Source organism: Pseudophryne corroboree, chromosome 4 (assembly GCF_028390025.1).
Source record: "Pseudophryne corroboree isolate aPseCor3 chromosome 4, aPseCor3.hap2, whole genome shotgun sequence".
Classification (NCBI taxonomy): Eukaryota; Metazoa; Chordata; class Amphibia; order Anura; family Myobatrachidae; genus Pseudophryne; species Pseudophryne corroboree.
Genome location: NC_086447.1, coordinates 327,556,422 through 327,700,600, shown reverse-complemented (window position 1 = coordinate 327,700,600; position 144,179 = coordinate 327,556,422). Strand labels below are relative to the sequence as shown.

The 144,179-nt window shown below is 48.7% G+C and overlaps 2 protein-coding genes, 1 long non-coding RNA gene and 1 pseudogene across 4 annotated transcripts; 2 read left to right on the top strand and 2 right to left on the bottom strand.

Annotated features, from left to right (window-relative positions):
* Window positions 1-43,016: 43,016 nt before the first annotated feature.
* LOC134909483 (protein phosphatase inhibitor 2-like) lies at window positions 43,017-132,277 on the bottom strand. Of its 2 annotated transcripts, XM_063916406.1 has the most exons (6): window positions 132,040-132,276; window positions 99,338-99,445; window positions 72,911-72,997; window positions 63,045-63,136; window positions 53,930-54,079; window positions 43,017-44,010 (listed from the first exon to the last, which is right to left on the bottom strand). In XM_063916406.1, exons 1-6 carry the CDS (start codon window positions 132,162-132,164, stop codon window positions 43,958-43,960), a joined length of 615 nt encoding a protein of 204 aa, XP_063772476.1. In that variant the 5' UTR covers window positions 132,165-132,276; the 3' UTR covers window positions 43,017-43,957. The 2 variants fall into 2 exon arrangements, with proteins under 2 accessions (XP_063772476.1, XP_063772477.1); XM_063916407.1 differs by lacking the exon at window positions 72,911-72,997 and having other exon boundaries at window positions 132,040-132,277.
* On the bottom strand, window positions 84,769-84,879 carry LOC134913247 (U2 spliceosomal RNA; annotated as a pseudogene).
* Window positions 132,278-138,208: 5,931 nt separating the features above from the next.
* LOC134911388 (uncharacterized) lies at window positions 138,209-139,841 on the top strand. The gene is made up of 3 exons (XR_010176531.1): window positions 138,209-138,540; window positions 138,711-139,229; window positions 139,305-139,841. It is a non-coding gene; the product is annotated as an uncharacterized LOC134911388 (long non-coding RNA).
* A 112-nt stretch (window positions 139,842-139,953) lies between these two features.
* LOC134911386 (uncharacterized) lies at window positions 139,954-141,236 on the top strand. Its single transcript, XM_063919621.1, has 2 exons — window positions 139,954-140,075; window positions 140,153-141,236. Exon 2 carries the CDS (start codon window positions 140,161-140,163, stop codon window positions 140,842-140,844), a length of 684 nt encoding a protein of 227 aa, XP_063775691.1. The 5' UTR covers window positions 139,954-140,075; window positions 140,153-140,160; the 3' UTR covers window positions 140,845-141,236.
* Window positions 141,237-144,179: the final 2,943 nt, after the last annotated feature.

Below are 144,179 nucleotides of genomic sequence, written 5' to 3'. Positions count from 1 at the left end.
CGGGGGCGCTGCAGTTGGTGGCGACTCCGTCGTCCATCATGGCGGCTTACCACCTGCCCGGCCCTGCCCACTCGATGGACGCCCCTCAAGGTTTCGCTGGGGACCAATTTTTCCCCGGTGGCCTTCCTTGGCCTATTGCGCCGGCGTTCCCTGCAGCTGCCGGAGCTCCCTCCATGGGCCTGACGGTGGGGTCCATACCACAATTTTTCCCTTACTTACGGCTCGGGCTCCGGCGTCCGGCCACGTGGTCGGTCGGCGGCCCCCCGGGTTATGTTTCCCCTCCCTGCCTTTTCGGGCTCGCAGCACGGTCCGCCCCTAGCTGTAGCCAATCAATTGGCGCATATTTTGCCGCCCCTTCCTGCCCCTCCACAGTCCCCCCCCGGTTTCGTCCGGATTTTCAGGGACGGGCGGTTGCATGCCGCATCCTTCTTGGCGGCCTGCTTACTTCATGGGGGGGCGCTGCGGGGGTCAGGGCTGCCTTCCCCCACGCCGGCGGGTACCCCTCAGTTGGGGGTCCTCCCCCGCCGCTCCCCGCCGGCCCTCCGCCGCGGGGCGGCTGTACTTGGCCTCCTCCCCTGCATGCTCACCCCAATACCATTTATGCGCTGGTTTCCCCCGCGCCTGTTGTCCCTTCTGTTTCTCCCTCACAGGTGCAGGCCGGTTCCGGGGCTACGTCGCGTGGGGGACGAAGGTCGCAGAGGGACGCGGCAGCAACGGGGGAAGTTCGGCCACCAACGGAGTCGGGTGCAACGGACGACGCTGTTCCGGGTTCGTCTAACACGGGTGAGCATGCCCTTCCTTTACACAGTTCAGCTAGTTGTTCTTCCTCATCATCTAGCAGTGTTTCTTCAGGCTCCCCGCGGCGCCCGCGTAAATTAGCTAGACTCATCGCGCGGCGCATGGCAAAGGAATCACGGAAAAGGGGGGGAAGCACGTTGACATCTTCACCCTTAAGGATGAGATGCGGCAGGGTTTCGACGCAGCTAAGAAACCGGGCGGCATTGGGGGAAAATGCTTGCCGCAATTTTAACCAGTGGTTGCGAGGGTTTTTGGTTTACTGCTTGCTACACGGAATCGCGACCCGCGGAGTATCTCAATTTAGTGAAATAGTTGTTTTTAGTACATGACATGTACTTGAAATCCAAGGGTAATGCTTGGCGGGATTACGATGAGAAATTCCGTCGCAATCAGGATGGCAACCCGACCCTGCCCGCGGGGTTTAGGAATGTCAAGGTGTGGTTGGAGGTCATGCAGCAGGTTAAGCCCGCCCCGGACGTCACGGTCAAGAAGCCCGGGGCTCCGGGTTCCCGCTTGATAGGGAAAGGGAAGTGTTTTGCCTACAACGAGGGAAATTGCGTCAAGGGGGTGAATTGTCGTTTTCGCCACTCGTGCAGGTAGTGCGGGGCCAGTCACCCGGCCAATGATTAGACCTCGGCGGCAAGCGGGAAGTCCTCCGCCCCTGCCGAGACCAGGGGAATTGGCAAGTAAGGCCTTTTTCCCCAATTCGGGTTCCCGAGTTGCGGCGCTGGCTCTGCTTATACCCCGTCATTCCTCTTGGCGGGTTTTTTCTGCACGGTTTTGGTTTGCCCATTTCGGATTCGGTGCACGTGGTGGCGCGCCAGAATTTGAGATCGGCGCGCAAATTCCCGCAGGAGGTTAGGCGGAAGGTGGACGGGGAGATCGGCTTGGAGCGCATGTTGGGGCCCCACGCCTTTCCCCCACTGCCCTCCTCGTGCATTTCCCCAGGTAGGGTGGTGCCCAAGAAGGCTACGGGCAAGTCCCGCCTGATACAGCACTTGTTGCACCCTCCGGGCTTTTCGGTTAACGACGCTATTCCGCAGGCTATGTGCAGGGTACGTTATCAGTCTTTTGATGACGCTCTGCGCTTGGTGCGGGTTGTGGTCCGGGGGGCTTGTTGGCAAATTTGGACGTGGAGTCGGCTTTCCGGCTTTTTTCCACTGCATCCGGATTCCCTGCGGTTTCTGGGTTTCAAAATAGGGGGCGAGTTTTACGTGGGTCGGTGGCTCCTCATGGGTTGTTCGGCCTCCTGTGCCCACTTTGAGAGTGTTAGTACATTTTTGCATTGGTGCGTCCAGTCCGCCTCCGGTCAACGCGGGGTGGCTCACTACCTGGACGACTTTCTCTTTGTGGGCCTGGGGGGCAGTTCGATCGGTGGGGATATTCTGTTGGTAGCTAGATCCTTGTTCAAAGGCTAGGGGTGCCTGTCGCGCAAGACAAAGGCGAGGGCCCTTGCACTTGTCTTAGCTATTTAGGTATCGAAATTGACACTGTGGGGGGTTGCTGTCGCCTGCTCGAGGATAAAGTGCGTAAGCTTTTGGGTTTAATTACTGACTGTTTAGGCAAGCGCAGAGTCCGGCTTAGGCAGGTGCAGTCCTTGCTGGGTTCTCTCAATTTGGCGTGCAGGATTATCCCCATGGGTAGGATTTTCTGTCGCAAACTAGAGCGGGCCACGGCGGGGACGGTCCGGCAGAATCACACCGTGTACCTTTCCCGCGAGATCAGAGATGATTTGCGGATTTGGGTCTCTTTCCGGGTGTCCTTCAACAGGGAAGTTTTGTGGCCCGCGCCTTGTTGTTCCAGTAAGCAGCTGCATTGTTCACGTATGCCTCAGGCAGTCGAGTTTTAGGGCGCGTTTTTTGCTGGCGCATGGTGCGCTGCGGCTTGGCCGGCCTCGTGGGTAACGCGTGAGTTTACCAAGAAACCTCCTTTTGCTGGAATTGTTCCCGATCATAGTGGCGCTTGAATTATGGGCCGGCCAGTTCGCAAATAGGGACATGTGGTTTCGTTGCGGCAGCTTGGGGGTGGTACATGCGATTAATAATCAGCGTTCCTCCTCGCCGCAGGCTCTGAGGCTGCTACGGCATCTAGTGTAGTTTGCTTGCAGCGCAATATTAATTTCAGGGCCCGCCACGTGCCTGGAGTTGACAATGGAATTGCGGATGCATTGTCTCGGTTCCAGTTTGACAAATTCAGGACGTTGGTTCCGGGAGCGACGGCGGAGGGGTTACAGTGCCCACCTTCTGTCTGGCAGATGGTCGAGTCGGTTTAAAATGCCTTAGCCAGGTGTGCTCTGGCTCCTTCCACTCTCCGAGTGTATGATGCAGCCTGGCGGGATTGGTCGGTCTTTCAGAGTAGGTACGGGGTGGCAGGTGAGTCCTCGGCCGTCGTCCTGATGACCTTTGTTTGGGAACATTGCCAAAACGGTGGGGTCAAAAGCGACCATGGCATCTGCCCTTGCGGGCATTTCCTTTCACTCGCAGCTCCACGGGATGACGGACCCCACGGGGTCGTTTGTCCTTTCCAGAGCGCTGAAAGGTTGGGCCAGGTTGCGCCCGGCGCCTGCGGATTCACGTAGTCCCGTAACGTTGCAGCTCTAACGGATCTACTGCGGGTAGTGCCTCAAATTGCGTCCTCGGAATTCGAGGTCGCGTTGTTTGGTTGTGCGTATGCCCTGGCCTTTTTCGGGGCTTTTCGGGTGAGCGAGTTGGTGGCATGCAGCAAACGTCTCGGGTGTCGGGTTGGCTTTGCGAAAATGTGCGCTTGCAGGAGGGCCTGTTACTCTGTAGGATTGTGCGGTCCAAGACAGATCAAGCAGGTCGGGGTCGCTGGTTGTCCTTGGAGGCTCAGGAAGAACCGGGTGTTTGCCCGCTGCGGTTGACGCAGGAGTATGTACGGTTGAGGCCTCCTGGGGGCGACCAGTTGCTGGTGCACGCGCAGGTTGACCCTCTGACAAAATGTCAGTTTGCTGCTGTGTTCAAAAAATGTTTGGCGGCAGTGGGCTTGCAGGGGGCGGACTTCGGTACCCATTCCTTGCGGATTGGGGCGGCTACTCATGCAGCGGCTACAAGTTCATCCCCTGTGGCTGTTCGGGAGCTGGGCCGTTGGAAGTCCGCCTCCTATAGGTCATATGTCCGTTTGTATAAGTTATAAGTGCGCCTGTTGCGCTAACCCAAAAACGTGTTTACTCACCGGTTTTTGAACGCTTACCGTTCAGGAATCGAGGGTGTGAAGTGAATTTTTAAAATTTTTCCTCCGAGGGGGCCTAATTTCAATTGGCTGTTCTCTTAAGGTCCACGGGAGGTTTTTTGATTTTTCTCCTTCACTTGGGTTTCTTTTTGTTCCGTTGTGTTTGTTGTATGTATTATGTTCATAATCGGATGTTAGGATATTTTCTTTTGCAGATATCATCAATTTTGGGCATTCCTATATTTTTTTTTTGGGCAACAAAGCGTCACATGGCACTTAGGGCGGATGAGGTTTTTGGGATCCAAGCAAGTGAGATGGTTAGGTGTTCTGGGCATGTTATGGGGTGATTTGTTGCGGGTCCTTTTTGCCCGGGAGTGCCGCTGGGGTCACCCCAGTTGTATTGTCATTCCTTGGGGTGGTAATGATATAGGTCGAGTTAAGGGCATAGATTTGGTTTGTCCGTTAAGGCGGATTTGGTGGCGGTCCGTTGTCACTGGCCAGGAATCTGCATTGTTTGGTCGGAAATGGTACCTCGTTTCCATTGGCGTGTTGCGGTGCGTTTCTCGGCGCTGGAGAAAGCACGCAAGAAGGTTAGTTCGGCAGGGTCTCTTTTTGTTAGGGCCATAGGTCAAGTGGCGATCAGGCATCCTCTACTGGTGCTAAGGAACAAGCGGTTTTACATGGAGGATGGGGTTCATCTTTCTCCGGAAAGGGTGCAATTTTTCCTGGAGGATATTTTTTGTCTGTTTCGGTAGAGCTATTTAGTTGTTCTTAGTTGGGTTACGGTTGCGGATGGCGGTGGCGGTTTGGTAAACCTTGGTGGCGGGAAGTCGCTACCAACCAGCTGTCACACAGGCATAAGTGGTCATTGTGGGGCTCCCTCTTTAGAAGGACGGCAGGTGTGTCCTTTTCTTGCGGTTGCACATTTAGACGTTCCCCTGCGGGAACCGAACGTTTGCCAGAGAAAGAGGGGTAAGGCCAGCACAATGCGGGTTATGCGGGAAGGAGGCGGGGTATGTGTACTCCCCTCCTTGGTTTGGTGGTTTTCATCTAGGTGACTGGTGCTGGTGTGTGGCAGCGACTTTCTGTTTGCCATCCTCCAAACTAAATTTAAGTCTATATCAAAATCAATTCTAATTCGATCACAATTATAGTTTAAAGAGTTGGTCAGCGGTTAATAAACATTGTCTGACCTTTAACTCCAGCTACTGTGTCCGTGTCTTTATTTCAGTGTGTGGTGTGGTTTAATTTAGTGATAAGCTAGCTTAAAGAAAAGGTTTATGTAATCACAATAAAGTTATGAGCGCCTTAGATAAGCTGAAGGCTGCATAAGCCTGAGGCCATATAAGAGATCCACTTTTTGTGATTGGTTGTTAAATGACTAAGCAGTTGCTAGGCAGATCAGTTTTCCCTGTTGGTTTTTTCCTATTGGATTGGAAGGTTGTGCATCAAGCTTAATAGGAGGGTCTTAGGATAGTATATAGGTGGGGGCCATTTTCCTAGACTTCCTCTTGCCATGCATTTTATGCCCGCCCGCCCTCCCGGATTTCAGCTACGGTTTGTTGATTTTTATAGTTGGCTATTTGAAAGCCAGATTGGCGGGAAGTCGCTACCAACCAGCTGTCACACAGGCATAAGTGGTCATTGTGGGGCTCCCTCTTTAGAAGGACGGCAGGTGTGTCCTTTTCTTGCGGTTGGACATTTAGACGTTCCCCTGCGGGAACCGAACGTTTGCCAGAGAAAGAGGGGTAAGGCCAGCACAATGCGGGTTATGCGGGAAGGAGGCGGGGTATGTGTACTCCCCTCCTTGGTTTGGTGGTTTTCATCTAGGTGACTGGTGCTGGTGTGTGGCAGCGACTTTCTGTTTGCCATCCTCCAAACTAAATTTAAGTCTATATCAAAATCAATTCTAATTTGATCACAATTATAGTTTAAAGAGTTGGTCAGCGGTTAATAAACATCGTCTGACCTTTAACTCCAGCTACTGTGTCCGTGTCTTTATTTCAGTGTGTGGTGTGGTTTAATTTAGTGATAAGCTAGCTTAAAGAAAAGGTTTATGTAATCACAATAAAGTTATGAGCGCCTTATTTATATAGAGCTGACACTGTCACGTAATTTTCAACAGTACATCCACTCAGGTGTCGACCCCCTAGGGGGTGACATCACTGTTACAGACACTCTGCTCCGCCTCCACATTTTCCTCCTCATACATGTCGACACACACGTACCGACACCCAGCACACACACAGGGAATGCTCTGATAGAGGACAGGACCCACTTAGCCCTTTGGGGAGACAGAGGGAGAGTTTGCCAGCACACACCAGAGCGCTATATATGTATAGGGACAACCTTACAATAAGTGTCTATCCCTTATAGCTGCTTATATCTGTTATTTTGCCAAATAAGTGCCCCCCTCTCTTTTTTACCCTGTTTCTGTAGTTGCAGGATGCAGGGGAGATTCTGGGAGCCTTCCTACCAGCGGAGCTGTGTGGGAAAAATGGCGCTGTGTGCTGAGGAGATAGGCCCCGCCCCCTTCACGGCGGGCTCTTCTCCCGCTTTTTACTGGAAAACTGGCAGGGGTTAAATACATCCATATAGCCCAGGAGCTATATGTGATGTATTTTTCGCCAACTAAGGTAAATTCATTGCTTCCCAGGACGCCCCCCCCCCAGCGTCCTGCACCCTCAGTGACCGGAGTGTGAAGTGTGCTGAGAGCAATGGCGCACAGCTGCAGTGCTGTGCGCTACCTTATGAAGACAGGAAAGTCTTCTGCCGCCGATTTATGGACCTCTTCTTGCTTCAGCATCTGTAAGGGGGCCGGCGGCGCGGCTCCGGGACCCATCCATGGCTGGGCCTGTGATCGTCCCTCTGGAGCTAATGTCCAGTAGCCTAAGAAACCCAATCCACTCTGCACGCAGGTGAGTTCGTTTCTCTCCCCTAAGTCCCTCGATGCAGTGAGCCTGTTGCCAGCAGGTCTCACTGAAAATAAAAAACCTATTTAAACTTTTACTCTAAGCAGCTCAGGAGAGCCACCTAGATTGCACCCTTCTCGTTCGGGCACAAAATCTAACTGAGGCTTGGAGGAGGGTCATAGGGGGAGGAGCCAGTGCACACCAGCTAGTCCTAAAGCTTTTACTTTGTGCCCAGTCTCCTGCGGAGCCGCTGTTCCCCATGGTCCTTTCGGAGTCCCCAGCATCCACTAGGACGTTAGAGAAATACCTAATAGGTGTCTATCCAAACAGCACCCCAGCAACGAGAGTACAATAATGATTAATATAAACCAAATACATTCTATTTTTACCACACCATCATGAATGTATTTGGTATATATGAATGATTATTATATTCTTGTTGCTGGGGTGCTGTTAAGGTTGCCATGGTGACGGTTCTGGCGGAATGTGCTGTCCCGGGGTATGGACGCAGATTTAGTGGACCAGGTGAGTGACACGGGGTATTTAGCTGGGTAAGTTAACTATGACTGTTTTGATTAATACTTTTATTATCCTGAGGAGGAGCGGATGCTCTGAAACTGTTAATATTTTAATACATGCTGTTTTTTCATATTTTCAGCTGAATCTTTACTGGAGCTTAAGTGATATGATTGATGTGCACCAAAGCCTGTTGCATTGAGACTAATGGAGTGCCAGCTAATTTGTTCAGTGTGTGTGTGTGTGTGTGTATATATACATACATACTTGGTAAATAGATTATTACAAAATGTCATAAATGTCATCAAATATAGGTAGCTAGAGGTGGAAATCTCCGTCTGACATAGATATCGGTAGATTTTGGTAGATCACAATAGGTAGATCCAGTAGGTTGCTATATTCCAAGGAAGCGGCAGTGATAGCAAACTCCAACCACCTCTTACTTACCCACGAGAAGGGTTAGGCTGCGGTGGGAGGTTAGGGTTAGGCTGTGGAGAGGGGGGAGGCGGGGTTTAGGTTTCAGCAGCGCCGCGGGGAGGTCACGGGTAGGCACTATAGGTTTAGGTAGAATAGATAAATATTTTTACAAGATAGAATAGAGAAATAAATAAGAATTTACTTACCGATAATTCTATTTCTCGTAGTCCGTAGTGGATGCTAGGGACTCCGTCAGGACCATGGGGAATAGCGGCTCCGCAGGAGACTGGGCACAAAAGTAAAAGCTTTAGGATCAGGTGGTGTGCACTGGCTCCTCCCCCTATGACCCTCCTCCAAGCCTCAGTTAGGATACTGTGCCCGGACGAGCGTACACAATAAGGAAGGATTTTGAATCCCGGGTAAGACTCATACCAGCCACACCAATCACACTGTACAACCTGTGATCTGAACCCAGTTAACAGCATGATAACAGCGGAGCCTCTGAAAAGATGGCTCACAACAATAATAACCCGATTTTTGTAACAATAACTATGTACAAGTATTGCAGACAATCCGCACTTGGGATGGGCGCCCAGCATCCACTACGGACTACGAGAAATAGAATTATCGGTAAGTAAATTCTTATTTTCTCTGACGTCCTAAGTGAATGCTGGGGGCTCCGTCAGGACCATGGGGATTATACCAAAGCTCCCAAACGGGCGGGAGAGTGCGGATGACTCTGCAGCACCGAATGAGAGAACTCCAGGTCCTCCTCAGCCAGGGTGTGCCCCTGACCAAGTAGCAGCTCGGCAAAGTTGTAAAGCCGAGACCCCTCGGGCAGCCGCCCAAGATGAGCCCACCTTCCTTGTGGAATGGGCCTTTACATATTTTGGCTGTGGCAGGCCTGCCACAGAATGTGCAAGCTGAATTGTACTACACATCCAACTAGCAATCGTCTGCTTAGAAGCAAGAGCACCCAGTTTTTTTGGGTGCCTACAGGATAACAGCAAGTCAGTTTTCCTGACTCCAGCCGTCCTGGAACCTATATTTTCAGGGCCCTGACAACATCCAGCAACTTGGAGTCCTCCAAGTCCCTAGTAGCCGCAGGTACCACAATAAGCTGGTGCAGGTGAAACGCTGACACCACCTTAGGGAGAAACTGGGGACGAGTCCGCAGCTCTGCCCTGTCCGAATGGACAATCAGATATGGGCTTTGTGAGACAATGCCGCCAATTCTGACACTCGCCTGGCCGAGGCCAGGGCCAACAGCATGGTCACTTTCCATGTGAGATATTTCAAATCCACAGATTTGAGCGGTTTAAACCAATGTGATTTGAGGAATCCCAGAACTACGTTGAGATCTCACAGTGCCACTGGAGGCACAAAAGGGGGTTGTATATGCAGTACTCCCTTGACAAACTTCTGGACTTCAGGAACTGAAGCCAATCTTTTCTGGAAGAAAATTGACAGGGCCGAAATTTGAACCCTAATGGACCCCAATTTGAGGCCCATAGACACTCCTGTTTGCAGGAAATGCAGGAATCGACCGAGTTGAAATTTCTTCGTGGGGCCTTCCTGGCCTCACACCACGCAACATATTTTCGCCACATGTGGTGATAATGTTGTGCGGTCACCTCCTTCCTGACTTTGACCAGGGTAGGAATGACCTCTTCCGGAATGCCTTTTTCCCTTAGGATCCGGCGTTCCACCGCCATGCCGTCAAACGCAGCCGCGGTAAGTCTTGGAACAGACATGGTACTTGCTGAAGCAAGTCCCTTCTTAGCGGCAGAGGCCATGAGTCCTCTGTGAGCATTTCTTGAAGTTCCGGGTACCAAGTCCTTCTTGGCCAATCCGGAGCCACGAGTATAGTTCTTACTCCTCTACGTCTTATAATTCTCAGTACCTTGGGTATGAGAAGCAGAGGAGGGAACACATACACCGACTGGTACACCCACGGTGTTACCAGAACGTCCACAGCTATTGCCTGAGGGTCTCTTGACCTGGCGCAATACCTGTCCAGTTTTTTGTTCAGGCGGGACGCCATCATGTCCACCTTTGGTCTTTCCCAACGGTTCACAATCATGTGGAAGACTTCCCGATGAAGTCCCCACTCTCCCGGGTGGAGGTCGTGCCTGCTGAGGAAGTCTGCTTCCCAGTTGTCCACTCCCGGAATGAACACTGCTGACAGTGTTATCACATGATTTTCCGCCCAGCGAAGAATCCTTGCAGTTTCTGCCATTGCCCTCCTGCTTCTTGTGCCGCCCTGTCTGTTTACGTGGGCGACTGCCGTGATGTTGTCCCACTGGATCAATACCGGCTGACCTTGAAGCAGAGGTCTTGCTAAGCTTAGAGCATTGTAAATTGCCCTTAGCTCCAGTATATTTATGTGGAGAGAAGTCTCCAGACTATATCACACTCCCTGGAAATTTTTTCCCTGTGTGACTGCTCCCCAGCCTCTCAGGCTGGCATCCGTGGTCACCAGGACCCAGTCCTGAATGCCGAATCTGCGGCCCTTTAATAGATGAGCACTCTGCAGCCACCGCAGAAGAAACACCCTTGTCCTTGGAGACAGGGTTATCCGCTGATGCATCTGAAGATGCGATCCGGACCATTTTTCCAGCAGATCCCACTGAAAAGTTCTTGCGTGAAATCTGCCGAATGGAATCGCTTCGTAAGAAGCCACCATTTTTCCCAGGACCCTTGTGCAATGATGCACTGACACTTTTCCTGGTTTTAGGAGGTTCCTGACTAGCTCGGATAACTCCCTGGCTTTCTTCTCCGGGAGAAACATCCTTTTCTGGACTGTGTCCAGAATCATCCCTAGGAACAGCAGACGTGTCGTCGGAAACCGCTGCGATTTTGGAATATTTAGAATCCACCCGTGCTGTCGTAGAACTACTTGAGATAGTGCTACTCCGACCTCCAACTGTTCTCTGGACCTTGCCCTTATCAGGAGATCGTCCATTTTCTTTGAAGAAGAATCATCATTTCGGTCATTACCTTGGTAAAGACCCGGGGTGCCGTGTACAATCCAAACGGCAGCGTCTGAAACTGACAGTGACAGTTCTGTACCACGAACCTGAGGTACCCTTGGTGAGAAGGGCAAATTGGGACATGGAGGTAAGCATCCCTGATGTCCAGGGACACCATATAGTCCCCTTCTTCCTGGTTCGCTATCACTGCTCTGAGTGACTCCATCTTGATTTGAACCTTTGTATGTAAGTGTTCAAATATTTCAGATTTAGAATAGGTCTCACCGAGCCGTCTGGCTTCAGTACCACAATATAGTGTGGAATAATACCCCTTTCCTTGTTGTAGGAGGGGTACTTTGATTATCACCTGCTGGGAATACAGCCTGTGAATTGTTTCCAATACTGCCTCCCTGTCGGAGGGAGACGTTGGTAAAGCAGACTTCAGGAACCTGCGAGGGGGAGACGTCTCGAATTTCCAATCTGTACCCCTGGGATACTACTTGTAGGCTCCAGGGGTCCACTTGCGAGTGAGCCCACTGCGTGCTGAAACTCTTGAGACGACCCCCCACCGCACCTGAGTCCGCTTGTACGGCCCCAGCGTCATGCTGAGGACTTGGTAGAAGCGGTGGAGGGCTTCTGTTCCTGGGAATGGGCTGCCTGCTGCAGTCTTCTTCCCTTTCCTCTATCCCTGGGCAGATATGACTGGCCTTTTGCCCGCTTGCCCTTATGGGGACGAAAGGACTGAGGCTGAAAAGACGGTGTCTTTTTCTGCTGAGATGTGACTTGGGGTAAAAAAGGTGGATTTTCCAGCTGTTGCCGTGGCCACCAGGTCCGATGGACCGACCCCAAATAACTCCTCCCCTTTATACGGCAATACTTCCATGTGCCGTTTGGAATCTGCATCACCTGACCACTGTCGTGTCCATAAACATCTTCTGGCAGATATGGACATCGCACTTACTCTTGATGCCAGAGTGCAAATATCCCTCTGTGCATCTCGCATATATAGAAATGCATCCTTTAAATGCTCTATAGTCAATAAAATACTGTCCCTGTCAAGGGTATCAATATTTTCAGTCAGGGAATCCGACCAAGCCACCCCAGCGCTGCACATCCAGGCTGAGGCGATCGCTGGTCGCAGTATAACACCAATATGTGTGTATATACTTTTTAGGATATTTTCCAGCCTCCTATCAGCTGGCTCCTTGAGGGCGGCCGTATCTAGAGACGGTAACGCCACTTGTGATAAGCGTGTGAGCGCCTTCATTTAATTTATCTGATTCAGGAAAAACTACAGGTAGTTTTTTCACACCCCACATAATACCCTTTTTTGTGGTACTTGTAGTATCAGAAATATGTAATACCTCCTTCATTGCCCTTAACATGTAACGTGTGGCCCTAAAGGAAAATACGTTTGTTTCTTCACCGTCGACACTGGAGTCAGTGTCCGTGTCTGTGTCGACCGACTGAGGTAAATGGGCGTTTTAAAGCCCCTGACGGTGTTTGAGACGCCTGGACAGGTACTAATTTTTTTGCCGGCCGTCTCATGTCGTCAACCGACCTTGCAGCGTGTTGACATTATCACGTAATTCCCTAAATAAGCCATCCATTCCGGTGTCGACTCCCTAGAGAGTGACATCACCATTACAGGCAATTGCTCCGCCTACTCACCAACATCGTCCTCATACATGTCGACACACACGTACCGACACCCAGCACACACACAGGGAATGCTCTGATAGAGGACAGGACCCCACTAGCCCTTTGGGGAGACAGAGGGAGAGTTTGCCAGCACACACCAAAACGCTATAATTATACAGGGACAACCTTTATATAAGTGTTTTCCCTTATAGCATCTTAATATATAATCATATCGCCAAATAAGTGCCCCCCCTCTCTGTTTTAACCCTGTTTCTGTAGTGCAGTGCAGGGTAGAGCCTGGGAGCCTTCCCTCCAGCAGTTCTGTGAGGGAAAATGGCGCTGTGTGCTGAGGAGAATAGGCCCCGCCCCCTTTTCGGCGGGCTTCTTCTCCCGTTTTTCTGACAACCTGGCAGGGGTTAAATACATCCATATAGCCCCAGAGGCTATATGTGATGTATTTTTAGCCAGTATAGGTACTTTCATTGCTGCCCAGGGCGCCCCCCCCAGCGCCCTGCACCCTCAGTGACCGTTGGTGTGAAGTGTGCTGAGAGCAATGGCGCACAGCTGCAGTGCTGTGCGCTACCTCATGAAGACTGAGAAGTCTTCAGCCGCCGATTTCTGGACCTCTTCTCTCTTCAGCATCTGCAAGGGGGTCGGCGGCGCGGCTCCGGTGACCCATCCAGGCTGTACCTGTGATCGTCCCTCTGGAGCTAGTGTCCAGTAGCCTAAGAAGCCAATCCATCCTGCACGCAGGTGAGTTCACTTCTTCTCCCCTAAGTCCCTCGTTGCAGTGAGCCTGTTGCCAGCAGGACTCACTGAAAATAAAAAACCTAATAAAACTTTTACTCTAAGCAGCTCTTTAGGAGAGCCACCTAGATTGCACCCTTCTCGGCCGGGCACAAAAACCTAACTGAGGCTTGGAGGAGGGTCATAGGGGGAGGAGCCAGTGCACACCACCTGATCCTAAAGCTTTTACTTTTGTGCCCTGTCTCCTGCGGAGCCGCTATTCCCCATGGTCCTGACGGAGTCCCCAGCATCCACTTAGGACGTCAGAGAAAATAAGATATAAATAAGAAAGAATAGATAAATACATATATTTATATAAGGTAGGTAGGTAGATAGATAAATATCGATAGCTAATTGTAGATCTATAGGAAGATATAGAGTTATAGGTAGCTAAGATAGAAAGAACCATCTATCGTTCGCATCCTTTAGCGTTGCAGGCACCGACGGTGAGTGACGCGCGTCCCCGCGGTCGTTCGGTTTTCCCATGCGTTAGTTTGGACCATCAGATAGGTCGATACACAGTAGGTTGCTATAGATGGCAATCTCTATTCTACCTATCTACTTTTCTCTGACGTCCTAAGTGGATGCTGGGGACTCCGTCAGGACCATGGGGATTAGCGGCTCCGCAGGAGACAGGGCACAAAAGTAAAAGCTCTTAGGATCAGGTGGTGTGCACTGGCTCCTCCCCCTATGACCCTCCTCCAAGCCTCCGTTAGATTTTTGTGCCCGGCCGAGAAGGGTGCAATCTAGGTGGCTCTCCTAAAGAGCTGCTTAGAGTAAAAGTTTTGTTAGGTTTTTTATTTTCAGTGAGTCCTGCTGGCAACAGGCTCACTGTATCGAGGGACTTAGGGGAGAGAAGTGAACTCACCTGCGTGCAGGATGGATTGGCTTCTTAGGCTACTGGACACCATTAGCTCCAGAGGGAGTCGGAACACAGGTCTCACCCTGGGGTTCGTCCCGGAGCCGCGCCGCCGACCCCCTTGCAGATGCCGAAAAATGAAGAGGTCCAGAAACCGGCGGCAGAAGACTTTTCAGTCTTAATAAGGTAGCGCAGAGCACTGCAGCTGTGCGCCATTGTTGTCAGCACACTTCATAGCAGCGGTCACTGAGGGTGCAGGGCGCTGGGGGGGGGCGCCCTGGGCAGCAATGATAGTACCTTATTCTGGCTAAAAATACATCACATATAGCCCCTGGGGGCTATATGGATGTATTTAACCCCTGCCAGGTCTCAGAAAAACGGGAGAAGAAGCCTGCCGAAAAGGGGGCGGGGCCTATTCTCCTCAGCACACAGCGCCATTTTCCCTCACAGAAATGCTGGTGGGAAGGCTCCCAGGCTCTCCCCTGCACTGCACTACAGAAACAGGGTTAAAACAGAGAGGGGGGGCACTTATTTGGCGATATGACTATATATATTAAAATGCTATAAGGGAAAAACACTTATATAAAGGTTGTCCCTGTATAATTATAGCGTTTTTGGTGTGTGCTGGCAAACTCTCCCTCTGTCTCCCCAAAGGGCTAGTGGGGTCCTGTCCTCTATCAGAGCATTCCCTGTGTGTGTGCTGTGTGTCGGTACGTGTGTGTCGACATGTATGAGGACGATGTTGGTGAGGAGGCGGAGCAATTGCCTGTAATGGTGATGTCACTCTCTAGGGAGTCGACACCGGAATGGATGGCTTATTCAAGGAATTACGTGATAATGTCAACAGAGACGGCCGGCAAACAAAATAGTACCTGTCCAGGCGTCTCAAACACCGTCAGGGGCTTTAAAACGCCCATTTACCTCAGTCGGTCGACACAGACACAGACACGGACACTGATTTCAGTGTCGACGGTGAAGAAACAAACGTATTTTCCTTTAGGGCCACACGTTACTTGTTAAGGGCAATGAAGGAGGTGTTACATATTTCTGATACTACAAGTACCACAAAAAAGGGTATTATGTGGGGTGTGAAAAAACTACCTGTAGTTTTTCCTGAATCAGATAAATTAAATGAAGTGTGTGATGATGCGTGGGTTTCCCCCGATAGAAAATTATTGGCGGTATACCCTTTCCCGCCAGAAGTTAGGGCGCGTTGGGAAACACCCCTTAGGGTGGATAAGGCGCTCACACGCTTATCAAAACAAGTGGCGGTACCGTCTCCAGATAGGATATTTTCCTTGAGGACGGCCCTAAGAAGTATATACACACATACTGGTGTTATACTGCGACCAGCGATCGCCTCAGCCTGGATGTGCAGAGCTGGGGTGGCTTGGTCGGATTCCCTGACTAAAAATATTGATACCCTTGACAGGGACAGTATTTTATTGACTATAGAGCATTTAAAGGATGCATTTCTATATATGCGAGATGCACAGAGGGATATTTGCACTCTGGCATCAAGAGTAAGTGCGATGTCCATATCTGCCAGAAGATGTTTATGGACACGACAGTGGTCAGGTGATGCAGATTCCAAACGGCACAAAGAAGTATTGCCGTATAAAGGGGAGGAGTTATTTGGGGTCGGTCCATCGGACCTGGTGGCCACGGCAACTGCTGGAAAATCCACCGTTTTTACCCTAAGTCACATCTCTGCAGAAAAAGACACCGTCTTTTCAGCCTCAGTCCTTTCGTCCCCATAAGAGTCATATCTGCCCAACGTCTCCCTCCGACAGGGAGGCAGTATTGGAAACAATTCACAAGCTGTATTCCCAGCAGGTGATAATCAAAGTACCCCTCCTACAACAAGGAAAGGGGTATTATTCCACACTATGTTGTGGTACTGAAGCCAGAAGGCTCGGTGAGACCTATTCTAAATCTGAAATATTTGAACACTTACAAAGGTTCAAATCAAGATGGAGTCACTCAGAGCAGTGATAGCGAACCAGGAAGAAGGGGACTATAGGGTGTCCCGGGACATCAGGGATACTTACCTCCATGTCCCAATTTGCCCTTCTCACCAAGGGTACCTCAGGTTCGTGGTACAGAACTGTCACTATCCGTTTCAGACGCTGCCGTTTGGATTGTCCACGGCACCCCGGGTCTTTACCAAGGTAATGGCCGAAATGATGATTCTTCTTCAAAGAAAATGGACGACCTCCTGATAAGAGCAAGGTCCAGAGAACAGTTGGAGGTCGGAGTAGCACTATCTCAAGTAGTTCTACGACAGCACGGGTGGATTCTAAATATTCCAAAACCGCAGTTGTTTCCGACGACACATCGGCTGTTCCTAGGGATGATTCTGGACACAGTCCAGAAAAGAGTGTTTCTCCCGGAGAAGAAAGCCAGGGAGTTATCCGAGCTAGTCAGGAACCTCCTAAAACCAGGAAAAGTGTCAGTGCATCATTGCACAAGGGTCCTGGGAAAAATGGTGGCTTCTTACGAAGCGATTCCATTCGGCAGTTTTCACGCAAGAACTTTTCAGTGGGATCTGCTGGAAAAATGGTCCGGATCGCATCTTCAGATGCATCAGCGGATAACCCTGTCTCCAAGGACAAGGGTGTTTCTTCTGCGGTGACTGCAAAGTACTCATCTACTAATGGGCCGCAGATTCGGCATTCAGGAAGGGTCCTGGTGACCAGGGATGCCAGCCTGAGAGGCTGGGGAGCAGTCACACAGGGAAAAAATTTCCAGGGAGTGTGATCAAGTCTGGAGAATTATCTCCACATAAATATACTGGAGCTAAGGGCAAGTTACAATGCTCTAAGCTTAGCAAGACCTCTGCTTCAAGGTCAGCCGGTATTGATCCAGTGGGACAACATCACGGCAGTCGCCCACGTAAACAGACAGGGCGGCACAAGAAGCAGAAGGGCAATAGCAGAAACTGCAAGGATTCTTCGCTGGGCGGAAAATCAGGTGATAGCACTGTCAGCAGTGTTCATTCCGACGCCCGGGAGAGTGGGGACTTCATCGGGAAGTCTTCCACATGATTGTGAACCATTGGGAAAGACCAAAGGTGGACATGATGGCGTCCCGCCTGAACAAAAAACTGGACAGGTATTGCGCCAGGTCAAGAGACCCTCAGGCAATAGCTGTGGACGCTCTGGTAACACCGTGGGTGTACCAGTCAGTGTATGTGTTCCCTCCTCTGCCTCTCATACACAAGGTACTGAGAATTATAAGACGGAGAGGAGTAAGAACTATACTCGTGGCTCTGGATTGGCCAAGAAGGACTTGGTACCCGGAACTTCAAGAGATGCTCACAGAGGACTCATGGCCTCTGCCGCTAAGAAGGGACCTGCTTCAGCAGGGACCCTGTCTGTTCCAAGACTTACCGTGGCTGCGTTTGACGGCATGGCGGTTGAACGCCGGATCCTGAAGGAAAAAGGCATTCCGGAGGAAGTCATTCCTATCCTGATCAAAGCCAGGAAGGAGGGGACCGCACAACATTATCACCGTATTTGGCGAAAAATTGTTGCGTGGTGTGAGGCCAGGAGGGCCCCCACGGAGGAATTTTAACTCGGTCGATTCCTGCATTTCCTGAAGACAGGAGTGTCTATGGGACTCAAATTGGGGTCCATTAAGGTTCAGATTTCGGCCCTGTCGATTTTCTTCCAGAAAGAATTGGCTTCAGTTCCTGAAGTCCAGACGTTTGTTAAGGGAGTATTGCATATACAGCCCCTTTTGTGCCTCCAGTGGCACCGTGGGATCTCAACGTAGTGTTGGGATTCCTCAAATCACATTGGTTTGAACCGCTCAAATCTGTGGATTTTAAATATCTCACATGGAAAGTGACCATGCGGTTGGCCCTGGCCTCGGCCAGGCGAGTGTCAGAATTGGTGGCTTTGTCTTACAAAAGCCCATATCTGATTTTCCATTCGGACAGGGCAGAACTGCGGACTCGTCCCCAGTTTCTTCCTAAGGTGGTGTCAGCGTTTCACCTGAACCAACCTATTGTGGTACCTGCGGATACTAGGGACTTGGAGGACTCCAAGTTGCTAGACGTTGTCAGGGCCCTGAAAATATATGTTCCAGGACGGCTGGAGTCAGAAAGTCTGACTCGCTGTTTATACTTTATGCACCCAACAAGCTGGGTGCTCCTGCTTCTAAGCAGACGATTGCTCGTTGAATTTGTAGTACAATTCAGCTCGCACATTCTATGCCAGGCCTGCCACAGCCAAAATCTGTAAATGCCCAATCCACAAGGAAGGTGGGCTCATCTTGGGCGGCTGCCCGAGGGGTCTCGGCTTTACAACTTTGCCGAGCTGCTACTTGGTCAGTGGCAAACACGTTTGCAAAATTCTACAAATTTGATACCCTGGCTGAGGAGGACCTGGAGTTCTCTCGTTCGGTGCTGCAGAGTCATCCGCACTCTCCCGCCCGTTTGGGAGCTTTGGTATAATCCCCATGGTCCTGACGGAGTCCCCAGCATCCACTTAGGACGTCAGAGAAAATAAGAATTTACTTACCGATAATTCTATTTCTCGTAGTCCGTAGTGGATGCTGGGCGCCCATCCCAAGTGCGGATTGTCTGCAATACTTGTACATAGTTATTGTTACAAAAATCGGGTTATTATTGTTGTGAGCCATCTTTTCAGAGGCTCCGCTGTTATCATGCTGTTAACTGGGTTCAGATCACAGGTTGTACAGTGTGATTGGTGTGGCTGGTATGAGTCTTACCCGGGATTCAAAATCCTTCCTTATTGTGTACGCTCGTCCGGGCACAGTATCCTAACTGAGGCTTGGAGGAGGGTCATAGGGGGAGGAGCCAGTGCACACCACCTGATCCTAAGAGCTTTTACTTTTGTGCCCTGTCTCCTGCGGAGCCGCTAATCCCCATGGTCCTGACGGAGTCCCCAGCATCCACTACGGAATACGAGAAATAGAATTATCGGTAAGTAAATTCTTATTATCTTTACATACCATAAAGGCCATGTGGTTGGAGCCGCGTCCCCGTCCTTGCAAAGTACCGATTTATTTTCGGTACTTAACGCACGAGCAGGACCCCTTCTGCACGTGCGCGACCGGGTCCCGCGGAACAAACAGACTGTCAGTGATTGACAGTCTGCTGCCCTCTGGAGGCAGGGAGGGGGTGGGGACGACCTCCGTTTGTGAAAACAGAGGCGCGTCACCACCGGTGGTGGGAAGAGGACAGGGATCTCCGTCGTGAGACGGAGTTTTCCTGTCCTCTGCGAGGGGTGGCTTCAGCGGCACCATGGGTGCCCTAAGCCCCCACGATGGTGACAGCAGGAGGGAGGCGTTTGCTCGTAGCAGACGCCTCCTGCTGCATCACCATGCGGAGCTATCCCTGCTGCTTCCAAGGAAGCGGCAGTGATAGCAAACTCCAACCACCTCTTACTTACCCACGAGAAGGGTTAGGCTGCGGTGGGAGGTTAGGGTTAGGCTGTGGAGAGGGGGGAGGCGGGCGGCGGGGTTTAGGTTTCGGCAGCGCCGCGGGGAGGTCACGGGTAGGCACTATAGGTTTAGGTAGATTAGATAAATATTTTTACAAGATAGAATAGAGAAATAAATAAGATTTTACTTACCGATAAATCTATTTCTCGTAGTCCGTAGTGGATGCTGGGACTCCGTCAGGACCATGGGGATTAGCGGCTCCGCAGGAGACAGGGCACAAAAATAAAGCTTTAGGATCAGGTGGTGTGCACTGGCTCCTCCCCCTATGACCCTCCTCCAAGCCTCAGTTAGGATACTGTGCCCGGACGAGCGTACACAATAAGGAAGGATTTTGAATCCCGGGTAAGACTCATACCAGCCACACCAATCACACTGTACACCTTGTGATCTGAACCCAGTTAACAGTATGACAAAACGTAGGAGCCTCTGAACAGACGGCTCACAACAATAACAACCCGATTTTTTTGTAACAATAACTATGTACAAGTATTGCAGACAATCCGCACTTGGGATGGGCGCCCAGCATCCACTACGGACTACGAGAAATAGATTTATCGGTAAGTAAAATCTTATTTTCTCTGACGTCCTAGTGGATGCTGGGACTCCGTCAGGACCATGGGGATTATACCAAAGCTCCCAAACGGGCGGGAGAGTGCGGATGACTCTGCAGCACCGAATGAGAGAACTCCAGGTCCTCTTTAGCCAGGGTATCAAATTTGTAGAATTTTACAAACGTGTTCTCCCCCGACCACGTAGCTGCTCGGCAGAGTTGTAATGCCGAGACCCCTCGGGCAGCCGCCCAGGATGAGCCCACCTTCCTTGTGGAATGGGCCTTGACAGATTTAGGCTGTGGCAGGCCTGCCACAGAATGTGCAAGTTGAATTGTGCTACAAATCCAACGAGCAATCGTCTGCTTAGAAGCAGGAGCACCCAGCTTGTTGGGTGCATACAGTATAAACAGCGAGTCAGATTTTCTGACTCCGGCCGTCCTTGAAATATATATTTTCAATGCCCTGACAACGTCCAGCAACTTGGAATCCTCCAAATCGCTAGTAGCCGCAGGCACCACAATAGGTTGGTTCAGGTGAAACGCTGACACCACCTTAGGCAGAAACTGAGGACGCGTCCGCAGTTCTGCCCTGTCCGAATGGAAAATCAGATATGGGCTTTTATACGATAAAGCCGCCAATTCTGATACTCTCCTGGCTGAAGCCAGGGCCAGTAGCATGGTTACTTTCCATGTAAGACATTTCAAATCCACCGATTTGAGTGGCTCAAACCAATGGGATTTGAGAAAATCCAAAACTACATTAAGGTCCCACGGAGCCACTGGGGGCACAACCGGGGGCTGTATATGTAGTACTCCTTTTACAAAAGTCTGGACTTCAGGAACTGAAGCCAATTTTTTCTGGAAGAAATCGACAGGGCCGAAATTTGAATCTTAATGGACCCCAATTTGAGTCCCATAGACAATCCTGTTTGCAGGAAATGTAGGAATCGACCCAGTTGAAATTCCTCCGTGGTGGCCTTCCTGGCCTCCCACCACGCAACATATTTTCTCCAAATGCGGTGATAATGTTGTGCAGTCACCTCCTTCCTGGCTTTTACCAGCGTAGGGATGACCTCTTCCGGAATGCCTTTTTCCCTTAGAATTCGGCGTTCAACCGCCATGCCGTTAAAAACAACCGCGGTAAGTCTTGGAATAGACCCGGTCCCTGCTGAAGCAGGTCCCGTCTTAGGGGTAGAGGCCACGGATCTTCCGTGAGCATCTCCTGAAGTTCCGGGTACCAAGTTCTTCTTGGCCAATCCGGAGCCACGAGTATCGTTCTTACTCCCCTTTGCCGTATAATTCTCAGTACTTTTGGTATGAGAGGCAGAGGAGGAAACACCTACACTGACTGGTACACCCATGGTGTTACCAGAGCGTCTACAGCTATTGCCTGAGGGTCTCTTGACCTGGCGCAATACCTGTCCAGTTTTTTCTGCTGAGGAAGTCTGCTTCCCAGTTGTCCATTCCCGGAATGAACACTGCTGACAGTGCTATCACATGATTTTCCGCCCAGCGAAAAATCCTTGCAGTTTCTGCCATTGGCCTCCTGCTTCTTGTGCCGCCCTGTCTGTTTACGTGGGCGACTGCCGTGATGTTGTCCCACTGGATCAATACCGGCTGACCTTGAAGCAGAGGTCTTGCTAAGCTTAGAGCATTGTAAATTGTCCTTAGCTCCAGTATATTTATGTGGAGAAAAGTCTCCAGACTTGATCACACTCCCTAGAAATTTTTTCCCTGTGTGACTGCTCCCCAGCCTCTCAGGCTGGCCTCCGTGGTCACCAGCATCCAATCCTGAATGCCGAATCTGCGGCCCTCTAGAAGATGAGCACTCTGTAACCACCACAGGAGAGATACCCTTGTTCTTGGAGATAGGGTTATCCGCTGATGCATCTGAAGATGCAATCCGGACCATTTGTCCAGCAGATCCCACTGAAAAGTTCTTGCGTGGAATCTGCCGAATGGAATCGCTTCGTAATAAGCCACCATTTTTCCCAGAACTCTTGTGCAATGCTGCACTGACACTTTTCCTGGTTTTAGGAGGTTCCTGACTAGCTCGGATAACTCCCTGGCTTTCTCCTCCGGGAGAAACACCTTTTTCTGGACTGTGTCCAGAATCATCCCTAGGAACAGCAGACGTGTCGTCGGAAACGGCTGTGATTTTGGAATATTTAGAATCCACCCGTGCTGTCGTAGAACTACTTGAGATAGTGCTACTTCGACTTCCAACTGTTCTCTGGACCTTGCCCTTATCAGGAGATCGTCCAAGTAAGGGATATTTAAGACGTCTTTTCTTTGAAGAATCATCATTTCGGCCATTACTTTGGTAAAGACCCGGGGTGCCGTGGACAATCCAAACGGCAGCGTCTGAAACTGATAGTGACAGTTCCGTACCACGAACCTGAGGTACCCTTGGTGAGAAAGGCAATTTTGGACATGGATGTAAGCATCCCTGATGTCCAGGGACACCATATAGTCCCCTTCTTCCTAGTTCGCTATCACTGCTCTGAGTGACTCCATCTTGATTTGAACCTTTGTATGTAAGTGTTCAAAGATTTCAGATTTAGAATAGGTCTCACCGAGCCGTCTGGCTTCAGTACCACAATATAGTGTGGAATAATACCCCTTTCCTTGTTGTAGGAGGGGTACTTTGATTATCACCTGCTGGGAATACAGCTTGTGAATTGTTTCCAATACTGCCTTCCTGTCGGAGGAAGACGTTGGTAAAGCAGACATCAGGAGCCTGCGAGGGGGAGACGTCTCGAATTTCCAATCAGTACCCCTGGGATACTACTTGTAGGATCCAGGGGTCCTGTACGGCCCCAGCGTCATGCTGAGGGCTTGGCAGAAGCGGTGAAGGGCTTCTGTTCCTGGGAATGGGCTGCCTGCAGCAGTCTTCTTCCCTTTCCTCTATCCCTGGGCAGATATGACTGGCCTTTTGCCCGCTTGCCCTTATGGGGACGAAAGGACTGAGGCTGAAAAGACAGTGTCTTTTTCTGCTGAGATGTAACTTGGGGTAAAAAAAGGTGGATTTTCCAGCTGTTGCCGTGGCCACCAGGTCCGATGGACCGACCCCAAATAACTCCTCTCCTTTATACGGCAATACTTCCATGTGCCGTTTGGAATCTGCATCACCTGACCACTGTCGTGTCCATAAACATCTTCTGGCAGATATGGACATCGCACTTACTCTTGATGCCAGAGTGCAAATATCCCTCTGTGCATCTCGCATATATAGAAATGCATCCTATAAATGCTCTATAGTAAATAAAATACTGTCCCTGTCAAGGGTATCAATATTTTCAGTCAGGGAATCCGACCAAGCCACCCCAGCGCTGCACATCCAGGCTGAGGCGATCGCTGGTCGCAGTATAACACCAGTATGTGTGTATATACTTTTTAGGATATTTTCCAGCCTCCTATCAGCTGGCTCCTTGAGGGCGGCCCTATCTGGAGACGGTACCGCCACTTGTTTTGATAAGCGTGTGAGCGCCTTATCCACCCTGAGGGGTGTTTCCCAACGCGCCCTAACTTCTGGCGGGAAAGGGTATACCGCCAATAATTTTCTATCGGGGGAAACCCACGCATCATCACACACTTCGTTTAATTTATCTGATTCAGGAAAAACTATAGGTAGTTTTTTCACACCCCACATAATACCCTTTTTTGTGGTACTTGTAGTATCAGAAATATGTAACACCTCCTTCATTGCCCTTAACAATTAACGTGTGGCCCTAAAGGAAAATACGTTTGTTTCTTCACCGTCGACACTGGAGTCAGTGTCTGTGTCTGTGTCGACCGACTGAGGTAAAATGGGCGTTTTAATGCCCCTGACGGTGTTTGAGACGCCTGGACAGGTACTATTTTGTTTGCCGGCCGTCTCATGTCGTCAACCGACCTTGCAGCGTGTTGACATTATCACGTAATTCCTTAAATAAGCCATCCATTCCGGTGTCGACTCCCTAGAGAGTGACATCACCATTACAGGCAATTGCTCCGCCTCCTCACCAACATCGTCCTCATACATGTCGACACACACGTACCGACACACAGCACACACACAGGGAATGCTCTGATAGAGGACAGGACCCCACTAGCCCTTTGGGGAGACAGAGGGAGAGTTTGCCAGCACACACCAAAACGCTATAATTATACAGGGACAACCTTCATATAAGTGTTTTTCCCTTATAGCATCTTAATATATATAATCATATTGCCAAATAAGTGCCCCCCCTCTTTGTTTTAACCCTGTTTCTGTAGTGCAGTGCAGGGGAGAGCCTGGGAGCCTTCCCACCAGCATTTCTGTGAGGGAAAATGGCGCTGTGTGCTGAGGAGAATAGGCCCCGCCCCCTTTTCGGCGGGCTTCTTCTCCCGTTTTTCTGAGACCTGGCAGGGGTTAAATACATCCATATAGCCCCCCAGGGACTATATGTGATGTATTTTTAGCCAGAATAAGGTATTATCATTGCTGCCCAGGGCGCCCCCCCCAGCGCCCTGCACCCTCCGTGACCGCTGGTGTGAAGTGTGTGACAACAATGGCGCACAGCTGCAGTGCTGTGCGCTACCTCATGAAGACTGAAAAGTCTTCTGCCGCCGGTTTCTGGACCTCTTCACTTTTCGGCATCTGCAAGGGGGTCGGCGGCGCGGCTCCGGGACCGGACTCCATGGCTGGGCCTGTGTTCGATCCCTCTGGAGCTAATGGTGTCCAGTAGCCTAAGAAGCCAATCCATCCTGCACGCAGGTGAGTTCACTTCTCTCCCCTAAGTCCCTCGTAGCAGTGAGCCTGTTGCCAGCAGGTCTCACTGAAAATAAAAAACCTAATAACTTTTTCTAAGCAGCTCTTTAGGAGAGCCACCTAGATTGCACCCTGCTCGGACGGGCACAAAAACCTAACTGAGGCTTGGAGAAGGGTCATAGGGGGAGGAGCCAGTGCACACCACCTGATCCTAAAGCTTTATTTTTGTGCCCTGTCTCCTGCGGAGCCGCTAATCCCCATGGTCCTGACGGAGTCCCAGCATCCACTAGGACGTCAGAGAAAATAAGATATAAATAAGAAAGAATAGATAAATACATATATTTATATAAGGTAGGTAGGTAGATAGATAGATATCGATAGCTAATTGTAGATCTATAGGAAGATATAGAGTTATAGGTAGCTAAGATAGAAAGAACCATCTATCGTTCGCATCCTTTAGCGTTGCAGGCACCGACGGTGAGTGACGCGCGTCCCTGCGGTCGTTCGGTTTTCCCATGCGTTAGTTTGGACCTTCAGATAGGTCGATACACAGTAGGTTGCTATAGATGGCAATCTCTATTCTACCTATCTACTTATCTTTACATACCATAAAGGCCATGTGGTTGGAGCCGCGTCCCCGTCCTTGCAAAGTACTGATTTATTTTCGGTACTTAACGCACGAGCAGGACCCCTTCTGCACGTGCGCGACCGGGTCCCGCGGAACAAACAGACTGTCAGTGATTGACAGTCTGCTGCCCTCTGGAGGCAGGGAGGGGGTGGGGACGACCTCCGTTTGTGAAAACAGAGGCGCGTCACCACCGGTGGTGGGAAGAGGACGGGGATCTCCGTCGTGAGACGGAGTTTTCCTGTCCTCTGCGAGGGGTGGCTTCAGCGGCACCATGGGTGCCCTAAGCCCCCACGATGGTGACAGCAGGAGGGAGGCGTTTGCTCGTAGCAGACGCCTCCTGCTGCATCACCATGCGGAGCTATCCCTGCTGCTTCTAAGGAAGCGGCAGTGATAGCAAACGCCAACCACCTCTTACTTACCCACGAGAAGGGTTAGGCTGCGGTGGGAAGTTAGGGTTAGGCTGTGGAGAGGGGGGAGGCGGGCGGCGGGGTTTAGGTTTCGGCAGCGCCACGGGGAGGTCACGGGTAGGCACTATAGGTTTAGGTAGAATAGATAAATATTTTTATAAGATAGAATAGAGAAATAAATAAGATATAAATAAGAAAGAATAGATAAATACATATATTTATATAAGGTAGGTAGATAGATAGATATCGATAGCTAATTGTAGATCTATAGGAAGATATAGAGTTATAGGTAGCTAAGATAGAAAGAACCATCTATCGTTCACATCCTTTAGCGTTGAAGACCACATATTATGAAGAAAGATGAAAAATTGGTGTTCTCGTGTATAATGGTTATGAGTGACCTCAGCCTACAGTAACAGCTGTGTCCAGTTGCCTTGTGTTGAAGACATAGACTGTATAACCATAGAAATTTTTCCAGGTCTTGGCTGACACATTTGGTTTCTACGTTTGATTGTGGATGGTAAGTGGACAAAGTGTGAAGACTGACTCCTAAGGATCTGCTGAATGATCTCCAGAATTTAGCTGCAAATTAAACTCCACAAGATGATTTGTTTGGCAGAAAAATGTTTTTAACAAAGCAAGGGTATGCGCTGAATGAAGCCCAGAATAAAACAAAATGTGCCATTTTTTGCTAAACCTGTCAGCAATAATATTTGTACCCCAATTTAATTTATTACAGGAGAAATACCGGTAGAGCATGATTGTGTAACTACAAGGTTTAGCATGCACTTGCGTCTGTGTGTAATTCAAGATTCAACATGCAAGAATGGTTATTGAGTAAGTGCTGGTATACATATCTATCACCATAAATCTAGCCTCAATACACCATGCAGTGTGACATACCAGGTGTGAGTAAGCCACCAGGTCCTGTGCAAGTCTGCTAGTGTCTGGCATCTTTTTATGCCAAAAATGCATATTACTGGGCAAATAATGTGACTTAGGGCGCACCAGGAGACTGTGCTGATTAATTAGATATGTAACACTTGTATATTGTGTGTGACAATCTGTATGTAGAGCATAATGGAACTTGTATTGGAAAAAAACTGCGTATGCTACGTTGTAGTACTTCATATACAGATTCAGAGACTCAGCCGCACTTTGTCGCATTTCAAATTAATCAGCACAGTCTCCTCGTGCATCCTAATCAGATTATCGACTAAGACTCATTTTCAGCAAAACAAGACAGCCATTGCAAGCAGAGTCTTATGTATGGTGGCCAATCGGGATTTAGGGCCAAAATGGCTGGGATGCAGTCCCGGGATTGGAAGCTCCAATCCCGGGGATTGAGGGATCAGTGTTGAGCGTCCACAGAATGCTCAGACCCTGGCTGGCTTCCACCTTCCGGGTCCCCAGCGCAGCGTGAGAGGTCACGCTGCGCTGTCGGTCGCTGCTAGGAGCCGCCAGTATCGTTCAAAGGATGTTCCCCTCCCGCCCGCGGTATATGGTGAGTTATATGTGCGGGGCGGGCAGGGCGGAGTGGGGTGACCACCTAGCTAAAAGCCAAACCCGGGATTGAAAAAAATGGCCCGGGATTGGCTTCCCTAGTCTTATGGGATCTGGCATGCCAAGGCAGCAGTGATGTATGAGGACACATCTGTACTTGGAAACCCTATGTCCCTTTGATCAAGGGACTGCTCTGCAATATGAGCAATAAAAAATAAGCTGCCATTTTTACTTTTGAGCGAGTTTGCTGCCAGAGCTTCATTGGATTCTGAATCACTCATGGCTCCCTCATCATCATCCCTGATTATCCTATAGAAAGAATACGTTTTTGCCAAAAAGTTCTTAGTCGCAACATGGTGCAACAAGGATGCGACAGGAGACTTCTGATTAATTTGATTTGCAGCACTTTTATATTATGTGTGACCGAGCCTTAATACGGAGCACAATAGAACTTGTATTGGAAAAAAAATATGTGGCTGCTACATTGTAGCACTTTGCATAGAGGGGGTTATTCAGTTTTGTTAGGAAACTAAAAAATATACGTTATGGTAAGAACTTACCGTTGATAACAGTATTTCTCCTAAGTCCACAGGATAACATTGAGATATGATGATGCAACAGCAGATTTGCACCAAACGGTCAAAGCTTTCAGCCTCCCAGCATGCAACAGGCCCGTCCATATATCCCGCCTAAAGCTCAAGGCAGGAGTATCATAAAGAGCCCTAACCACGGCGAGAAGAATGCACATGCACACCCTTCCGTACAAGAAGGAAGAGGTTAGTGAGTAAAAGGATCCTCAAATCAGGTGCGTCAGGGTGGAATCCCTGTGGACTTATGCCAAGAACTTACCACTGATAACTATTTCTCAGGCAGGGTCCACAGGTTATCCACAGGATAACATTGGGATGTCCCAAAGCAATTTAGTGGTTAGGACGCTCCTGATTGTACGCTCCCGAATTCTGCCTTCTTGAGAGGCAAAGGTATCAATGGCATAATGCCTAATGAATGTGTTAATGGAAGACTATCTGGCTGCCTTACATATCTGTGCTGCCCATGATGGACCTACCTTGCGAGTAGAGCGAGCAGAGACATCAGCCGGAAAAGGGAGATCAGCTTGAAAATATGCTTCTGAAATAGTCATCCGAAGCCAACTCGCCAGTGTCTGCTTATCAGCAGGCCATGCTCTCTTGTGAAATCTGAAGAGAGAATTTGTTTATCTGATGGCACTGGTACGATCTACGTTGATCCTTAAGGCGCGGACTACGTCCAACGATGCTTCTCCCGTAGAAAGGTCTGGCCCTTGGAAGGACAGGACTACAATTTCTTTGTTAAGGTGGAATTTAGACACCACCTTAGGAAGATACCCAGATTTAGTTCCGAGAACTGCTCTATCTGGATAAAAAAAAATCAGAAATGGAGGACGACATAACAATGCCCCTAAATCTGAAACTCTTCTAGCTGAAGCCATGGCCAGTAGAAAGAGAAGAGAACTTTAGCTGTCACCCATTTAAGATCCACTCTTAAGTGGTTCAAATGGGGCAACTTGAAGGGCCTTTAGGACTAAACTTAAATCCCAAGGCACTGTAAGAGGAACAAAAGGAGGTTGAATGCGCAGCACTCCCTGTAAAAAAGTGCACACATCCTGTAATTTGCTGACACTTGTACTCTCAAGGAAGCAACCCTAAACCTTTATCCATTCCTGCCTGAAGGAATACTAAGACCCTGGAAACTCTTAAAGACCTAGGGTCAAACTTCCGTTCACTGCACCATTGAATATAATCTTGCCATATCCGGTGATAAATGCGAGCTGAGGAAGGTTTCCTTGCTCTGAGTATTGTTTGAATTTCCTGTTGTGAGAATCCTCTTGACTTCAGAATAGGTCTCAATAGCCAAGCTATCCAAGACAGTCGATCCAGGTGTCTGTGATAATAAGGACCTTGAGACAGTAGATCTGGACGTTGAGAGAGTAGGAATGGAGCATCCATTGACATCCTCTGCAGATCTGTGTACCAATGTCTTCTGTGCCAAGCCGTGGCTATTAGTATCACGGCAAACAATCCTTGTTTTCCTTTGATTTTCTCATCACCCTGGTTAATAAGGCGATTGGTGGAAACACATAGGGGGTAATTCCAAGTTGATCGCAACAGGATATTTTTTAGCAGTTGGGCAAAACCATGTGCACTGCAGGGGGGGGCAGATATAACATTTGCAGAGAGAGTTAGATTTGGGTGGGTTATTTTGTTTCTGTGCAGGGTAAATACTGGCTGCTTTTTTTACACTGCAATTTAGATTGCAGATTGAACTCACCACACCCAAATCTATCTCTCTCTGCACATGTTATATCTGCCCCCCCCCCTGCAGTGCACATGGTTTTGCCCAACTGCTAAAAAATGTCCTGCTGCGATCAACTTGGAATTACCCCCATAGTCCAGATGAAAGTCCCATCTCACTGACAGGGCATCCACAAAGATTGCTTAGGGATCCTTTGTACTTGACCCGTACGCGGGAACTTTGTTGTTCTGACGGGACGCCATGAGCTCTATCTGTGGCAACGCCCACCTGTCGATCAGGGTCTGGAAGACCTCAGTGTGTATTGCCCATTAATTTCCATGAATGGCTTGTCGACTGAGAAAATCTGCTTCCCAGTTTAGGACTCCCGGAACGAACACTGCAGACAAGGCTGGATGATGAAGTTCTGCCCACTTTAACGTGTGACTTATCTCCTTCATTGCTTTCTGGCTGCGAGTTCCTCCCTGATGGTTGAGGTACGCTACTGCCGTCGCATTGTCCGAGTGGATCTGAACTGGTTTCCCCTGAAGGATGTCCTTTGCCTGAATCAGTGCCGTGTATATGGCCCGGAGTTCCAATATAATTATTGGCAGGCAACTTTCTTCCTTGGTCCACTGCCCCTGAAAACAAATCCTTCCTGACACCACTCCCCAGCCCTGGAGACTGGCATCTGTTGTCAGAATTTCCCAATCGGATATCCAAAAGGGTCTCCCTTTGTCCAGATGGGATGTCTGTAGCCACCAGGCTAATGACCTTCTTACTTCTAACGTAAGAACCATAGTCTGTGTTTTTATCGTCTTATGCAACCCATTCCATTTGGCAAGAATCAGACACTGCAGAGGCCTCGAGTGGAATTGTGCATACTCCACCATGTCAAATGTTGACACCATCAAACCCATCACACGCATTGCTGCGTGAATGGATACCTTTTGACTGTGTAACAAGTCCTGAATCCTTGACTGAACCTTGGAAATCTTGTTCAGAGGTAAAATTACTCTCTGAAGCCATGAATCCAGTACAGCCCCCAAGTGAGTCATCCATTGTGACGGAACCAGCGACGATTTTGCCCAATTTATGAGCCATCCGTGGTTCTGCAGACACATTATTGTCTGTGCAGATGACATAAGAGCAATTCCTGCGTCTGTGCCAGGATTAAAAGATCATTGAGGTATGGAAATATTCTTATCCCCTGCTGGCGGAGATAAGCTGCCATTACCACCATAATCTTGGTAAATACTCTGGGGGCTGTAGCTAACCCAAAAGGAAGGGTCTGGAACTGAAAATGCTGTTGGAGGATAACAAACCTGAGATAGCACTGATGGGACAGTGCTATCTGAACCTGTAGGTAAGCATCCTGTATATCCAGGGATACCATATAATCCCCTGGCTCCATGGCCAAAAGGATGGAACGTAACGTCTCCATGTGAAAACAAGGTACCCAAATGTATTTGTTCAGTACTTTGAGATTGAGAATGGGCCAAAATGACCCACTTGGCTTCTGAACTAAAAACAGGTTGGAGTAAAAACCCTGTCCTCGTTGTGCAGGAGGAACTGGAATGATTACTCCTGACTGAAGCAATTTCTGGACTGCCTCTAAGAAATCCCTGGCCTTCGTCTCTACTAAATGCGGGCTGGTACAAAAAAACCTTCGAGGAGGGTGCTTCTTGAAGGCAAACGCATAACCTAGAGCTACCGCTTCCTGCACCCAGGCATCTGTTGAAGACTGCTGCCAGATCTGTGCAAACTGAAGAAGTCGGCCCCCCACCCTAGGGTCCCCCAAGTGGAGGCCCACACAATCAGGCTGATGGCTTATTATCTGTTTTCCCAACCAGTCATCTGGTAGCCCAATGCTTTTTAGTCTTACCACACTTGTTGTATTGGGGCTGCTTGCCATCACTTTTTTTTTTGCTTTTCCTTGAGACCAAAAGGGGCAGAAACGCCGGAACTTTAGGTTTGAAATTGTATGTGGAAGGAAACTTGACCTTCTTGGAATCTGCTTCTGAATATCTCCAGAATGTCTGTCAATTCTTTACCAAAAAGAATATCTCCAGAAAAGGGCAAAGATTCCAAAACCTTTTTAGATTCTGAATTAGCTTTCCACATACGTAGCCAATCTGCTCTGCGAGCAGCTATTGTTGGAGCTGATGCCCTGGAGGCAATAGTACCCATATCTAATGCTGCTTTTTCCAAGAACATTGCAGCCTGTTTTATATGTGCTATATGGAATTTTTTTTCTCCAGAAGCTATTGAAAAACCCCCCTCCAATGCATCAGCCCAGGCAACCACTGCCTTTGCCATCCAAGCTGAAGCCTTATTGACTGCCCCAGACAGGGAAAAAATGGTCTTTAGAAAACCATCCACTCTCCTATTCATGACATCATTTAATGATGTTGAAGGCAAAGGTAATGTAGATTTTCGCACTAATTAAACTACATGCGTATCTACTTTAGAAGCCACCTCTCTTTTTTAACAATCCCCAGCTGGAAGAGGATAATTGAAATTCCATTTCTTAGAAACTCTAAACTTCTTATTGGGCGTAGCCCAAGCCTCTTCCATGATTTCCGTCGGCTGATCTGACCCTGGAAACTCAGTCTTAGCTGTTTTGGGACGTTTAAACACAGGTGCCTTGGTTTTTAACACAGGCTCTGCTGAATCCTCTAAGGACAGAATGGCTTTCATAGATTTAATTAACTCCGCTATATCCACTGAGCCGAGACCTTCCTCTTCATATGCTGAAGTAGAATTGAGCTCTCATCTGAATCATGTGTAGCCTGTGAGGGTGAAGATTTACTTACCACAGACTTATCAGCTTGTTTCTTTTGAGAGGCTGCGGCTAGAAATGATACACCATAGGTGGGGAGCTGCATGAAAGGGTTAATAGTGTAACTTATCCCTAGTACAGGAGTTGGAGGAATTATCTGTTCAGCTATACTGGATAAAGCCTATGCAAACATAGCCCAAGGTGGATCCAACTGCACCTGAATCGGCCTTGTATTTTTCAATATCCCCTGGTGAAAGCTAAAACAATTTGCACACAAACCATCTTGAACCAGATTCTGAGAGGATAGCCCAGTTATGCAAGACAAACATGAAATGAGTGCTGGTATTGCTGCGAGTGTATCTTCCTCACCTTTGCCGCTCTTAGACATGATAAATAATCATCACATCCACAGTGTAATACACAACTTGTGACTGTAATTACATACAATCCGACCATACCCATGCACCAGCATGGAGGATCGGAATAAAAAAACTCTCAGAAATATAGTAATAGTAATAGAAATAAGTCAGCAATCACACTAGCAGTCAGTCACGTTATACATTAGTACAGAGGTTCTCAAACTCGGTCCTCGGGAGCCCACACAGTGCATGTTTTGCAGGTAACCCAGCAGGTGCACAGGTGTATTAATTACTCACTGACACATTTTAAAAGGTCCACAGGTGGAGCTAATTATTTCACTTGCGATTCTGTGAGGAGACCTGCAAAACATGCACTGTGTGGGCCCCCGAGGACAGAGTTTGAGAACCTCTGCATTAGTATAATAAGCAATAGGAGCACATCATCAACTACATTTTAAGTATGTAGGAGAACATATTACTGCATCATGATTAAACAGATCTAACGTATTCAGACGCATTGCGAAAGAAACAACACTAAATGTATACAGAATCATATGCAATAGGCACTTATCTAACTATTCGTACTCAAAAAGGTAGATAGAGACTTAGGGGGTAATTCCAAGTTGATCGCAGCAGGAAATTTATTAGCAATTGGGCAAAACCATGTGCACTGCAGGGGAGACAGATTTAACATGTGCAGAGAGAGATAGATTTGGGTGTGGTGTGTTCAATCTGCAATCTAATTTGCAGTGTAAAAATAAAGCAGCCAGTATTTACCCTGCACAGAAACAAAATAACCCACCCAAATCTAACTCTTTCTGCACATGTTATATCTGCCTCTTCTGCAGTGCACATGGTTTTAGCCAACTGCTAAAAAAATTCTTGCTGCGATCAACTTGGAATTACCCCCTTACTGCTGTATTACCCGTACTCTGTAGAGTGGGATACAGTGAGACTCACCTCGCTTCCAGGACCGATCAATACGTTAGCGAACGCGGAGTGGATCCAGACGCTACTAATGTACACTGCCGCTCCATGAACCTATAGAGAACACACACTCGGTGAACACAGATGCACCAGTCACACAGCCGCCTATGCTGCGACTGGGTCCCCTTCGTGTACAGCGTCTGAGACGGAAGCGGGAAAACAGTTCATGACTAGAGACTCGGGAGGAAACTGGTCATGAACCAGGGGGAGGGGTGACCAGGAGAGCGTCTGACTCCCCTTAGCTGACATCAACCCTAGGAATCGCGGCCTCATACTATGCCTGGAGCCTCTGATCCCGAAGGCCTAGCGCTGGTGCACCCAGGGTGGCAGCTGCGTCAGTGACCGTCTGGTAGTCTCCCAAAACAGTGCGGCTGTGTCCATATTCCCCTACTAAGCGGAACCAATGCCTTACCTTCTCCCCGTGCTCCAGCCACAGCTTGGTAACATCTGCTGGACCTGCTAGTATATCTGACACAGGCGCCCGCCGAAACAGCACTGTACTCATGGGTAAGCGCTGTCGCGATCCGGCGGAGAATTGTTGGAGCGACTCTTTCTAAGGCACGTATAAGACGCTGTTTAGAAAGATCACTCAAGAAAAAATAGTAAGACTATGAAAATAAAATGAGAAAGCTTAGGGCTGCTAAAAACCAGCAGCCCTCTGACCATGGTCCGGCTCCTGCCGCACCAAACAATAAACTGATTTGCCTGAGCCGGGACATATGGATGGGCTCGTTGCATGCTGGGAGGCCGGAAAAGCTTTGACCGATTGAAGCAAATCCGCTGTCGCTTCATCACATCCCATTGCTATCCTGTGGATAACCTGTGGACCCTGCCAGAGAAATCCACGTTTCTCCCCACTGGGGCTCCGCTGGTGAGACGTTCCTATCCGGGATCGTCTGTCCGGTCCTTTTGGTCTCGCACATTTCGATCAAAGACCAGAGGTGCCTCCAATGCAGCTAGAGGTACCAGCGGTAAGTCCAGAAAACCTGCAAGTACCAGTCTTCAGGAACAGCCCACCAGTTCTGCTTCCACTAAAGCCCCAGCATGATGATGCCCACCCCGAGGGGATCTCTAGGTGGGAGCTCGACTGCGTCACTTCAGCCGTGTCTGGGAGACCTCCTGCCAGGATGCCTGGGTCAGGGAGCTCATTTCTCAAGGCTATAGGCTGGAGTTTGACACTACAAACCCCCCCCCCAAATGATTTTTAAAATCAAGTTTACCAGCTTTGGAGGATATGCAAGTTACGTTGCAACAAGCTTTCCAAAAATTGGTCCAGTCCCACATTATTGTTTCAGTACCATTACCACGGTAAGGGTTTTTACTCAAACCTGTTTGTGGTGCCGAAGCCGGACGGTTTGGTCAGACCCATTCTGAATCTGAAATCCTTGAATCCTTATTTAAGGGTGTTCAAGTTCAAAATGGAATCCCTGCAAGCAGTGATTGCGAGCCTGGAGGATCGGGAATTTCTGGTCTCCTTTGATATCAAGGACGCCTATATCTCCATATTCAGATTTGGCCTCATCAGGCGTACCTGCGCTTTGCCCTGCTGGACGATCACTTCCAATTCCAAGCACTGCCCTTCGGCCTGTGTCAACAGCCCCAAGGGTATTCACAAAGGTGATGGCGGATATGATGCTTCAACTCTGGATCCAAGGGATCAATGTGGTGCCTTATCTAGACCATCTTCTGATAAAGTTAAGATCCTGGGAGCTTTTGTTGCTCTATAAAATCGACCGCACCATCAGTCTTCTGTCCGACCATGGGTGGATCCTCAACTTACAGAAATCCCACCTGGAGCCAAATCAGAGGCTCCTGTTCCTGGGGATGTGGTTGGATACTGTGGCACAGAAGGTGTTTCTACCAGAGGACAAGGCGACAACACTTCGGAAAATGGTCTGCATGGTGCTCCGCCCTACTCGAGTGTTGGTACATCGCTGCATAAGATTGTTGGGAAAGATGGTTGCCTCCTACGAGGCAATCCAGTAAGGGAGGTTCCATGCAAGAACGTTTCAGTTGGAGCGCCTGAGCAAGTGGTCCAGATCACATATCCAGATGCACCGGATGATTCAGGTGTCACCTCAGGCCAGAATTTCCCTCCTGTGGTGGCTACAGTCCTCTAATCTCCTGGAGGGCAGGAGTTTTGGAATTCAGGATTGGACCTCCTCACAATGGATGCAAGTCTGAGATTATGGGGAGCTGTCACACAAGGGGCGCAGTTCCAGAGCAGGTCAGCCGACGAATGCCTCCTTCCAATCAACATTCTGGAACTTCAGGCAATCTACAATGCTCTACTTCAAGCCTCTCCTCTACTCCATGATCATGCAATCCAGGTACAGTAGGACAATGCCACGGCAGTGGCTTATATCAATCGACAAGGAGGGACAAAAAGCAGAGCCTGCATGCAAGAGGTGTCAAAGATGCTCCTCTGGGCAGAAAGAAATGCAAGAGCCATGTCGGCAATTTTCAGAGTGTGGAAAACTGGGAGGCAGACTTCCAGAGTCGTCACGATCTCCCCCCGGGGGAGTGGGGACTCCACCATCTGGTGTTCCAGCAGATCATCGACCGGTGGGGTTGCCCACAAATAGACATGATGGCTTCTCGTCTCAACAAGAAACTTCCCTGGTATTGCTCGTGGACCAGGGACGCTCAGGCAAGGGCAGTGGACACACTAGCGTCGCCGTATTGGCTGGTCTACCCGTTTCCTTCGGTCACAATGCTCCCAAGAGTGCTAAACTAAATCAGGAATCAAGGTGTCCAGGCAATTCTGATTGCCCCGGATTGTCCTCGGATGGCGTGGTACGTTGATCTTCTGGACATGTCCGTCCAAAACCCTTGGCCTCTACCTCGAAGAAGCAATCCTCTTCAACAAGCACCATTTGTATATTCGGACTTACGGCGTCTTCGTTTGATGGCATGGAGGTTGAGCGGAACATCCTAGCTCACAAGGGCCTTTCCAAAAAGGTTATTGCAACCATGGTTCAGGCCAGGAAACCGGTGACATCAAAACACAATCATCATATCTGGAGGCGATATGTCTCTTGGTGCGAGGAGCGCTCGTATCCGCCTGCAGAGATTCACTTGGGACGTTTCCTACAGGCTGGTGTGGATAAAGGCTTATGTCTGGGTTTCATTAAGGTCCAGATTTCAGCACTCCATTTTCTTTCAAAAGAAATTGGCAGTGTTGCCAGAAGTTCAGACCTACTCCACATACAACTTCCCTTTGTGCCGCCTACAGCACCCTGGGATTTGGATGTAGTTTTGAAATTTCTACAGTCCTCCTGGTTTGAACCTCTGATGATGGTAGAAGACAAGTACCTAACGTGGAAGACAGTGATGTTAGTGGCCCTGGCTTCTGCTTGACGTGTTTCAGAATTAGGGGCCTTATCATGTAAAAGTCTATACTTGGTCTTTTTACGAGGACAGAGCGGAGCTCCGGACTAGACAGCAGTTCCTGCCGAAGGATGTCTCCAAATTTAATCTGAAACAACCTATCGTGGTTCCATCCAGTTCTGATGCTTCGTCTGCTCCGGAGGCATTGGATGCTGTGCGAGCCTTGAAGATCTATGTCAAGAGAACAGCTCGGGTCAGAAAAACGGATTCCTTGTTCATGTTCTATGATGCGCAAAAGGGTTGCCCTGCTTCAAAGCAGTCCATTGCTTGATGGATTAGGCTTACTATACAACAGGCCTATGTGTTGGCAGCCTTACCTGTTCCTAAGTCTCTGAAGGCCCACTCTACAAGATCTATGGGCTCTTCCTGGGCGGCTGCACGTGGAGTCTCGGCATTGCAACTGTGCACAGCTGCTACCTGGTCAGGGAAGAACACTTTTGTGAAATTCTACAAGTTTGATACCCTGGCCAAAGAGGATACCCAGTTTGGGAAGGCGGTGCTGCAGCAGTCTCCGCACGTTCCGGAAGCTTTGGGACGTCCCCATCGTACTAGTTTCCCCTAATATCCCTTATGGATGCTAGAGAAAATAGGATTTCAATTACCTACCGGTAAATCCTTTTCTCGTAGTCCATAAGGGATATTGAGCGCCTGCCTCAGTGCGTTTACTTTTCTGCAGGTTCTTGTTCTAGTTACCTGTTCAGCTGTTGCTGGTTGTTATATGTTATTAGTGTGCTGGTGTGTGAATCTCACCACCCTTTGTTGTATTATTCCTTCTCTCATATATGTTCTCTCTCCTTCGGGCACATTTTACCTATAACTGCCTGTGGGAGGGGGCAGAGGGGAGGAGCCCTTGAAGACAGGACGTCTTCTGCCGCCGATTTCCCGGACCTCTTCTGTCTTCTGGCTCTGTAAGGGGGCCGGCGGCGCGGCTCTGGGACCCATCCATGGCTGGGCCTGTGATCGTCCCTCTGGAGCTAATGTCCAGTAGCCTAAGAAGCCCAATCCACCCTGCACGCAGGTGAGTTCGCTTCTTCTCCCCTTAGTCCCTCGGTGCAGTGAACCTGTTGCCAGCAGGACTCACTGAAAATAAAAAACCTATAAAACTTTTTCACTAAGCAGCTCAGGAGAGCCACCTAGTGTGCACCCTTCTCGTTCGGGCACAAAAATCTAACTGAGGCTTGGAGGAGGGTCATGGGGGGAGGAGCCAGTGCACACCAGGTAGTCCTAAAGCTTTTACTTTTGTGCCCAGCCTCCTGCGGAGCCGCTATTCCCCATGGTCCTTACAGAGTTCCCAGCATCCACTAGCACGTCAGAGAAATTTAAATTGCACTGGCTCCTTTGGACCCAGTCTATACCCATCGTACTAGTTTCCCCCAATATCCCTTACGGACTACGAGAAAAGGATTTACCGGTAGGTAATTAAAATCCTATTTTCCCTTTGTGTATGTTATCTAATATATAGTGTCTGTGCTTGCTGGCAAAGTATACTGAGAATTAGAGTACTTTCCACTTATTTGCAATTCCAGCACAGACGTCTGTGAGATGCAAGCACTCACCAGCCATTGAAACAGGTTCAAATATACTTAGGGCCACTATCTAATACAGGTGTGAACCAATGCCAAATGTGTTTTACTTTCATTACCCAGCATGAAAAGCATAACATGTAAGTATGTTCTTTCTTCTAAACACTTCATACATTTCCTACGTAAAAGGAATTATTTTAATAATTTGCTCTGACAAAGGAATCAGTCTCTTGTGGGGCAGTAGCTTGAGCAGATACACAACACATCCCCTCAGTCAGGCGCTTGTAATACATGTCAGCTGCAGAGATTTATTATATATATACATATATATTTATTAATTATAGGGAAAACTGCAGAAGGAATTACAATGATCACCATGTGCACATTAGGAAACGTCTGACCACCTTCATAAAAAAAAAAAAAAAAGTTTCCTTATAACATTTTACACACAATACAATAGTTTTTGCTTGATTTTATATTTGGAAACCATCCATTTTGTTTTAATTTTTATGGCCATTGATGAGTATTCTTTAATTTCGTACTAAACTATAAATTAAATTAGACCGCGCAGGAAACAGAAAAAAAAAACCAGCATGTCTGTCTCTCTTCCTATTTCAATGAAAATACTCAAGTGGGAATTTGTGGGCAAATGGTGCAAATTGCGTTACCGTAGCATTTAAATGCCGATAACAGCAGACTGACTCACAACCTTCACCCGGGTGATTCGCTCAAAAGTATGCACTACCCTATGGGTCATGGGAATTAGTCTGCTCCTCCTCCGCCCACTGCCGGGATGCTATTACTGCTAATCCGCACCAGTGTGGCCATGCTACTATACAGGGCACAGGACGAGACTGCATACAGTCTGTGCCGCAGAATTTAAGGATGGTAATTATACCCCTAATACAGACTTTGTGCACAAGTTTTATATCTGCTTTATTGCTATATCACAAACAATAGGTGCTTTTTAAAATAGATAACATTGGGACACCAGCAATGGCTCTTTCATGCTTGTATTGCAGGTGTTGTGCTTTATGATGGGAAACAACAGCTTATAATTGGATGACACACACATGGAAAACTGCATTATAGTAAGGTTATAACCTATGCATGAAGCCATATACCTGCCAATGGTTAACACAAAAATGGTTGACACAAATGTTCCACACACGTTTTTTAGGCCAAATCTTGTATATTTCATGTTCTGTGACCACCAGCTGTACAAAAGTAGACCCTCGTGGGCCTGCTTCACTCGCCACAGGTTACTATTCCCAATAGCTGTCCACATGGACAGTAAATCCAGCAAATGTTGGGAAAAGGGGAAAACCCCCCAAAACTGTAGATCTTTTACACCTATCGACCAATACATTGTCGAGCTATCATCCAGATACCCTAATAACAACTAACTTCTTTCCGTGGCTGTCTACGATTGCTAATTATATATTGGATACAAAGTATCATTATTGAAGCACATGATACAATTGTACAGATGCCTCCTCATACATCTAGCCTCAATATGCCATGCAGCATGAGATGCCTGGCGTGAGTGAGCTACCAGCTCCCATGCAACTCTACTAATGCTGGCCATCTTTTTTTTGCCAAAAATGCATATTCACAGTGCAATATGGCTAGTATGCAGCGCAGAACAGAACTTGTATTGGGAAAAAAGCTGTGCTGCCATACTGTAGCACTTTGTGTACAAATTCAGAGACTCAGTCCCACACAGATATACAAGGGTCATATCAAATTAATCAGCACAGTCTCCTTGTGCATCCTAGTCGCATTGCGAATAAGACATTTTCTGCAAAAAAGCAGCCCAACCCCAAAAGGTTCTCACACGACCTAGCGTACCATGAGGGGCTGCAGCAAAAAAAGTATGAAGATACATCTGTATCTACTATGATATATATCTAACCTGTTTGAGACGTGATCATAAACAATGTATCTATGATTTTTTTTATATTTGTCTATTATTGTGGTTTTATACATTTGCAGAGTTAACTAAAATACGTATTCACTTATTTTGAGCCTGGGTGTCTTAATTGAAATAGGAAGCAGATAGACACATACAATGTCTTTATTACATTTTCACACAGCCTGAACCTCCTGTGAAGTGCAGTCGCTTTTTGTGTGTTTTAAATATTAGAAGCCTCGCAAGCTTCAATTTGTCACCTGCTGCTGGACTACTGAAATGTAGAGAGAATTATTAGAGTTTGGATTGTAATTGGGTGAGTGCTGAGCTTGTATGATTTGCTGTTGTGGTCATATAACACTGGCACTGCAGATGGTTGAGTGCTGTGGGTTAAAGCCTATTGGTTATAGGAAAAAAAAAAAAAGTGTGGTCACATTATCTCCTGCACTTCTATTTTCCATGTGAGTCAAATGTTAGTTATTACACAGGTGTTCATTAACCTATATGATTAGGTGTGGTTATGTCTCTTTAAACAGGTGGGACAGGGCCTAAACCCACGATAGAAGCATATTGTGCCTAAGTCAGAGCAATGCTCATATTAAAGTCAATGTTGTGGTCACATACCACTAGCACCGCAGATGTTTGAGTGATGTGGGTTAGAGTTTATTGTGTGTGTATATACAGTGGGGCAAAAAAGTATTTGGACAACCACCGATTGTGCAAGTTGACCCACTTAAATAGATGAGAGGTCTGTAATTTCCATCATAGGTACACTTCAACTGTGAGAGACAGATCTGAAGAAAAAAAAAAAAAAAACAACCTAGGAAATCACATTGTATGATTTTTAAACAATTTATTTGCATATTCTTGTGGAAAATAAATATTTGGACAATCAAAAAGTTTAACTCAATACTTTGTAATATAACCTTGGTTGGCAATTACAGAGGTCAAACGTTTCCTGTAGTACTTGACCAGGTTTGCACACACTGTAGCAGGTATTTTGGCCCACTCTTCCATGCAGATCTTCTCTAGATCCGTCATGTTTTGGGGCTGTCGCCGGGCAACACGGACTTTCAACTCCCTCCACAGATTTTCTATTGGATTGAGGTCTGGAGACTGGCTAGGCCATTCCAGGACCTTAAAATGCTTCTTACGGAGCCACTCCTTAGTTGCCCGGGCGGTGTGTTTGGGGTCATTGTTATGCTGGAAGACCCAGCCACATTCCATCTTCAATGCTTTTACTGAGGGAAGGAGGTTTTTGCCCAAAATCTCACGATACATGGCCCCATTCATCCTTTCCTTAATACGGATAAGTCGTCCTGTCCCCTTTGCAGAAAAGCAGCCCCAAAGCATGATGTTCCACCCCCATGCTTCACAGTGGGTATGGTGTTCTTGGGATGCCGTTCATCATTCTTCTCCCTCCAAACACGGCGAGTGGAGTTTATACCAAAAAGTTTGATTTTGCTCTCATCTGACCATATTACATTCTCCCAATCCTCCTCTGGATCATCCAGATGGTCACTGGCAAACTTTAGACGGGCCTGGACATGTGCTGGCTTAAGCAGGGGGACCTTTCGGGCACTGCAGGATTTCAATACATGACGATGTAGTGTGTTACTAATGGTAACCTTTGTGACTGTGGTCCCAGCTCTCTTGAGGTCATTGACCAGGTCCCCCGTGTAGTTCTGGGCTGATTCCTCCCCGTTCTCAAGATCATTGATACCCCACGAGGTGAGATTTTGCATGGAGCCCCAGGTGGTCAGTGATCTTGTATTTCTTCCATTTTTTAATAATTGTGCTACCAGTTGATCTCTTCTCACCAAGCTGCTTGCCTATTGTCGAATAGCTCATCCCAGCCTTGTGCAGCTCTACAATTTTGTCCATGGTGTCCTTAGACAGCTCTCTGGTCTTAGCCATGGTGGAGAGGTAGCAGTCTGACTGTTTGAGGGTGTGAACAGGTGTCTTTTATACAGATTACCTGTATTAATGCCACCTGTTTGAACTGGTTAACGAGTGGAGGATAGAAGAGCTTCTTAAAGAAGAAGTAACATGTTTGTGAAAGCCAGAAATCTTGCTGCTTGGTAGGTGTCCAGATATTTATTTTCCACAATAATATACAAGTAAATTGTTTAAAAATCCTACAATGTGATTTCCTGTTTTGTTTTTACAGATTCTGTCTCTCACAGTTGAAGTGTACCTATGATGGAAATTATAGACCTCTCATCTTTTTAAGTGGGTCAACAATCGGTGGCTGTCCAAATACTTTTTTGCCCCACTGTAATTATGTATATTTTTTTTTATGTTTCGGGAGGTAATATACTGGATATTAAACTATCTTTATAGAGTGCTGCCACACAGGAAGCATGGCTGGTGAGTGTTGTATAACCAGTTACCTGCATTAAATATAGCACACTTTACCCTAATGCCCGAATTATTTATTTCAGGATACACTTCACATATATTGTCACTCAATACACAATTTGAAGGTAATCATTGCAACTTGTTAACTCACTTCTTGCTCATCTTAGATAGTACATTTTTCAAAAGATAACTGGATAAAGGCATTGTAATAATATACTGTACAGCTTTCGGATGGTTTATTTTCTACAACAGTTATGGACTGTGAAAACCAAAAAATACATGAGCAGTCAACGACATGGAGTCTCTGAAACGTTTCCACGGATTATACTGTGTACATCCCCACATCGAGGTCTTCCGATATGCCACCTCTGCAGCAGCTGTTACAGGAAATACTGTTGTTACAAAGACTTGCTGGAAGAATTCTGGCCCATCGATACCCAAGAACACCACTGTGATAGAAGGAATGCAAAACTGCAAGAATCTACTTAAAAACTAAAATATAGATATTTGCAGCAATGGCCACATGATTGTCGGCTACTGAGCCATCAGGCAAGATCTAAAACCAGCCGATCAGAATATCCGTTTTTGAAGACTATAAAAATGGAGAGACTATTCCGTGCCCAATTGCTATTTTTTTCCTTACAGATTAGGTCACATAATACATGAAACTGCAACTTTTCAAAATCTTCAACCAAAGTGCTAACATGCAGAAGCCATATACAGGTCTTCAAATGACAAACACATGGCATGTAATTAACTCTGTGTGTAAACCAATATCCGCATTTCTGCTCTGCCAGCTTTGGAAACAAAATGTGCCAGACAAGCTTGTAAATCATTAATCAGCATTGGCTTATAAGTTAAGGATCCTCATGATATAACATTGGCAATAGAAAGGCATCCTTGTACGTATGCGTCTCATTTTAGTCCATAGGTCTTGAGTTCAGTGCGTGTGCAGTGTTATGGCAATAAATAGACCTTTAGCAAGCGGTGCAATTACTGTCGCCTCTGTAGAACTTGTTCATTACTCTGCAGGTGGTCAGGGTGACCTAGAGGGAAGGGGGACAAAAAGAAAGACGACAATTACAGGTTTGGAAGGTTATTTTCTCCTGACCATCATCTGCCCAAAACAAGACAAACAAAAGAAGCCCAAACTAACTTATTGTGAAATAGGTTTCATGCTCCGCTTTTTCAACGAATTACATACTCAAGTGCGATAAATACCAGAAATGAAACATGAAATACCTTTCCACATTAACATGGTTCCGATATTGGTGAACAATAATTGGCCTATTTATTATAGGGGGAAACACCATTTTTTAAAGCTTGAACAGGTGTTTTTAACAGAGATGGGGTTTGTAACTATTTACCAATAGGTCTGTGATAGCAGACAGTAACTTGGTGTGACCATGCAAAGGATGAAGAACATTATTTACCATGGACAGATGTACTTCTATCACTATCTCAGGAGACAAAGAAATAATTGTCCTTTTCTTAGTATTAAAAATGTTTTTGTTTACATTTGGTAATAGTGGAACTGGAAGACAAGTGCTTGGTACACTACTAAAGATATATCTGCAGATCAATTGATCTGCAGATAGAGATAGATTTTATATATATATATATATATATATATATATATATATATATATATATATATATATATATATATATATATATATATATATATATATATACATATATATATATACATACATACATACATACAGGATCGGGCAGTGTGCTCTGCATACACACTACCCGATCCATCGGTGACTGACGCCACGAACTGGGCGGGTATTTACACACGCCTGCCCAGTCACCGCCGGCTCCTGCAGCTTGTGTATGGCCGGTCACACACACAGACGTGCTAATATAGCTAACGATATATTGGCTGTTGGCTGTGCAGCAGGGCCGACGAGATAGGCCTGTGAACGACAGAGTTCACAGACCTATTGCTCATATACACTGGCCGACGGACCCGCGATATATCGGCCATTCAATAGAACGGACAATATATCGGCCAGTGTGTAACCAGCTTAAGTCCACTGTGCATATATGAACAGACAAAGCCAGGTCAATGTCTACTGTATTTCCCATTTAATTATATATCATTTACATTTCAAATGCTGGGTACACACCGATCAATATATGGGCCATTCTACTGAATGGGCGATATATTGCTGGTCTGTCGGGAAGGTTTACAAACGATATGTCTGAACGCAGTTGTTCACAGACATATCGCGTCGGCCATGCAGCACAGACGATTGCTCACCACCCGTATACCTGCTGCACCAGCCTGCAGTGATTGATGGCTCAACTGGGCAGGCGCATGTAAATGCCTGCCCAGTTTGCAAAGTCAGTCATGATAAATCAGGCACAACACACTGCCTGATCCGGCTATAGATATATCTGCTGATCCACTGATCTGGAGATATCTATCAGTGTGTACCCAGCTTTCGTTGTCCTTCCACAAATTTTTATCTACTTTTCAAAAACACTCTGGTAAGGATACAAGTATGGCTGTCATCCATGAACTGTCCTCTGCTCTCATCATCCGGGACTCCTGAGAATTCTACAAAGCTGGAGGATCCCTAGACCAGAGGTCCTCAAACTCGGTCCTCGGGGGCCCACACAGTGCATGTTTTGCAGGTCTCCTCACAGAATCGCAAGTGAAATAATTAGCTCCACCTGTGGACCTTTTAAAATGTGCCAGTGAGTAATTAATACACCTGTGCACCTGCTGGGTTACCTGCAAAACATGCACTGTGTGGGCTCCCGAGGACAGAGTTTGAGAACCTCTGCCCTAGACGATAAGAGGACAATTTATGGATCTGCAGCTATTGGTACTTCCAACAAGGAATTAAGGAGCCTATGAACCTTCTAAAAGAATAGAGAACCATTCAGTGTTGTGAGTGATGCTGGCATATGTAATAGGGTCCGTGAAAAATCGCACGTTCCCAAAAAAACGCACCCTATTACGTCTAGCCCATGGTGTTTAAATTAATTTGTGTATAGAAGCCTATGCAGGAGCACTCTCATTGATAAATGTATTTAATATTAGCGTGCAGCAGTTATCATCCTCTTAATTTTGCTTATGTATAAAATGGTTTCTCTCTAAAACGGACCTGTCTCCAATAAAACACCAGGCTTAGTGTTGCTTTTTGTTTATAGTCAGGATTACTGTAGCATTTTATTTTTTGCAAGAACGGGAAATTATCAAATAGTATAGGATGAAAATTCTCCTGTGTTATCCGTTCAGAGTCCGAGATGGGTCCATATTGAATTTCACCTCTACAGTAATATCTTCAGCAGAAGAGTATAGTTTGGCATGAAGAATCAGTAGCATCAGACATTAGGGGCATAGAAAATTACAAAGTATATATTCCTATTACATCAGCACTAAAAATTACATATCTATAGTCCCTGTCATTTGCTTCATTTTTTTGTCAGTTACTCTAGACTAACAAGAATATACCATCCCTCACTAGTGAAAGGGTTAATACTAAGAATCAATTAATACACAGGTTAAGATAATGTATTAATACACAGGTTAAGATAATCTCATGGGGACAAAAATAAGAATTTACTCACCGGTAATTCTATTTCTCGCAGTCCGTAGTGGATGCTGGGGACTCAGTAAGGACCATGGGGAATAGACTGCTCCGCAGGAGACTGGGCACAATTAAAGAAAGATTCAGGACTATCTGGTGTGCACTGGCTCCTCCCCCTATGACCCTCCTCCAGACCTCAGTTAAGATACCGTGCCCGGAAGAGCTGACACAATAAGGAAGGATTTTGAATCCCGGGTAAGACTCATACCAGCCACACCAATCACACCGTACAACTCGTGATATGAACCCCGGTTAACAGTATGATAACAATGGAGCCTCTGAACAGATGGCTCGCAATAACAACCCGATTTGTGGAACAATAACTATTTACAAGTATTGCAGACAATCCGCACTTGGGATGGGCGCCCAGCATCCACTACGGACTACGAGAAATAGAATTACCGGTGAGTAAATTCTTATTTTCTCTGACGTCCTAGTGGATGCTGGGGACTCCGTAAGGACCATGGGGATTATACCAAAGCTCCCAAACGGGCGGGAGAGTGCGGATGACTCTGCAGCACCGAATGAGCAAACTCAAGGTCCTCCTCAGCCAGGGTATCAAATTTGTAAAATTTAGCAAAAGTGTTAGACCCTGACCAAGTAGCCGCTCGGCAAAGTTGCAGTGCCGAGACCCCTCGGGCAGCCGCCCAAGATGAGCCCACCTTCCTTGTGGAGTGGGCTTTTACTGATTTTGGCTGCGGTAGTCCTACCGCAGAATGCGCAAGCTGAACAGTGTTACAAATCCAGCGAGCAATGGTCTGCTTAGAAGCAGGAGCACCCAGCTTATTGGGTGCATACAGGATAAACAGCGAATCAGTTTTCCTGACTCCAGTCGTCCTGGAAACATAAATTTTCAGGGCCCTGACTACGTCCAGCAACTTGGAATCCTCCAAGTCCCTAGTAGCCGCAGGCACCACAATAGGTTGGTTCAAGTGAAACGCTGATACCACCTTCGGGAGAAACTGAGGACGAGTCCTCAACTCTGCCCTGTCCATATGGAAAATCAGATAAGGGCTTTTACACGACAAAGCCGCCAATTCTGATACACGCCTGGCCGAAGCCAGGGCCAACAACATGACCACTTTCCACGTGAGATATTTCAAATCCACGGTTTTAAGTGGCTCGAACCAATGTGACCTCAGGAATCCCAAAACCACATTGAGATCCCAAGGTGCCACAGGAGGCACGTAAGGAGGCTGAATATGCAGAACTCCCTTGACAAAAGTCTGAACTTCAGGCAACGAAGCCAGTTCCTTTTGAAAGAAAATCTACAGAGCCGAAATCTGGACCTTAATGGACCCCAATTTGAGGCCCATCGTCATCCCTGCTTGCAGGAAATGCAGGAAACGACCCAGTTGAAATTCCTCCGTTGGGGCCTTCCTGGCCTCACACCAAGCCACATATTTCCGCCAAATGCGGTGATAGTGGGTTACAGTCACATCCTTCCTGGCCTTGATCAGGGTAGGAATGACTTCCTCCGGAATACATTTTTCCTTCAGGATCCGGCGTTCAACCGCCATGCCGTCAAACGCAGCCGCGGTAAGTCTTGGAACAGGCAGGGCCCCTGCTGCAGCAGGTCCCGCCTTAGCGGTAGAGGCCATGGGTCCTCTGAGAGCATCTCTTGAAGTTCCGGGTACCAAGTTCTTCTTGGCCAATCCGGAACCACGAGTATAGTTCTCACTCTTCCTCTTCGTATTATTCTAAGCACCTTGGGAATAAGAGGCAGAGGGGGAAACACGTAAACCGAATGGTACACCCACGGTGTCACTAGAGCGTCCACAGCTATCGCCTGAGGGTCCCTTGACCTGGCGCAATATCTTTTTAGCTTTTTGTTGAGGCGGGACGCCATCATATCCACCTGTGGTCTTTCCCAACGGTTTACAATCAATCGGAAGACTTCTGGATGAAGCCCCCACTCTCCCGGGTGAAGGTCGTGTCTGCTGAGGAAGTCTGCTTCCCAGTTGTCCACACCCGGAATGAACACTGCTGACAGTGCTAGTACGTGATTTTCCGCCCATCGGAGAATCCTTGTGCCTTCTGCCATTGCCCTCCTGCTTCTTGTGCCGCCCTGTCTGTTTACATGGGCGACCGCCGTGATGTTGTCTGATTGGATCAGAACCGGTTTGTTTTGAAGCAGGGGACTTGCTTGGCATAGGGCATTGTAAATGGCTCTTAGCTCCAGGATATTTATGTGTAGTGAAATCTCCTGTGTGACTGCTCCCCAGCCCCGAAGGCTGGCATCCGTGGTCACCAGGACCCAGTCCTGTATTCCAAATCTGCGGCCCTCTAGTAGATGAGCCCTCTGCAGCCACCACAGTAGTGACACCCTGGTCCTTGCCGACAGGGTTATCCGCTGCTGCATCTGGAGATGCGACCCGGACCATTGGTCCAACAGGTCCCACTGGAAAATCCTTGCGTGGAACCTTCCGAATGGAATTGCTTCGTACGAAGCTACCATTTTTCCCAGGACTCGCGTGCATTGATATACCGACACCTGTCCTGGTTTTAGGAGGTTTCTGACTAGAGATGACAACTCCTCGGCTTTTTCCACTGGAAGAAACACTTTTTTTCTGGTCTGTGTCCAGAATCATTCCCAGGAACAGAAGACGTGTCGTCGGGACCAGCTGTGACTTTGGGATATTGAGAATCCAGCCGTGCTGCTGCAGCACTTCCCGAGAAAGTGCTACCCCCACTAACAACTGTTCCTTGGACCTCGCCTTTATCAGGAGATCGTCCAAGTACGGGATAATTAAAACCCCCTTCTTCCGAAGGAGTATCATCATTTCGGCCATTACCTTGATAAAGACCCCCGGTGCCGTAGATAACCCAAACGGCAGCGTCTGGAACTGATAGTGACAGTCCTGTACCACAAACCTGAGGTACTCCTGGTGAGGAGGGTAAATGGGGACATGCAGGTAGGCATCCTTGATGTCCAGGGAGACCATGTAATCCCCCTCGTCCAGGCTCGCAATAACCGCCCTGAGCGATTCCATCTTGAACTTGAATCTTTTGATATATGTGTTCAAGGATTTTAAATTTAAGATGGGTCTCACCGAGCCGTCCGGTTTCGGTACCACAAACATTGTGGAATAGTAACCCTTTCCTTGTTGAAGGAGGGGTACCTTGACAATCACTTGCTGTGAAAACCGTTTTTGGATAGCCACCAACACTGCCTCCCTGGCAGAGGGAGTTGCTGGTAAGGCAGATTTTAGGAAACGGCGGGGGGGGAAGACGCCTCGAATTCCAGCCTGTACCCCTGAGATACTACTTGAAGGATCCAGGGATCCACCTGTGAGAGAGCCCACTGTGCGCTGAAATTTCTGAGACGGGCCCCCACCGTACCCGGGTCCGCCTGTGAAGCCCCAGCGTCATGCTGTGGAGTTACCGGACGCGGGGGAGGACTTCTGCTCTTGGGAACTGGCTGTATGCTGCAGTTTTTTCCCTCTACCTTTGCCTCTCGGCAGAAAGGATGCGCCTCTAGCCCTCTCGTTTTTATGGGGCCGAAAGGACTGTACTTGATAATACGGTGCTTTCTTTTGCTGTGGGGTAGCCTGTGGCAAAAATGTTGATTTCCCAGCCGTAGCTGTGGAAACGAGATCTGAAAGACCATCCCCAAACAGTTCCACCCCCTTATAAGGCAAAACTTCCATGTGCCTTTTTGAATCGGCATCACCTGACCACTGCCGAGTCCATAATCCCCTTCTGGCGGCAATGGACATTGCGCTTATTTTTGATGCCAGCCGGCAAATATCCCTCTGTGCATCACGCATGTATAAGACAGCGTCTTTTATATGCTCTATTGTCAGCAAAATATTGTCCCTATCCAGAGTATCAATATTATCAGACAGGGAATCTGACCACGCAGCAGCAGCACTGCACATCCATGCCGATGCAATCGCTGGTCGCAATATAATGCCCGTGTGTGTATATATAGCTTTTAGGGTAGCCTCCTGCTTTCTCTCAGCAGGTTCCTTTAGGGCGGCCGTATCCGGAGACGGTAGTGCCACCTTTTTTGATAAACGTGTAAGCGCTTTATCTACCCTAGGGGGTGTTTCCCAACGTGACCTATCCTCTGGCGGGAAAGGTACCCTTTACCAATACCCGTTAAGAAATTATCAATTTCTTATCGGGGGAAGTCCACGCTTCCTCACACACCTCATTTAATTCCTCAGATGCAGGAAAAACTACTGGTAGTTTTCTCACCAAACATAATACCCTTTTTTGTGGTACCTGGGGTACTATCAGAAATGTGTAATACATTTTTCATTGCCTCAATCATGTAACGGGTGGCCCTATTGGAAGGTACACTAGTCTCGTCGTCGACACTGGAGTCGGTATCCGTGTCAACATCTGTGTCTGCCATCTGAGGTAGCGGGCGTTTTAAAGCCCCTGATGACATTTGAGACGCTTGGACAGGCACAAGCTGAGTAGCCGGCTGTCCTATGTCGTCAAACCTTTTATGTAAGGAGCTGACACTGTCACGTAATTCCTTCCATAAGTCCATCCACACAGGTGTCGACCCCGCAGGGGGTGACATCACATTCACAGGCATTTGCTCTGCCTCCACATCATTATCCTTATCATACATGTCGACAGCAGTACCGACACACAGCACACACACAGGGAATGCTCTGACAGAGGACAGGACCCCACAAAGCCCTTTGGGGAGACAGAGTGAGAGTATGCCAGCACACACCAGAGCGCTATATAACACAGGGATATCACTATACAGAGTGTTTTCCCCTATAGCTGCTTGTATTATATATACTGCGCCTAAATTTATTGCCCCCCCCCTCTCTTTTTTACCCTTTCTGTAGTGCAGGACTGCAGGGGAGAGCCAGGGAGCGATCCTTCCAGCGGAGCTGTGAGGGAAAATGGCGCCAGTGTGCTGAGGAAGATGGCTCCGCCCCTTTTTCGGCGGGCTTTCTCCCGCTGTTTGTGTAAATCTGGCAGGGGTAATTTACACCTATATAACCTCTAGGGCTATATATGGTGTCAGTTTTGCCAGCCAAGGTGTTAATATTGCTGCTCAGGGCGCGCCCCCCCCCCCCCCCCCCCCCCGCGCCCTGCACCCATCAGTGACCGGAGTGTGTGGTGTGCATGAGGAGCAATGGCGCACAGCTGCAGTGCTGTGCGCTACCTTGGAGAAGACAGAAGTCTTCAGCCGCCGATTTTCCGGACACTTCTTGCTTCTGGCTCTGTAAGGGGGACAGCGGCGTGGCTCCGGGACCGGACGACAAGGTCGGGTCCTGTGTGCGATCCCTCTGGAGCTAATGGTATCCAGTAGCCTAAGAAGCCCAAGCTACCACCAGTTAGGTAGGTTCGCTTCTTCTCCCCTTAGTCCCTCGTTGCAGTGAGCCTGTTGCCAGCAGGTCTCACTGTAAAATAAAAAACCTAAAATATACTTTCTTTCGAGGAGCTCAGGAGAGCCTCCTAGTGTGCATCCAGCTCGGCCGGGCACAGAAATCTAACTGAGGTCTGGAGGAGGGTCATAGGGGGAGGAGCCAGTGCACACCAGATAGTCCTGAATCTTTCTTTAATTGTGCCCAGTCTCCTGCGGAGCCGTCTATTCCCCATGGTCCTTACGGAGTCCCCAGCATCCACTAGGACGTCAGAGAAAGGATCCTTGGGTTTCCAGTTTTCGGATAAGTGTGGAGTACCGTAATTACTACACATTATCCAATGGCGCCGATGATATCTTAGCGCAGTGTGCTGCATTGGAGTCTAGCAGATAGCGGACACACCAAATATTTATGCCAGGGGTCTGGTAATACCTTTCGAAATAATCTGTCTCCACAATGCTTTTATCCAACAATTTAAGTCAAATAAATTACTAACTGCTGCATGTGTTGCTTTATTCACAGCCCCAAATGGAATACTACTTTTTGAAAACAAAATCTCTACCTAAAGCAGAGCTAATATTCCTACTAATGATATGGGATTATAATCTAAATTTTTGTGCAATTTATAAGCAGAAGAGTTACAAATTCAAAGTTGTTTAAATCTGAGCACAAACCAAGATTTTATGCCGCCTTGTACTCACTCAAGTATTTGGCACATAATTAGAAATAATTAAGCTGTATAAGAGCATAGTAATAAACCGTAAGTCATAATAAAACATAGCCCAAATACTGTAGATTCGGGAACACTTTTGAACAAAAGCTCCATTCATTCAATTGTAATAGCCATTTGTTATCCAAATAGAGATGAGTTTTAACACGTTTGACTCTTACTTGAGGTTTATAAATAAAAATTGACTTTGCTAATGTCAGTTAGGACCAGCTGAATTCAGTTAGATACCTTACGCCCCTTTTAAGTGTAGCTCCAGACATTTCCTTAGGTATCCAATTATTGCTAGGACATTCTTCACAAATAATGCTAAGAAACGCTGCCTCTTTTTGAAGGATTCACCTTCCCCTTGTGCAAGACTACTGCCTCTTTCTGCAGTTAAAGAGCCATGCTTTTCACATTTAGTATCTTAGGCAGTTCCACAATTAACACCTCAATTTAAGGGTATCTTTCAGACTGGTGGAATGAACATCATGTTATTGCATATGGACACCAATTCTATGGGCAGAGAGAGTGACCTTGATTCCCCGACACTTACCCCAGGAAAGGGAGACTAGGAGGAGCTGCAGAGTAGAGATGCCGGCGCTATGCCATAGACCAGGCATGTCCAAATTGCGGCCCTCCAGCTGTTGTGAAACTACATATCCCAGCATGCCCTGACACAGCTTTGCTGTCAGAGAATGCTAAAGCACAAGATAAGTGAATAAAGCTTAGTATATCTTAACTGATGCAGCATGTATAAGAACACAGTAACAACCACTCCTTACGGTACCTGCATTACTTCCTGGTGTCCCAGTGTGCTTGATGATGTCCCACAGAGATCAACTGGAACTCATCCTACACACCACACACATGCTGGATACCTGTGGCTCATCTCCTGTGGGGGAACTAGAAGTCCCAGAATGCCTTCTGGGTCATACGGTGGGGGTGAATTAAGCATTGATACGCATACAGATTGCGTTTTCTAATGCATTCTGCATGCTGGCAACCTGGCGAATGTATCCAAAACACTAGTGATATGTGTGAGGAAGAAGGGCAGTAGTTTTCATATTTTGACATTGGAGTATTTTGTGTTGACCACTGGACAGAATTCACAAATAAATCCATGTCCATTCCATGATTTAAGACCACACGGAGGAGAAAAACAAAGCTCTGTTTCTAGCCAACTTTAAGATGATTTAGAACATATACACAAAAAACGTATGTTATAATAAAGGACTCCACTTGCCTAAGCTTTGGGACAGCAATCGTGTCATGCACTGTACAAAATATCTATTCTTTGTACCTTCTGTGTCTGTTATATCTTGCATCTCCTCATCCTCTTCATCTTCATCTTCCCCAGCCAGCTCTTTTGCTATTAACTGCCTGGCCAGCTTGATATTCATGGCCTCATTGTAATGGAATTTTCTTTTCATTTCAAATTCTTTTTTCTTTTCTAATAAAATGCATGAGAAAAAATAAGAATTTACTTACCGATAATTCTATTTCTCGGAGTCCGTAGTGGATGCTGGGGTTCCTGAAAGGACCATGGGGAATAGCGGCTCCGCAGGAGACAGGGCACAAAAAGTAAAGCTTTAGGATCAGGTGGTGTGCACTGGCTCCTCCCCCTATGACCCTCCTCCAAGCCTCAGTTAGGATACTGTGCCCGGACGAGCGTACACAATAAGGAAGGATTTTGAATCCCGGGTAAGACTCATACCAGCCACACCAATCACACTGTACAACCTGTGATCTGAACCCAGTTAACAGTATGATAACAGCGGAGCCTCTGAAAAGATGGCTCACGACAATAATAACCCGATTTTTGTAACTATGTACAAGTATTGCAGATAATCCGCACTTGGGATGGGCGCCCAGCATCCACTACGGACTCCGAGAAATAGAATTATCGGTAAGTAAATTCTTATTTTCTCTATCGTCCTAGTGGATGCTGGGGTTCCTGAAAGGACCATGGGGATAATACCAAAGCTCCCAAACGGGCGGGAGAGTGCGGATGACTCTGCAGCACCGAATGAGAGAACTCCAGGTCCTCCTTAGCCAGGGTATCAAATTTGTAGGATTTTACCAACGTGTTTGCCCCTGACTAAATAGCCGCTCGGCAAAGTTGTAAAGCCGAGACCCCTCGGGCAGCCGCCCAAGATAAGCCCACCTTCCTTGTGGAATGGGCATTTACATATTTTGGCTGTGGCAGGCCTGCCACAGAATGTGCAAGCTGAATTGTATTACACATCCAACTAGCAATAGTCTGCTTAGAAGCAAGAGCACCCAGTTTGTTGGGTGCATACAGGATAACAGCAAGTCAGTTTTCCTGACTCCAGCCGTCCTGGAACCTATATTTACAGGGCCCTGACAACATCTAGCAACCTGGAGTCCTCCAAGTCCCTAGTAGGCGCAAGGCACCAAAATAAGCTGGTTCAGGTGAAACACTGACACCACCTTAGGGAGAGAACTGGGGACGAGTCCGCAGCTCTGCCCTGTCCAAATGGACAACCAGATATGGGCTTTTTTGAGAAAAAAACCACCAATTTGACACTCGCCTGGTCCAGGCCAGGGCCAAGAGCATGGTCACTTTTCATGTGAGATGCTTCAAATCCACAGATTTGACTGGTTTTAAACCAATGTGATTTGAGGAATCCCAGAACTACGTTGAGATCCCACAGTGCCACTGGAGGCACAAAAGGGGGTTGTATATGCAATACTCCCTTGACAAACTTCTGGACTTCAGGAACTGAAGCCACTTCTTTCTGGAAGAAAATCGACAGGGCCGAAATTTGAACCTTAATGGACCCCAATTTGAGGCCCATAGACACTCCTGTTTGCAGGAAATGCAGGAATCGACCGAGCTGAAATTTCTTCGTGGGGCCTTTCTGGCCTCACACCACGCAACATATTTTTGCCACATGTGGTGATAATGTTGTGCGGTCACCTCCTTTCTGGCTTTGACCAGGGTAGGAATGACCTCTTCCGGAATGCCTTTTTCCCTTAGGATCCGGCGTTCCACCGCCATGCCGTCAAACGCAGCTGCGGTAAGTCTTGGAACAGACATGGTACTTGCTGAAACAAGTCCCTTCTTAGCGGCAGAGGCCATAAGTCCTCTGTGAGCATCTCTTGAAGTTCCGGGTACCAAGTCCTTCTTGGCCAATCCGGAGCCATGAGTATAGTTCTTACTCCTCTACGTCTTATAAGTCTCAGTACCTTAGGTATGAGAAGCAGAGGATGGAACACATACACCGACTGGTACATCCATGGTGTTACCAGAACGTCCACAGCTATTGCCTGAGGGTCTCTTAACCTGGCGCAATACCTGTCCCGTTTTTTGTTCAGACGGGACGCCATCATGTCCACCTTTGGTATTTCCCAACGGTTTACAATCATGTGGAAAACTTCCCGATGAAGTTTCCACTCTGCCGGGTGGAGGTCGTGCCTGCTGAGGAAGTCTGCTTCCCAGTTTCCATTCCCGGAATGAAACACTGCTGACAGTGCTATCACATGATTTTCCGCCCAGCGATAAGTCCTTGCAGTTTTTGCCATTGCCCTCCTGCTTCTTGTGTCGCCCTGTCTATTTACGTGGGCGACTGCCGTGATGTTTTTCCCACTGGATCAATACCGGCTGACCTTGAAGCAGAGGTCTTGCTAAGCTTAGAGTATTATAAATTTACCCTTAGCTCCAGTATATTTATGTGGAGAAAAGTCTCCAGACTTAATCACACTCCCTGGAAAAAATTTTTCTTTGTGTGACTGCTCCCCAGCCTCTCGGGCTGGCCTCCGTGGTCACCAACATCCAATCCTGAATGCCGAATCTGCGGCCCTCTAGAAGATGAGCACTCTGTAACCACCACAGGAGAGACACCCTTGTCCTTGGATATAGGGTTATCCGCTGATGCATCTGAAGATGCGATCCGGACCATTTGTCCAGCAGATCCCACTGAAAATTTTTTGCGTGAAATCTGCCGAATGGAATTGCTTCGTAGGAAGTCACCATCTTTACCAGGACCCTTGTGCAATGATGCACTGATTTTAGGAGGTTCCTGACTAGCTCGGATAACTCCCTGGCTTTCTCTTCCGGGAGAAACACCTTTTTCTGGACTGTGTCCAGAATCATCCCTAGGCACAGCAGACTTGTCGTCGGGATCAGCTGCGATTTTGGAGTATTTAGAATCCACCCGTGCTGTTGTAGCAGTATCCGAGATAGTGCTACTCCGACCTCCAACTGTTCCCTGGACTTTGCCCTTATCAGGAGATCGTCCAAGTAAGGGATAATTAAGACGCCTTTTCTTCGAAGAAGAATCATCATTTCGGCCATTACCTTGGTAAAGACCCGGGGCGCCGTGGACAATCCAAACGGCAGCGTCTGAAACTGATAGTGACAGTTCTGTACCACGAACCTGAGGTACCCTTAGTGAGAAGGGCAAATTTTGGACATGGAGGTAAGCATCCCTGATGTCTCGGGACACTATATAGTCCCCTTCTTCCTGGTTCGTTATCACTGCTCTGAGTGACTCCATCTTGATTTGAACCTTTGTAAGTGTTCAAATTTTTTTAGATTTAGAATAGGTCTCACCTAGCCTTCTGGCTTCAGTACCACAATATAATGTGGAATAATACCCCTTTTCTTGTTGTAGGAGGGGTAATTTGATTATCACCTGCTGGGAATACAGCTTGTGAATTGTTTCCCATACTGCCTCCTTGTCGGAGGGAGACCTTGGTAAACCAGACTTCAGGAGCCTGCGAAGGGGAAACGTCTCGACATTCCAATCTGTACCCCTGGGATACTACATGTAGGATCCAGGGGTCCTGTACGGTCCCAGCGTCATGCAGAGAGCTTGGCAGAAGCGGTGGAACGCTTCTGTTCCTGGGAATGGGCTGCCTGCTGCAGTCTTCTTCCCTTTCCTCTATCCCTGGGCAGATATGACTCTTATAGGGACGAAAGGACTGAGGCTGAAAAGACGGTGTCTTTTTCTGCAGAGATGTGACTTAGGGTAAAAACGGTGGATTTTCCAGCAGTTGCCGTGGCCACCAGGTCCGATGGACCGACCCCAAATAACTCCTCTTCCTTTATACGGCAATACACCTTTGTGCCGTTTGGAATCTGCATCACCTGACCACTGTCGTGTCCATAAACATCTTCTGGCAGATACGGACATCGCACTTACTCTTGATGCCAGAGTGCAAATATCCCTCTGTGCATCTCGCATATATAGAAAATGCATCCTTTAAATGCTCTATAGTCAATAAAATACTGTCCCTGTCAAGGGTATCAATATTTTTAGTCAGGGAATCCGACCAAGCCACCCCAGCTCTGCACATCCAGGCTGAGGCGATCGCTGGTCGCAGTATAACACCAGTATGTGTGTTTATACTTTTTATGATATTTTCCAGCCTCCTGTCAGCTGGCTCCTTGAGGACGGCCCTATCTATAGACGGTACCGCCAATTGTTTTGATAAGCGTGTGAGCGCCTTATCCACCCTAAGGGGTGTTTCCCAACGCGCCCTAACTTCTGGCGGGAAAGGGTATACCGCCCATAATTTTTTATCGGGGGGAACCCACGCATCATCACACACTTCATTTAATTTTTCTGATTCAGGAAAAACTACGGTAGTTTTTTCACATCCCACATAATACCCTCTTTTGTGGTACTTGTAGTATCAGAAATATGTAACACCTCCTTCATTGCCCTTAACGTGTGGCCCTAATAAGGAATACGTTTGTTTATTCACCGTCGACACTGGATTCAGTGTCCGTGTCTCTGTCTGTGTCGACCGACTAAAGTAAACGGGCGTTTTAAAACCCCTGACGGTGTTTCTGAGACGTCTGGACCGGTACTAATTGTTTGTCGGCCGTCTCATGTCGTCAACCGACCTTGCAGCGTGTTGACATTATCACGTAATTCCCTAAATAAGCCATCCATTCCGGTGTCGACTCCCTAGAGAGTGACATCACCATTACAGGCAATTGCTCCGCCTCCTCACCAACATCGTCCTCATACATGTCGACACACACGTACCGACACACAGCACACACACAGGGAATGCTCTGATAGAGGACAGGACCCACTAGCCCTTTGGAGAGACAGAGGGAGAGTTTGCCAGCACACACCAAAAACGCTATAATTATATAGGGACAACCTTATATAAGTGTTTTCCCTTATAGCATCTTTTATATATTTCTAACGCCAAATTAGTGCCCCCCCTCTCTGTTTAACCCTGTTTCTGTAGTGCAGTGCAGGGGAGAGCCTGGGAGCCTTCCCTCCAGCCTTTCTGTGAGGGAAAATGGCGCTGTGTGCTGAGGAGATAGGCCCCGCCCCTTTTTCGGTGGGCTCGTCTCCCGCTCTTTAATGGATTCTGGCAGGGGTTAAATATCTCCATATAGCCCCCGGAGGCTATATGTGAGGTATTTTTAGCCAAAAAAGGTTTTCATTTGCCTCCCAGGGCGCCCCCCTCCCAGCGCCCTGCACCCTCAGTGACTGCCGTGTGAAGTGTGCTGAGAGGAAATGGCGCACAGCTGCAGTGCTGTGCGCTACCTTAAGAAGACTGAGGAGTCTTCTGCCGCCGATTCTGGACCTCTTCTCGTTTCAGCATCTGCAAGGGGGCCGGCGGCGAGGCTCCGGTGACCATCCAGGCTGTACCTGTGATCGTCCCTCTGGAGCTAATGTCCAGTAGCCAAAGAAGCCAATCCATCCTGCACGCAGGTGAGTTCACTTCTTCTCCCCTAAGTCCCTCGTTGCAGTGATCCTGTTGCCAGCAGGACTCACTGTAAAATAAAAAACCTAAGCTAAACTTTTCTAAGCAGCTCTTTAGGAGAGCCACCTAGATTGCACCATTCTCGGCCGGGCACAAAAATCTAACTGAGGCTTGGAGGAGGGTCATAGGGGGAGGAGCCAGTGCACACCACCTGATCCTAAAGCTTTACTTTTTGTGCCCTGTCTCCTGCGGAGCCGCTATTCCCCATGGTCCTGTCAGGAACCCCAGCATCCACTAGGACGATAGAGAAACTAGAAATAAGTCTTTAGATTACAATAAAACTGACGCAGCCCTGGCAAATTGCAGATCATGCTGTTCACAGTTAGTCTGTGCTCTACCGCTCCCCATGCTAACAATCATGTTGTAACTAGACTAGGACGCAGTTAAACATTAAAATTCTTTCATACAACAGGAGTATTCAACATGTAGTCCTCTAGCTGCTGTGGAACTACACATCCGAGCATGCCCTGTCACCGTTTTACTATTAGGATATGATAAAACAGTGGCAGGGCAGGCTGGGATGTGTGATTCCACAGCAGCTGGAGGACCGCATGTTGAATAACCCTGTGGTCTGCAACAGTGGTTCTCAACCTCGGTCCTCAAGTACCCCCAACAGTTCATGTATTCCAGGTCACCTGGCAGTTGAACAGGTGTATTTATTACTCACTGACATTTTAAAAAACCCACAGATGGAGCTAATTATTTCACTTGCAATCCTGTGAGGAGACCTGGAAAACATGAACTGTTGGGGGTACTTGAGGACAGAGGTTGAGAACCACTGGTCTACAACATCAATAGTAGAGGCATTCCTGAGGCACAAGCTCTAACATTTTTCAATACCTATTTTTCTTTTTCAATTGTATACTGGCTCAAAGCCCAGGCATTACCAATATGTTTGCTTACATTTTGTATAGAGCCATAAACACAGAATTAGCTCAAAATAAAGGTGCGTACACGGTGAGATAAATCTGTAAGATTTTGACTATGTAGTCAAAATCTTAAGGAAAGTTAGTGCACATCTCAAGGTGTTCGGCAGCTTGTGATACCGATTCAATCCCGATGTGCACTCCCGTAGGGGAGACTGTGCAGGCAAGTCAATCTTCACTATCTAGTACAAAGTATAGTCAAAATTGGCACTTAGTGAAAACTGTACATAGACAAAATCTGTACTATGTGAGCTCTGGGGAATTCAAGGGAAATCGCATAGTCAAAATCAGACATAGCAAGGATCTCACCGCGTGTACACAAGAGTCACAAATTAACTATGCAACAGTGCAAGTGTAAGCATTTTTGAAAAAAAAATGACCATAGAGTATTTCTTGTGTTATGCTTCCATATTTCAGAGCATGTCTACATACAGTAGCAGTCAGTTTTTCAGCAACTCTGGTGTCTATGGCATGTGATAGGTATACAATGATATAGACACCAGAGAAGCACTTTTTGTAATAGCCATTTTACTTATGACCCTAAACACTGCTTGTAGCTTTGTTCAGAGCTGGAAATCCACTTTGTGTGACATGTTCTAGGGCCATTTATTTCAATAAGACCGTATCATAGAACTCCCCAAAACAGAATCCAGTCAAAAATGCTCTATCATCGGATGCAGTTTCCAGGTGTGTGGCATGAGCATTCCCTATTTACAGTATCAGCATGCGACAATTTCACATCTACGATTGCCAGCACTTCTGTCTTACACCATCCTTTAATACAGTGTGGTCATCATGTACTGGTCGCGCAAAGCGGAAAAAAAATCGTGGGACCTACTGCACCATTTGTGGGTCCCATAGCATATTATAGGGGAAAAGTGTAGTGAGCAGCTGGGGCAGTACGGGTGGGGGGGAGGGGGGCAAGGAGAGGGTAGGGGACAGGCAGTACTGGGGGTAGGGAGGGTAAATGCAGTTAGCAGCTGGGGCAGTACTGTGGTGTAGGGAGGGCTAAGTGTAGATAGCAGCTGGGCCAATACAGGGGGGCAAGGAAGAGGTTAGGGGCTTGCGGTGCTGGGTGTATGGAGGGGACAGTACTGGGGGCAAGGAGGACATGATCCACCACCTCAACAGATATAGCAGCACAGGGTGCGGCACAGGTGGCTAAGCTCCAGCGCTGGGTAGCCCAGCAGCTGACCAGGGCTGCGTAAAGTGATGAGCCACCCCATAGTACATGCGCTGGAATTACACCTTCTCCGGTGACTGGGCCGGCCTCCTCCTAGATCTCCTGCACAGGGCACTGCTAGGCCCGCAGAGCCTCGTTAAGCTAGCAGCAGCAGCTGGAACACATACAGCAAGTGGTGCGGTGATCGCAGGGGAAAGAGGGGGGAAGGGCGCTGCCACGATTGCAGGGGTGTACTATAATTAGCTCAGCAGGTGGAAGGGATGGAGTGCCAGTAGTGGACTTGGGAGGTCTCCTAGACAGGGACTCCATGGTGAGAGGGTGCTGGCAATTGGACAGAGAAAAGCGTAGAAATGAGCTTTAGCGTGTATTTTGCGATCACTGATTATGGGGGATCCGGTCTCTAGGTTGACAGGGTCTCTAGGTCAACATGTTCTAGGTCGACAGGGCAAAAGGTCGACATGAGTTTTTCAATTTTTTTTTTTTAACCTTTTCATACTTAACGATCCACGTGGACTACAAATGGGAACGGTAACCTGCCCGAAGCGCGAGCCATGCGAGGGGACACGGTGCACTAATTGGGGTTCCCGGTCACTCTACGAAGAAAATGACACCAAAAAAAACTCATGTCGACCTTTTGACCAATAGTGGTCGACCTAGACATTGTCAACCTAGTTACCATCTACCTTCTATACCACACCCGATTATGGAATGAAGTTGGACAGTATAAAGGCACCGCTTAAAAATGACAAAATAAAACAACCCTCCCCATGACACACAAAATCACTACACTAAGGGGCCTATACTTAGTTACTATATCAGTTTTATAGTTTTATAATATTGTGTAGAAACTGAAGATACTGCATCATTTTATGGTTTATTGCCATAGCATAATGTACACACAATCACATAAATCTCCTGCAGAATGCTAATTAGCACTACAGATTGCAGTTCCCATTATTATCAATGGGGACTATGAGGCGTGTTCGCACAGCAGCGATCAAGTCTGAACAGCGCATGTGCCGGCATCGCAGTGCGCCGTCACATGCCAGACAGCCAACGGCTGTCGTAGCCCTGCGATTGCCTCTGCCTAATTGACAGGCAGAGGTGGTTGTTGGGCGGGAGGGGTCAGGCCGGCGGACTGTCCCATGCAGCCGCTGCGACCTGGGCAGCGACAAGTGGCTCCCTGCCAGCGCGCAGGAGCTGCGCTGGCTGGGAGCTGCGCTGGCTGGGAGCTACTCCTGAAGTGCAAAAGCATCGCCACTGTGCAATGCTTTTGTACTTGTGTAACGGGGCAGGGACTGACATGCAGGGCGGACTAGCCTTGTGCTGTGCGTCCCCCTGCATGTCAGTGTGACTGATCGTACGATCAGGTCTGAATTAGCCCCTATGATCTGACCCCTATGTACAAACGTGAAAAACACCTCCAAAATGCCAGGATTAAAACTTTCAGAGACAGCGGATATCGCTACCGCTGTCCATGCAAAATATCCAAAAATGAATGTCAATTCCGCATTTCTTAATATATAAGCCCCTAAATTACTTGCTAGTACCTCTCTCCTCTGGTGTCAGCTCCTCATCTTCCTCTTCACTACTCTCTTCTTGAGTTAAGAATTTAGGATCCTTTCCTTCTGCTGCTTCTAACCTAAAGACAAGCCAAACATTCACAAACTTCCAAATATCAAATAGAGCTACTGTAGGTGTAAATTATTACATGGGAGCAATTAGCTGTGGATTCCATTAACATGGGTACCCGAGTAAAAAAACAAAAAACTCACAACTTGATATCCAATTAGAAAATCCGCATTAGGTTAACAAGGGTCTCAGTGAGAGTTAATGCAGGTTTGATTTAGAAGCCCAGCTGGTGAAAATGTGGGGACCGAACCTCTGTCACACCCTTCCCAATGAATAATCATGCACTTGCATATAAATAGCTAAAAAAAAATGGTTTAATTATATGGGACATGTATTGTATGGATGGTAAAGTAGTTTTTGATCTTGTAGATGGGAGTTACAAGTGTTTTTTCCCCCAATATTTTTTAAACTTGCTAAATGCATATTCAAATATAAAATTAAGGGACAGCAGGTTTCCCCTAAGTACAACATCTAGTACACACATTATAATCTTTAATTTTCAAGACAATATTGTTCCGTGTCTTTATAACAGGATTTTAATTACCTACCAGGAAAATTATTTTCTCGTAGTCCATAAGGGATACTGGGGTCTTCGTACAATAGGGTATAGGTGGGGTCCAAAGAAGCCAGCGCACTTTAAATTTCTTCAACTGGGTGTGCAGGGTCCTCCCCTCTATGTCCCCTCCTACAGTCAGTCTAGGTAAAACTGTGCCCGAAGGAGAACGGACATACTTGAGAGAAGAAACAGAATAATAGCGAGTGGTGAGATTTACACCAGCACACCACAACATAACAGACCAGCAATAGCCGACAACAACAACAACAACAACAACAACAACAACAGCTGAACAGGTAAACTTTTACAAAAGCAAAACCTGCAGACAAGTCAACGCACTGAGACGGGCGCCCAGTATCCCTTATGGACTACGAGAAAAGGATTTACTGGTAGGTAATTCAAATATTATTTTCTCTAGCATCCATAAGGAATACTGGGGTCTTAGTAAGATGAGGACATCCCAAAGCTTCCAGAACGGATGGGAATGTGCGGCGACGTCTGCAGCACCGCCTGCCCAAACTGGGTGTCCTCTCTGACCAGGGCTTCAAACCTGTAGAACTTCACAAAGGTGTTCTTCCCCGACCAGTTAGCAGCTCGGCATAGTTGTAAGGCCGAGACTCCACGGGCAGCCGCCCAGGAAGACCCCACCGATCCTGTACAGTGGGCCTTCAGAGACTGTGGAACGGGCAAGGCTGCCGACACATAGGCTTGTTGGATAGTCAGCCTAATCCAACGAGCAATGGACTACTTAGAAGCAGGGTAACCCTTTTTCTGCGCATAATAAAGCACAAACAGGGAATCAGTTTTTCTGAACTGAGCCGTCCTCTTAACGTAGATCTTCAAGGCTTGCACAGCATCCAACACCTGCAGAGGGGCAGAAGTGCCAGAACCTGACGGAACCACAATAGGTTGGTTCAGATGGAATGCAGAGACAACCTTCAGCAGAAACTGCTGCTTAGTCCGGAGCTCTGCTCTGTCTTCATAAAAGACCAAGTATGGACTTTTACACGATAAGGCCCCCAATTCTGAGACACACCTAGCAGAAGCCAGGGCCAGTAATACTACCGTCTTCCATGTGAGGTACTTATCTTCTACCGTCCTTAACGGTTCAAACAAGGAAAACTGTAGAAATTCCAAAACCACATTCAGATCCCAGGATGCCATTGGCGGCACAAAGGGAGGCTGTATGCGAAGAATCCCTTGCAAGAAGGTCTTAACTTCTGGCAACACTTCCAATTTCTTCTGGAAGAAAATCGAGGGGGCTGAAATCTGGACCTTAAGAGAACCCAGACGCAAGCCCATATCCACTACAGCCTGGAGGAAATGTAAGAAACATCCCAACTGAAAATCCACCGGAGGATACTTGCGCTCTTCACATCAAGAGACATATCTCCTCCAGATATGATGATAGTGCTTTGACGTCACTGGTTTTCTGGCCTGAACCATGGTTACAATAACCTTTTTGGACAGGCCTTTTTGAGCTAGGATGTTCCGCTCAACCGCCATGCCGTCAAACGAAGCCGCTGTAAGTCCGGGTAGACAAAACGGTCCTTGTTGCAGAAGATCTCTTCTCATTGGTAGAGGCCAAGGGTCTTCGACAGACATGTCCAGGAGATCCGCGTACCAAGCCCTCCTAGGCCAGTCTGGGGCAATCAGAATTTCCAGGGCTCTTTGATCCCTGATTCTCTTTAGCACCCTCAGGAGCTACGGTATCGGTGGAAACAGGTAGACCAGCATGTAAAGCCACAGTGTTGTCAGTGCATCCACTGCAACCGCCTGCGGGTCCCTGGTCCTTGAACAATAGCCGAGATGCCATCCTGCAAAGATGAGGGCATCCTCACAGATCGGTGATTTGCCGAAATACCTGTGATAGGAGGCTCTACTCCCCCGGGCGTAAGTCATGACGACTTAGGAAGTCCGCTTCCCAGTTGTCCACCCCCAGAATAAAGATGGCCGACATTGCTCTTGCATTTCTTTCTGCCCAGAGGAGTATCCTTGACAACTCTCGCATGCAGGCTCTGCTCTTTGTTCCTCCTTGTCGATTGATGTATGCCACGGCAGTGGCGTTGTCAGACTGAACTTGAATGGCCTGATCTCGGAGTAGAGGAGAGGCCTGAAGCAGAGCGTTGTAGATCGCCCGTAGTTTCAGAATGTTGATCGAAAGTAGGGCTTCATGGGCTGACCACCTTCCCTGGAACTGGACCCCTCGGGCGACAGCTCCCCACCCTCTCAGACTTGCGTCCGTTGTGAGGAGAATCAAATCCTGAATCCCGACACTTCAACTTTTCAGCAGGTTTGAGGACTACGATAAAACAAAATGCAAGATCCTACTCGCGCTTATACTTAGGTGGCAGCCCTTAGTCACACAGAAAAACCTTCACCGTGGTTTTAATAAAGAACCATACATCCAAAATGTAATAAAGAACCATAGAACTCAATTTCTGGTGTGATAAGGCGGCGCCACTTGGTCTCACTAAATTTTGGATGTAAGGTTTGAGGACTGTAGCTACCACAGGAGGGAAATTCTGGGCGATAGATGCATGATGATCCAGACCACTTGCCCAGGAGATCCAATTGAAAAGTTCTGGCATGGAACCTTCCGTGCTGGATCGCCTCGTATGAGGCTACCATCTTTCCTAACAATCTGGGAGGAGGAGAACGACTGCTACATAGTTGCACAGTCAGTGAGGTTGAAAAGAGGCAAAATGCCCATCGAGTACCGATGGACAGCAATGACTCCTACCACTCCCAGATAATTTTAATGTCAATATGTTAAATGCTACCTAGGCCAGGTTCCCTTAATTTAATAATCAGTCTGCTGTGAAGCACTGTACCGGAGGCTTTTGCAAAATCTAAATACACCACGTCCACTAGTTTTCCCTGGTCCAGATTATCGCTCACTTCCTCGTAGAAGCTAATTATGTTGGTTTGACATGTTCTGTTCATTACAAACCAATGCTGACTTTCGCTGAAACTTAGTACAGTAGCCTGTAGGTGATCTCACAGCGTCCACACGATAAGGCAAGCTCACATGATAAGGCACACACAATAATCCAGTCTTCCATTGGGATCTTTTAATACATCCCTGGTAGCAAGTATAAGGGGTTCAGGGGCAGATTTATTAAGCTCGGTGAAGTGATAAAGTGGAAGGTAATAAAGTACCAGCCAATCAGATCTTAACTGCCATATCACAGGCTGGGTTTGAAAAATGACAGTTAGGAGCTGACTGGCTGGTGTTTTATCACCTTCCACTTTATCACTTCACCAAGCTTAATAAATCTGCCCCTCAATCCCCTGTGCTGGAGATTAAATCCTCTGTAATAGGGTCCAGCTCCTCCCCCTCCTCCAGTCCCTCTTCATCAGATTCTGAGAATAAGTCAGGGAGCCCTGAGCTAGGGTGAGGGTTCTGGCTGTCAACTGCCTTTGCAGCGAGGTCTGGTACAGCCTGCTGCGTCTATAGACTATTTGCAGTGAGCCGAGAAGACATATCAGCCATCATGGTTTTTTATAGCACCTAACCAAGATGGCTCCTGAACCTCCCACCGACCCCACCCGCTTTCTCACTAACTTGGGAGGACTGATTGCATTGTTCACGAGAGGGAACCAGCTACAGAGGGAGAGAATCTGGTATTACATACTTTACATAATTGGTGTTTTACCATGTTTACAGGAGACAAAACACTCACACACAACACACAGACAAGTATATATAGCAAGTCTGCCCAGACTGGTATGTGAGTAGGAGACCCAGAGAGAAGAGACCGGCACACCCAAGCCTAGCAGACTCCGTAAGACTGCAGGCTGTATTTATCTAAGTGTAACAGTTTTGTCCTTTTCAGGACACTATTGTATACAATAGCGGCTCTCCCCCTTAATTACACCCCTGCACCAATTTCCTGGGTATCCTGAGTGTCCTGGAGTAGCGGTGTGCCTTGCTGCTGCAGCTGTAAGCAGAGGAAGGCGCCAAGAAGCTGCTGGTCCCGCTTTAAGTTAGACCCGCCCCCTGTAATGGCGCCGGAGCTATGCATATATTTACAATGGCAAAAGTCTCCTTTTGGTGTAAAACATAGTGTAAGCAACTGTTTTCACCTACCGCTGGCCAGTTTACACAGGGGGGCTATGGGATCCGGATGCCACCCCTGCAATTTCACCGCTCCAAGAACTGGGGGACCCCACTAGCGGGGCCCCCGGTTTGTACTCACCACCCTTGTCAGTTTCAGGCAACGTTAGGGGTGTGCTGCGAGTGCGTTTGATAAGGCGCCATGCCCGCAGTACCACAACCTCTCAGGACGGTGTTCCTGCAGCGGGGAAGTGGCTCTGACACCTTACAGAGGTCGGTGACCCCCCACCCCCTACAGTGCATGTATGCTGTTGCACAAACACCATACCGAAAATAACAAAGTTTAAAATAAACTGAAGAAAAATCCTCTGGAACTCCAGAGTGTGCATCCTCTCCTGAGGGCACATTTTTCTAAACTGGCTGTAGGAGGGGGCATAGAGGGGATGAGCCAACACACCCAGTTGAAGAAATGTAATGTGCACCGGCTCCTTTGGACCCCATCTATAACCTATTGTACTAAGACCCCAGTATACCTTATGGATGCTAGAGAAATCAATTTTATCTGGTACTGGCCCCTCCATATGGAGGTACAGTACAAACAGTACAATATTTAAGATATCATGTCCTTTTAAAAGAAATTACTAATCACAGGAAAGCATATAATACACAAGTTATATGTAATGATGAGGTAAAAAGTAATTACACAAAAGCTATTACATAATTGAAAAAATATAAAATTGCATGAATATGTAAAAGGTTTACAACTGCGACTAGGTCAAGATGCTCTAATCAAAAACGAAAAGGACACATTTTATAGAACATGCATTATTTAGTAAAGTCAAGCTAGCTACCATTGTCCTTTCCTTTGATAGTTGGGGACAATGAGCCTTTACTTTTTTTGCCTACACACGGTACATATCCTGCATAAAAACTTTAGATGTGTAGCATATATAATTTATAACTATAAATACCTGTGTGGCCGGAGACCCCGACCTTCAGGGATATAATGGCCCCTGCGGCCACGGAATATGTTAATCCTCATGCCGCAGGTACATTTCAAACTGTCCAGTGCTAGGCACTAATTTAATGTGTGTCCTGCGCTAGGCGCCACTGGTTTAAAAATGTGAACTTTTAATGCTTTTGATGTGCCGCGGCCATGCTGTAATTAACCCCCGGTGCACCAGGGGACTGTGAACCAATAGCCGCTGCAGCCGGGACACAATCCCGGGGCTACAGGGCTGTGCACCGACCGCTGGTGTCCAGACACTACAGAATGGCAGGGAGCCATTACAGCCAGTACAATTGTCCTGGAGCTGCATCGCTGTGTGGCTGCTCGCTGGAAGACAGGGAGAGCCAGCTCCCGGTACCCCCAGCGCGGAGGACAGACACTGGGTAGACAAGGAAAGCTGGAACCAAGTGCGGCACTTCTAGCGGTTAACTCCCGGTTAAGCGCATCAGCAGTCTCAGGCTGCAGGGCTACGGTAGTGAAGCTGCACGCTAGGCACAGAATGTTGAAAAATAAATATAAGTAGTATAAATGTTGTTTCAAGTGTATGTACTGCACTGACCCGGGAACGGAGAGTCACAGTGTGCTAAGCCTGGTGCAGGGCACCAGGCACAGAGTATATATTTTAAATGTATTTATATTTAAAATGTGCTGGCATGTATGTAAAGTAAAATGCACTTTTCTTTCTCTAGGGTGGCCTAGGGGGAATCTGAAGCTCTCTGTGGGCTGCTGGGTCCCGCTCACAATGGGGAGACTGCCTGGGGATCTTGTTGCCAGCTAGAGATAGTATACCTGGCACATGCACCTAATTTGAGTGGGTAAAAACCACAGGATGGAACTACCCCACGTGTTGTGTATTGGAACAGGATAAAAACGGAGCATGTGAGTCCTGACACTGTACATCTTCTGTGACATTAGGGAGAGTTGTACTGCTGTAAACATCTGTATGCTCCTATACCCCCCAAACAGTATCTGCAAGGGGCAAAAGAATTGTGCCAAACAACCCCATTCTCTGGCTGCTCTAGGTTAAGCCTGGTATCTCCAAACTCCACCCTCTGCCAGCTACTGTGCAGGGATTGGTCCATGGTGAAGTACCCATGGTAATCAGCAGACACCAATCAGGAGGTGTGGCAGCAGCTTGTTTACGTATATGCAGCAGGAATTAGTGGTTTCAGTAGCTGACTGAGGGAGCCTGTGCAGTGGGTGGAGTCAGTAACAGGCAGTTACTGACAGTAAGAGGGAATCCCCTGTTAGCTCAGGTCCAGTGGGATCAAACAAATCTGTGATTGCTTGGCATCCTGTCTAAATATATATGAAAATAATTTTTTTTGTACACTGATATTTGATGGTTGGGTTGAGATGAAAGGGAGATAAATTAATGAGAGTGAATCAGAGACAATTAATATCTTGAAGTGTGTTTCAATGGTTATGGAAGTAAGGCAAAAAGTCATGTGTCCTCATACATCTAGCTTCAATACGGGTTGTATTCATGTGACCGGCGGTCGGGAGACCGACGGTCACATGACCTCCACCAACAAATCACGCCCCCTCACTATCTTGAAGGTCGGCATGCCGACCAACAGGGACTATTTCCACTCGTGGGTGCCCACGACACCCATAGAGTGGGAACAGAACCCATGGCGACTGAGCCCGCAGCATGGCAAACTGCAGTCGGACCTACCCGCCGGGATCCCGGCGTTAGTATGCTGACTGGCGGTCTCCTGACCGCCAGTCAGCCATACTACACCCCTCAATACGACACACAACACAAGTTATAAACAAAAAGGAGGAATGTTCTGCGCTCCAAGAATTACTATACTGGGTTGTTAAATTAACTAATGAAGTGCAGTCTAGCAGGGAGAATAATTTGACTCAGTGAAACTCAGTTTAGAAAAAGAATGATTTTATCAAAATGTTCTAGTTTGTAAATTACACACATAACATACAAGCCGCTGATACATATGTAGCAATTAAAAGAACAAAAGTTGCAACTTATCCATTTCTTAAAGCCTGCTGTTACTATGTCTATTTTAAATGTAAATATAAGTACAGCATGCAATAAAACTGGATTAAAAAATTAGTACAGGTTGAGTCTCCCTTATCCAAAATGCTTGGGACCAGAGGTATTTTGGATATGGGATTTTTCCGTATTTTGGAATAATTGCCTACCATAATGAGATATCATGGTGATGGGACCTAAATCTAAGCACAGAATGCATTTATGTTTCATATACACCTTATATACACACAGCCTGAAGGTAATTTTAGCCAATATTTTTTATAACTTTGTGCATTAAACAAAGTGTGTGTACATTCACACAATTCATTTATGTTTCATATACACCTTATACATACAGCCTGAAGGACATTTAATACAATATTTTTAATAACTGTGTGTATTAAACAAAGTTTGTGTACATTGAGCCATCAAAAAACAAAGGTTTCACTATCTCACTCTCACTCAAAAAAGTCCGTATTTCGGAATATTCCGTATTTCGGAACATTTGGATATGGGATACTCAACCTGTATACAAAAAATTAGTATACAAAAAAAGCTCTCTCTGAAACAGGTGGATGATTAGTTGTACCACTGGCGTCCCAGTGTATTTGGATGGAATAATGTCCACAGATAATTCCACAATTGATTAGTGTATTAAATAGGCATGCAAACACTTTGATAGTTACCCCCGTGCTGGTTCCTGATTTTGATACAGGGTCCTGTAGGCAATTGCACGTGGTGTAAAGATACGATGTAATTACGGTCTCTGCAACATTTAAAAAGCAAACCTGCTGTAGTTCTTAAATGTCCGCTGAAGCAGCTGCCAGTGATGAAAAGGTTGATGCTATATTGGAAACCTCACAGCGGAGGACAGCGACAATTCGGCTGGCGGCAGCGGTGGATGGTGATGAAGCCGCAAATAGCCGGCGCTGTATATCCACGCAGCAGGGATCTGTGGAAACCCAGCTGACAGAAGCGGTGACGTGGCGCGGCTGTGCCGCAGGTGGCCCATGAGTTTGTACCTCACAGCGGAGGTTGGATGGTGATGGCTGGCCGGCTACACTGTAAAATAACAGCGGGATACGGAAGCTATAATAGCAGAGAGCTAATCTGTGCTGCAGCAATGTCCACTGAAAAGAGCTCAAGTGAAGGAATGGGCGTCCATTCCTTCTCTTTTCAGTGGATAGACATAGTAACAGCAGTCTTTAAGAAATAGATAAGTAGCAACTTTTGTTCTTTTAATTGCTACATATGTATCAGCGGCTTGTATGTTATGTGTGTCATTTACAAACTAGAACATTTTGATAAAATAATTTTTTTTCTAAACTGAGTTTCACTGAGTCAAATTATTCTCCCTGCTAGACTGCACTTAATTAGTTAATTTAACAACCCAGTATAGTAATTCTTGGAGCGCAGAACATTCCTCCTTTTTGGTTTATGAATTGAATCTGTTTTTCAGCCTAGCAAGCTGTTCTCGTTCAGCAGCTCCAGGATATAGTGTTATTTTTGGGAAATATATATATATATATATATATATATATATATATATATATATATATATATATATATATATATATATATATATATATATATATAGCGCCAGGTTCACACAGTCTGAGATTTATCTCTGTTTGTCCACAATACACAAGTTGCCTGGTGCGAGTGATCCGCAAGGTCTCGGGCATCTCTGCAGTGTAAGGTGTCTTTTTATGCAAAAATGCATTTTAGTCACAACCCAATGAGACGCATGAGGAGGCTGTGCTATAGGACAATTGGAAATCTGTGTGCGACTGAATCCGTATATTGAGCACAACAGAGTTTGTATTTGAAATAAAAGCAGTGGCTGCTACATTGTAGCAATTCATATGCAGATTCAGAGACTCAGACACACAAAGTTACACAAGTGTCGCTTATCAGATTAATCAACACAGTCTCTTGGTGCGTCCTAATTCCATTGTCTTGTAACTAAGACTCATTTTTGTCAAAAAAGATCCCCGACTCTAGCAGAGTCTCACGGCACCCAGAATGCAGAGAGGCGCTGTTTGGCGCTACTGCAGCATTGCTGTACGAGGACACATCTGTACTTGGAAACCCTATGCTCCATTGATCAAGGGGCTGATCTATAACACTAACAATAAAAAATAAATAACAAGCCACCCTTACTTTTGAGCCAATACATCTGCAGTGAGAGCTTCATTGGATTCTGAATCACTCATGGCTCCCTCATCATCATCATCATCTCCGATCATCCTATGGAAAGAAGAAATACGTATACACAAGAGGGGCTCTTTAGCCGCACAGGATTTCAAGCAGAATTTTGGCATATAAAACATATGTCAATATAACACTCAATTGTAGATTTTTATCATTTGTAGTCCACCCTTTGGGTAACTATGAAAGAGAAGAGTATTTAAACAGAACAAATTACCAGGGGTACTCTACAGGGATGTGGATCATCAAACTGACAGTATCTAGGTCAACAATGTTTAGGTCGACAGTCACTAGGTTGAAAGGGTTTCTAGGTCGACATGAGGGTTTTTTTTTTTGGGGGGGGGGGAGGGGTTTGGTGTCGTTTTCTGCGTACCGTGACTGGGAAGCCGAATTAGTGCACAATGTCCCCTCGCAGCTTCGCTCGGCACAGATTACAGTTCCAACCGTAGTAAACGTTGATCGTTAAGTATGAAAAAGATCAAAAAAAGAATTTTTTTTTAGAAAAACTCATGTCTATCTTTTGACCTGTCGACCTAGCACGTCGACCTAGAAACCCTGTCGACCTACTGATTGTCGACCAATAGTGGTCATCCTAAACATTGTTGATCTTCAGACCGGATCACACTCTACAGCATGTCCACGTATGTAATATTCACGTACACTATGGGGTCTATTCGGTTCAAGTCGGATTTCCCGACTTGTCGAAAAAACGTCGGTTTCCAACAATTTATGGTCGAATCCAGATTCTACTTATTCAATCACACTGCCGTTTTTCCAACACATCAGAAAATCAGACTTGTCGGAAAACACGTGGATCAGCGGATAGCCACTGATCCACATGTTTTCTTGGATTCGCGGCCAAATCCGACAGGTTTTAGCCCCGTTTCTGACAATGTCAATCCGATTTTTAAAAAAGTCGGATTGGCATTAGCGGGACATCAATTGAGTATACCCAATTAAATGTGACTTAGAAGAAAAAAAAAATCCTTCAAAGTAAAACATATAGTACAAGAAACATAATTTAAAAAAAAAACGCACATCAACCCTGAGGACCTGAGTGGTAATCTACATAAACTTGTTTCTATTCATAGATTACACAGGTGTGTATAATCTATGAATAGACCCCTTTAAGAGGTAGAAATTCCTTCACTATTATACCTTCATAATACAGTTTTTTTTTATTCTTTTTTATAATTTAATTTTATTTTCAATTGAAAAACAGAGGAATAAAACAATGAGAAATAAATGCAGACAAAAAAATGCAAACGACATCCCTCTGATGGGGAGGACAGCCGTTAACATGTAAAAACTTGTGCAACTATCCCCTTGCACTCCTGACTTAATATTTTTGCTTTTTCGTGGGGACATTTTTGTTTCCTCTACCCCGATTGGCCCAATTATGTACACTTCCACTATTTAGGGTGGTATCCTATTGGCCCTGATGTGGTTTCGGACAATCAAAAAGGCCGGATATCGTGATTAATGACCGATGGTCATTATCGCGGTATCCAATTAGAGGCCGAAAACACATGGGATCGGGGAGAGGTCCACAATCCCATGTGTTATCATGGCTCCGGCTGCCCCTCTTTGCGTTTTATGCTTCGGGTACCTCAGCATAATCCCTGATAGGTGCCGGCATCAGGGCAAAAGCAAGTATGCCAACATCGGGGCTAAATAGGATAGCTCCCGGAGATCCTTTTAGCAGTGGTAAAGCATCGCTGCTAATAGGGTACCGCCCTTATTGTGTTATATTCTGGGAACAAAATCATTGAGTCATGACTATCCATATGAGATACTATATACTGTACTTGTTCCTTGTATGTTTTACTTTGAAGGATTGTTTTGTTTTGTTTTTTAAATAACAGTAATCTGTCACTTGGCATAAATCAGTACAACGGTAATAAAGGATGTGCATTATAGAACGGAATAATCTACATTAACAAATGTGTCCAGCACGCTCTGTCATTCATCTGCAGGTGCTGTTAGGATGGAGGAGCTGCTCTAACCATTTACACTCACATAGCAATTGCCATGTATTTTGTATTTCTTTTCAATTGCGTGTTTAATTATAGTTAAAATCCCATACAAAAAAAACAAACGATATTTATGGTAAGAACTTACCGTTGTTAAATCTTTCTGCGAGGTACACTGGGCTCCACAGGGAATGATATTGGGGTGTAGAGTAGGATCTTGATCCGAGGCACCAACAGGCTAAAAGCTTTGACTGTTACCAGAATGCATAGCGCCGCCTCCTCTATAACCCCGCCTCCGTGCACAGGAGCTCAGTTTTTGTTAACCAATCCAATGCAGTGGCAGGTGAGAGAGACAACAACCGTTAGTAGCCACATACACCACATTCTCACGACAAGAGAAAGTGTCAGCAGCTAATGCCATACCAACCCAAAGAAGCTAAGTGCGTCAGGGTGGGCGCCCTGTGGAGCCCAGTGTACCTCGCAGAAAGATTTAACAATGGTAATTTCTTACCATAAATCTAATTTTCTGCTGCAGGGTACACTGGGCTCCACAGGGAATGACATTGGGGATGTCCTAAAGCAGTTCCTTATGGGAGGGGACGCACTGTAGCGGGCACGAAGACCCGGCGTCCAAAGGAAGCATCCTGGGAGGCGGAAGTATCGAAGGCATAGAACCTTATGAACGTGTTCACTGAGGACCACGTAGCCGCCTTGCACAATTGTTCAAGGGTCGCACCACGGCGGGCCACCCAAGAAGGTCCAACAGACCGAGTAGAATGGGCCATGATGGTAGTAGGAGCTAGAAGGCCAGTCTGTACATAAGCATGTGCAATCACCATCCTAATCCATCTGGTCAGGGTCTGCTTGTGAGCAGGCCAGCCACGTTTGCGAAAACCAAACAGTACAAAGAGAGAATCAGACTTCCGAAGGGATGCAGTTCTCTTCACATAGATACGGAGAGCCCGTACCACATTCAAAGACCGCACTTTGGAAGACAAGTCAGGAGAGGCAAAGGCCGGAACCACGATCTCCTGATTAAGGTGGAAAGAAGACACCACCTTAGATAAGTACCCGGGGCGTGTTCTAAGAACCGCCCGGTCACTGTGAAAAATCAGATATGGGGACCTACAAAACAAGGCACCCAGACCAGACACCCGTCTAGTAGAGGCAATAGCCAGCAGAAACAATACCTTAAGAGAAAGCCAATTAAGGTCTGCCGATTCAAGAGGCTCAAATGGAGACCCTTGCAACGCCTCCAGAACAACCGACAAGTCCCAAGGAGCCACAGGCGGGACATAAGGAGATTGAATCCGCAACACACCCTGAGTGAACGTATGAACATCAGGTAAAGTCGCAATTTTTCTCTGAAACCAAACAGACAAGGCAGAAATATGAACCTTGATGGAGGTCAGACGAAGGCCCGAGTCCAGGCCTTGTTGTAGAAAGGCAAAAAGTTTTGCCGTACTAAACTTGTAAGCGTCATGATCATTAGCGGCGCACCAAGCAAAGTAAGAATTCCAGATCCTCTGATAAATCAGAGCAGAAGCCGGATTCCGTGCCTTCAACATGGTTTGAATGAACGCCTCAGAAAATCCCTTGGCCCTCAAGACGGAAGCTTCAAGAGCCACACCGTCAAAGCCAACCGGGCTAAATCCTGATATACACAGGGGCCCTGAACGAGGAGATCTGGGCACTGCGGAAGTAGAAGGGGACGCTCTATCAAGAGACCCTGAAGGTCTGAGAACCAATGCTGTCTGGGCCATGCGGGAGCGATCAGAAGTAGGATTCCTCCTTCTTGCTTGAACTTCCTTATTACTCTGGGCAGGAGTGACAGTGGAGGGAACACGTATGGCAGCCGAAAGTTCCATGGAATTGCCAGTGCGTCCACGAACGCTGCTTGAGGATCCCTTGTCCTTGCTCCGAAGACCGGAACCTTGTGATTGTGTAGAAACGCCATCAGGTTCACATCTGGAAGGCCCCACTTGTCCACGAGGAGTTGAAACACTTCTGGACGGAGGCTCCACTCTCCGGCGTGTACGTCCTGACGACTGAGAAAGTCCGCTTTCCAGTTTAGGACCCCCGGAATGAATAATGCAAATATGGCTGGCAGATGGCGTTCTGCCCATTGAAGAATCCTGGATACTTCCCTCATTGCCATGCGGCTTCGAGTGCCGCCTTGATGATTGATGTACGCCACTAAGGTGGCGTTGTCCGACTGTACTTGAACAGGTCTGTTCTGTATTAAATGCTGGGCCAAGTTCAGCGAGTTGAACACCGCCCGCAATTCCAGAATGTTTATTGGGAGGAGAGACTCCTCCCTGGTCCACCGACCTTGAAGGGAGTGTTGCTCCAACACCACGCCCCAACCTCTCAGACTGGCATCTGTCGTCAGAAGGACCCAGTTGGAGATCCAGAAGGGACGACCCCTGCTCAATCGATGATCCTGCATCCACCAGTGTAGTGACAGACGGACCTCCGGAGACAAGGAGATCATTTGCGACCTGATCCGGTGAGGCAGGCCGTCCCACTTTGCAAGAATCAGTTTCTGCAGAGGGCGGGAATGGAATGGAGCGTACTCCACCATGTCAAAAGCAGACACCATGAGACCTAGCATTTGCATTGCCGAATGTATTGACACTTGCGGACGAGATAGGAAGCATCGAATCCTGTCCTGAAGCTTCAGGACTTTCTCCTGAGACAAGAACCACCGCTGGCTGCGAGTGTCTAACAACGCCCCCAGGTGCACCATGCTCTGAGCAGGGATCAGGGAAGATTTCTTCCAGTTGATGAGCCACCCGTGGGCATGCAAAAACCGGATAGTCAGATCCAGATGGCGTAGGAGAATTTCTGGGGAATTTGCCAGAATCAACAAGTCGTCCACATACGGCAGGATCCTGACCCCTTGACGGTGAAGTACAGCCGTCATTACCGCCATGACCTTGGTGAAGACTCGCGGAGCCGTGGTCAAACCAAAAGGTAACGCCCGAAATTGGTAATTGAGGTTGCCAACCGCAAACCTCAGGTACTGCTGATGCGACATTGCAATGGGAATATGCAGGTAAGCATCCTGTATGTCCAGGAAGACCATATAATTCCCAGGTTCCAAGGCCAGAACAAAAGAGCGAAGAGTTTCCATACGAAACTTGGAGACCCTCACAAATTTGTTAAAGGACTTGAGGTTGAGAATGGGCCGAGAGGACCCATTCGGTTTCGGGACTAGGAACAGCGGTGAATATTACCCCCTGCCCCTCTTAGCCAGAGGCACCTGTACTACCACTCCTGGAGGGACTGTAACACAGAATGAAGAGTGTTTGCCTTCACCGGATCCGAAGGGACGTCTGTCAGGCAAAATCGATGAGGGGGACGATTTTTGAAGGATACGGCATACCCTCGAGTGACGACTTCCCGTACCCAGGCATCTGAAGTGGTCTTCAACCATTCCTGGGTAAACCCTAGAAGTTGGCCCCCCCACCCTGGGATCCCCGCCCAGTCGTGCAGCAGGCTGGTCAGTTTTGGAAGCAGGCTGAAGGAGCAGTACTAGGTAGACATGCTGTTTTAGCAGAAGCTAAAAGTCAGCCACTATTTTGTTGAGGTCTGCTCCGAAAAGAATGTCTCACTTAAAAGGGAGCACCTCCAGGGTTTTCTTAGAGTCCAGATCCACAGACCAGGACCGCAACCACAGAATCCGGCGAGCCAAAATGGACGTAGTAGAAGCCTTGGCCGCCAGAATACCGGCATCAGAAGCCGCCTCTTTAATGTAATGAGAAGCTGTGACAATATATACGACAGACATTGTCTAGCATGATCAGAAGCGTTGGAAGGCAGCTCAGCTTCCAACTCCTGAGCCCACGCTTCAATAGCCTCTGCAGCCCATGTCGCTGCAATGGGGGGCCTATGCGCAGCACCAGCTAAGGTGTAAATCACCTTTAAACAAGCCTCCACACGCTTATCCGTCATTTTTTCATTAGACATGACGGTAGATACAGGCAGAGCTAAGGATACCACCAGCCGCACCACCTGCGAATCCACTGGCGGGGGTGTCTTCCAATTTTTACTTAGCTCCGCCGCAAGGGTATAGCGAGCCAGCATCTTCTTGTGAGGTGTGAATTTCTTTCCTGGATTTTCCCAGGATTCCTGACGTATGTCAACCAAATGGTCAGAGTAAGGTAAAACTTGTTTAACCACTTTCTGACGTTTAAATCTGTCCGGTTTCTTAGGGGCTGTATCAGGCTCTGAGTCATCAGTAATTTGAAGAATTAACCTGATAGCCTCCAACAAGTCAGGAACATCCACCTGTAAAACAGATTCTTAATCAGAAGCAACAGAATCAGTGTCTGCGGGGTCAGTATATACGCCATCCTCATCAGAAGAGTTGCCTGGGACGTTAGTGGATTGTGAGGAAGTAATGGCCCGCTTAGAGGATCCCTTGGTCTTAGGCGGGCGAGGGTTAGACTTCTGTTTAGTCAGTGATTGATTCAATTGCTTTAACTGAGTGGACAGTTGATCTGCCCACGGCGGATTAACCGCAGGGACCATAACCGGTTGTACCGGTACAGGAGGTCCCATAGGGAGCGCAAGTCTAGTTACCAGCGTATTCAAAAACGTGGAGAAAGTAGCCCAAGGTGGGTAATTTTGAACCCCCGTTGCTACGGTCCCACTGGGGGGTTAGGAACCACCAGAACCTGAACCCTCAGCTGCTATATTCTCCTCAAACGTGTCGGTAGCATCACCACCACGCAATGTGGGATCAGCCCCGTCGACCCTTGTAGCTGACAAATCTGAAAGCTCAATTCTAGGCAACCCAGTACAATATCAGCAGCACAACACCTGACAAGAAGCAAGAGTAGTGTATCAGCACAAACAGAGTTCCAGAAGTATATGGTGACTAAAAATCAGAGAAAAATACACAATAAGTATATCTTGTGAAACACCTATATTAATAACCACCCTGACGCACTTAGCCCCCTCAGGTTACAGAATATAGGGATAATAATCTGAGTGAGATACACAAAATGGAGGTCACACAGCAGCTATATGCACACACATACAGTCACATTGTACAATGCAGAAATTATGACATGCAATAAAACTGCACTGGACTAGCAATACATAGTTATACTAAAGTATAGCTATACACTTAATAGATATATCAATGCATAGTAGAGACTGGATGTATATCACAGGGTACTTGTACTAAATAACCCTCACTAAATGCACTGTTTCTTAACTAACACTGTCAGCAGACATGTAGAATACTTAAGTGTCCTGTAAAATGCACAGCGCTGACATGCAGGCGGCTTTACAGAGGAGGATTTGCCCAAACAGTCCCAGGATCAGCTCAGCTTGTCCTAATGGTGCCCAAACGCTGACAGGGAGTGAGGGAGAGATAGAGATGCAGCTCCAGGGCGGGAACATTTACTCTAAATGGCGCCCTGGGGCTGGGGCTACAGGTCAAAGCCTTATCCCCTTGCTGGACTTCACCACCGGGTACTGCAGGCTTTATAGCAAACGCTTTTTTAGTAAAACTGACCTGTGCCCTTGCCCTGGTGGTCTAGTGGGGTCCCTGTACTGCCACAGTGTCCACGCCAGCGCGCGCAGCCCGCCTCCCACCGCCCGCGACGGATCGCGATTTCCAGCGGGTCCCACCTGGGGGACCCTCTTACCTCCTCCCTGAGTGCGGCCATGCGATCCTGGAGAGCAGCGGTGGGGTGTGTGACTGACAGCCGAAAACCGGAGCCTCCGCTGTAAGTACCCGGCAACCAGGGCGCAGGAGTATACAGCGCCACTGGGGGAGGTGACGGAGCTGCAGCAGGAGATGTCTGACTGACATCTAATACTCACAGTGTATCTGCTGCAGCCCTTGAAGTTTTCATTTTTCACTTTAAAAAAGCTCTTCTGAGGACTGCTGGATCAGCCCACCTGTTGTATGCCTGCACTGCATGGCACAAAACTACTAAACTGAGCTCCTGTGCATGGAGGCGGGGTTATAGAGGAGGCGGCCCTATGCATTCTGGGAACAGTAAAAGCTTTTAAGCCTGTTGGTGCCTCGGATCAAGATCCTACTCTACACCCCAATGTCATTCCCTGTGGAGCCCAGTGTACCCAGCAGCAGAAAATAGGATTTTAATTACCTACCGGTAAATCCTTTTCTCGTAGTCCATAAGGGATACTGGGGTTCACTTAATATGAAGAGGTCCAAAGGAGCCAGTGCACTTTAAATTTCTTCAACTGGGTGTGCTGGCTCCTCCCCTCTATGCCCCCTCCTACAGCCAGTCTAGGTAAAACTGTGCCCGAAGGAGAATGGACATACTTGAGAGTAGGAACAGAACAAGCATTGAGTGGCGAGATTCACACACCAGCACACCATAATATAAACCGACCAGCAACAGCTGGTAATAAAGCAGCTGAACAGGTAAACCTTTACAAAAGAAATAACTGCAGAAAAGTTAGGCGCCCAGTATCCCTTATGGACTACGAGAAAAGGATTTACCGGTAGGTAATTAAAATCCTATTTTCTCTAACATACATAAGGGATACTGTGGTTTACTTAATACGATGGGGACGTCCCAAAGCTTCCCGAACGGGTGGGAAAGTGCAGCGACATCTGCAGCACCACCTGCCCAAAATCGGTATCCACTTTGGCCAGGGTATCAAACTTGTAGAACCTCACAAAGGTGTTCTTCCTCGACCAGGTAGTAACTCGGCATAGTTGCAAGGCCAAGACTCCACGGAAGCCGCCCAGGAAGACCCCACTGATCCTATAGAGTGGGCCTTCAGAGACTGCGAAACAGCTAAAGCTGCCGACACACAGGCCTGTTGGATAGTCAATCTAAGCCAACGAGCAATGGACTGCTGAGAAGCAGGGCAGTCCTTCTTCCGTGCATCATAGAGCACAAACAGGGAATTCGTCTCTCTGATCCGAGCTGACCTCTTGATATAGATCTTCAAGGCTCGCACAGCATCCAATGCCTCCCGAAGAGCAGAAGTGCCAGAACTTGACAGAACCACAATAGGTTTTTCAAAGTGGAAAGCAGAGACAACCTTCGGCAGGAACTGCTGCCGAGACCTGAGCTCTGCTCTGTCTTCGTAAAAAACTAAGTATGGACTTTTACACGATAAGACCCCCCATTCGGAGACACGCCTAGCAGATGCTAAGGCCAAAAGCATGATTGTCTTTCACGTAAGAGACTTGTCCTCCACAGATTCCAATGGTTTGAAACATGAGGACTGTAAAAATTCCAAGACAGCAGTTAGATCCCAAGGTACTGTGGGCGGTACAAAAGGAGGTTGGATATGGAGGACGCCTTTTAGGAATATCTGGACTTCCGGGAGTGTAGCCAATTTTCTCTGGAAGAAGATAGACAAGGCCGAAACCGGACCTAGATGGAGCCTAGGCATAGGCCCAAATCCACACCAGCCAGTATAAATTGTAGGAACGACCCAGATTGAAATCTGTTACAGGATACCGTCGTCCCGCACACCAGGAGACATACTTGTTCAGATGCAGTGGTAACGTTGTGATGTAGCCCCTTTCCTGGCTTGGATCATGGTTGAAACAACTTTTACGGGAATTCCCTTATTGGATAGACTCTCCCGTTCGACCGCCATGCCGTTAAATGAAGCCATTGTAAGTCCATGTAAAGCAACGGACCTTACTGAAGAAGATCCCCTCATAGTGGTAGGGGCCACGGGTCTTCCACTGCTAGGGCCAGAAGCACTGCATGGACAATCTGGACAAACAGGATTGCCTGAACCCTTTCCCCTTTTTATTCTTTTTAGAATTCTCGGAAACAATGGAATCGGAGGGAACAGATATACCGAATGGTATATCCAACGCGTCGTCACTGCGCCCACTGCTGCCGCCTGAGGGTCCCGTGTGGAAGCAATAACGATGCAGACTCTTATGAGACGAGACGCCATCAGGTCTATCTGTGGACAGCCCCACTAGCCTGTTATTATTTGAAATGCCTGTGGGTGTAGACCCCACTCTCCTGGGTGTAGGTCGTGTCTGCATAGTAAGTCCGCTTTCCAATTGCCTACACCTGGAATGAATATGGCCGAGAACACACTTGCATTCCCTTCTGTCCAGAGTAGTATCTTGGATACTTCCCTCATGCACGCTCTTGTTTTCGTCCCTCCTTGTCGGAATATGCAGGCCACTGCCATGGCATTTTTCGACTGGACTTGTATGGCCTGATCTCGAAGAAGATGGGAGGTCTGAAGCAGAGCAGTGTATAATGGCCTGAGTTCCAGAATATTTATTAGAAGACCGTTTCGTGGTTTGACCACCTGTCCTGGAACTGAAACCCATGGGTCACCGCTCCCCAACCTTGGAAGCTTGCATCCATTAGTAGAATCCAAATACCTGGATTCCTAAGATCCAACCTGCTGACAGATGGGAGGTCTGTAGCCACCACAGGAGGGAAATACAGGCCTGCGGTGTTAGGCCTATGATCTGGTGCAGCTGCAGGAGTGAACCTGACTATTCGATCAGGAGATCCAGCTGGTATGTCCTCGTACAGAATCTGCCGTACTGAATTGACTCGTATGAGGCTACCATCTTTTCAAGTAGACGTATGCAAAGGTGTACCGATACTCTATCTTAGCTTTGTCCATCAGTAGGAAAAAACTTTGAGCTACCACGTCCAGGACCATGCCCAGAAATGAATCCTGTGTCGAGGTGAGATTTCTGTAATTACAGAATCCACCTGTGTTGTGTTGAAAGTCGTGTTATGATGCTGATGCCGTCCATCAGCTCTTCTCTGAACACTGGTACTAACCGCAATTCATCCAGGTATGCAACAATGTTCACCCCCGAGTACGGCATCGAAAACTCGTCTCCACCAAGGCAGTCATGAATATCCATAAGGTAATGTGGCCATATTAGGTAAACATTCTGATATCCAGTGATACCAGGAATTGCTCTTCATAGACCAGAGATTGCTGGTCTCAGAAATTCTATCTTGGAGTTGAAAACCCTCAGATGGGGTTTAACGAGTCGAGATTCAAACCTGGTCTTACCAAACCGTCCGGCTTCGGTACCACAACGGGTTGGAATAGTATCCCTTGTTTTCTATGAGGCGGAACTAGAACTATAGCTTGGGGCTGACCCAGTCTTAGTACAGCCTCTTGCAACATCTCTCGCGATTCCATGGAAATGTGGAGTGAATTTAAACACACTCTTTATGCCAGGGTAAACAGATCTTTTACCCAGGGACCAAGGCAGGAGCTTTTTTAAATATGCTGGAATATTTAAGACGGGGCCCTATCCTGGGACCCCGCAGGAGTGGGAGGACCACCTTCATTCCGAAGTGTTTATGGAACAGAATTGGTGCTCTGTTTCTGTGATTCTATGAAACAGGTCTGTTTCTCCTCTGGTGTCTCTGTTGCATTGAGGCACCACTGGCACTGCCCCAACGCTTGCAACCCTAAAATGGTGATCTCGGGTAAGCACATCTGGCAGGCGTAGCCACGACGGTAGGTACGTGGACCTACCAGTAGTGATCCGTGAGATTCCTGAACCCCACACTCACTAACCACTGACATAACCATAAGCACTGCGAGCAGGGAATGTCATAGTGGTACCGCAGTACCAGGTTAATGCGTGGAGTGGACAGAGCAAGCTTGTTACTCATCTCCCTGTTCTAAATATTCATATAACACAGGGCTGGCCAAACCAGTCCTCGAGATCTACCAACAGTTCACATTTTTCAGACCACCTAGCTAGTGCACAGGTGTAGTCATTACTAATTAAGATGTGCTGCATTCATTCCTACCTGACAATTCTACAGGTCTCCAGGAGGCCTGGAAAACATGAACTGTTGGTAGATCTCGAGTACCAGTTTGGCCAGCCCTGATATAACATATGGCTCCCAGATAGGGGCGTATCAGACATGAAAATAAGGACAGATACTACCTTTGATCTTGGCCAGAAGGCCAAGAAGCGATGCACAGGCATTTATAATGCCTATTTTTTTGATCCCCTCGCATAGGAAGAATTTAAACTCCTGCATATGCTGCATAAGTATCATAAGCCAGCCGGCAATGCTTTCTCGTTTTAACCCTGCTAAAGGTTACCGGCCTATGTACCAATGGCTTGTGTAATCCAGCAGCCTACAGAGATGGGTCTCTAATAGCTATGTATTAGACATCAGTTTTCCATTTCGTGGTAAAGTACAGGGAGAACATATAAACTCCATACAGCCCAGGTTGTGATGGGCACAGAACCCCAGACCCCAGTGATGTGAGGCAGCAATGCCAATCTCTGATATATATAACCCCCTTTGAACTGGTATTACTGGGTTTTTTGTTTTGTTTTTTGGACAGAATTGAAATTGAGATATCTACTTTAGGGGTTTTTTCCAAACCTTTCTATCCTCTGGAGGGAAAGTAAGGCTGTATATGAATTTCTTAGTCACATGAATAATCATATTAGGCAGACTCCATGGTCCCCTGAATGAGTTACCAGTTAACTCCTTAATGTGGACTTTTCTGTGTACATAAATATCTGGTATATTTACACAGATCTTATAGCATAATAATTAATCTACTCTTTAAAAGGTAGAGAATTTTTATAACCTCTTAAGAAGTACAATCATAAGTCTTAGCAGCAACTAGCAAGTTTTCCCTTATAGTACAAAGACAGGCACACTGTGGCCTATGTAATCATTCCCCTCTGCCTGTAGGCAACGTTGTATCCATATTAGGGTGTGGCTGATGGCTGCTGAGAACCACACCACACAGAAGTAGTGATGGACATCAATGGTCGATGTTTCCGAACCATCAATGTTTTTCTTTCGATGGTAGTGGTTTTTAAGCATTTAATGGTGCCCTCCCGATATTTTTTACCATTGAATGATAGTCATTCGATGGTGGCTTGTTTTTTCCAATTCCCAATAGCTTTGCCTCCCCTTGCTGCTGTGTCTGTATCAGGGAAACTTCCGAAGTTCGTTGGAGGTTGTCTGACATTCTCTCTGCTTCAGACATGAGCCTGCTCAGTCAGTCCCCTCACCAGTGGCAAACGCAGGATTTTAAAAGAGGGGTTTCTAAATAATGCGCTGTGAGCTATGGGGGACATCGCCGGAGGGGGGAGCTTTCGCTCCCCCGCTTCAGCAGACAAGATGTTAATCATACCTCCCAACTGTCCCGATTTTCGCGGGACAGTCCCGTTTTTTGAGGACTGTCCCGCTGTCCCACCCGTGGGCCGCAGTGTCCCGCGGTGGGGGGGGGGGCAGTTGGGAGGCTCTGTCTGTCGCTGCCCTGCTTAGCAGAGCAGCGGTGAACAGACGCTGTGTGCATGCGCACAGCGTCTTTTCACTGAAGTCAGAGGGAGAGGGGGCATGCCAGCGGCTCACAGAGCGCTGGGCATGCCCCCTCAGTGATGAAAACGGGGGCGTGGCTCGCGATCGCGGGTCCTCCCGCGAAGCCACGCCCCCTTTACATGGGCCACGCTGTGTCCCGCTTTCAAAGGGGACAAAGTTGGGAGGTATGTGTTAATACATCTTGTCGATGTCCCTTCCTGCTTCGCCTCGATAATGAGGCGAAGCAGGAAGTGTTATAGCAGCACGACGCGTGGCGCTATAAATAAGAATTTACTCACCGGTAATTCTATTTCTCGTAGTCCGTAGTGGATGCTGGGAACTCCGTAAGGACCATGGGGAATAGCGGGCTCCGAAGGAGGCTGGGCACTCTAGAAAGAATTATGACTACCTGGTGTGCACTGGCTCCTCCCACTATGACCCTCCTCCAAGCCTCAGTTAGGACACTGTGCCCGGACGAGCTGACATAATAAGGAAGGATTTTGAATCCCGGGTAAGACTCATACCAGCCACACCCATCACACCGTACAACTCGTGATACTATATCCAGTTTTACAGCATGAAAACAACAGAGCCTCTCAACAGATGGCTCAACAATAACCCTTTGGTTAACAATAACTATTTACAAGTATTGCAGACAATCCGCACTTGGGATGGGCGCCCAGCATCCACTACGGACTACGAGAAATAGAATTACCGGTGAGTAAATTCTTATTTTCTCTGACGTCCTAGTGGATGCTGGGAACTCCGTAAGGACCATGGGGATTACACCAAAGCTCCCAAACGGGCGGGAGAGTGCGGGTGACTCTGCAGCACCGAATGAGAGAACTCCAGGTCCTCCTCAGCCAGGGTATCAAATTTGTAAAATTTTGCAAACGTGTTTGCCCCTGACCAAGTAGCAGCTCGGCAAAGTTGTAAAGCCGAGACCCCTCGGGCAGCCGCCCAAGATGAGCCCACCTTCCTTGTGGAATGGGCATTTACAGATTTTGGCTGTGGCAGGCCTGCCACAGAATGTGCAAGCTGAATTGTACTACAAATCCAGCGAGCAATAGTCTGCTTAGAAGCAGGAGCACCCAGCTTGTTGGGTGCATACAGGATAAACAGCGAGTCAGATTTTCTGACTCCAGCCGTCCTGGAAACATATTTTCAGGGCCCTGACAACGTCTAGCAACTTGGAGTCCTCCAAATCCCTAGTAGCCGCAGGCACCACAATAGGCTGGTTCAGGTGAAACGCTGACACCACCTTAGGGAGAAACTGGGGACGAGTCCTCAATTCTGCCCTATCCATATGGGAAATCAGATAAGGGCTTTTACATGATAAAGCCGCCAATTCTGACACTCGCCTGGCCGAAGCCAAGGCCAATAACATGACCACTTTCCACGTGAGATATTTCAGATCCACGGTTTTTAGTGGCTCAAACCAATGTGATTTTAAGAAACTCAACACCACGTTGAGATCCCAAGGTGCCACACGAGGCACAAACGGGGGCTGAATATGCAGCACTCCTTTCACAAACGTCTGAACTTCAGGTACTGAAGCTAGTTCTTTTTGAAAGAAAATCGACAGAGCCGAGATCTGTACTTTAATGGAGTCAAGTTTTAGGCCCATATTCACTCCTGCTTGCAGGAAATGCAGAAATCGACCTAGTTGAAATTCCTCTGTTGGGGCCTTTTCGGCCTCGCACCATGCAACATATTTCCGCCATATGCGGTGATAATGATTTGCCGTAACATCTTTCCTGGCTTTAATAAGCGTAGGAATGACTTCTTCCGGAATACCTTTTTCCTTCAGGATCCGGCGTTCAACCGCCATGCCGTCAAACGCAGCCGCGGTAAGTCTTGGAACAGACAGGGCCCCTGCTGTAGCAGGTCTTGTCTGAGCGGCAGAGGCCACGGGTCCTCTGAGATCATCTCTTGAAGTTCCGGGTACCACGCTCGTCTTGGCCAAACCGGAACCACGAGAATTGGGTTTACTCCTCGCTTTCTTATTATTCTCAATACCTTCGGTATGAGAGGCAGAGGAGGGAACACATAAACCGACTGGTACACCCACGGTGTCACTAGAGCGTCCACAGCTATCGCCTGAGGGTCCCTTGACCTGGCGCAATATCTTTTTAACTTTTTGTTGAGGCGGGACGCCATCATGTCCACCTGTGGTTTTTCCCAACGGTTTACCAGCATCTGGAAGACTTCTGGATGAAGTCCCCACTCTCCCGGGTGGAGGTCGTGTCTGCTGAGGAAGTCTGCTTCCCAGTTGTCCACTCCCGGAATGAACACCGCCGACAGTGCTAGTACATGATTCTCCGCCCATCGGCGGATTCTTGTGGCTTCTGCCATTGCCATCCTGCTTCTTGTGCCGCCCTGTCGATTTACATGGGCGACTGCCGTGATGTTGTCTGACTGGATCAGCACCGGCTGGTGTAGGAGCAGGGATTTTGCTTGACTTAGGGCATTGTAAATGGCCCTTAGTTCCAGAATATTTATGTGAAGGGAAGTCTCCTGACTCGACCATAGTCCTTGGAAGTTTCTTCCCTGTGTGACTGCCCCCCAGCCTCGAAGGCTGGCATCCGTGGTCACCAGGACCCAGTCCTGTATGCCGAACCTGCGGCCCTCTAGAAGATGGGCACTCTGCAGCCACCACAGTAGAGACACCCTGGTTCTTGGAGACAGGGTTATTAAGCGATGCATCTGAAGATGCGATCCGGACCATTTGTCCAACAGGTCCCACTGAAAGATTCTGGCATGGAACCTGCCGAAGGGAATTGCTTCGTAAGAAGCTACCATCTTTCCCAGAACCCTCGTGCAGTGATGCACCGATACCTGTTTTGGTTTCAGGAGGTCTCTGACTAGAGATGACAACTCCCTGGCTTTCTCCTCCGGGAGAAATACTTTTTTCTGGACTGTATCCAGAATCCTACCCAGGAACAGTAGACGTGTCGTCGGAACCAGCTGTGACTTTGGGATATTCAGAATCCAGCCGTGCTGGTGCAGCACTTCCTGAGATAGTGCTACTCCCACCAACAACTGTTCCTTGGACCTCGCCTTTATTAGGAGATCGTCCAAGTACGGGATAATTAAAACTCCCTTTTTTCGAAGGAGTATCATCATTTCCGCCATAACCTTGGTAAATACCCTCGGTGCCGTGGACAGTCCAAACGGCAGCGTCTGGAATTGGTAATGGCAATCCTGTACCACAAATCTGAGGTACTCCTGGTGAGGATGGTAAATGGGGACATGCAAGTAAGCATCCTTGATGTCCAGGGATACCATGTAATCCCCCTCCTCCAGGCTTGCAATAACCGCCCTGAGCGATTCCATCTTGAACTTGAATTTTTTTTATGTATGTGTTCAAGGATTTCAAATTTAGAATGGGTCTCACCGAACCGTCCGGTTTCGGCACCACAAATAGTGTGGAATAGTAACCCCGGCCTTGTTGAAGTAGGGGTACCTTGATTATCACCTGCTGGGAATACAGCTTGTGAATTGCCGCTAGCACCGCCTCCCTGTCCGAGGGAGCAATCGGCAAGGCAGATTTTAGGAACCGGTGGGGTGGAGACGCCTCGAATTCCAGTTTGTACCCTTGAGATACTATTTGAAGGATCCAGGGATCCACCTGTGAGCGAGCCCACTGATCGCTGAAATTCTTGAGGCGGCCCCCCACCGTACCTGGCTCCGCCTGTGGAGCCCCACCGTCATGCGGCGGACTTGGAAGAAGAAGCGGGGGAGGACTTTTGCTCCTGGGAACCTGCTGTTTGTTGCAGCCTTTTTCCCCTACCTCTGCCTCTGGACAGAAAAGACCCGCCTTTTCCACGCTTGTTTTTCTGGGTCCGAAAGGACTGAACCTGATAAAACGGCGCCTTCTTAGGCTGTGAGGGGACATGGGGTAAAAATGCTGACTTCCCAGACGTTGCTGTGGAAACTAGGTCCGAGAGACCATCCCCAAATTATTCCTCACCCTTATAAGGCAAAACTTCCATGTGCCTTTTAGAATCTGCATCTCCTGTCCACTGGCGAGTCCATAAGCCTCTCCTAGCAGAAATGGACAATGCACTTACTTTTGATGCCAGCCGGCAGATTTCCCTCTGTGCATCTCTCATATATAAGACTGAGTCTTTGATATGGTCTATAGTTAACAGGATCGTGTCTCTGTCTAGTGTGTAAATATTCTCTGACAGTTTATCTGACCACGCAGCGGCAGCACTGCACATCCATGCTGACGCAATAGCTGGCCTAAGTATAATGCCTGAGTGTGTGTATACAGACTTCAGGATCGCCTCCTGCTTTCTATCAGCAGGTTCCTTGAGGGCGGCCGTATCCGGAGACGGTAGTGCCACCTTTTTAGACAAACGTGTGAGCGCTTTATCCACCCTAGGGGGTGTTTCCCAACGTGACCTATCCTCTGGCGGGAAAGGGAACGCCATTAGTACCTTCTTAGGAATTACCAATTTTTTATCAGGGAAAAGCCACGCTTCTTCACACACTTCATTTAATTCATCTGATGGGGGAAAAACTACGGGTAGTTTTTTCTCCCCAAACATAATACCCTTTTTAGTGGTACCTGTATTTATATCAGCAATGTGTAACACCTCTTTCATTGCCTCAATCATGCAGTGAATGGCCTTAGTGGGCATCAGGTTAGACTCATCGTCATCGCCACTGGTGTCAGTATCAGTGTCGACAGTGTCTGCGGTCTGATGTAGCGGGCGTTTCAGAGCCCCTGATGACCTTTGAGACGCCTGGACAGGCACAAGCTGAGAAGTCGGCTGTCCCACATTTGGCATGTCGTCAAATTTCTTATGTAAAGAGTCTATACGTGCACTCATTTCTTTCCATAAGCACATCCACTCAGGTGTCTGCCCCGCAGGGGGTGACATCCCTCCTAAAGGCATCTGCTCCGTCTCCACCTCATTATCCTCATCAAACATGTCGACACAGCCGTACCGACACACCGCACACACACAGGGAATGCTCTAACAGAGGACAGGACCCACAAAAGCCCTTTGGGGGGACAGAGTGAGAGTATGCCAGCACACACCAGAGCGCTATATAATGCAGGGACTAACTGAGTTATGTCCCCTATTGCTGCTTTTTCTATATAACTGTATACTGCGCCTAAATTTAGTGCCCCCCCCCTCTCTTTTTTACCCTTTTCTGTAGTGTAGACTGCAGGGGAGAGCCAGGGAGCTTCCTTCCAGCGAAGCTGTGAGGGAGAAATGGCGCCAGTGTGCTGAAGGAGATAGCTCCGCCCCTTTTCCGCGGCCTATTCTCCCGCTTTTTTTCTGGATTCTGGCAGGGGTATTTACCACATATATAGCCTCTGGGGCTATATATTGTGGTATTTTTGCCAGCCAAGGTGTATTTATTGCTTCTCAGGGCGCCCCCCCCCCCCAGCGCCCTGCACCCTCAGTGACCGGAGTGTGAAGTGTGTGTGAGGAGCAATGGCGCACAGCTGCAGTGCTGTGCGCTACCTTGGTGAAGACTGATGTCTTCTGCCGCCGCTTTTCCGGACCTCTTCTTGCTTCTGGCTCTGTAAGGGGGACGGCGGCGCGGCTCAGGGACCGAACACCAAGGACTGGGCCTGCGGTCGATCCCTCTGGAGCGAATGGTGTCCAGTAGCCTAAGAAGCCCAAGCTGGCTGCAAGCAGGCAGGTTCGCTTCTTCTCCCCTTAGTCCCTCGCTGCAGTGAGCCTGTTGCCAGCAGGTCTCACTGAAAATAAAAAACCTAATTTCTATACTCTCTCTCTAAAGGCTCAGGAGAGCCCCTAGTGTGCATCCAACCTCGGCCGGGCACAAAATCTAACTGAGGCTTGGAGGAGGGTCATAGTGGGAGGAGCCAGTGCACACCAGGTAGTCATAATTCTTTCTAGAGTGCCCAGCCTCCTTCGGAGCCCGCTATTCCCCATGGTCCTTACGGAGTTCCCAGCATCCACTAGGACGTCAGAGAAATATATTTACCCCATAGACTGATGCACCAGGAACATCCCCCCTCAGCCACATAGACTGATGCAACACAAACACCTGCCTCCCCCACATAGACTGAAGCACCATGACTACCCACTCTCCCCCACATAAACTGATGCACCACAAACACCCCCTCCCCCACATAGACTGAAGCACCATGACTACCCACTCTCCCCCACATAAACTGATGCACCACAAACACCCCCCTCCCCCACATGGACTGAAGCACCATGACTACCCACTCTCCCCCACATAAACTGATGCACCACAAACACCCCCCTCCCCCACATGGACTGAAGCACCATGACTACCCCCCTCCCCACAGACTGATGCACCATAAACACCCCCCCCCCTCCCCCACATAGACTGATGCACTATGACCACCACCCCTCCCCCACATAGACTGATGCACCATGACCCCCCCCCCCACTCCCCCACATAGACTGATGCACTACAACCATCCCCCCCATATATAGACAGCACACAGGCACCATGATCATTCCCCTCCCTTCTTCCATAAACTGGTAGCACACACACACGGACAGGCAGACAGCACCCGTCCCACACTCACGTTGGCACATCATAGCATAATTTATTGTGAAATGCTGGCGCCGATGACAGCATAATTTAATATGAAGTACTGTTATGAAGTACTGTTATTAAATACCAGCGCCCGCCTGTCCGCCCCCGGCATATTCACATACACAATCACCTCCTAGTCCCTGCTGGAGTCCACTGAGCTCAGTGCCGTGGGCTGGCCACTGGCGGGGAGTGAACATGCGCTATGCGCCTCTCACCTCTCAGCCAGAGAGGAGCTGCAGCACCCCCTACATGTAGCAGACAGCCTCTCAGTACATATATGAGGCGGCTGCTGCAGCCACGCAGGGAGACTGTCACACTGTGAGGCTCAAGTGGCAGTCAGACCGCGTAATGTATTAAAAAAATAAATAAGAAAATCGGTAAACTGCTGTGCGATAGATTGGCAGTTTGGGGGGGTTTCTAGGTACTCGGAACCCCCCCTGCGTGCGCGTGTGCTCACCCCCTCCCCTCTCTAGGCTGCTGCTTGGCAACAGAGTCCACTGCTAGCTCTGATTGGCTCTCACTGACTCAGAGAGCCAATCAGAGCACAGACCTCACCCTGCAGCAGCAAAAGCCACAGACACACGGAGCTCAAGAGGATTCAGAGGAGGAGACAGAGTGACGTCACTGAACTTTATATCACCCCAGCTATACACCACCACTGATCAGAGGGCATTATTTAGGAGGACTATGGACAAAGTCCTTGCTTGAGTATGTTTTGGACTGTCGGAAGAACCAAGACGAAACACAAAAACATGGAAAGAACATACAAACTCCACACCATAATCATCAGAATTGGTCCCATGCGAGACAGCAAAGCAAACCGTGCACTGAGCCAGTTGCCGTCCGCATTATTGTGAATGGGTACTTAGTCTGAACCTTATGTACCAAGCTCCAAAAAGGGAAGTTTTTTGGAGCTTGGTCCCAAAGGTTACCGACATCTGGCTCTGATGGTGTTAGTCGCTTTATGCCTGTGGAGGAAATTTCAGAGGTGAAGGCTATTATGATTTCTCTCCTGCAGTCTTTGTCCAGCACTGAGGAGATGCACATGGCGCAGTGTCAGTCACTGCGCAGGAGGCTTGCTCAGCGCTGCAAGTATGGCGGTACAGCGTACTGGTAAGAAATTCCCAGCCGGTACGCTGTACTGCGGGCCGTCCACCATACTGCATCCCGCTGGCTTCGTTCTGTGTGAGGGGAGGAGAGCGCAGCGCCTCTACTGACCCTCAATTCTCTTTGATGCTCAGTCTCACTCTCCATCGGCAGCGGCGGGGTCAATCTGAATAAGGCATCAGTTTGCTAGCCAATCAGAGCTCACGGACCGGCAGCCGCAGCTCCCGATTGGCTGCTGGTCCGCGAGCTCCGATTGGCTAACGAACCGGCACCTCATTTCAGATTGACCCCGCCGCTGGAGAGAGAGACCGGGCATCAAAGAGAATTGAGGGGCAGGAGAGGCGCTGCGCTCTCCTCCTCTCACATAGAAGAAACAGAGCCAGCGGTAAGGGGTGGGGGCAATGAGCGCAGTGGGGCAGTGTATATCTGGCACGGAGGGGGGGCATTGTATATCTGGCACGGGGGGGGGGGGGGGGGGGGGGCATTGTATATCTGGCACGGGGAGAGGGGCATTGTATATCTGGCACGGGGAGGGGGGCATTGTATATCTGGCACTAAAGAGGGGGCACATTGTATATCTGGCACTGGGGGGGGGGCATTGTATATCTGGCACTGGGGGGGGGGGCATTGTATATCTGGCACTAAAGAGGGGGCACATTGTATATCTGGCACTGGGGGGGGGGCATTGTATATCTGGCACGGGGAGGGGGGCATTGTATATCTGGCACTAAAGAGGGGGCACATTGTATATCTGGCACTGGGGGGGGGGCATTGTATATCTGGCACTAAAGAGGGGGCATTGTCTATCTGGCACTGGGGGGGGGGGGCATTGTATATCTGGCACGGGGGGGGGCATTGTATATCTGGCACGGGGGGGGGGGGGCATTGTATATCTGGCACGGGGGGGGGGGGGGGCATTGTATATCTGGCACGGGGGGGGGGGCTTTGTATATCTGGCACTGGGGGGGGCATTGTATATCTGGCACTGGGGGGGGGGGGGCATTGTGTATCTGGCACCGGAGGGGGCATTGTATATCTGGCACTGGAGGGGGCATCGGATATCTGGCACTGGAGGGGGGCATCGTATATCTGGCACTGGGGGGGGGGGGCATTGTATATCTGGCACTGGGGGGGGGGGGGGGGCATTGTATATCTGGCACTGGGGGGGGGGGGGCATTGTATATCTGGCACTGGGGGGGGGGGCGCATTGTATATCTGGCACTGGGGGGGGCATTGTATATCTGGCACTGGGGGGGCATTGTATATCTGGCACTGGGGGGGGGCATTGTATATCTGGCACTGGGGGGGGGGCATTGTATATCTGGCACTGGGGGGGGGCATTGTATATCTGGCACTGGGGGGGGGCATTGTATATCTGGCACTGGGGGGAGCATTGTATATCTGGCACTGGGGGGGGGGCATAGTATATCTGGCACTGGGGGGGGGCATAGTATATCTGGCACTGGGGGGGGGGCATAGTATATCTGGCACTGGGAGGGGCATTGTATATCTGGCACTGGGGGGGGCATTGTATATCTGGCACTGGGGGGGGGCATTGTATATCTGGCACGGGGGGGGGCATTGTATATCTGGCACGGGGGGCATTGTATATCTGGCACTGGGGAGGGCATTGTATATCTGGCACTGGGGAGGGCATTGTATATCTGGCACTGGGGAGGGCATTGTATATCTGGCACTGGGGGGGGGGGCATCGTATATCTGGCACTGGGGGGGGCATCGTTTATCTGGCACGGGGGGGGGGGCATTGTATATCTGGCACTGGGGGGGGGGCATTGTATATCTGGCACTGGGGGGGGCATTGTATATCTGGCACTGGGGGGGGCATTGTATATCTGGCACTGGGGGGGGCATTGTATATCTGGCACTGGGGGGGGCATTGTATATCTGGCACTGGGGGGGGCATTGTATATCTGGCACTGGGGGGGGGCATTGTATATCTGGCACTGGGGGGGGGGGCATTGTATATCTGGCACTGGGGGGGGGCATAGTATATCTGGCACTGGGGGGGGGGGCATTGTATATCTGGCACTGGGGGGGGCATTGTATATCTGGCACTGGGGGGGGCATTGTATATCTGGCACTGGGGGGGGGCATTGTATATCTGGCACTGGGGGGGGGCATTGTATATCTGGCACTGGGGGGGGCATTGTATATCTGGCACTGGGGGGGGGGCATTGTATATCTGGCACGGGGGGCATTGTATATCTGGCACGGGGGGCATTGTATATCTGGCACGGGGGGCATTGTATATCTGGCACGGGGAGGGCATTGTATATCTGGCACTGGGGAGGGCATTGTATATCTGGCACTGGGGAGGGCATTGTATATCTGGCACTGGGGAGTGCATTGTATATCTGGCACTGGGGAGGGCATTGTATATCTGGCACTGGGGGGGGGCATTGTATATCTTGCACTGGAGGGGGGCATTGTATATCTGGCACTGGAGGGGGGCATCGTATATCTGGCACTGGGGGGGAGGCATTGTATATCTGGCACTGGGGGGGGGGGGGAATGTATATCTGGCACTGGGGGGGGGGGGGGAATGTATATCTGGCACTGGGGGGGGGGGGGCAATGTTACTTCATCATTGGGCATTGTGTGTGTATATTATATATGTATATTATAAACACAAAGTCCAGTGATAAAGTAATATGTTGCTCAGAGTCTGGCCCTGCCCCCGATCCCAATTCCCACCGGAAATGCAGGCTTTTGCGCATGAGCTAGTCATATAAATAGTTTTCACCATTGAATACTTTTGATGCGATGGTTAGTAACCATCGCATCAAACGTTTCAATGGCGGAAGCATTGCCATCATATGATGGTTTGCTTTCGATGTCCATCCCTACAGAAGAATACCAGTCTGAACTAGTTTTAACTCAGATTAGTATATGTAAGGGGACATACATGGGAAACAAGCATGCTTTTCACAGTTATACAGAGAGAAAGAACCAGCATATTGGTCTCCAGCTACACAATTTTTAAAAGCTCCTGTAGTAATCACTCCTCCCTACAATAAACCCGATTGCCATTTGTGGTGTTGGAGTGTCCCTGGAGGAGTTGATTAGTCCCCTGTAGTGTCTGTGTGATCAGTGTGCAGTGAAATGGCGCCAGAAAACTGCTGGTCCCACTCTGAGGTAGCTCCGCCCTCTGCAATGGCGCCGGAGCTATACATTTATTTTTACTGGCCATGTCTCCTACGTGGTGTAAAACAAAGTATGAATACCCGTTTTCACTACCGCTGGCCAGTGTACACAGGGGGGCTATAGCAGATTCCTCCGTTGAGCGTCCGAATGACACCCCTGTGATCGCGCCACACCAAGATCCGGGGGACCCCCCTAGCGGGGCCCCTGGTATGTACTCACCACTCTTCTCAACCTTCAGGCATATTTTAGCGGTGTGCTGCGATTGCGACCGCTAAGGCGCAGTGCCCCGTGGTACAACAACCTCTCAGGACGGTGGTCCTGCAGCGGGGAAGCGGCTCTGACGCCTTAAGAGACCGGTAACCGTCCCGTCCCCCCCCCCCCCTCCTTCCCCCCCCCCCCCCCTCCTTCCCCCCCAACTCCCACAGTGCAGGTATGCTGTTGCCCAAACAGCATACCGAAGATAACAAAGTTTAAGATAAACTGAAGAAAAAATCCTCTGGAGCTCCAGAGTGTGCATCCTCTCCTGAGGGCACATTTTTCTAAACTGGCTGTAGGAGGGGGCATAGAGGGGATGAGCCAACACACCCAGTTGAAGAAATTTAAAGTGCACCGGCTCCTTTGGACCCCATCGTATTAAGTGAACCCCAGTATCCCTTATGGATTTTAGAGAGAAAAAAAAAGGTTTATTTTAATATGCATTTACAAATGCTTTCAATTTGAGTTTATTAGTTTGTCAGTAACAAAACAAGAGGTCATCATATAGATCGTCACACACATATATAAAAACTCTCTGACCTCATGTGAAGGAGTTTACAACAATTAAGCTGAAAACCCTTTTCTATCATTATTATTTTGACACCCACCTACATGCACTTGCGTTAGAAATGCATCTTAATGTTGTGAACCCTCTGTTACAGATTCGCTTTAAAAAAAAAAAAAAAAAAAGGGATTCTTTCTAAAGCTGGGTACACACTGGAGAGATCTTGGTCCGATACGTAGTTTCCTCATCGGAACATCATAATGGCTGTATTTCTCAGTGTGTATGGCCAATCTGCGCACTCCTGCGGTTGCATGCAATACTGTCCGGTCGGCCGTGCTGAACAGTCAACCGGACGATACCATATGCGACACCGTGCAGTGTGATGAAGGACGGAACAAAATGTTGTTCTGTCCAACATTATACTGTTCTGATGTGTACCGTGGATACTATATGTCGGCTGCCATATCGTCCGGGTACATATTGCTTCAGTGTGTACCCAGCTTTAGTTAATAGAAGCACTTACTAAAGACAATTTCGCCAAGGACATAATATCCTATGTGACAACCAAATACAAAAGACTAATACTAATTTAGGGCCGGATTCAGAGATGGACGCAGTTCATGCAGTAGCTGCGACTTTGGACACAGCTGCGGATTGGGGGCACCGCGTGCAAGGAAGCAGGGCCTGTTCTGCACATGCATAGAATTGCTCCCACATCAGCAGACATTATTGAGTACATCCACCTTCACTAAACTATGGCCAAGATGATTATACTCAATGCGTCATTCATTAGCAATTGGAAAGAAGCGTTTAAAACCCCTGACACTGGGTGCATGACGTGGCTGGAGGGCTGGGTGTATAACATTCACCAGTGTTGTAAATAGTTCCTATACGAAAATAATTTATACTAGTTGATCTAAGTAAATAAAATGTAGAGTCCATTGTGCTACAGTATAAATTGCAACTTTTATAAAACTCTATAATGGTGTTATTTTGGCATGCATTTATATAACATACTGATCATTTCAAGCACATCAGTGGGGTGGCTGGGGAGAGTTTAGTAAGGATTACTAGTATTCCATCCCACAGTGAAAGTTCTACCAGTTTTTTGGGAATATTAATTTTCCAGGAACATTTAAAGGTTTGACCCACAACCTCGATCAATATAATATACAGGAGGGAATTCAATTACAGCAGCAAGAACACCCTATCCCAATCCCTTTTCCTGACAAAATCCAGAATTCGCACAAAAACACATTTACCAGCAATTGAATTCCCCCCCATAGCCTTACTACAATAGTATGTAATGCATAAAAAATAAAGACTGGCAAATATAGGCGGCACTCAGGTTACTACATTTGGAAGGCACTAGACAAGCTAATTCTTGCAAAGTGATGCGAGTGCCAGTTCATTTGCTAAACTATAGTAACTAAATGGGATATTTTACAAGATATACCTCGTAAAATCTTACATTAAAAAATGTAGAGAGACAATATAAGAATATACAAATTACCTGTGATAAGGCGTACTAGGTTCATCTATTTTCATTAATCCATAGTCTTTATCAGAAGGATGATACGTAGCGAGAATGTTCATTTCATCCCACTTCTGGGACTTTTTACTAGAAAAAGAGTGCACGTTTAGCCAAGTCAAACACTTACTAAACTAAATATACTTTTCTCTAACGTCCTAGTGGATGCTGGGGACTCCGTCAGGACCATGGGGAATAGCGGCTCCGCAGGAGACAGGGCACAAAAGCAAGCTTTTAGGATCACATGGTGTGTACTGGCTCCTCCCCCCATGACCCTCCTCCAAGCCTCAGTTAGGTTTTTGTGCCCGTCCGAGCAGGGTGCAATCTAGGTGGCTCTCTTAAAGAGTTGCTTAGAAAAAGTTTTTAGGTTCTTTATTTTCAGTGAGTCCTGCTGGCAACAGGCTCACTGCATCGAGGGACTTAGGGGAGAGAAGTGAACTCACCTGCGTGCAGGATGGATTGGCTTCTTAGGCTACTGGACACCATTAGCTCCAGAGGGAGTCGGAACACAGGTCTCGCCCTGGGGTTCGTCCCGGAGCCGCGCCGCCGACCCCCCTTGCAGATGCTGAAGATTGAAGAGGTCCGGAACCAGGCGGCAGAAGACTTTCAGTCTTCATCAGGTAGCGCACAGCACTGCAGCTGTGCGCCATTGTTGTCAGCACACTTCACACAGCGGTCACGGAGGGTGCAGGGCGCGGGGGGGGCGCCCTGGGCAGCAATGTATAATACCTGTATGGCGAAAAATACATCACATATAGCCCTTGAGGCTATATGGATGTATTTAACCCCTGCCAGATATCACAAACTCCGGAGAAGAAGCCCGCCGAAAAGGGGGCGGGGCCTATTCTCCTCAGCACACAGCGCCATTTTCCCTCACAGAAATGCTGGTGGGAAGGCTCCCATGCTCTCCCCTGCACTGCACTACAGAAACAGGGTTAAAACAGAGAGGGGGGGCACTGATTTGGCGATATGAATATATATTAAATGCTATAAGGGAGGAACACTTATATAAAGGTTGTCCCTATATAATTATAGCGTTTTGGTGTGTGCTGGCAAACTCTCCCTCTGTCTCCCCAAAGGGCTAGTGGGTCCTGTCCTCTATCAGAGCATTCCCTATGTGTGTGCTGTATGTCGGTACGTGTGTGTCGACATGTATGAGGAAAATGTTGGTGAGGAGGCGGAGCAAATTGCCTGTAATGGTGATGTCACTCTTTAGTGAGTCGACACCGGAATGGATGGCTTATTTATGGAATTACGTGATAATGTCAACACGCTGCAAGCCGGTTGACGACATGAGACGGCCGGCGAACAAATTAGTACCTGCCCAGGCGTCTCAAACACTGTCAGGGGCTGTAAAACGCCCATTTACCTCAGTCGGTCGACACAGACCCAGACACGGACACTGATTTCAGTGTCGACGGTGAAGAAACAAACGTATTTTCCTTTAGGGCCACACGTTAAGGGCAATGAAGGAGGTGTTACATATTTCTGATACTACAAGTACCACAAAAAAGGGTATTATGTGGGATGTGAAAAAACTACCTGTAGTTTTTCCTGAATCAGATAAATTAAATGAAGTGTGTGATGATGCGTGGGTTTCCCCCGATAAAAAATTATTGGCGGTATACCCTTTCCCGCCAGAAGTTAGGGCGCGTTGGGAAACACCCCTTAGGGTGGATAAGGCGCTCACATGCTTATCAGAACAAGTGGCGGTACCATCTACAGATAGGGCCGTACTTAAGGAGCCAGCTGATAGGAGGCTGAAAAATATCCTAAAAAGTATACACACACATGCTGGTGTTATACTGCGACCAGCGATCGCCTCAGCCTGGATGGGCAGAGCTGAGGTGGCTTGGTCGGATTCCCTGACTAAAAATATTGATACCCTTGACAGGGACAGTATTTTATTGACTATAGAGCATTTAAAGGATGCATTTCTATATATGCGAGATGCGCAGAGGGATATTTGCACTCTGGCATCAAGAGTAAATGCGATGTCCATATCTGCAAGAAGATGTTTATGGACACGACAGTGGTCAGGTGATGCAGATTCCAAACGGCACAAAGATGTATTGCCGTATAAAGGGGAGGAGTTATTTGGGGTCGGTCCATGGGACCTGGTGGTCACGGCAACTGCTGGAAAATCCACCGTTTTTTACCCTAAGTCACATCTCTGCAGAAAAAGACACCGTCTTTTCAGCCTCAGTCCTTTCGTCCCTATAAGAGTCATATCTGCCCAGGGATAGAGGAAAGGGAAGAAGACTGCAGCAGGCAGCCCATTCCCAGGAACAGAAGCCCTCCAACGCTTCTACCAAGTTCTCAGCATGACGCTGGGACCGTACAGGACCCCTGGATCCTACAAGTAGTATCCAAGGGGTACAGATTGGAATGTCGAGACGTTTCCCCCTCGCAGGTTCCTGTAGTCTGCTGTACCAATGTCTCCCTCCGACAGGGAGGCAGTATTGAAAACAATTCACAAGCTGTATTCCCAGCAGGTGATAATCAAAGTACCCCTCCTACAACAAGGAAAGGGGTATTATTCCACACTATATGGTGGTACTGAAGCCAGAAGGCTAGGTGAGACCTATTCTAAATCTGAAATATTTGAACACTTACAAAAGTTCAAATCCAGATGGAGTCACTCAGAGCAGTGATAGCGAACCGGGAAGAAGGGGACTATATGGTGTCCCGGGACATCAGGGATGCTTACCTCCATGTCCCAAAAATTTGCCTTTCTCACCGAGGGTACCTCAGGTTCGTGGTACAGAACTGTCACTATCAGTTTCAGACGATGCCGTTGGATTGTCCAAGGCACCCCGGGTCCTTACCAAGGTAATGACCGAAATGAGGATTCGTCTTCAAAGAAAATGGACGACTTCCTGATAAGAACAAGGTCCAGAGAACAGTTGGAGGTCGGAGTAGCACTATCTCAAGTAGTTCTACGACAACACGGGTGGATTCTAAATATTCCAAAACCGCAGTTGTTCCGACGACACGTCTGCTGGTCCTAGGGATGATTCTGGACACAGTCCAGAAAAAGGTGTTTCTCCCAGAGGAGAAAGCCAGGGAGTTATCCGAGCTAATCGGGATCCTCCTAAAACCAGGAAAAGTGTCAGTGCATCATTGCACAAGAGTCCTGGTAAAAATGGTGGCTTATTACGAAGCGATTCCATTCGGCAGATTTCACGCAAGAACTCTTCAGTGGGATCTGCTGGACAAATGGTCCGGATCGCATCTTCAGATGCATCAGCGGATAACCCTATATCCAAGGACAAGGGTGTCTCTCCTGTGGTGATTACAGAGTGCTCATCTTCTAGAGGGTCGCAGATTCGGCATTCAGGATTGGGTGCTGGTGACCACGGAGGCCAGCCTGAGAGGCTGGAGAGCAGTCACACAGGGAAAAAATTTCCAGGGAGTGTGATCAAGTCTGGAGAATTCTCTCCACATAAATATACTGGAGCTAAGAGCAAATTTATAATGCTCTAAACTTAGCAAGACCTCTGCTTCAAGGTCAGCCGGTATTGATCCAGTGGGATAACATCACGGCAGTCGCCAACGTAAACAGAAAGGGCGGCACAAGAAGCAGGAGGGCAGTGGCAAAACTGCAAGGATTTTTCGCTAGGCGGAAAATCATGTGATAGCACTGTCAGCAGTGTTCATTCCGGGAGTGGACGACTGGGAAGCAGACTTCCTCAGCAGGCACGACCTCCACCCGAGAGAGTGGGAACTTCATCGGGAAGTTTTCCGCATGATTGTGAACCGTTGGGAAAGACCAAAGGTGGACATGATGGCATCCCGCCCGAACAAAAAACGGGACAGGTATTGCGCCAGGTCACGAGACCTTCAGGCGATAGCTGTGGATGTCCTGGTAACACCGCGGGTGTAACAGTCGGTGTATGTGTTCCCTCCTCTGCTTCTCATAACCAAGGTATTGAGAATTATAAGACGTAGAGGAGTAAGAACTATACTCGTGGCTCCGGATTGGCCAAGAGGGACTTGGTACCCGGAATTTCAAGAGATGCTCACAGAGGACTAATGGCCTCGGGAGCTAAGAAGGGACTTGCTTCAGCAAGTACCATGTCTGTTCCAAGACTTACCGCGGCTGCGTTTGAACGCCGGATCCTAAGGGAAAAGGCATTCCGGAAGAGGTCATACCTACCCTGGTCAAAGCCAGGAAGGAGGTGACCGCACAACGTTATCACCACATGTGGTGAAAATATGTTGCGTGGGTGAGGCCAGGAAGGCCCCACGAAGAAATTTCAACTAGGTCGATTTCTGCACTTCCTGCAAACAGGAGTGTCTATGAGCCTCAAATTGGGGTCCATTAAGGTTCAAGTTTCGGCCCTGTAGATTTTCTTCCAGAAAGAATTGGCTTCAGTTCCTGAAGTCCAGACATTTGTCAAGGGAGTATTGCATATACAGCCCCTTTTGTGCCTCCAGTGGCACCGTGGGATCTCAACGTAGTGTTGGGATTCCTCAAATCATATTGGTTTGAACCGCTCAAATCTGTGGATTTGAAATATCTCACATGGAAAGTGACCATGCTGTTGGCCCTGGCCTCGGCCAGGCGAGTGTTAGAATTGGCGGCTTTGTCTTACAAAAGCCCATATTTGATTTTCCATTCGGACAGGGCAGAACTGCGGACTCGTCCCCAGTTTCTTCCTAAGGTGGTGTCAGCGTTTCACCTGAAACAACCTATTGTGGTGCCTGCGGCTACTAGGGACTTGGAGGACTCCAAGTTGCTAGACGTTGTCAGGGCCCTGAAAATATATATATATATATATAATTCCAGGACGGCTGGAGTCAGAAAGTCTGACTTGCTGTTTATATTGTATGCACCCAAAAAGCTGGGTGCTCCTGCTTCTAAGCAGACTATTGCTCGTTGGATTTGTAGTACAATTCAGCTTGCACATTCTGTGGCAGGCCTGCCACAGCCAAAATCTGTAAATGCCCATTCCACAAGGAAGGTGGGCTCATCTTGGGCGGCTGCCCGAGGGGTCTCGGCTTTACAACTTTGCCGAGCAGCTACGTGGTCAGGGGGGAACACGTTTGTAAAATTCTACAAATTTGACACCCTGGCTGAGGAGGACCTGGAGTTCTCTCATTCGGTGCTGCAGAGTCATCCGCACTCTCCCGCCCGTTTGGGAGCTTTGGTATAATCCCCATGGTCCTGACGGAGTCCCCAGCATCCACTAGGACGTTAGAGAAAATAAGATTTTACTTACCGATAAATCTATTTCTCATAGTCCGTAGTGGATGCTGGGCGCCCATCCCAAGTGCGGATTGTCTGCATTACTTGTACATAGTTATTGTTACAAAAATCGGGTTATTATTGTTGTGAGCCATCTTTTTTTAGAGGCTACTTCTTTGTTATCATACTGTTAACTGGGTTCAGATCACAAGTTGTACGGTGTGATTGGTGTGGCTGGTATGAGTCTTACCCGGGATTCAAGATCCTTCCTTATTGTGTACGCTCGTCCGGGCACAGTACCTAACTGAGGCTTGGAGGAGGGTCATGGGGGGAGGAGCCAGTACACACCATGTGATCCTAAAAGCTTGCTTTTGTGCCCTGTCTCCTGCGGAGCCGCTATTCCCCATGGTCCTGACGGAGTCCCCAGCATCCACTACGGACTATGAGAAATAGATTTATCGGTAAGTAAAATCTTATTTATACTTGCGTCACAGCACGTCAACAAAATGCACAGCTCTTTGGGCTCTAGACCTCAAGTATCCTGGCCTAGCAGTGCAACTGCTTCCACTGTACTGTAGGCATACATGTAAGAAGAAGGTTGGCTATTATAAAGAGTTACTGTACTTATTTGGCAGCTTCCAACACTGGAAATTGACACAAATGTTCCATATACAATAGGACACCTGCAGTGGTTTTTTACATACAATCTCTGCTTGGATCAATACATACTTTATACTATAATTGCCTGATATTAGGATGACACCCTTGAATTAGGATACTTTATCTAGCAAACATTGTGGTTTCAACTAAAGTTCTAATTAAGAACTTTGGTACAATATTTATTATTAATTTTTTTCCCATTATAGAATGAGGTGCTGTGAAGTTTAACCTTCTCTTATAGAATTTCACAGCACAGGGTCATGTATAGTCATAGTATTTTGAAAACACAAACTTGTATCCTAAAAGAAAACTTTTCCAACAAAAAGTGAAGATAATAATAAAAAATAAAAAAAAAAGGTATGTACATAACGCTGCCAGTACTAGATAGCATCATTTTCCTACCTCTGCTGCTCCAACAGAAAAATGACCATACAAAAAACAGACAATGCAGCTTCATATGAGCTGCTATTATACAGAGGTAACATTGGATCCAATTTGTATCATGCAGGAGAGATCCATTACCACTCTCCTCAATATTGAATCTACCCAGTGTTCTTTGTGCCCCCTAGTGGAGGAAGATGAAATACTAATGTGTCTGATCACTTTCTAACATTCTCCTGATCATAGCTAGACCGCATTACAACATGGGGCTGATTCTGAGTAGGATGTTGTAGCATGCCAGACAAGCTCGTCCCTGGTGTATAGCAGTGCACCAGAATGTGCAAGGACTGAGCCGAGCTTGGTAACGTGGTGAATCTTCATACACCGTTATCAGAAATTGTACCAGCCACATGCTAGGTGCAGATTCTTCATTACAGTATGGCCTCCAATGTGAGCGATTAAGCACTACCAGTTGGGCCAAACTTCCATAACTCTTCCATAAGATAGACTATCTTTGTTTGCCTGAAAAAGTCATATCCCAGGAGCACCCAGCACATTTCCAATAGTCTACAGATACCGTGAGTCTCAATAGCTACTATGCCTCTGTGCATACACACCGTGGGACAAACTTTTTAGCCATTTAGGCATATGCGCAGTTAGGAAAAAAAAAAATAGGTGTATAGGTGACGCAATAGGTGTAAATACCTCCAAACTTGAAGTGGTTAACCCAGTGGTTCCCAAACTGGGTGCAATGGCAGCCTGGGGTTCTGCAGGACACTTACAGGTGTGCCTCAGGTTGGTGGTCCAGTAACAGATAAAATAATGTTTTGGTCAATGTGAAAACCAGTACTGGTGGCTGCCAACCATAAACATTAGGGACAAAGAAGCACACCGCTGCCCATCAGTACATAACTGGCCCTAAGTGACAGGTAAGCACAATTTATTTAATCATTTCAATAATTTCATCATTTTTGCTGAGTTTCACAATAACAAAATTGTGGCCTGTGGGTGCTGTGGAAACAATGCCAATACTCTAGGGTGCGGTGACAAAGTTTGGGAACCCCTAGATTAACATTAAAGAATATAGCTAAAAAATAAGAGTTATGGTAGACTTATCATAGTTAACTCTTTCTTTGAGGTCCATAGGCTCCACCGGATTCCCATGGGGTTTAGGTGGTTTGGAAGGAACCGGGCACCAAACCGTTAAAGCTTTTCGGTCTCATAATGCACGGGATCCTCCTCACCTATAACCCCTCCCGAGCCTGAGGACATTAAGTTTAGTAAACAAGCCCAAGGCAGGATCAGGACAGATGAGAAGGAAGAGTGGAACACTCAAGAAACGCACTCATATTAGAAGAGGAGAACTAGTGACCATATAGACCATATAATAATGGAATTTTAATACCTACCGGTAAATCCCTTTCTCGTAGTCTATAAGGGAAACTGGGGTTCACTTAATATGATGGGGTATAGAAGGGGTCCAAAGGAGCCAGTGTACTCGGTATGCTGGCTCCTCCCCTCTATGACCCCTCCCGCAGGCAGTTATAAGTAAAATAGTGCCCGAAGAAGAACGGACATACTTGAGAGAAGGAACATAACAAGGAGTGGTGAGATTCACACACCATAACATAAAACAACCAGCAACGGCTTGAACAAAACAACAACAGCTGAACAGGTAACTTTGGGGGGAAAAAAACCTGCAGAGAAGTCAACGCACAGAGGCAGATGCTTAGTATCCCTTATGGACTACGAGAAAGGGATTTACCGGTAGGTATTATAATCCCGTTTTCTCTGGCATCAATAAGGGATACTGGGGTTCACTTAATACGATCGGGACTTCCTAAAGCATACAGAACAGGCGGGAATGTGCAGAGACGCCTGCAGTACTGCCTGCCCAAACTGGGTATTCTCTTTGGCCAGGGCATCAAACTTATAAAACTTCACAAAGGTGTTCTTCCCCGACCATGTAGCAGCTCGGCATAATTGAAAGGCTAAGACTCCACGGGCAGCCGTCCAGGAAGAATCCACTGATCTTGTAGAGTGGGCCTTCAGAGATTGTGGAACGGGCAAGGCTGCCGACACATAGGCCTGTTGGATAGTCAACCTAATCCAACGAGCAATGGACTGCTAAGAAGCAGGTCAACACTTTTTCTGTGCATCATACAGCACAAACAAGGAATCAGTCTTTCTGATCCGAGCCGTTCTCCTGACATAGATCTTCAAGGCGCTCGCGGCATATAATGACTCCGGAGGAGCAGATGTACAGTACCAGAACTTGACGGGACTACAATAGGTTGAGTCAAGTGGAATGCAGAGACAACCTTCGGCAGGAACTGCTGTCTAGTCCTGAGCTCAGCTCTGTCCTCGTAAAAGACCAAGTAGGGACTTTTATACGATAGGGCCCCCAATTCTGAGACACGCCTAGCAGAAGCCAGGGCCAGCAACATCTTCGATGTGAGGAACTTGTCTTCTACCGTCATCAAAGGTTCAAACCAGGAGGACTGTAGAAATTCCAACACCACATTCAAGTCCCAGGCTGTCGCAGACAGCACAAATGGAGGCTGTATGGGGAGCACTCCCTGCAAGAAGGTCTGAGCTCCTGGCAACACTGTCAACTTCTTCTGGTAGAAAATGGAGAGTGCTGAAATCTGGACCTTAAGGGAACCCAGATATAAACCATTATCCACACCAGCCTGCAGGAAACGTATGAGGCGTCCTAAGTGGAACTCTGCAGATGGATATGTGCATTCCTCGCACCAGGAGACATATCTCCTCCAGATATGATGATAGTGTTTTGACGTTACAGATTTTCTGGCAAGAACCATGGTTGCAATAACCATCTTGGAAAGGCCTTTGAGAGCTAGGATGCTCCGCTCAAATTCCAAGCCGTCAAACAAAGTCGCCGTAAGTCCGGGTAGATGAACGGTCTCTGTTGCAAAAGGCCAAGGGTCTGTCACGGAAATGTCCAAAAGATTTGCGTACCACGCCCTCCGGGGCCAACCTGGGGCAATCAGAATTGCCTGGACTCTGATTCCCGATTCGTTTGAGCAACCTCGGGAGCAACGGAATCGGAGGAAAAAGGTAGACCAACCGATAAGGCCAAGAAGACGTCAGCACATCTATTGCCTTTGCCTGAGGGTCCCTGGTTCTTGAGCAATACCAGCGAAGCTTCTTGTTGAGTCGAGAATTTATCATGTCTGTGGGCAGCCCCACAAGTCGACGATCTGTTGAAACACCTGTTGGTGGAGACCCCACTCTCCAGGGTGGAGATTGTGGCGACTGAGGAATTCCGCTTCCCAGTTGTCCACCCCCAGAATGAAGATGGCGGACATCACTTTTGCATTTCTTTCTGCCCAGAGGAGTATTTTTGCCACGTCTCGCATGCAGGCACTGCTTTTTGTCCCTCCTTGTCGAATTATGTAAGCCACTGCCGTGGCGTTGTCTGACTGAACTTGGATCGCCCAATCCCTGAGCAGAGGAGAGGCCTGAAGCACAGCATTGTAGATCGCCCGAAGTTCTAGAACGTTCATCGGAAGAAGGGCTTTGTGGGTTGACCATCTGCCCTGTAACTGAGCCCCTTGAGTGACAGCTCCCCATTCTCTCAGACACACGTCTGTCGTGAGGAGGATTCAATCCTGAATCCCAAAACTACGACCTTCCAGTAGGTTGGAGGACTGTAGCCACCACAGGAGGGAGATCCTGGCCTGAGGAGACAGTCGAATTATCCGGTGCATTTGAAGATGTGATCCGGACCACTTGCTCAGGAGATCCAATTGAAAAGTTCTAGCATGGAACCTTCCGTATTGAATGGCTTCGTAGGAGGCTACTTTCTTTCCCAACAACTTTATGCAAAGATGAATGGATATCCGAGTAGGCCGTGGGACTTCTGGAAATTGAGGATCCACCCATGGTGTGATAGAAGTTGGATAGTGCGGTCTATATGGAGCAATAAAAGGTCCCTGCCAAGCCTTCAAAGACAGTCGAGCCAGAGTCCTGGAGTGTCGATTGATAGACCCTGCAGGTCTGTAGACCAATGATGCCTTGGCCAGTCTGGAACTATGAGAAGCATTTTGTCTCCCTCCTGCTTGAACTTGCGTAGCACACTGACAATGTGAAACTGGAGAGAAGATGTATACCAGATTACAGTCCCACCGTACTGTCAGAGTGTCTACAAAGGCAGCCGAGGGATCCCTGGACCTGGATCCATATACTTAATTTGAGGTTGCAGCGTGATACCATGAGATCCACTTCTGGACGACCCCATCTGTCCACTAGATACTGAAAGACCTCTGGATGTAGAGCCAACTGTCCTGAGAACTACTGGGATGAAAACTGTCAACATTGCTGGAATATAGCGTTCTGAACACGTGAGGATGTGCATCACCTCTCTCATAGCTGCTAAACTTTGCATGCCTCCCTGATGGTTGAGGTAAGCTTCTGTAGTCGCATTGGTGGATTGGACCTGCACTGGCCGCTTCCTTGAAATGAGAGTACACTCTCCAAGAGCGAAACCAGAGCACCTGTCTAGCAGCTATAAAAGTTACTGATACATTCTAAGTAAATATTTCAGTATCCAGGGCTGCTTCCCAAATAAATATAGGAGAGCCGTTCCTGGGTAGCCTCCGCTTAGAGACTGCCTTCCAGTGCATCTACCCAGCCCACAACGGCTTTTGCTACCCAAGCAATAGCCATGGCTGGGCGAGCAATAGCACCTGCCTGAGAAAAAAAAATTCTGAGGGGGGTGAGGGACTTCCCACTTCCTACATTCTTCCTCTGGGAGAGGATATGTAGAAGCCAGGTCTTTTGTTAACTGAAACCTCCTATTAGGAGTACTCCATGCCTCATACATGAGCTCAGTGAGCTGGAACTCCGCTTTAACTACTTTCTGTCGGTTAAAGATAGGAGCCTGATGCCTAGAAGCTGGGTCCTCCTCCTCTATGTCAAATACAGTTTTGACTGCCCTGACTAAGGCAGTAATATCCACCTTAGTACGCTGTTCTGGACAAGAACCAAAGTCTGAGGCATCGTCTTCCTCCTGATCACAATCAGTCTCAGAATCTGAGGCCTGCGCCAACTGAGATGAGGGTGTAACACGTCTGGACGCTTTCGCGGCCCCTGGTCTGTAGCTCTGTAACAAATTTTTAAAAGGCGACTGATGTCCGAGCTAAATTCTGGACAGACTGAAAACATGTCCATCCAAGGAGGTTGCACAGGGGGTGGAGGGGGGGCAACAATGAAGCCGAGACAACTCCAGTTGTAGAGTCAGAGTAGGCATGGGCAAGCGTTCTACCGAGTCATAACCTGGGACAAAGGACAAGTGCTGGAATCACCGTATTAAGTGATGGTGCAGCATAACACCTCAAACAGAGACCATATTGCACGTCTAACTTGACTGGGCAGGTCCTGCAAGAAACAAGTACTGGAGCCCCAGACTCCACCTTGTCCTCAGAGGCGTTGCCTTTGGACATAGTTAAACACACATGCAGAGTGCAACCACTTACAAATTAGAAGTAAAATGTGAGGTACAACATAACCCTAAACACCTGATACTGGAATAGGAGGTGAAAAACAGGGACAGTATAATAAATACAGAGTTTGAACACAAACAGCAGTAGCTAGCAACAAATCACATACAATGCGTATAACACTGGGCAATGACTCAACCTCAAAGGATGGTAGGATAAATGCTGTATAACCTATCCCCAGACTGGACACGACCACCTGAGACCTCAGCACTGTTTGAGTGTCTCACTGGTGGAGGAGGGTAGTATTTCACAGCCCAGAAAAAGCAAAAAAAAACTCTGGGGGAAAAAAAAAAACCACCCTGGGCTGGGGGAGGGGCTAACGGGGAGAGCCTACCCACAGCTCTCCAAATAAGGGTACAAAAAAGTCAAGTTCTAATGCGTTTTGCTCCTAAAGTAGGGGCTTTTTTAAAATACTTTACTGTTTGGAGCAAAACACGTCAGTCTTTACTATTTCGGACCCTTATTTGGAATAAGCCCTAATCATACACCTCTGATAAGCCGCAAAAACGGATGCCGAGTGTACTCGAGTAAGTGCCCCTGAGGTTGAGGACGGAGCATGCAGTGCTAGTAAGACGGGAGACCTTCATGCTACAGGTATCTGCATTGTGCCAAATCCAGCAGCTGGAGATAGCCTCCCTCAGTTCTGTGACCGTTCCCTTCCCCTCTGAGTCACCTTGAGGGGATGCACGTAACTCACTCATGGTGGAGAACTTAGGTGAGACCGTAAGCATTGCTTGTAATCGGAGTGAATCTGCTGGGCTATCCATTAAAAGACTGTGTCAACGCTAATTAAGTACTTTTATTGGAAACAATACAAGCTTTTACATTTACAAGTGGATATTTAAGCAATACTTTTTTTGCGTACAAACAGTTACACCTCCTTGACTAGGTAATTATTAAGTGCTGCAAAGCTTAACATATTGGGGGTAATTCTGAGTTGATCGCAGCAGGATTTTTGTTAGCAGTTGGGCAAAACCATGTGCACTGCAGGGGAGGCAGATATAACGTGCAGAGAGTTGTTCTTTTACATACAGGTTGAGTATCCCTTATCCAAAATGCTTGGGACCAGAGGTATTTTGGTTATCGGATTTTTCCGTATTTTGGAATAATTGCATACCATAATGAGATATCATGGTGATGGGACCTAAATCTAAGCACAGAATGCATTTATGTTTCATATTCACCTTGTACACACAGCCTGAAGGTCATTTTAGCCAATATTTTTTATAACTTTGTACATTAAACAAAGTGTGTCTACATTCACACAATTCATTTATGTTTCATATACACCTTATACATACAGCCTGAAGGTCATTTAATACAATATTTTTAATAACTTTGTGTATTAAACAAAGTTTGTGTACACTGAGTCATCAAAAAACAAAGGTTTCACTATCTCACTCAAAAAAGTCCGTATTTCGGAATATTCCGTATTTCGGAATATTTGGATATGGGAAACTCAACCTGTATATGTGTGATAATTTTATGGTCGCGTAAATGTTATATGACCAGTCAATAATTCTTTTTTATTAAAATAATTATTCAAATATAGTAGTCTGAATCGCTTGAATTTCTGCTATACGGTTTCGCATATTTAAATAGCGCAAGGAGAATTTTATCCGTTTTTAGTTTATACACCTTGTGTTTTCAGGGGAGTTTTAGTTTGCTACCACAAGTTAATATCCTTCGCTGCTCAATTATTGGATTGGTATTTCACTAAAAAAAAAAATATCTTTACCATTTTATTAGCACCAGGCTCTTTTTTGTTTTCACTCACAATTCTTGTACTTATTTACCCCTCTTCCTCTTCATCATTCCTTCCAATAATCCCGCTAAAACTTATTTTTTTGTATCCCTGGGTTATTTAAAAACCTTAAATTAGTGACTAAAACATTTTAAAAATAAGATTTTACTTACCGATAAATCTATTTCTCGGAGTCCGTAGTGGATGCTGGGGTTCCTGAAAGGACCATGGGGAATAGCGGCTCCGCAGGAGACAGGGCACAAAAAGTAAAGCTTTTTCAGATCAGGTGGTGTGCACTGGCTCCTCCCCCTATGACCCTCCTCCAGACTCCAGTTAGGTACTGTGCCCGGACGAGCGTACACAATAAGGGAGGATTTTGAATCCCGGGTAAGACTCATACCAGCCACACCAATCACACCGTACAACCTGTGATCTAAACCCAGTTAACAGTATGATAACAGCGGAGCCTCTGAAAGATGGCTTCCTTCAACAATAACCCGAATTAGTTAACAATAACTATGTACAATTTATGCAGATAATCCGCACTTGGGATGGGCGCCCAGCATCCACTACGGACTCCGAGAAATAGATTTATCGGTAAGTAAAATCTTATTTTCTCTATCGTCCTAGTGGATGCTGGGGTTCCTGAAAGGACCATGGGGATTATACCAAAGCTCCCAAACGGGCGGGAGAGTGCGGATGACTCTGCAGCACCGAATGAGAGAACTCCAGGTCCTCCTTAGCCAGAGTATCAAATTTGTAAAATTTTACAAACGTGTTCTCCCCTGACCACGTAGCTGCTCGGCAAAGTTGTAATGCCGAGACCCCTCGGGCAGCCGCCCAAGATGAGCCCACCTTCCTTGTGGAGTGGGCCTTTACAGATTTAGGCTGTGGCAGGCCTGCCACAGAATGTGCAAGTTGGATTGTGCTACAGATCCAACGAGCAATCGTCTGCTTAGACGCAGGAGCACCCATCTTGTTGGGTGCATACAATATAAACAACGAGTCAGATTTTCTGACTCCAGCTGTCCTTGCAATATATATTTTTAATGCTCTGACAACGTCCAGTAACTTGGAGTCCTCCAAGTCACTTGTAGCCGCAGGCACTACAATAGGCTGGTTCAGATGAAATGCTGACACCACCTTAGGGAGAAAATGCGGACGAGTCCGCAGTTCTGCCCTGTACGAATGGAAAATCAGATATGGGCTTTTGTAAGATAAAGCTGCCAATTCTGATACTCTCCTGGCAGAAGCCAGGGCTAGAAGCATGGTCACTTTCCAAGTGAGATATTTCAAATCCACCTTATTTAGTGGTTCAAACCAATGAGATTTTAGAAAGTCCAAAACCACATTGAGATCCCACGGTGCCACTGGAGGCACCACAGGAGGCTGTATATGCAGCACTCCCTTAACAAAGGTCTGGACTTCAGGGACTGAAGCCAATTCTTTTTGAAAGAAAATCGACAGGGCCGAAATTTGAACCTTAATAGATCCCAATTTGAGACCCATAGACAATCCTGATTGCAGGAAATGTAGGAATCGACCCAGTTGAAATTCCTCCGTCGGAGCACTCCGATCTTCGCACCACGCAACATATTTTCGCCAAATTCGGTGATAATGTTGCACGGTTACTTCCTTCCTTGCTTTAATCAAAGTAGGAATGACTTCTTCCGGCATGCCTTTTTCCTTTAGGATCCGGCGTTCAACCGCCATGCCGTCAAACGCAGCCGCGGTAAGTCTTGAAACAGACAGGGACCCTGCTGAAGCAAGTCCCTCCTTAGAGGTAGAGGCCACGGATCTTCCGTGATCATCTCTTGAAGTTCCGGGTACCAAGTCCTTCTTGGCCAATCCGGAACCACTAGTATCGTTCTTACGCCTCTTTGCCGTATAATTCTCAATACTTTTGGTATGAGAGGCAGAGGAGGAAACACATACACCGACTGGTACACCCAAGGCGTTACCAGCGCGTCCACAGCTATTGCCTGCGGATCTCTTGACCTGGCGCAATACCTGTCCAGTTTTTTGTTGAGGCGAGACGCCATCATGTCCACCATTGGTCTTTCCCAACGGGTTACCAGCATGTGGAAGACTTCTGGATGAAGTCCCCACTCTCCCGGGTGAAGATCGTGTCTGCTGAGGAAGTCTGCTTCCCAGTTGTCCACTCCCGGGATGAACACTGCTGACAGTGCTATCACATGATTCTCTGCCCAGCGAAGAATCCTTGCAGCTTCTGCCATTGCACTCCTGCTTCTTGTGCCGCCCTGTCTGTTCACATGGGCGACTGCCGTGATGTTGTCCGACTGGATCAACACCGGTTTTCCCTGAAGCAGAGGTTCTGCCTGGCTTAGAGCATTGTATATTGCTCTTAGTTCCAGAATGTTTATGTGAAGAGACGTTTCCAGGCTCGTCCATACTCCCTGGAAGTTTCTTCCTTGTGTGACTGCTCCCCAGCCTCTCAGGCTGGCGTCCGTGGTCACCAGGATCCAATCCTGTATGCCGAATCTGCGGCCCTCCAATAGATGAGGACTCTGCAACCACCACAGAAGAGACACCCTTGTCCTTGGAGACAGGGTTATCCGTAGGTGCATCTGAAGATGCGACCCTGACCATTTGTCCAACAGATCCCTTTGGAAAATTCTTGCGTGGAATCTGCCGAATGGAATTGCTTCGTAAGAAGCCACCATTTTTCCCAGGACTCTTGTGCATTGATGTACAGACACCTTTCCTGGTTTTAGGAGGTTCCTGACAAGCTCGGATAACTCCTTGGCTTTTTCCTCCGGGAGAAAAACCTTTTTCTGAACCGTGTCCAGAATCATCCCTAGGAACAGCAGACGAGTTGTCGGCATTAACTGGGATTTTGGAATATTCAGAATCCACCCGTGCTGTTTTAGCACTTCTTGAGACAGTGCTAATCCCATCTCTAGCTGTTCTCTGGACCTCGCCCTTATTAGGAGATCGTCCAAGTATGGGATAATTAATATGCCTTTTCTTCGAAGAAGAATCATCATCTCGGCCATTACCTTTGTAAAGATCCGAGGTGCCGTGGACAATCCGAACGGCAGCGTCTGAAACTGATAGTGACAGTTTTGTACAACGAACCTGAGGTACCCCTGGTGTGAGGGGTAAATTGGAACGTGGAGATACGCATCCTTGATGTCCAAGGATACCATAAAGTCCCCCTCTTCCAGGTTCGCTATCACTGCTCTGAGTGACTCCATCTTGAACTTGAACTTCTTTATGTACAGGTTCAAGGACTTCAGATTTAGAATAGGCCTTACCGAGCCATCCGGCTTCGGTACCACAAAGAGAGTGGAATAATACCCCTTCCCTTGTTGTAGAAGAGGTACCTTGACTATCACCTGCTGAGAGTACAGCTTGTGAATGGCTTCCAAAACCGTCTCCCTTTCGGAGAGGGACGTTGGTAAAGCAGACTTCAGGAAACGGCGAGGTGGATCTGTCTCTAATTCCAACCTGTACCCTTGAGATATTATCTGCAGGATCCAGGGATCTACCTGCGAGTGAGCCCACTGCGCGCTGTAATTTTTGAGACGACCGCCCACCGTCCCCGAGTCCGCTTGAGAAGCCCCAGCGTCATGCTGAGGCTTTTGTAGAAGCCGGGGAGGGCTTCTGTTCCTGGGAAGGAGCTGCGTGTTGCTGTCTCTTCCCTCGACCTCTGCCTCGTGGCAGATATGAATAGCCCTTTGCTCTCTTATTTTTAAAGGAACGAAAGGGCTGCGGTTGAAAAGTCGGTGCCTTTTTCTGTTGGGGAGTGACTTGAGGTAGAAAGGTGGATTTCCCGGCTGTAGCCGTGGCCACCAAATCTGATAGACCGACTCCAAATAACTCCTCCCCTTTATACGGCAAAACTTCCATATGCCGTTTTGAATCCGCATCGCCTGTCCACTGTCGCGTCCATAAAGCTCTTCTGGCCGAAATGGACATAGCACTTACCCGTGATGCCAGTGTGCAGATATCCCTCTGTGCATCACGCATATAAAGAAATGCATCCTTTATTTGTTCTAACGACAGTAAAATATTGTCCCTGTCCAGGGTATCAATATTTTCAATCAGGGATTCTGACCAAACTACCCCAGCACTGCCCATCCAGGCAGTCGCTACAGCTGGTCGTAGTATAACACCTGCATGTGTGTATATACTTTTTCGGATATTTTCCATCCTCCTATCTGATGGATCTTTAAGTGCGGCCGTCTCAGGAGAGGGTAACGCCACTTGTTTAGATAAGCGTGTTAGCGCCTTGTCCACCCTAGGAGGTGTTTCCCAGCGCTCCCTAACCTCTGGCGGGAAAGGGTATAATGCCAATAATTTCTTTGAAATTATCAGCTTTTTATCAGGGGCAACCCACGCTTCATTACACACGTCATTTAATTCTTCTGATTCAGGAAAAACTATAGGTAGTTTTTTCATACCCCACATAATACCCTGTTTAGTGGTACCTGTAGTATCAGCTAAATGTAACGCCTCCTTCATTGCCAAAATCATATAACGTGTGGCCCTACTGGAAAATACGGTTGAATCGTCACCGTCACCACTGGAGTCAGTGCCTGCGTCTGGGTCTGTGTCGACCGACTGAGGCAAAGGGCGTTTCACAGCCCCTGACGGTGTTTGAGTCGCCTGGACAGGCACTAATTGATTGTCCGGCCGCCTCATGTCGTCAAACGACTGCTTTAGCGTGTTGACACTATCCCGTAGTTCCATAAATAAAGGCATCCATTCTGGTGTCGACTCCCTAGGGGGTGACATCCTCATATTTGGCAATTGCTCCGCCTCCACACCAATATCGTCCTCATACATGTCGACACACACGTACCGACACCCAGCAGACACACAGGGAATGCTCCTAACGAAGACAGGACCCACTAGCCCTTTGGGGAGACAGAGGGAGAGTTTGCCAGCACACACCAAAAGCGCTATATATATATCAGGGATAGCCTTATAATAAGTGCTCCCTTATAGCTGCTTTGTTATATCAAAATATCGCCATAAATTTGCCCCCCCCTCTCTGTTTTACCCTGTTTCTGTAGTGCAGTGCAGGGGAGAGACTTGGGAGCCGTCCTGACCAGCGGAGCTGTGAGAGGAAATGGCGCCGTGTGCTGAGGAGATAGGCCCCGCCCCTTTTCTGGCGGGCTCGTCTCCCGCTATTTAGAAAAATCAGGCAGGGGTTAAATATCTCCATATAGCCTCTAGGGGCTATATGTGAGGTATTTTTAGCCTTTATAGGTATTCATTTGCCTCCCAGGGCGCCCCCCTCCCAGCGCCCTGCACCCTCAGTGACTGCCGTGTGAAGTGTGCTGAGAGGAAAATGGCGCACAGCTGCAGTGCTGTGCGCTACCTTTAGAAGACTGCAGGAGTCTTCAGCCGCCGATTCTGGACCTCTTCTGACTTCAGCATCTGCAAGGGGGCCGGCGGCGCGGCTCCGGTGACCATCCAGGCTGTACCTGTGATCGTCCCTCTGGAGCTTGATGTCCAGTAGCCAAGAAGCCAATCCATCCTGCACGCAGGTGAGTTGACTCCTTCTCCCCTCAGTCCCTCGCTGCAGTGATCCTGTTGCCAGCAGGAATCACTGTAAAATAAAAAACCTAGCTAAACTTTTTCTAAGCAGCTCTTTAGGAGAGCCACCTAGATTGCACCCTTCTCGGCCGGGCACAAAAATCTAACTGGAGTCTGGAGGAGGGTCATAGGGGGAGGAGCCAGTGCACACCACCTGATCTGAAAAAGCTTTACTTTTTGTGCCCTGTCTCCTGCGGAGCCGCTATTCCCCATGGTCCTTTCAGGAACCCCAGCATCCACTAGGACGATAGAGAAATAATGCTACATTAGCTATACAACTTGTATGACCATATATGAAGTTTAGCAGAATGAATGACTTATGCTTTGAAAGTCAATTAAACTAATGGAACCCTGCCACACTGGGAATTACGCAAACTAGACGCAGCAACAGAACACACTGTCCTTAAATGGAAGTAGCAGATCATGCACATCGTATAACTTATTCCTGAGTAGTAAGTGCTCCCTATATAGCAACCTCGTATAACTGATAATTGAGTAATAAGTGCTCCCTATATAGCACCCTCGTAAAACAGATACCAGGGTAATGAGCACCCCATATAATGGATTCCAAAGTAATAAGTGCTCCCAATATAGCACCCTCGTAAAACCAATACCCGAGTAATAAATTATCCCTATGTAGCACAAACGTATAACTGATACCCGAATAATAAGTACTCCCTATAAAAGCACCTTCGTATAATGGATACCGAGTAATATCAACTCCCTATATAGCACCCTCATATAACTGATACCTGAACAATAAGTACTACCTATATAGCCTCAATGTATAACGGATACCCGAGTAATAAGTACTCCCAATATATCACCCAAACATAATTGGTACCTCAGCAATACGTGATCCCTGTATAGCACCCTCATATAACAAACCCAGGTAATAAGTGTTCCTTTAGCACCATCATATAACATACAAGAGTAATAATTGCTCCCTATATAACAACCTCATATAACCAATGCCTGAATTAAACATGCTCCCTATAAAGCACCCTCGTATAACTGATAACCAAGTAACAAGCACCACCTATATAGCACCCTCATAACTGATTCCCCTGTAGTAAGTGTTCCCTTCAGTATATAGCATCCTCGTACAACCGATACCCGAGTAATACGTACTCCTTATAGCACCATCATATAACATACAAGAGTAATAACTGCTCCCTATATAGCACCCTCGTATAACGGATACCCGAGTAATAAGTGCACCCTATATAGCACCATCATATAATACCCCTTTCAGACTGACAAATATTTCCCGGGTTATTGCACATGAAAGCGCATCAACCCGGGAATTTGCTCAGTGTGAAAGGGTCCTGAAAGAATATCCCGGGTCGAGCGTCCTGGCATTTCATCCCAGGTCTCGACCTGGGTTGAATCCGGTATCGACCCGGGATGCGGTGCAGTGTGAATGGGCCCTACCCGGTATTCAGTACACGGGACTGTAAAAAGGCCTCTCATTGGAGCTTTCTTGGGCTCAGAAAAAGATGGATGTCATCATCCAGAGCCCGGGAAAGTGGAGGAGAACCCCTGGAAGCAGAGGAGACAGGCAATATGGCTAAATGGACAAATCAGGAGATCAGAGAGCTGCTCAGCATAAGAGGGGGGGGAGGAAATAAAAAATAAGAATTTACTTACCGATAATTCTATTTCTCATAGTCCGTAGTGGATGCTGGGGACTCCGAAAGGACCATGGGAATAGCGGCTCCGCAGGAGACTGGGCACAAAAGTAAAGCTTTAGAACTACCTGGTGTGCACTGGCTCCTCCCCCTATGACCCTCCTCCAAGCCTCAGTTAGGATACTGTGCCCGGACGAGCGTACACAATAAGGAAGGATTTTGAATCCCGGGTAAGACTCATACCAGTCACACCAATCACACCGTACAACTTGTGATCTGAACCCAGTTAACAGCATGATAACAGAGGAGCCTCTGAAAAGATGGCTCACAACAATAATAACCCGATTTTTTGTAACAATAACTATGTACAAGTATTGCAGACAATCCGCACTTGGGATGGGCGCCCAGCATCCACTACGGACTATGAGAAATAGAATTATCGGTAAGTAAATTCTTATTTTCTCTGACGTCCTAGTGGATGCTGGGGACTCTGAAAGGACCATGGGGATTATACCAAAGCTCCCAAACGGGCGGGAGAGTGCGGATGACTCTGCAGCACCGAATGAGAGAACTCCAAGTCCTCCTCAGCCAGGGTATCAAATTTGTAGAATTTAGCAAACGTGTTTGCCCCTGACCAAGTAGCTGCTCGGCAAAGTTGTAAAGCCGAGACCCCTCGGGCAGCCGCCCAAGATGAGCCCACTTTCCGTGTGGAATGGGCTTTTACAGATTTTGGCTGTGGCAGGCCTGCCACAGAATGTGCAAGCTGAATTGTACTACAAATCCAACGAGCAATAGTCTGCTTAGAAGCAGGAGCACCCAGCTTGTTGGGTGCATACAGGATAAACAGCGAGTCAGATTTTCTGACTCCAGTCGTCCTGGAAACATATTTTCAGGGCCCTGACTACGTCCAGCAACTTGGAATCCTCCAAGTCCCTAGTAGCCGCAGGCACCACAATAGGCTGGTTTAAGTGAAATGCTGAAACCACCTTAGGGAGAAATTGAGGACGAGTCCTCAATTCTGCCCTGTCCGTATGAAAAATTAGGTAAGGGCTTTTATAGGATAAAGCTGCCAATTCTGAGACACGCCTGGCTGAGGCCAGGGCTAACAGCATTACCACTTTCCATGTGAGATATTTTAAGTCCACAGTGGTGAGTGGTTCAAACCAATGTGATTTCAGGAACCCCAAAACTACATTGAGATCCCAAGGTGCCCCTGGAGGCACAAAAGGAGGCTGTATATGCAGTACCCCCTTGACAAACGTCTGAACTTCAGGAACTGAAGCTAGTTCTTTTTGGAAGAATATTGACAGGGCCGAAATTTGAACCTTAATGGACCCTAATTTTAGGCCCATAGACAGTCCTGTTTGCAGGAAATGCAGGAAACGACCCAGTTGAAATTCCTCTGTAGGGGCCTTCCTGGCCTCACACCACGCAACATATTTACGCCAAATACGGTGATAATGTTGCACAGTTACATCCTTCCTGGCTTTGATCAGGGTAGGGATGACTTCATCCGGAATGCCTTTTTCCTTCAGGATCCGGCGTTCAACCGCCATGCCGTCAAACGCAGCCGCGGTAAGTCTTGGAACAGACATGGTCCCTGCTGGAGCAGGTCCTTTCTTAGAGGTAGAGGCCACGGGTCTTCCGTGAGCATCTCTTGAAGTTCCGGGTACCAAGTCCTTCTTGGCCAATCCGGAGCCACGAGTATAGTCCTTACTCCTCTCCTTCTTATGATTCTCAGTACCTTGGGTATGAGAGGCAGAGGAGGGAACACATACACTGACTGGTACACCCACGGTGTTACCAGAGCGTCCACAGCTATTGCCTGAGGGTCCCTTGACCTGGCGCAATATCTGTCCAGTTTTTTGTTGAGGCGGGACGCCATCATGTCCACCTTTGGTTTTTCCCAACGGTTCACAATCATGTGGAAGACTTCTGGGTGAAGTCCCCACTCCCCCGGGTGGAGATCGTGTCTGCTGAGGAAGTCTGCTTCCCAGTTGTCCACTCCCGGAATGAACACTGCTGACAGTGCTATCACATGATTTTCCGCCCAGCGAAGAATCCTTGCAACTTCCGTCATTGCCCTCCTGCTTCTTGTGCCGCCCTGTCTGTTTACGTGGGCGACTGCCGTGATGTTGTCCGACTGGATCAGCACCGGCTGACCCTGAAGCAGAGGCCTTGCCTGACTTAGGGCATTGTAAATGGCCCTTAGTTCCAGGATATTTATGTGAAGTGACGTTTCCATGCTTGACCACAAGCCCTGGAAATTTCTTCCCTGTGTGACTGCTCCCCAGCCTCTCAGGCTGGCATCCGTGGTCACCAGGACCCAGTCCTGAATGCCGAATCTGCGGCCCTCTAGAAGATGAGCACTCTGCAACCACCACAGGAGAGACACCCTTGTCCTTGGAGACAGGGTTATCCGCTGATGCATTTGAAGATGCGATCCGGACCATTTGTCCAGCAGATCCCACTGAAAAGTTCTTGCGTGGAATCTGCCGAATGGAATCGCTTCGTAAGAAGCCACCATTTTTCCCAGGACCCTTGTGCATTGATGCACTGACACTTGGCCTGGTTTTAGGAGGTTCCTGACTAGGTCGGATAACTCCTTGGCTTTCTCCTCCGGGAGAAACACCTTTTTCTGTACTGTGTCCAGAATCATTCCTAGGAACAGCAGACGTGTCGTCGGAATCAGCTGCGATTTTGGAATATTTAGAATCCATCCGTGCTGTCGTAGTACTACTTGAGATAGTGCTACTCCGACCTCTAACTGTTCTCTGGACCTTGCCCTTATCAGGAGATCGTCCAAGTAAGGGATAATTAAGACGCCTTTTCTTCGAAGAAGAATCATCATTTCGGCCATTACCTTGGTAAAGACCCGGGGTGCCGTGGACAATCCAAACGGCAGCGTCTGAAACTGATAGTGACAGTTCTGTACCACAAACCTGAGGTACCCTTGGTGAGAAGGGCAAATTGGGACATGGAGGTAAGCATCCTTGATGTCCAGAGACACCATATAGTCCCCTTCTTCCAGGTTCGCTATCACTGCTCTGAGTGATTCCATCTTGAATTTGAACCTTTGTATGTAAGTGTTCAAGGATTTCAGATTTAAAATAGGTCTCACCGAGCCGTCCGGCTTCGGTACCACAAACAGCGTGGAATAATACCCCTTTCCCTGTTGTAGGAGGGGTACCTTGATTATCACCTGCTGGGAATACAGCTTGTGAATGGCTTCCAATACCACCTCCCTGTCGGGGGGAGACGTTGGTAAAGCAGACTTCAGGAACCGGCGAGGGGGAGACGTCTCGAATTCCAATTTGTACCCCTGAGATACTACCTGCAGGATCCAGGGGTCCACTTGCGAGTGAGCCCACTGCGCGCTGAAATTCTTGAGACGGGCCCCCACCGTGCCTGAGTCCGCTTGTAAGGCCCCAGCATCATGCTGAGGACTTGGCAGAAGCGGGGGAGGGCTTCTGTTCCTGGGAAGAGGCTGTCTGCTGCAGTCTTTTTCCCCTTCCTCTGCCCCGGGGCAGATACGAGTGGCCTTTTGCCCGCTTGCCCTTATGGGGACGAAAGGACTGAGCCTGAAAAGACGGTGTCTTTTTCTGCTGAGAGGTGACCTGGGGTAAAAAGGTGGATTTCCCAGCCGTTGCCGTGGCCACCAGGTCCGATAGACCGACCCCAAATAACTCCTCCCCTTTATACGGCAATACTTCCATATGCCGTTTGGAATCCGCATCACCTGACCACTGTCGCGTCCATAACCCTCTTCTGGCAGAAATGGACAGCGCACTTACTCTTGATGCCAGAGTGCAAATATCCCTCTGTGCATCTCTCATATATAGAAATGCATCCTTTAAATGCTCTAGTCAATAATATATTGTCCCTGTCCAGGGTATCAATATTTTCAGTCAGGGAATCCGACCAAGCCACCCCAGCACTGCACATCCAGGCTGAGGCGATTGCTGGTCGCAGTATAATACCAGTATGTGTGTATATACTTTTTAGGATATTTTCCAGCTTCCTATCAGCTGGTTCCTTGAGGGCGGCCGTATCAGGAGACGGTAACGCCACTTGTTTTGATAAGCGTGTGAGCGCCTTATCTACCCTAGGGGGTGTTTCCCAACGCGCCCTAACCTCTGGCGGGAAAGGGTATAATGCCAATAATTTTTTAGAAATTAGCAGTTTTTTATCGGGGGAAACCCACGCTTCACACACCTACCTCATTTAATTCATCTGATTCAGGAAAAACTACGGGTAGTTTTTTCACACCCCACATAATACCCTTTTTTGTGGTACTTACTTTGTGGTACCCTTCTCGTTCGGGCACAAAAATCTAACTGAGGCTTGGAGGAGGGTCATAGGGGGAGGAGCCAGTGCACACCAGGTAGTTCTAAAGCTTTACTTTTGTGCCCAGTCTCCTGCGGAGCCGCTATTCCCATGGTCCTTTCGGAGTCCCCAGCATCCACTAGGACGTCAGAGAAAGACAGATAGACACAGTGAAGGATGCTATTATTTATAAGAACATTGCAATGCGGCTTGAAGCCAGAGAAATTATCCACACACAACAGCAGTGTTTGCAAAAATGCGCTATAGCGCGTTTTTTACTCTGTATTGATGTCCGGGGACTCACTTTTCCAACATGCGCGAGTCCTCTGGGACACGCTCCGCTGCAGCCAATCCCTAGCCTGGCAGATTGATTGGCGTGGCGGCCCAGCGGCAGGCTTTAAAAACAGGAGGTGGAGCCCTGCCAGTCCGGACATGACAGCGCAGCTCCGTGGCAGCTCTATGCGATTTGGTGAGTTGTTCCTCTGTGAAAGTGGGTAACCCGCTGATAGGGAGGGGGTTTGGCTTGTGAGTGCTGCCAGTGGTCCGTGGCCAGGGAGAGGGGGGCCGGGTGCTCCGTCATCTCACGGTGGAGCTTTTGCTTTAAGAGGGGGGCTGTCTGTTCCCGCGGTGGGGGCTGGTTCAGGGACGGCATTACAGTGAGTCTCACTGACTCATTAAATGCCGCCACCAGCGCTGCGCCTGTTCGCCCGCCCACCGCCAGTGCCTGTGTAGTAAGATGGCCACTGCACAGCCAGTCACTCGGGTCCTGTCTCCCGTCTAGTAAAGGGTCCGCTCTCCTTCTCCTCCCCCCCAGACTCAAATGCTGCCTGTGTCTTACCTATTTTACTATTCTAAACTCCCCCTCTATTGCTGCTGACAGGGACACCGGGCTGGAAGGGGAGGACTGGGGCTGCTCTCTCAGCCCTTGCCTACTTCTATTACACCCCTGTCCTGACCATCCCCAAAAGTCCTTGGAAGGAATGCGCAGAGGCACCGAGAACCATGTCCATGCACAGAAGCAGCCACAGACTGTATACACCACTGTCTTCAGGCCAGGTATGAAAAAGCAATACTACAGTAGTACAAGCCCCTCGCTCGTTCACTCCCTTTCCTCTGCCTCTACTCTCCCTCGTCTCTCTGTCCGTCTCCCCTCCACTCTCTCTCGCTCTCTGTCCGTCTCCCCTCCACTCTCTCTCGCTCTCTGTCCGTCTCCCCTCCACTCTCTCTCGCTCTCTGTCCGTCTCCCCTCCACTCTCTCTCGCTCTCTGTCCGTCTCCCCTCCACTCTCTCTGTCCGTCCTGCCCCCCCTCCACTCTCTCTTCCCCCTACACCCCCCTCACACTCTCTCTTCCCCCTACACCCCCCCCCTCACACTCTCTCTTCCCCCTACACCCCCCCCCTCACACTCTCTTCCCCCTACACCCCCCCCTCACACTCTCTCTTCCCCCTACACCCCCCCCCTCACACTCTCTCTTCCCCCTACACCCCCCCCCCTCACACTCTCTCTTCCCCCTACACCCCCCCCCTCACACTCTCTCTTCCCCCTACACCCCCCCCCTCACACTCTCTCTTCCCCCTACACCCCCCCCCCCTCACACTCTCTCTTCCCCCTACACCCCCCCCCCCTCACACTCTCTCTTCCCCCTACACCCCCCCCCCTCACACTCTCTCTTCCCCCTACACCCCCCCCCCTCACACTCTCTCTTCCCCCTACACCCCCCCCCCTCACACTCTCTCTTCCCCCTACACCCCCCCCCCTCACACTCTCTCTTCCCCCTACACCCCCCCCCTCACACTCTCTCTTCCCCCTACACCCCCCCCCTCACACTCTCTCTTCCCCCTACACCCCCCCCCTCACACTCTCTCTTCCCCCTACACCCCCCCCCTCACACTCTCTCTTCCCCCTACACCCCCCCCCTCACACTCTCTCTTCCCCCTACACCCCCCCCCTCACACTCTCTCTTCCCCCTACACCCCCCCCCTCACACTCTCTCTTCCCCCTACACCCCCCCCCTCACACTCTCTCTTCCCCCTACACCCCCCCCCTCACACTCTCTCTTCCCCCTACACCCCCCCCCTCACACTCTCTCTTCCCCCTACACCCCCCCCCTCACACTCTCTCTTCCCCCTACACCCCCCCCCTCACACTCTCTCTTCCCCCTACACCCCCCCCCCTCACACTCTCTCTTCCCCCTACACCCCCCCCTCACACTCTCTCTTCCCCCTACACCCCCCCCCTCACACTCTCTCTTCCCCCTACACCCCCCCCCTCACACTCTCTCTTCCCCCTACACCCCCCCCCTCACACTCTCTCTTCCCCCTACACCCCCCCCCTCACACTCTCTCTTCCCCCTACACCCCCCCCCTCACACTCTCTCTTCCCCCTACACCCCCCCCCTCACACTCTCTCTTCCCCCTACACCCCCCCCCTCACACTCTCTCTTCCCCCTACACCCCCCCCCTCACACTCTCTCTTCCCCCTACACCCCCCCCCTCACACTCTCTCTTCCCCCTACACCCCCCCCTCACACTCTCTCTTCCCCCTACACCCCCCCCCTCACACTCTCTCTTCCCCCTACACCCCCCTCACACTCTCTCTTCCCCCTACACCCCCCTCACACTCTCTCTTCCCCCTACACCCCCCTCACACTCTCTCTTCCCCCTACACCCCCCTCACACTCTCTCTTCCCCCTACACCCCCCTCACACTCTCTCTTCCCCCTACACCCCCCTCACACTCTCTCTTCCCCCTACACCCCCCTCACACTCTCTCTTCCCCCTACACCCCCCTCACACTCTCTCTTCCCCCTACACCCCCCTCACACTCTCTCTTCCCCCTACACCCCCCTCACACTCTCTCTTCCCCCTACACCCCCCTCACTCTCTCTTCCCCCTACACCCCCCTCACTCTCTCTCTTCCCCCTACACCCCCCTCACTCTCTCTCTTCCCCCTACACCCAGTGAACGCAAAATATGCGCTATAGCGCGTTTTCACGCACTACAAGCAGAGAGGGACTCTTTTTTAAATGAGGGGGTCTCGCGGGACACGCTGTCTCTAAATGACCAGTGCGTCTCTGCCAATAATACAGTTTCAGTGCCTCTCTCGCCATCAAATCACCGCCGGTAGCTTCTCCCCGTTCAATCGCGCTGCCCGCAGCTTCTCCCCGTGCAAAGTGTCTAGCGCGCTCCGCCAGGCGCAAAGTGTCTAGCGCGCTCCGCCAGGCGCAAAGTGTCTAGCGCGCTCCGCCAGGCGCAAAGTGTCTAGCGCGCTTCCGCCAGGCGCAAAGTGTCTAGCGCGCTTCCGCCAGGCGCAAAGTGTCTAGCGCGCTTCCGCCAGGCGCAAAGTGTCTAGCGCGCTTCCGCCAGGCGCAAAGTGTCTAGCGCGCTTCCGCCAGGCGCAAAGTGTCTAGCGCGCTTCCGCCAGGCGCAAAGTGTCTAGCGCGCTCCGCCAGGCGCAAAGTGTCTAGCGCGCTCCGCCAGGCGCAAAGTGTCTAGCGCGCTCCGCCAGGCGCAAAGTGTCTAGCGCGCTCCGCCAGGCGCAAAGTGTCTAGCGCGCTCCGCCAGGCGCAAAGTGTCTAGCGCGCTCCGCCAGGCGCAAAGTGTCTAGCGCGCTCCGCCAGGCGCAAAGTGTCTAGCGCGCTCCGCCAGGCGCAAAGTGTCTAGCGCGCTCCGCCAGGCGCAAAGTGTCTAGCGCGCTCCGCCAGGCGCAAAGTGTCTAGCGCGCTCCGCCAGGCGCAAAGTGTCTAGCGCGCTCCGCCAGGCGCAAAGTGTCTAGCGCGCTCCGCCAGGCGCAAAGTGTCTAGCGCGCTCCGCCAGGCGCAAAGTGTCTAGCGCGCTCCGCCAGGCGCAAAGTGTCTAGCGCGCTCCGCCAGGCGCAAAGTGTCTAGCGCGCTCCGCCAGGCGCAAAGTGTCTAGCGCGCTCCGCCAGGCGCAAAGTGTCTAGCGCGCTCCGCCAGGCGCAAAGTGTCTAGCGCGCTCCGCCAGGCGCAAAGTGTCTAGCGCGCTCCGCCAGGCGCAAAGTGTCTAGCGCGCTCCGCCAGGCGCAAAGTGTCTAGCGCGCTCCGCCAGGCGCAAAGTGTCTAGCGCGCTCCGCCAGGCGCAAAGTGTCTAGCGCGCTCCGCCAGGCGCAAAGTGTCTAGCGCGCTCCGCCAGGCGCAAAGTGTCTAGCGCGCTCCGCCAGGCGCAAAGTGTCTAGCGCGCTCCGCCAGGCGCAAAGTGTCTAGCGCGCTCCGCCAGGCGCAAAGTGTCTAGCGCGCTCCGCCAGGCGCAAAGTGTCTAGCGCGCTCCGCCAGGCGCAAAGTGTCTAGCGCGCTCCGCCAGGCGCAAAGTGTCTAGCGCGCTCCGCCAGGCGCAAAGTGTCTAGCGCGCTCCGCCAGGCGCAAAGTGTCTAGCGCGCTCCGCCAGGCGCAAAGTGTCTAGCGCGCTCCGCCAGGCGCAAAGTGTCTAGCGCGCTCCGCCAGGCGCAAAGTGTCTAGCGCGCTCCGCCAGGCGCAAAGTGTCTAGCGCGCTCCGCCAGGCGCAAAGTGTCTAGCGCGCTCCGCCAGGCGCAAAGTGTCTAGCGCGCTCCGCCAGGCGCAAAGTGTCTAGCGCGCTCCGCCAGGCGCAAAGTGTCTAGCGCGCTCCGCCAGGCGCAAAGTGTCTAGCGCGCTCCGCCAGGCGCAAAGTGTCTAGCGCGCTCCGCCAGGCGCAAAGTGTCTAGCGCGCTCCGCCAGGCGCAAAGTGTCTAGCGCGCTCCGCCAGGCGCAAAGTGTCTAGCGCGCTCCGCCAGGCGCAAAGTGTCTAGCGCGCTCCGCCAGGCGCAAAGTGTCTAGCGCGCTCCGCCAGGCGCAAAGTGTCTAGCGCGCTCCGCCAGGCGCAAAGTGTCTAGCGCGCTCCGCCAGGCGCAAAGTGTCTAGCGCGCTCCGCCAGGCGCAAAGTGTCTAGCGCGCTCCGCCAGGCGCAAAGTGTCTAGCGCGCTCCGCCAGGCGCAAAGTGTCTAGCGCGCTCCGCCAGGCGCAAAGTGTCTAGCGCGCTCCGCCAGGCGCAAAGTGTCTAGCGCGCTCCGCCAGGCGCAAAGTGTCTAGCGCGCTCCGCCAGGCGCAAAGTGTCTAGCGCGCTCCGCCAGGCGCAAAGTGTCTAGCGCGCTCCGCCAGGCGCAAAGTGTCTAGCGCGCTCCGCCAGGCGCAAAGTGTCTAGCGCGCTCCGCCAGGCGCAAAGTGTCTAGCGCGCTCCGCCAGGCGCAAAGTGTCTAGCGCGCTCCGCCAGGCGCAAAGTGTCTAGCGCGCTCCGCCAGGCGCAAAGTGTCTAGCGCGCTCCGCCAGGCGCAAAGTGTCTAGCGCGCTCCGCCAGGCGCAAAGTGTCTAGCGCGCTCCGCCAGGCGCAAAGTGTCTAGCGCGCTCCGCCAGGCGCAAAGTGTCTAGCGCGCTCCGCCAGGCGCAAAGTGTCTAGCGCGCTCCGCCAGGCGCAAAGTGTCTAGCGCGCTCCGCCAGGCGCAAAGTGTCTAGCGCGCTCCGCCAGGCGCAAAGTGTCTAGCGCGCTCCGCCAGGCGCAAAGTGTCTAGCGCGCTCCGCCAGGCGCAAAGTGTCTAGCGCGCTCCGCCAGGCGCAAAGTGTCTAGCGCGCTCCGCCAGGCGCAAAGTGTCTAGCGCGCTCCGCCAGGCGCAAAGTGTCTAGCGCGCTCCGCCAGGCGCAAAGTGTCTAGCGCGCTCCGCCAGGCGCAAAGTGTCTAGCGCGCTCCGCCAGGCGCAAAGTGTCTAGCGCGCTCCGCCAGGCGCAAAGTGTCTAGCGCGCTCCGCCAGGCGCAAAGTGTCTAGCGCGCTCCGCCAGGCGCAAAGTGTCTAGCGCGCTCCGCCAGGCGCAAAGTGTCTAGCGCGCTCCGCCAGGCGCAAAGTGTCTAGCGCGCTCCGCCAGGCGCAAAGTGTCTAGCGCGCTCCGCCAGGCGCAAAGTGTATAACGCGCTCCCCCAGGAGCAAAGTGTATAACGCGCTCCCCCAGGCGCAAAGTGTATAACGCGCTCCCCCAGGCGCAAAGTGTATAACGCGCTCCGCCAGGCGCAAAGTGTATAACGCGCTCCGCCAGGCGCAAAGTGTATAACGCGCTCCGCCAGGCGCAAAGTGTATAACGCGCTCCGCCAGGCGCAAAGTGTATAACGCGCTCCGCCAGGCGCAAAGTGTATAACGCGCTCCGCCAGGCGCAAAGTGTATAACGCGCTCCGCCAGGCGCAAAGTGTATAACGCGCTCCGCCAGGCGCAAAGTGTATAACGCGCTCCGCCAGGCGCAAAGTGTATAACGCGCTCCGCCAGGCGCAAAGTGTATAATGTGCTCTACCTGGTGCAATGTGCCCTGCCTGGCGCAGTGTGTATAGGCGTTTCTACCTGGTACAATGTGTATAAGCGGCACTACTGTGTGGTGTAATGTGAATTGGCACTATTATGTGGCCAAGCCCCTTCCCCACAAAGCCAGACCCCTACATTTTTTGTGCGCGCCTACAAGCATGCGCTATCCGTACTTTGGAATATGGGAGGGGGAGCACCATTTCACTTTCTGCCACAACGGCACCAAAATGTCTAGTTACAGCTTTGGTAGTGTCCTGTATGCTACACATCCCAGCAGCATCATCACCCCCTCCTCCTCCTTGCAACACATTTGTAGTGTCCAAATCAAGTCTGTGATTTTATATTTGAATCATTAATAAGAAGATTAATAAAAACCTTCATTCCGATGGGACCCAGAAAAGGACAGTAAGCACCCCAATTTTTAAAAGTGAGGGGTACCTGGGACTCCCTTTTTTTTCGGCTCAGCGCGATCACTGAACAGCAAGTTGTTAATAAAATGAAGACTCTGAAAAAGCAGTTCTTGAGGCATGTGAGCAAGAAAAATGTCCATTTCTAAACACAGTGCAGGGATTTCCTGGGATCAGTATAAACGGGACTGTCCCAGGTTGATCCCAGGTCTAAGTGCAGTGTGAAAGGGGTCATTCCCGGGTTGTGTCCAGGGATACATCCAGGAACACATTCCCGGGTGTGACCCGGCTCTGTCAGTGTGAAAGGTGTATTACTGATACCTGAATAATAAGTACTCCTTATATAGCATCAATGTGTAACTGATAACAGAGTAATAAGTAATCCCTATAAATCCAACTAACATAATTGATACCTCAGTAATCAGTGCTCCCTGTATAGAACCCTCATAAACGTGTTCCTTATAGCACCATCATAAGCTATAACTGATACCCGTGTAATAAAAGCTCCCTACAAGTATATATCATCCTCGTATAACGGATACCCGACTAATAAGCGCTCCCTACTGTATATAGCACCCTCTTATAACTAGACTGGAAGAACTGAAAAGTGCAGTCCGTGGAGGAAACACATAAGGCACTGCACCGTGTGGGTAATATAATGGAGAGACAAGACCTGTACATCATACACACTTGCCGGGGTAATAAGCATTGCTCCGAACATGCTCCTGTGTGATCGGCATATGAGATCGTGGGACCTGCGGGTGTGTCCTATACAAGACGGGACAGTAACTACGTTTGCCCATAGCTATGACAAACTACAGGCTGCTACGCTGCCCACTTGCAGCAAGCTGGGAGTTGTAGTCACCCAGCAGCTGGAACGCGCCGGGCTGCTCACTCCCAGCCCCCTTCCAAATACACACATCCCCGTGTCCCGCTCACCTTTGGTCATCATCTCTGTCCTCCGCCAGCTCGGCCTTAGAGACCACACAAATATCAGAGGCCTCCGAGCCTCTGTTCTTCAGGATGCCTTTAATCGGCCTATGTGCCTGCGCCTCCGCCTCCATCCTCCGCCCCAAAGCTGAAAGCTGGGTGCCGGTGACACCCGGTGTACGCACAGCAAGCACCTGCTGCCCGCCCACCCCGTCACCGCCGAATACGTCATCAACGTCATGTGCGGCCGTCACGTCCGGCTTGTCACGGGGGAAGCTGCGGAGTGTCGTACCTGTAACTTCCTGCTCTGCGCCGTTGCCATGGAAACGATCATGGGAATGCACAGTGAGCTGTTATAATACTTGCCTACAATAAAGGGCCCTACACACTAGAAGACATGACCAATGTGAAAGATAAACTATGTGGAAGATGAGCAATTTCGCTTGAACTTCCCAGAGCCCCGACAAACGACATTGAGTGTGCACACTAAAGGGCCCTACACATTTGTCGATCCGCTGCCGAGCTGCCCGACGGCGGGTACGGCCGACGGGCGACCCGGCGGTGGGAGGGCAATGTCCGGGGGGAGTGAAGTTTCTTCACTCCCCCCTCACCCGTCTCTATAGAAGTGCAGGCAATATGGACGAGATCGTCCATATTGGGCTGCATGCACAGCCGACGGGGCACCAGCGATTAACGAGCGCAGAGCCGCACATGGTTCATCGCTGGTGCCTCCACACTCAAAGATATGAACGGTATCTCGTTCATTAATGAACGAGCTCGTTCATATCTTTGATATCGCCCAGTGTGTAGGGCCTATAATAGCATACCTCCCAACTTTGGTGGTTCTGAAGGAGGGACATCGGCGCGGACCCACCGGGAAAAGGCGGCGTGGTATATGAAATGGGGAATGGCTTCACGAGAGGGTCCGCGATCACGAGCCACGCCCCCGTTTTCGTCACTGAGGGGGCATGCACAGCCCTCCGTGAGCTGCTGGTATGCCCCCTCTACTCCTGTCTCCACTGAATAGACATCTATTCACCGCTGCTCTGCTAAGCAGAGCAGCGAGTGCAGGAGCCTTCCAACTGCCCCCCCCCCCCACCACCACCACCACGACCACCACCACCGCGGGACACTGCGGCCCGTGGGTGGGACAGCAGGACAGTCCCAAAAAAAGTGACTGTCCCTCGAAAATCGGGACAGTTGGGAGGTATGCTAATAGGCCCTACACACTGGGCGATAATACTCAAAGATATGAACGATCTCGTTCATTAATGAACAAGATACTGTTCATATCTTTGAGTGTGGAGGCACCAGCGATGAACGATGCGCGGCCCCGCTCTCGTTCATCGCTGGTGCCCCGTCGGATGTGCATGCAGGCCAATATGGACGATCTCGTCCATATTTGCCTGCACTTCTATGGAGCCGGGTGACGAGGGGAGTAAAGAAACTTCACTCCCCCCGTCACTGCCCCCCCGCCGCCGGGTCGGCCGTATCCGCCGTCGGGCAGCTCGGCGGCGGTTCGCCCAATGTGTAGGGCCCTTAAGCAATTTTTCAAACAATTTGAAAGACGAAAGATATCTTTGGAATTGGCACCTTTTTTACATATTGTAATATTGGGGAGGAATTTCTGGGTGTGTGGGCAGGGCTGTAGAAGGGAGAACCAATGAAGTTTTTTCACCCTCTGCCCCACCAATTTCCACTGATCTGCCAACTTAATAAAAAATGGGTTCATATATTTTATATATATATATATATATATATATATATTGGGGTAATTCCAAGTTGATCGCAGCAGGATTTTTTTTAGCAATTGGGCAAAACCATGTGCACTGCAGGGGAGGCAGATATAACGTGCAGAGTGTTAGATTTGGGTAGGCTATTTTGTTTCTGTGCAGGGTTAAATACTGGCTGCTTTATTTTTACACTGCAAATTAGATTGCAGATTGAACACCCCTCACCCAAATTTAACTGTCTCTGCACATGTTATATCTGCCTCCCCTGCAGTGCACATGGTTTTGCCCAATTGCTAACAAAAATCCTGCTGCGATCAACTTGGAATTACCCCCATTATAAGGGCACGGCCGTGCCCTTATATTAAGGCTGAATCGAACAAACGGAATTCGAGGGGCTACACCTAAAAAGTGTTTAGACGCACCGAGCTGAAATTTGTCATGGACGTGTAGAACTGTTGCCTGGTGCTGTACGCCAAATTTCAGTGTAAAAAATGAGTAATTGGGAGCAATCTAAAGTTTAAACTGTCAGTTTTTTTCAGCTACTTCCTATTTGGCTATTTTGCTGGTTTTGTAATGTGGTCTATGGTGGGATTTTTGGGAAGGCATAACTTGGGGTTTGTTTTATTAGATAGAGCTTGTCCTGGTAAAGTGCATTTTGGAGTTAAGGGTTTTCAGAAAGTTTTTTTTTTTTTTTTTTTTTTTTATTTAGTAAAATATGCCCCATTTTAAAGATAGGGTATTTCAGTTTCTGCTGCAGAGTACACTGGGCTCCACAGGGAATGACATTGGGGTGTAGAGTAGGATCTTGAGCCGAGGCACCAACAGGCTAAAAGCTTTGACTGTTCCCAGACTGCACAGCGCTGCCTCCTCTATAACCCAGCCTCCGTGCACAGGAGCTCAGTTTTGTAGTTGGTACCATGCAGTGCAGGCATACAACAGGTAGGGCTCCAGCAGCCCTGAGAAGAGCTTTTTAAAGTGAAAAATTAAGACTTCAAGGGCTGCAGCAGAGACACTGTAAGTGTTAGATGTCAGTCAGACATCTCCTGCTGCAGCTCCATCACCTCCCCCAGCGGCGCTGTACACTCCCGCGCCCTGGTTGCTGGGTACCTACAGCGGAGGCTCCGGTTCCTCTTTGTCAGTCACACACACCACCGCTGCCCTCCTGGATCGCGTGGCCGCACACATGGAGAAGGTAAGAGGGTCCCCCAAGTGGTACCCATGGGAAATCGCGATCTTGTGCGGCCGGTGGGAGGTGGGCCGCGCGCGCCGGCGTGGACACTGTGGCAGTACAGGGACCCCACTAGACCACCAGGGCAAGGGCACAGGTCGGTTTTACTAAAAACCGTTTGCTATAAAGCCTGCAGTACCCGGTGGTGAAGTACAGCAAGGGGATAAGGCTTTGACCTGTACCCCTCCCCCAGCCCCAGGGCGCCATTTAGAGTAAATGTTCCCGCCCTGGAGCTGCATATCTCTCTCTCCCTAACTCCCTGTCAGCGTTTGGGCACCATTAGGACAAGCTGAGCTGATCGTGGGACTGTTTGGGAAAATCCTCCTCTGTAAAGCCACCTGCATGTCAGCGCTGTGCATTTTAAGGACACTTAAGTATTCTACATGTCTGTTGACAGCGTTAGTTAAGAAAGAGTGCATTTAGTGAGGGTTATTTAGTACAAGTACCCTGTGATGTACATCCAGTATTTACTGTGCATTGTTATATCTATTGTCTGTATAGCTATACTTAGTATTACTCTGTATTGCTAGTCCAGTGCAGTTTTATTGCATGTCATAATTTCTGCACTGTTTATTGTGACATTATGTGTGTGTGCATATAGCTGCTGTGTGACCTCCATTTCGTGTATCTCACTCAGATTGCTATCCCTATATTCTATAACCTGAGGGGGCTACGTATTGTCGAATATAGGTGTTTCACAAGATATACTTATTGTGTATTTTTCTCTGTGAATTTTAGTCACCATATACGTACCTCTAGAATTCTCTGTTTGTGCACATACACTACACAGGGGGTTCTTGTCAGGTATTGTGCTGCTATTATTGTACTGGGTTGCCTCGCATTGAGCTTTCAGATATGTCAGCTACAAGGGGCGACGGAACTGGGGCTGATCCCACATTACGTAGTGGTGACGCTGCAGACACATTTGAGGAGAAAATAGCAGCTGAGGGTTCTGGTTCTGGGGGTTCCTTGACCCCCAGTGGGACCATAGCAACGGGGGTTCAAAATGACCCACCTTAGGCTACTTTTTCCACGTTATTGAGTACGCTAGTAACTAGACTTGCGCCCCCTATGGGACCTCCTGTGCCGGTACAACCGCTTATGGTCCCTGCAGATAATCTGCCATGGGCAGATCAACTGTCCTCTCAGTTACAGCAATTGAACCAATCTCTGACTAAACAGAAATCTAACTCTCGCCCGCCCAAGACCACGGGGTCCTCTAAGCGGGCTATTACTTCCTCACAATCCACCAATATCCCATACACCTCATCTGATGAGGATGGCGTATATACTGACCCCACAGATTCTGATCCTGATGCTTCTGATGGGGAATCTGATTTACAGGTGGATGTTCCTGACTTGTTGGAGGCTATCAGGCTAATTCTTCAAATTACTGATGACCAAGAGCGGGATGCTGCCCCTAAGAAACCGGACAGGTTTAGGGGTATATGCAATTCCGGACGAATTGCGCCTTTTTTTCGTCCGTTTTAAAATTCGCCTGTACTCGACAGCCGCAGCCCTGCCGCCGGGACCATGAATTCACCATATGCAATACAAAACGCATTCGACACTCCCCTTGGCGGATAACGGACCAATCGGCGAGTAGTGGGCGTCCTGAATTCGACTTCCCGCCGTTTGCAGCCCTTTATTAGGGCTTGTTTGCTGCGTGCTCAGCAGCCATTTTGTGAACCTGTAGAGAGGTGTGAGGAGGTGCAGAGCTAGCAAATTGGTTGTTTGCTGTGGTATCGTTTGGACACCCAGCAGGCTTTAATCCAGGACAGACAGGAGGATACCTGTTACCCCGGAGGAGAGTCGTTTTTGGAGCTATTTCTACATTTTTAGGTAAGTACCACATGTGGGTCTGGTGTTGCATGTATGCGTTTGTGTAGTGGGGGTTGCCATGAGGTGTACATGGGGTGTTTGGGGTATGTCTTTGGGGTATTTGGGGTATGTATATATGTGTGCAGGTATGTGTATAGCTCCTGCTTGTATTGCTGCATTTTTTTTGGGAGTTTTGTGTTTTGGGGTAGTTTTTCCCGTTTTTTTTTTTTTGTTTTTTTTTCCTTAAAATGACTTTTTGGGTCATGCTTTTGCATTGGTGTACCTCCAGCATGTGCAGGGATGTTTTTTGTCTTGTTTGGGGTGATTTTAGTGTGTGTCGGTATCAATCTGGTCGACATGTGATGTCGTTTGTTTGCAAAAACAGGTTTGTTTGCTCCTATTTTAGCACTGGTGTACCTCCAGAGTGTGCAGGGATGCTTTTTGGCTTGTTTGGGGTGACTTGGAGCAAGTTTGTGTCGGCCGACATGCCATGTCGTTTGTTTGCCAAACATGTTTTTTTGCTCCTATATTAGCACTGGTGTACCTCCAGAGTGTGCAGGGATGCTTTTTGGCTAGTTTGGGCTGATTTTAGTGTGTGTCGGTATCAATGCGGTCGACATGTCGTGTGGTTTGTTTGATAAAACAGGTTTTTTACCTCCTATTTTAGCACTGGTGTACCTCCAGAGTGTGCAGGGATGCTTTTTGGCTTGTTTGGGCTGATTTTAGTGTGTGTCGGTATCAATGCGGTCGACATGTCGTGTGGTTTGTTTGATAAAACAGGTTTTTTACCTCCTATTTTAGCACTGGTGTACCTCCAGAGTGTGCAGGGATGCTTTTTGGCTTGTTCGGGGTGACTTGGAGCAAGTTTGTGTCAGCCATGCGGTCGACATGTCGTGTCGTTTGTTTGCCAAACATGTTTTTTTGCTCCTATATTAGCACTGGTGTACCTCCAGAGTGTGCAGGGATGCTTTTTGGCTAGTTTGGGCTGATTTTAGTGTGTCGGTATCAATGCGGTCGACATGTCGTGTGGTTTGTTTGATAAAACAGTTTTTTTTACCTCCTATTTTAGCACTGGTGTACCTCCAGAGTGTGCAGGGATGCTTTTTGGCTTGTTCGGGGTGACTTGGAGCAAGTTTGTGTCAGCCATGCGGTCGACATGTCGTGTCGTTTGTTTGCCAAACATGTTTTTTTGCTCCTATATTAGCACTGGTGTGCCTCCAGAGTGTGCAGGGATGCTTTTTGGCTAGTTTGGGGTGACTGTCAGCCATTTTGTTAGTGTCAGCCATTTTGTTTGTATCAGCCATTTTGTGTTAGCACTGGTTGACCTCCAGTATGTGCAGGGAGGGATGCTTGTACGGGGCTTTTGGCTTATTTTGCTTTTTTTTTTCTATTCGTTTATTTTTTTTTATTATTTTGTGTGTGTTTGGTCCTGCTTGAGCACTGGGGTCCCAGCAGCATGACGTGTGGTTGCATGTAATTTTGTAATGTGTGTTAAATTTGTAAACATATATATTTTTTTCTTTTTACAACAGAGATGTCCAGGGATAAGCGGTCCCGATCCCCCCCCCTTCCCCCCACCCCTCAGAAGATCTTTCCCTGCATAGCAACGAGGAGTGGGAGCCGGAGCCGACCCAGGAGGAGGATACGACCGACCAGGCATGCAGTGACCAGCCGCGGTCGTCAAGGGACCAAATGGAGAAGTCAAAGAAAAAGAAAAAGCCTAGACAGGTGAATACTGACAACACCTGCAGACACAATAGCATCCAACTTGACACACCCTAGTTTACGCACTGCCATGAAGACCTACAGGTATCTTTGCGCACTGCCAGGGATACTGACACACACAGGTACATACCGATCTTAGTAAATGCATGTTTTGTTTTGTTTTATCCCTAAAGGCAAGAGGCCAGCCAGAGGAGCAGTCGGAGGAGGAAGCCTCTGGTGAAGATGCAGGACCGAAGAAGCCGCGTGGACCCAGATACACTGAGGCGGAAAACTGTGCCCTAGTGGATGGCGTCGACAGGTCCTACAATGTTCTGTATGGATCAAGGGCACAGACCACAGCAGCTAAGACCAAGCGAAACATCTGGGAAGCCATCGCGAGACAAGTCACTGCAGTATCTTGAAACCGCCGGAGCACCAGAAACTGCATGAAGCGGTACAGTGATTGCCGCAGACAGACCAAAAAGAAGATGGGGATTCAGCGCCGACATGAGACAGCTACGGGAGGTGGTCCGGCTCTCAATCTGAAGTGGCTACCCTGGGAGAACGTTATCAAAAGGCGCATGAACCCTGCCATGGTCGAAGGAGTTCGCGGAGGTGTGGACTCTAGCCGTCCTGCTGGCTTTCCCGAGGAGGAAGAACCGCCCAGAAGAGGAAGACGGCGGGAGACAAGCAGTCCAAAAGGAGGCGTGATGGTAAGAATACATTCAGATGAGCTGTACTAAAAAAAATTATTTTTGTATTTGCTAATGTGTTTTTTTTTTTTTCAGACACGCCTGCCCAGAGGACATCACCTGCACGCAGGACATCGCCAGCGCGCGGACCATCACCTGCGCAGCAGGCATCGGCAGCAGCGCGCGGAGCATCACCTGTGCAGCAAGCATCGGGAGCGCGAAGATCATCACCTGTGCGCCACACATAGTCATCGCGTAGTAAGTCACCTGCGCGCCAGACGACGTCAGCACGCAGACCATAACCTGCGCGCCAGACATCAGCGCACAGAACGTCACCTGTGCGCCAGACACCGTCGGCGACCACACCACCAGATGGGCGCCAAACAACAGCTCCTGCGCGCAGGCCATCACCAGATCGTCATCTCTCCAGGAGCTCTGGAACTGTGACCGAAGAGCCTCAACAAGACACTACCCTTGTGGACCCATCACCCGAACTGTTTGAGTCTACAGGGTTAACGGACGAGACTTTTCTTGGGTTTGAAGACAGCCGTGCAGACGTATCCAGCCAGACCCTAGAAAAGTCTCCAGAATTGAGGACAAGTGAAGCTCCTGGAGCAGCGGCACCACAGGATGGAGAAGGTTTGTATTTATTTTTGTGGGGGGGGGGGGGGGGGGGGGATGGGAGGGGTACCATTTTTGTATAGTTTATTAACTTAAATTTTTTTGTTCTTTTGCAAACAGTGGTGCCACGGACCAGCAGAGGACTTGCGTCGGGGATTGGTCCCTACTACAGGCCGGATCTCATACAGGATTCGTCAGAGGATGATGAGGTGGAAGTGCAGCAGCCTGCTGTTTCTACATCCCTGTGTGAGTAAATATCGAATTGTGAGCCTTCAAACAAATGTATGATGAATGTGTATAATAATTTATAATTTTCTTTTCAGCTGCACAAATGCAATTGGTGGCAGACGTACAGGAAGGGCAGGATCCCTCAAATGTTCAGAGGGTACACACCCTGGCAGCAGAGATGAATGTGTGCCAGGATAGTTTTCGGGTTGTCGTTGGAAGCAGACTGGACGCCATTGAGAGGACAATGGATAAGATGGCAAACGGTCTGCTTGAAATGCAGAAGGCTCAAGCCGACAGCACGGACGAAATTCAAAAGACCAGACGAGAAGATCATAGGGAGACTATGGACATCCTTCAACTTCTGGCCACATCCATCAACCGGCTGGTGGAGAACACAACATGCCTGGCACACAGCTCTAACAACATGTCGGAGAGCCACCGACATTCTGCATCCAGCCAACATATCATCGCAACCACACTGCAGATGATGTACGATAAGCTCCCAGAGCCAGCTCGTCAACACGCTGGTGATCCACCACTTCCGCCATCACAAGCCACATGGACGCCTCCTTCCCTTCCTCCACCACAATCCTGGTATAGACAGTCACAGCTGTACCAAGGATATACAGGGATGTTCCCCACCCACCAGATGCCTCCACCACCAACACCGGCCGCAACATCTGCACCCGCACGGGCACCGAGGCTTATTCAACCCACTACCCTGCCGCCCAGGACATCGACGCCCCATCAGGAGGAAGACCAGGATCCGGACAGACTTCCACCATAAGCCCGGTCGTATGGTTTTATTTACTGTTCTGTTTTTCATGTATCCCTTTCTCCCCCTCCCATTAGTTTTTTTTTTTTCTTACTATTGTTTTATATGTGTTGGGCTCCCCCACCCGTGACCGGGTACTACCAAGGAGCTTTATGTGTAGGCATACATGCGCGGGCATGTATGCGGGCGCGTGTGGTAACGGATGAAAGCTCCTTGTGGCTACATGTATGATGGGCCAAAGAGCTATTCTGATACCACTTTTTTTACCCAAAAAATCCTTTTTGTATTGGTGTACAATAGGCTTTCACTGTTGTGTGAATTTACTATTCACTATTGTTTGTTTTTGGCTTATTCATAGGATTGGTTTGAAAATTGAAGTGGACTGCATAGTTCGTGTTGTGCGTACCAAGGTGAGTAGAGCCATGTTTCAATGTATATTTTCAAGAAACTTTGGACCGCCTGCCTTTGTGGAACCACACAGCCCAGCAATGGGTCATGCTGGGCTGTGTGGTTCCACAAGTGCAGGCGTGTCAAAGTGCTGACAACTGACACCACTATTCCACTTTGGACCGCATGCCTTTGTGGAACCACACAGCCCAGCAATGGGTCATGCTGGGCTGTGTGGTTCCACAAGTGCAGGCGTGTCAAAGTGCTGACCACTGACACCACTATTCCACTTTGGACTGCATGCCTTTGTGGAACAAGTGCAGGCGTGTCAAAGTGCTGACCACTGACACCACTATTCCACTTTGGACCGCATGCCTTTGTGGAACCACACAGCCCAGCAATGGATCATGCTGGGCTGTGTGGTTCCACAAATGTTCTTGGGAAAGGAATGAACATGACATTAGTGTCTTTACTTATATGCTTTTTTTTCCCCCCACAGATATCTACACAAGAAAAGAATGTAAAGAAGAACAAACTATTTTTTTGTTTTATTACATTTCATTTTTTATTTCAAATATAAAATCCAATTTTTCTTCAATAAATTTTTAAATTGAGAAGTTTTCTGTGGTTTTTATTTAAATTATTAGCAAATACAATGTTAAATATGAGATGCAGTGGAATTGTTAGGTCGCCCATGGTACATCAGGGGAACTGTCGTGTCCCTTCACATCCACGCCACTTGGGAAGGATACTCCGCAAGACCTGTGGAAGAGAATAGTATGAGGTTCCAGCTATTGGTAATAGTGTCACCCTGGTACGGAAAAGAAGAGGTACAAGCAACACGACACAATCAGGTTACAGTGGGCCCAAATGCAACCCCCCAGCACTTGCGTAACTACACATCCAAACATTCCCTGACACAGCGTAAGCATTGGTGTGTCAGGGCATGATTGGATGTGCAGTTTTGCAAATGCCGGAGGGCTGCACTTTGGATATGCAGGGGTGACTTGGACAGGAGGGAGTTTTGGGCAGTACATCTCACCTGAGGGGGGTTGTCTGCTACATGGCGGAGGGTCAGGTCAACATCACAAGTAGGTCGCCCATGGTACATCAGGAGAAATGTTGTGTCCCTTCACATCCACGTCACTTGGGAAGGATACTCCGCAAGTCCTGTGGAAGAGAATAGTATGAGGTTCCAGCTATTGGTAATAGTGTCACCCTGGTATGGAAAAGACAAGGTACAAGCAACACTTTGACACAATCAGGTTACAGTGGGCCCAAATGCAACCCCCCGGCACTTGCGTAACTACACATCCAAACATTCCCTGACACAGCGTAAGCATTGGGGTGTCAGGGCATGATTGGATGTGCAGTTTTGCAAATGCCGGAGGGCTGCACTTTGGACATGCAGGGGTGACTTGGACAGGAGGGATTTTTGGGCAATACATCTCACCTGAGGGGGGTTGTCAGCTACATGGCGGAGGTTCAGGTCCACATCACAAGTAGGTCGCCCATGGTACATCAGGAGAAATGTCGTGTCCCTTCACCAGGGGTGTATCTAGGGGTTGGAGCGCCCCTGGCAAAGTAAGGAACTGGCGCCCCCCACCTCCCCCACCCAGGGACACAGATGGGGGAGGTACAGATAGGCTGAGGTCAGGGACATGGAGGGAGAATTACAGGGAGGGTGTGGGTAGGGACAATGAGGTGGAGGACTTACATGGAAGCTGAGGTCAGGGACACTGAGGGGCAATTACAGGGAGGGTGTGGACAGGGACACTGAGGGGGAATTACAGGACTGTGCGGGCAGGGACACTGAGGGGAAGTTACAGGGAGGGTACAGGCAGGGACACTGAGGTGGAATTACAGGAGGGTGTGGGCAGGGACACTGAGGGGGAAGTCACAGGGAGGCTGAGGTCAGGAACACTGAGGGAGAATTACAGGGAGGGTTCGGGTATGGAAAATGAGAGGGAGGGGCTACAGGGAGGCTGAGGTCAAGGACGCTGAGGGGCAATTACAGGAGTGTGTGGGCAGGGACACTGAGGGGAAGTTACAGGGAGGGTACAGGCAGGGACACTGAGGTGGAATTACAGGAGGGTGTGGGCAGGGACACTGAGGGGGGAGTCACAGGGAGGCTGAGGTCAGAAACACTGAGGGAGAATTACAGGGAGGATGCAGGCGGGGACACTGAGGATGAATTCTGAGGAGGGTGCAGGCAGGGACACAGATGAAATTACGGGGAGGGTGCAGGCAGGGAGACTGAGGGGGGATTACGAGAAGTGTGCAGGCAGGGATACTGAGGGAGAATTACGGTTGGGGTGCGGGTAGGGACACTGAGGGAATTACGGGGAGGGTACGGGCAGGGATACTGAGTGGTAATTATGGGAAGGGTGCGGACAGGGACACTGAGAGGGAATTACAGGAGTGTATGGGCAGGGTCACTGAGGGGGCAGTTGCATGGATGGTGCGGGCAGGGACACTGTAGGGGAATTACAAGGAGGGTGCAGGCAGGGACACCAAGGGGATATATGCACATATATATACAGTTAAAAACCCCTCTCTCGTTGTAATGGCACTACATGTCCCAGCAAATCCAGTTGACAAGGTGTGCTGGAACTTGTAGTCTCAACACAGCTGGACAGGCAGTCACTGGTGTAGATACCTCTCCATACAGAACTCTTTGTAAGCTGTGATCCAGACTGCCTGGATAGACCATGCAGTGCAGCTACGGTACCACAGAAAATGAACAGGTATGCTCTCATGCTGCACTGCTGACTCGTGCTGATTGTAGTGGCTGGTGTTCAGTGACAGACCGTGTGGGACCAATGAGAAGGGGAGCGGATGAGGAAGAGGAGGTGCCTCGCCTCTCCCCATACCTGGAAGTGCCCTGCTCCCCAGTTATATTCACCATCATTGTGACTGTAGTCACAGAGAGTGTCAGAGTGCAATACGCTTCTGAGAGT

What these genes read in the sequence shown, in the direction of transcription:
- LOC134911386 (XM_063919621.1), top strand. Translation starts at nt 140,161, where the DNA reads ATGCAATTGGTGGCAGACGTACAGGAAGGGCAGGATCCCTCAAATGTT.
- LOC134909483 (XM_063916406.1), bottom strand. Translation starts at nt 132,164, where the DNA reads ATGGAGGCGGAGGCGCAGGCACATAGGCCGATTAAAGGCATCCTGAAG. An exon ending in GCTGACACCAGAGGAGAGAG is followed by an intron (nt 54,080 to 63,044) that starts GTACTAGCAAGT and finishes GCATTTTATTAG; the next exon opens with AAAAGAAAAAAGAATTTGAA. An exon ending in AGATATAACAGACACAGAAG is followed by an intron (nt 44,011 to 53,929) that starts GTACAAAGAATA and finishes CCTTCCCTCTAG; the next exon opens with GTCACCCTGACCACCTGCAG.